Below are 144,179 nucleotides of genomic sequence, written 5' to 3'. Positions count from 1 at the left end.
TGTGTATAATTTTCGTGCGGTGCGATTCATATTTTAACACGCAAATTGTATAGGCAAATTGATCTGCAGTTGAATCGCTCTTCTCGACCAATTTGACTTTTCAACGTGACGTCATCGGGTCTTGTCGCGCGTGCGAGTCTTAAAAACGCACGACTTCAGCACGCGCATCATTTCAAGGCGAATATAGTACCGGGCAGATTTCGGGCAGATTTCGGGCTGATTTCGGGCTGATTTCGGGCAGATTTCGGGCGCGACTCGAACATCGGGCGCGACCCGAACATCGTTTCTTCAGCTACGCGCTTCGGGCATCGGGTCAGCCCGCTGCCAAAACCTTTAGGCAGTAGTGTAGGTGGCGGGAGTGGGTCGACGTTTTGAACAGGTTGACTATCCGTCGTCAGGAGTGGAAAATAGCTGACGTGCGTGAGCTTAAGTCACCGGGGTGCGGACGTGGGGGAAATATGCATGACCGTGTGGGCTTGAGTCATCGGGGAGTGGACATGGGTTGTCTGCTTGTCCGTCTGGGCTGGAGTCTCTGGGTTGCAGACTTGGGGGAGTTTCGAATGCATGAGTGGGGTGTGCTATCGGCGAGCCGCTGTGTGTGTCCCTGACGTAGGCGGCGTTGTACCTGTAGTCTGCTGTCGTCTGCTGTGCATTGTAGCTGTGAGGCTGGCGGCTGATTTGAGGGTTCGGCGGGTTGCGGTGGTTGATGTATGGATGTCTGCGGGGTGGTGAAGGCGCTGGCTCCACCGCCGCCTCCACCAGCATTTGGGAGTGGCCTCGGTTTCACCCACGACGTTGTGTGATCCACGTCCATGAAACGCAAGGGTCCTGGTCTCACGGAAGGTCCTGTTATCATGCTTGTTGAGCCTATGGCGCATTGGAGCAGGGAGGACAGGACCCGGTCCCACTGAGCCTAATTCTAGGATTACGAAGTCTAATAAGGCCGCTAAGCTTGCTTCTTCCCCCATGACTGCGAATAAGAAGCGCAAGCGTTCTGAATTCTAGCATCGAAAGTAGAGAAGTCTGAGTTAAGTCTTCACTTCAGTCTGTTTCTTCTCTAGTACCTCAGACTTCGCTTCGTGGCCTTTTTGATGCATTTGTTAGGGCGACTGGGCTTACCAAAAGACCCAAAAGGCATCCTGGTTTCAGGTGGAGGCTCAGCTTCTACCCCTTCCCGAGTCTCGGCCAGCAATGAGCCGGCCCTGGTCACACCTTGCTCTGGTTCATTCGGATTTTGCATGTGTTTGCTGCTTCGGCAACCAAGATTCCTTTTAGGTCCAGGTTGCCTGGTGCTGCTGTTGGCCTTCCACCATATGCCGTCGGCCCGTTAGTGGGGGTTGGGCCTGTAGCTCCTGCTGCCCTTGGTGCTCCTCCAGGTAGGGAGTCGGCAGCTGCTTTGGGTGCCTTCCCTCACCCGTGGGAATGGGTGCCCCTAGCCCGTCAGTCTGACTGGGGCTTTTTCTCGCAGTTGTCTTCGGCATCTTTTAATTTGGAGACCGAGCTCTGCCTCTGAGAGTTTCTGTTATGTGGCTGGCCTTTCTCCTCTGGCATTTTTGCCTGTTGGTGTTGGCTAGGCTCTCTTCTCCAGCTTCCCTTGCTACTCCAAGGGAGGAGTGGTAACTAGATCACTCACCCTTTTCCTCTGGGGTTTGTGCTTTTCCCGGGTCCCGGTCCAGTTGGCTTCGGCATCTGTGATAGCTAGGTTTTCGGTGGAGCTAAGCCCTGCGGCTGACCACTCCTTGAGGGCTGTTGCATGGGTTTTTCTTCAGAATTGTCTCCTCAAATCAATTTGTTGGGTAAGCATAATCAGAGTCCCGCCGCTGCTGTTAGGGGCAACAAGCTCTGCGGCGGGTTTCCCGGTTCCGGCTGGTTTCAGATCAGGGTTTTCAGATTTCTGTCCCTCTTTGATGGACATCCTTTCCTCTCCCGCTGAGGTCAGACCTAGTGTCCCAACCTCTGTCAGGCTCCTACATCTTCATCCCATGGTGCTGTCTCTGTCCACCCTGCGGTTGGCGGGGACAACGGTGAGGCTTTGGTACTCTCTGAGAAAGCCTCTCGGTTTGTATTCCAGAGTTGTAGAGGCATTGCAAGGTCCCTTTATACGACTCTCATCTGATAGCATTTTTCGTCGGGTGTGTGAAACCCTCTGTGTTTCAATCGGGCTGCTTTGGAAGGTGCGATTGCGGATTTTCTGTTCTCCTTATTTGTTAGGGTAGAGCCCTTTCCACATTTTGTGGCTACCACTCGGCCTTTGTCGCCTTTTTTGTCGGGTTCCTGTGCTGGTCTAGCAAATAATAGGTAAATACATTGATGTATTGAGGTAAATCAGAATTTTGTTATTATTTACTATATAAATCTATGTATCTAGCTACATGTATGTCTCTCCCTCCGTCCCCTCTCCCGGCAACATGTCGGAAGTGTAAACTGTATTCACAGAACTGCGGGTGTGGAAAAAAATAAAAATAAAATCATGATGTGATCCATCCTTCTTTTGCCAAAATTGACCCCCCATTTGAAAGTTTTTCACTACTCGGAAGTGTGAACCAATTTCACGCAGCAATCAGCCAAACATTCAAATTTGATGAATTTTCTGAGACCTCAGATTTGCTTCCGATTTTTAAATGACACACGCAGTTATTGAAAAGGTGACTTATGCCTTTTGAATCTACAGCTTTTATTGGTTCATTTGTACCTGTGCTATTCCCCGATAGTACTATTTCATATAGTTGCCAACTTCAATATGAAACAACTGAAGAATATAGGAGCTAGCTGGTACTTTTTCTGTTGTGATACTCCTTTGAAGCCCAAGTTGTGCAAATGGTCCATTTCATGGGCCAAATTCTTCTTCTTCCTTTTTGAGTACAGACCTCTTTACAGAGTATTATCGTACTGTACTGGGGGTGTGTGCAGGTGGACCACTACACCTGCGTTTCCCCCTACTCTTATACGAATAGTGCAGTGGGTTCTTAACGTGCAAAGGTAGTGACTCTTCTCTACATGCGGCCTCCATTTAACATCCTATCCGAGAGACGGAGTGTTTTCCATTGAACATAACCTGTGTCTATGAACAATGGAAGGGGGACGTTAACACACAACGCATGCTTCAGTCATCTGCCTGGGTGGGAGACGAACCCAGGATCTTTGGTTCGATAGGCAGATGCTTTACCGACTGAGCCAACTCGCCTCCTTTTATGATCATCAGCACCTGTGTATCGAAGTCTCCTCAAGACGTACCCTAACCTCTAATTCTGTCGTTGTCCTGCTTAGAATCACTGTCCTGACCCTCTATGGAAAAAAGTAGTGTGGAGGCCTGCTTAGTTAAAGTTTAAGGAACTGTATCTTGAGTTGTATGACTTTTAAATCATTTCCTTCTTATTTTCAAAGTCCTTTTTATACATTCCTATTTGTAGGAGTCCGGGAGATCTTGATGGCCTTGAAAGCTATGCCGAGATTCGTGAATATGATGGGGTCAGTGATGATGAGTTTCAGGATAAACAAGATAGAGTGAAAAAATGCTTGACCGGAAACCATTCTAGCGTGAGGTCCGAGTGCCCAGGAGTGTGTCCATTGTGTTCGACTATTTGGAATTCTCTAGCTGATAGAACTAGTCACCTGCAGACACACATTCCAAAAGATCAGGGTCGGCAAGCATTCAAAGAGGCTTGTGAAGCCATCGAAAAGAAAATTGGGAAGGAGTACACCCAGAGAATGGGATGGTGTGAGGTGTGTGATAAGTTCTCCTCAAGCTTACATACCCACATGATTAATGTCCACCAGAGGAGCCGGCGCCAGACCCTGTGTACACAATGTGGGAAGATGATTAAGGGTGGCTCTTTAAAGATGCACCAACTCTCCCACATTCACGTAGATGAAGAGGATTATGTCCAATGTCCAAAGTGCCCTACCAGGATTAAGCACCAGGAGTACCTTAGGCAACATATTAGGCTACACATGGACGATGTTCCAAATCGTTTCAAGTGCCCAACATGTGGAAAGGGTTTCAGGTTGCCATCTGCTCTCAAGGTACATGAAGCAATCCACCGTGCTGTCAAGCCTTTTCCTTGCTCAATTTGCGACAAGTCGTTCACTCAGAGGAGCAATCTCGGGATACACATGCGACAGCATACAGGAGATAAGCCGTACATTTGTGAGTTTTGTGAGATGGCGTTTACCAATAAGGTCAGCTTAAAGAACCACAAGAAGAAACTGCATGGAATTGTCTGGTGGAAAGAGAAGGAATCTTCAAAGCAGGAAGATCCAGAGACAGCTTCCCGCAGTCAGACTGTAAAGAGAAGGCTATAATCATACAGCGTTGCCAGTACATGAGTTCAAGGTACATACATGTACATGTACATGTACATCTTACCAATTTCCAAAGACACTTCTGGGCAATTCGCTGCAACGTGTATGTACATGTGCACTCAGCAAAAAAAGGAAAGAAAGTGTACACCCTTTACTGTTCCAAATATTCATATTTAAACGATCATTAAAATATAACAAATTAAACATCAAATTAAAGAAAAATTAAAACTCTACCAACATCAAGTAAGATCAGTTTCTGAACCTTCACGTTTGGATGGGCACATTCATTTAACCATTAGAAGGTCTGATTAAGGAAATTGCAAAGATCAACCAATTAGCCATTAAAGTGTTAATGAACATTTGCATCTGTAAAATATTCTAGTTCAACATTGAAAATAGAGAATGAGAATGACGTCGATTGAGGTCCAGAATCGGCAATCATGGTCAAGATGCCTCTTCTTTCGTGTTTCTCATATTAAATTTTATTTTTTTGGTCTTTGTGTTTAGTTTGACTCTACAAGATGGTAATGCCCATCAACATTCAAATGGTAAAATACCCTAGTTTTACATTTTTTTTCTTTAGAGACTCATTTATTGATAAATGGCTCGCTCACTCATGTGTGAATGACATTCTAATTGTATATCTTCTTAAAGAGGATCAATTAAAATGTCTATTTTGAGATATATGAAAGATAAGTCTACATGTATATTAAATACTTGTTTGAAAATCTTAATTATAAATAGTGTACTGGTACACTTATTTTTCTGAGGGTTATATGAATGATTGCATCTTGCAATGGTCCAGAAGCAACTTTATTCAATTTCTTTCGTCCAAAAATAATAATTAAAAAAATTCTAGATATGACCATGACTTGAGCATGACTGGAGACTGTGACACCTCTAATGCTTGTTTATGTTTCTTTTCTATTTGCTGTAGGTGTCTTGGTGACCAGGACAGCCTTGAGAGTGATGACAGCTTTGAATATGGAGGAGATAGTGATGAAGACGTTGAGGGTAAACCTGCTCATAAAAGAAAAAGACACCAGAGCAAAAATCGCAAACCAGCCTTTAAGTTCCCAGAAGCATGCCCAATCTGCTTTGAGGCGTGGAAAGAGAAACGGAAAGTTATGCACCATTTACAAAAACACATCCCGATTGATCAGGGTCCAGAAGCAATCAAGGATGCCGTCCAATCAATCAAAAGCAAATTTGAAAAGGAGCACAATTTTGACATGGGATGGTGTGGGGAGTGCAAAAAATTACTCCTGCGCTTTAGAACACACCTTAACAGATGCCACGACAAGAATTCTAGATATGGTGTACTGTGCCAGCAGTGTGGTAAAATGATCAACAGTCAGTATATCAAAAGGCATGAGATCTCACACCTAGAGATCAAGGAGAGCGATTACGTCCAATGTCCACAGTGCCCCTCAAGGTTTAAGCACCAGCAATACCTCAAGAGTCACGTTAGGTGTGTCCACAACAAAAAACCTAGGAGTGCGCAGTGCTCGACCTGTAGCAAGGTCTTGAAAAGTCGGGAACATCTCAAGCGACATTTAGTAATCCACAGTGGAGTTAAGCCTTATTCATGCTCGATGTGTGACAAGTCGTTCACGCAGAGTAGCAATCTCAAGGCACATATGCGGCAGCATACAGGAGATAAGCCGTATGTTTGTGAGTTGTGTGAGATGGCGTTTAACCATAAGGTCAGCTTAAAGAACCACAAGAAGAAACTGCATGGGATTGACTGGTGGAAAGAGAGAGAATCATTGAAAAAGGAAGATCCAGAGAGAAATAAAAGTGATGGCTCTGAATAGAGAAAACAAGCGATCTGATTCGCTCATATATGCAGCGGAAAATGCCAGAAAAACAATATTCAAACAGGACTCACGTTTGCTTTAATTACCAAAAGATGATTGCTAGTGTTGGTCAACAGTAAACAGTGCGTCCCAGTAAAAACGGATATAATGTTACAGGTTCCCAAATTACAATTATTTGCAATTCTTGCCCAAAGTTTTAACAACGTACATGTTACCTTCCATTGAAGTAGATGACCATTATATTTTTGTACAACTTTGCACTATGGCTGAGACATGTGTTTTCTTCCAAAAGCGTTAGAAATAATGGGGAAAAAAGGAGATGTGAGTTGATCTATCCGCACATTCACTTGATTGGCTATATGTCTTTGCCTACAAACTGACTCAGGCAATTACCCTGGTTCGAAACTAAATCATATCTTTCGGATGGTGACGTTAAAGGTCGGTCCCCGGCTGCCGCCAGACGTAACTAATCAAATCTGATTGATAAATGTTTGTATAAAACCAAATGACACACACGCCTGTAAAACAATAAAAAATAAATAAATCAAAGTTCATATTAAAGTCACATAAGACATGTCTAAGAGGCTTTAGATTCAGATTCAGATTTTATTTCCGTTTCAAAACAAACAAAATATAAACAGACATAATATAATACAGTCAAATATAATATAAACAAAGTAAATTCAGTATTATGTAGAACAAAATTTAGTTGATAAGAAATATTGGGAAAAAACAGTACTGAACAATAGAAAAAAAATGACCTTGATGAAGTAATTCAAAATGGAGGGGCTTGCTAAAAAAGCAGAGCTTGTATGAGGCAAGCCCCTGACTTAGTTACATGGATACGCTTTGCCAAGTACATGTACATTCCCCCTTGATACTCTGTGCACATACATACCAAAGTCTTCTTTTCAGTTTCCGGTTAAACGTTTGGCAAAATAGTTTTGGTTTTAACGGTTGGTGTTACGAATTTGATTAAGTAATGATGCTTTAATGAGCTTTTGTGAGACTGTCAATGTGTTTGTACTAATGACAAAAAAACAACTGAAACTTTCTGTTGAATTTACCTGTTTTATTTTTACACACCTGTAGTTTTGTACTAGTATGAGGAGTATTATTGTATATTTGCATTCCATCAATTACATATGTAAATTGTAGTATTATTTTCTTGTCCAAATCAAGGGACATAAATGTGGGTTTATTATAAGAATTTGAATGAGGTGTAACATTCAGAAGGCAATTATACATGTAGTATGATTTTAGCTTTTGTTTCTTGAAAAAAAAAGTGATTGCATACCCACAGAATCCCCAAAGTCACATTGTGTGATTTTAAGGGGTACATGACTGTATTTGGTCAGTGAGGTAAAATAATAGTTGCTTGTATTACCTGAAAGAGTGTACTTCTATCAAATTCAAACAGAACCACCCACGCTTCATTCCCCTTTTGTCACTTTGCTCAAAATTTTACGAGTCAGACTCGATCGGTATATTCCCAACTTTAAATGCACTTATCTTTAAAATAACCTTCTTTTGGACCTCACATTTCCTCTCTATATTGCGGTGTGGTGTGTTAGGAATTTTAGTGAGTTCTATATTATGTACATGTAGTATTTCAGAAACAGAACTTAAAAGAATCATCTCTGGCAACTTTTTGGTGGTTTTTGTTGTGCTGGCTTAACATATAACATACATGTATTATAATGCCATTCAGTAATGATCCATTATTTGTTACAGGGTTTGTATCATCCAAGATAGCTTAGGATTTAGGTTTAACCCATAACATTGAACATGCAGAGTAGGCTGAATCAGGATGAAGTATTATCCATAGCAGGCAGCTCTATCATGTGCAAAATTTGATTGAAAATGCTGTCCACTATTTTACAAATGTATTTTTACTTGTAAAAATAATTATTAAAAAAAAACAGAAGAGAAATAAAATCACAGTAAATGTTGTCATTTTGTCGTACAAGCATGTGAAACTGTATACCGGTATGTATAAAACCAGTCGTACAAACCTTTGTCCTGCAACGATTGCTCTTTAATTTCCACTGGACGGGAATTCTGTATATGGTAGCGACTCGATATAAGAAGAGCTCTTCTTAGGGGAACATGTCAAACTAAAAGGGGCACTCAGAGGTGAAAAGAGCATTTATCAGGATGGGAAAAGGCGCATGTCAACGTAAATTAATAATCATAATAATAATAATAATAATCTTTTAGTCCACTCCAAATTTTTACACCCCCTCTCTATTGTGTTGAATTTTTTTTTTTTAAATATTAAAAAACTGCTTGCTGAAGGAGGAAAAAAGTTGTTCCCTCGGACACCCCCACTCCCCCCCCCCCCCAAGCCACTGAACAAAATATCTTACAACGTAATGATCATATTTCCGAGGCCAAACAAATTAACAAATGTGCTCTTCGGAATAAAAATAAATAGGATCAAAATTACTAGGAATGGTTGAAATATAGAAAGAGATGATGAATTGTGGGAAACAAAGAACAAATTATAGAAGAAAAGGGAAACGAGAGAAAGGCAGAAACGAGGATATATAGACCAAATGGAAAATTGTGGTACGAAGAATTCCCAATTAACCTAAAGATGGGCCGGAAGTTGAATTGCAGAAAATAAAGAATTACAATGTAAGCCTAAGGCCTATAGAGGAAAAGCGGAATGAAGTGAGAGAAAGAATTACAGATGTATAGAAGAACCATTAATAAAAAATGGCATAACTTAAAAAAGAAGATGATAGGGGAAACCAACAAAGAATATCGTAGTGATTACATGATGGAATTTATTTATTTTTTAAACGAACAGGGAATAAAAGGACAACAGTAAATAACATCAGGAAAAAACTACGACAAAGGGCAGAAATATGAATTTATAGCAGATCAATTCAAGAAATGGATATAGAAGAATCAAACATAAACATAAATAAAGGATGATAGAAGAGATCAGTGGCGGATCCAGGAATTTCTTACGGGGGGGGGGGGGGGGGGGGGGGGAGGCACAAAATCGCATGGGGTGTAATATATGAAAAACGATGGAGCGAGGCGTCAGTGGAGAGGGAGCGGAGCGACCAAGCGGGGATGGGTCTGGGAGGGGGTCAGAACCCCCCAGTGGCGGATCCAGGGGGGGGGGCCCGGCCCCCCCCCCCCCCCCCTTGAGAAAAAAATCATGTAAAATCACGTGATTTTTACCTTTTTGGGGGGTTGGGCCCCCCCCCTGGCGCTCAAGGGGGGGTGCAAATTGAATTTTTTTTTGAGGATAAAAAAAAAAAAAATGTGCTCACCCCCCCCCCCCCCCCCCCCCCCCCCCCCCCCCCCCCCCCCCCCCCACCCCCCCCCCCACCCCCCCCCCCCCCCCCCCCCACCCCCCACTGAGCGAATTTTTGGCCGGCGCGTTTTTCAAATTTTCGGGAGCAAAAAAAAAAAAAAAAAAAAAAAAAAAAAAAAAAAATTGTGCTCTGTACCCCCCCCCCCACTGAGCGACTTTTCGGCCGGCGCGATTTTCAAATTTTCGGGAGCAAAAAAAAAAAAAAGTTGGGCCCCCTCCCCTAAGAAATCCTGGATCCGCGCCTGGAACCCCCTCCCTGAGTATAGGAAGCATTTGCAATTTTAGAACCACATTAGGTGCATTTTCAGGCAGTTCCTGGAGTAATCCCAGATAACAATACGGCGTTGGGCCAACGTCGGCCACGGTCGGCAGGGTCGCAGTCGGCAAGCCAACGTTGGCTAATCGTTGGGTCATCGTCGCCATTTTTTACTGATAGATGGTGGCTATTGGTTGGCTCATTCGACGTTGGGCCAATGTTGGCTGAACGTTGGTCCATTGTCGCCATTTTCACTGATAAATGGTGGCTATTGGTTGGCTATTCGACGTTGGGCCAATGTTGGCTGAACGTTGGTCTATTGTCGCCATTTTCACTGATAAATGGTGGCTATTGGTTGGCTATTCGACGTTGGGCCAATGTTGGCCGAACGTTGGTCCATTGTCGCCATTTTCACTGATAAATGGTGGCTATTGGTTGGCTATTCGACGTTGGGCTATTGTTGGTTTAATGTTGGTCCATTGTCGCCATTTTCACTGATAAATGGTGGCTTTTGGTTGGCTATTCGACGTTGGGCTATTGTTGGTTTAATGTTGGTCCATTGTCGCCATTTTCACTGATAAATGGTGGCTTTGGGTTGGCTATTCGACGTTGGGCCAATGTTGGATAAATGTTGGTCCATCGTCTCAATTATCACTGATAAATATTGGCCATTGGTTGGCTATTCGACGTTGGGCTAACGTTGGCTGAACGTTGGTCCATTGTCACCATTTTTACTGATAAATGGTGGCTATTAGTTGGCTATTCGACGTTGGGCCAATGTTGGCTGAACGTTGGTCCATTGTCGCCATTTTCACTGATAAATGGTGGCTATTGGTTGGCTATTCGACGTTGGGCCAATGTTGGCTGAACGTTGGTCCATTGTCGCCATTTTCACTGATAAATGATGGCTATTGGTTGGCTATTCGATGTTGGGCCAATGTTGGCTGAACGTTGGTCCATTGTCACCATTTTTACTGATAAATGGTGGCTATTAGTTGGCTATTCGACGTTGGGCCAATGTTGGCTGAACGTTGGTCCATTGTCGCCATTTTCACTGATAAATGGTGGCTATTGGTTGGCTATTCGACGTTGGGCCAATGTTGGCTGAACGTTGGTCTATTGTCGCCATTTTCACTGATAAATGGTGGCTATTGGTTGGCTATTCGATGTTGGGCCAATGTTGGCTGAACGTTGGTCTATTGTCGCCATTTTCACTGATAAATGGTGGCTTATGGTTGGCTATTCGACGTTGGGCTATTGTTGGTTCAATGTTGGTCCATTGTCGCCATTTTCACTGATAAATGGTGGCTTTGGGTTGGCTATTCGACGTTGGGCCAATGTTGGCTAAATGTTGGTCCATCGTCTCAATTATCACTGATAAATGTTGGCTATTTTTTGGCTATTCAACGTTGGGCCAATGTTGGTTGAACGTTGGTCTATTGTCTCATTTATTACTGATAAATGTTGGCTTTTGGTTGGCTATTCGACGTTGGGCTAACGTTGGCTCATTGTCGCCATTTTCACTGATAGTGGTGGCTATTATTTGGCTATTCGACGTTGGGCCAATGTTCGCTGAACGTTGGTCCATTGTCATTATTTTTACTGATAAATGGTGGCTATTGGTTGGCTATTCGACGTTGGGCTAAAGTTGGCTCAACGTTGGTCCATTGTTGCCATTTTCACTGATAAATGGTGGCTATTGGTTGGCTATTCGACGTTGGGCCAATGTTGGCTGAACGTCGGTCCATTGTCTCAATTTTAACTTATAAATGTTGGCTATTGGTTGGCTATTTGGCGTTGGGCCAATGTTGGCTTCATGTTGGACCATCGTCTCAATTTTTTTTTTTAAATGGTGGCTTTGGGTTGGCTATTCGACGTTGGGATAACGTCGGCTGAACGTTGGTCCATCGTCTCAATTTTAAATTTTAAATGTTGGCTTTTGGCTGGCCATTCGATGTTGGGCCAATGTTGGCTGAACGTTGGTCCATCGTCTCAATTATTACTGATAAATTGTGGCTGTTAATTGGCTATTCGACGTTTGGCTATTAACGTTGGCTCAATGTTGGTCCATCGTTTCAAATTTTACTGAGAAATGGTGGATATGTTGGCTAATATACGCGACGTTGGGCCAACCTTGGCTTAACGTTGGTCTATATCGTCTCCATCTTCACTGATAAATAGTGCATGTATATATTGGTGGGCTATATGACGTTGGGCCAACGTAGCAAATACGACCTAGTACCGCTACATCCGGGTAAAAAAAATTGCATGCGTGCGCATGCCCATGTGCTCATGCAATTGCAACGTACGTCAGCCATATCCTGTCCATTTGTCTGGATCAGTTGCCGGGGAGTACCAACACTGCATGGTAAATGAATGATTTCCTTTCTCTTTCAACGTTATTTTTGTGAGCATGTCGCGTGAAACTGATAAATTGTATAGTGTGAGAACTCCCCGTCACAAAGCGAGGGAAAAAGCATGAGAAATTGTTAAAGTAATCATTGATAATTCCCTGTCCAAATGAAAGTGAAAGTGCAGTACGAGTGTACCGTTCGGCGTACGCTTAGCATGCACACCCGCTGCGTGCAATTGAAGTGTGAGTGATGGCTAAGATGGCTATGATGGAGGCCGAAGTGTCGGCATCAGATGCATTGAGTGTTTGCCGTGATAAATGTTAATATGTTCCTGACTTAGAGTTAGACCTAGGTGATGTATTGATGCATCATGTTACAGCGTCCGTGACAGTGATGATGTTCATCCCAATATGCAATATCGACCATGAATCAAATGATTGTGAATCTGTTGGTGTTACAAGTGTTGAACTTAAGGTGCCTATGCATTGTTGGAAAGACCAATTGAATCAAATAGAAATGAATGGGAAGACGCATCATTTTTTTATGCATATCTAAATGATATTATAGTCTCGATCTGATACTTTCAGATTTAGAAGTAGGTCTATACTATACTCTTATTCCTACTCTTCGAAAAGGAATAAATTACGAGATTGGGCTGTGAATTAAGATATCCCGCTAGTACATGTTTCTAGCCTCCTGAAATCTTACAAGGGAGTGTGCCAAGTCTGCCAAAATATGCAAGAACTTTGTATCAACACATTTAGTGGATTGTGAGTGTGATGTGAAAGAGGTAGCTGTTGGGAATTACCCTCATTTTGGCATTTGCAATCATTTAAAGTCGCAATTGGCCAAGAACCTCAATTTGCAAAGTAAATAGGAAAAACTATTGGGGGCGGGGGTAACACTGATCGATCCCATAACTTTCATTCACAATTTTCATTCACAAATTTGATTATTGCTGCATTTTTATTCTCATTTTCAAATTAGTTTTTATTGTTTATGCACATGTATATTAAATTGCTATAATTTGAACTGAAGGTAAATATTCTAATTATTTATTTTTAAAATTCTGACGTTCTTTATTAATACATTCAATTCTATATAGCTCTTCCAAATCCCAATACTTTTTTCTCCCATAATTCCTACAATTCTGAAATTTAAATATTAAATCCTGCATTTCATATCGTCAACTTCACAACAAATTCCAGATTCCTCTACCCGTTCAGATCCAGCTACCCCTACCTCGATCATTCAGAACAGCATCAACAGCACCAAGGACCCCTTCGACATCGACCCCATCAACCTCCAGAACACTGTCGACCCCAACGACCCCATTGACCTCAACATTCAGAAATATGGGTATGTCATTTGGCATTTTATTCATTTTGTATTTAGTTATACATGTAGACAGGATGGCACTTCTTAGTATTCGTTATAGTTGTGCCCTGCACACAAAGTACAAATGTACTGGATTAATGTACGTTTGTGTAGGACATAGCTGCTAACGGATGCTAGTATCTTTTTCCTGATTATATTGAGAAACTGCATTGTGATCACTTACAAAACTATTCAACAACAACAAATCATGAAATACTGCTTATAGCAGTATTTTTTGGGAAACAATTCTGAATGCAGGGTGCCACAAAGAACAAAACACAGTCAATTGATTTGTTTCTTGTATAAGCAACTAACGATATAGCTTTGTGTTTTTGTTTCTACTTTGAAGCCCCTCAAGCTCTCTCAAGTATTGGGAGCTTACATAAATACAAAAAAAAGTATTGGCAGCTTCACATTTCACTTCAATGTTATAATGATGTGAAAGAAAATGCCACTCTTCAAACATTTGTCCTAAAAATTAGAAAGAATACAAACTTACTAATAAGGGTTTTGTGTTGTATGCAGAAAACGCAAATTTTGTATTCTTTCATCCATATTCTACTTCAAACACATTTGTTAGGGCAATATTCTATTTGCAGAAGTGTCCGGGTGTTAATGACATCCTCTTTTACATCATACCATTTAAGTGAGATTGTGCCATCTATTCTTTGGCTAATTTTGGGATCCAACACTTAAGAGGGGCTTTAAACTGTTATCAATCAAGCATCTCAACACTGAGCAAACAGATACTATAAATTGGTTCTTTCTATTGAAGAATATTACTGCCATTTTACCTCAAATGTATATTTCCTTTGTTAATAAGAGTGTTTGATGCTATTCTAATTAAACAAGACAAAAATAAAAGAAATCCATTCCTTTCTAATTTCCATACGTCTGGGTCATTCGCTCTAAAGTTTGAACGAAGTTATTTTCATGACAAAGTACTTCTATCCATGAAATTTCATCAAAACTAGGGAGGATGTGCCACTCAGGACTACTTCCCTTGAATGCCGTACTATTTGATTAATATCCGTACTATTTCAAGGTGATGTTTCCATGATCTGCTTTTAAATCTTGTTTGGTTTCTTTCTTCTTCTTTTTTTTGCCGCAGATGTCGAAGTTGTACCACCACAAGCTAGACAAGATTTTGATTCCGACTAACCCATTCTTTAAAGGTCCATTATGTTAGGAAATTAAAACTTGTATGTCTTGTATCAAGACCCTTTTAAAGCAACATAATAACAATTGTTTCATAAATAAACGCCTCCTTATATTTTTTACAATTTTTTGAAAACCTCTCCAAGTTGCTCGTCTAATGGTGGACCCCGCCCTTACAATTCTCAGAGTTCCTCGGAATGATTGACCAAAGGATTAGTGATGTTATATCAAGAACGATCTCCGCTTAGGCAAGCTACGGTGCTTGCTAGCCAGCTCTGCAGGCATTATGTTTTGTACACAAACATAAACAATAACTTTTGTTATTAAATAGTGTGCTATGCATCTTTACTTGTTATTTATTGTGGTGAAATTTCACTAATGGCCCAATTTTAAAAAGAGAGCTATACCATGAGTCGAAGAAGGTCGTAATTGATTTGAATGCCTGTATAACGTGTCAACTAAATGCATGCTATAAAGAATTTCAAAGGTAAGAAAAAAATGTTTCATATATCTAAGTGACTGAATGTTTTCGTACTACCTTCTTCTCAATTTAAAGAAATATTGAAAGTGGTATATCAGAGTGAAGAAACTTGTGTTTTTCCCTTTACAAGCTCTGCTCTTTCTTACTTCACTTTCAAATTTGCTCTGTTGTTATATAAACATTTAGCGATTGCTTTACTTCACACATTCAAGCAATGTATACTATCCCTCCTAAAAAAAACAGTTTGTAGATGTGTTAACAATAGATATGGCGACGAAATGTATCAGCATCTCTGAAATGCCTAAGCATAAAAATTAAAAAATGTTGGCAATTTCTCTGAATTTAATTTTTTATTTTTTATGGAACATTGTTTACATTAATGGCCTAGTTCTTGGTATGCAAATGGTGGACACTTTATTAATTTCTTTATATTTTTGTGCTGTACATATGTAGAGGAATCTTGTCATAAGCAATCGTGTTCGTCTGCCAGAAAGTTTGTTTTGTTTTACTCGGGAAGTTGTGAGGATTGTTTATTATATTCGTACAATGAATTTCAGTATGTTATGTTGTGTTACGTGTAAGCGACAATTCATTTTATAACAGCTCCTATCGTCCTAGCATTCATTGATAGTAGGCCTATATTGTGACACATTGAGATACCTTGAACTTGAAACTATGTTTACATCTTTTTCGAATTCAAACGAAAATACAAAAGAAAGATGTACAATAATTGTATTCACATTTACAACAGTTTGTTTATTACACATAAAATAAAGTATGTTTTATCACAAAATCAGTTTATTTTCCTTGTTCTTTTGTTTTGGAGGAAGGGGATGTATTCAGAGCAAATTCTAAGAAGCAAGATGGTGAACTTTTCATTAAAATGGGACAAATAAGTTGTTATCAAGTTTTGATAGTGATTAAAATGTACAAGATAATAGACATGACGAAACTAAAATAACATGTCCCTCTTGCTTCAATATTGTTATTATACTTATCTTGCAGAGGGATCTATAATGAACGTTTCTCAAATTCAGTCTAATTTTGATGAAATTGTTACTATCTTCATTTTGTGGATTTTGCTCTGTTTATTTATTTAATCCAATCTTAAACTACTTGGCTTTTCCTTGTCACGTTGTGATGCATGTGTTTGAATGATTGTACATGTCCGATGTAGTATGATCTTGACGATGTTCTTATGAACGGACGACTGATGTTGGTGTGAATATGTTTTGAGTTGGTGTTGGTAATGTCAGAAGGATGTTGGCATGAACTGGAAAGGGGAGGTACAACGTCGGCACATGGTGGGATACGGGTTGGCATAACGTTGCTTCTACGTCGGCAAATGGTGGAGAAGAGGTTGGCATAACGTTGGTCTAGCATTGGCACATGGTGGAGGAGGGGTCGGCAATTGGTGGGAAAAGGGTTGGCATGTTAGGACAACGTCGGGGAGACGTCGGCACATAGTGTAAAAGGGGTTGGCATTACGTTGGTCCTACGTCAGGGAGACGTCGGCACATGGTGGAAAAGGGGTTGGCATTACGTTTGTCCTATGTCGGCATATGGTGGGATAGGGGTTGACATGACGTTGGTCATACGTCGGGGGAACGTTGGCCCGATGTTGGCTTAATGTCATTTCGTCGCTGTCGAACCAACGTTGGCCCGCCGGCAAGAAAGCCGTTGGCCCAACATCACATTGGCGACGATGGCGCAACGTAACAGCCCACGACGTCGGCACATGGTGGGATAGGGGTTGGCATAACGTTGGTCCAATGTCGGAACTACGTCGGCACATGGTGGGATAGGGGTTGGAATAACGTTGGCCCTACGTCGTGGAGACGTCGGCACATGGTTGAAAAGGGGTTGGTATAACGTTGGGCCAATGTCGAGGAGACGTCGGCACATGGTGGGATAAGGGTTGGCATAACGTTTATCCAATGTCGGAACAACGTCGGCACATGGTGGGATAGGGGTTGGCATAACGTTGGTCGTACGTCGGCACATGGTTAAAGAAGGGTTGGGACGACGTTGGTCCAATGTCGGAAAGACGTCGGCATACGGTGGAAAAAAGGGTGGCATAACGTTGGTTCAATGTCGGGAGGACATCGGCACAAATGGTCGGATAGGGGTCGGCATAACGTTGGCCCGATGTTGGCTTAATGTCATTTTTTCACTGTCGGGCCAACGTTGGCCCGCCGGCAAGAAAGCCGTGGGCCCAACATCATGTTGGCGACGTTGGACCAACGTAACAGCTTACGTTGGCCCCACGTTGGCGTAACGTCGTATTGTTATCTGGGATAATGACGTAAAATTGCTTTCTCCTACCCCCTCAAAGAGTAGGGATCCAGGGGCGGATGATGGGATCTGGCTTTTTGCTAAGGGGGGGGGGGGGGCCGGGGTTGACCCAATCGGACGACACGGAGCATTGTCCACGAGCCGCGAAGCGGCGCGAGGCGATTTTTTGTTGTTGTTGCTATTTTGAACCCCCGTAAGTGATGTTTTCCTGGCATCTACTGACACAATGGAGACCATAAAAAGCAGTGCATGATAATTAAATCTTTTTAAATCAATGCTAGTTTAAGGGGGGTCGACCCAAAGACGATGCAGAGCATTGTCCACGAGCTGCGTAGCGGCGAGGCGATTTTGGGGGTGCTATATTGTAACAAATCAGTGTTTTAGTATTGGACGAAGGTTAAGCATTTTCTGTTGTACGAGCATGCGCTATAGCAATATGGTGCATCGTTGATTTAGCAATTACCAAACTGAAGGAAAATGAGCATAAATTACATATTTTGATCATGTTGGTGCAATTATCATGTTTCTTTTGGGGATATTACTTGTATAGTAGTGATCTAATCAGGAATAAGGGGTTATACTGAAGATTATATGTGAAGATTTTATGGGATTAGCAGAAATATTGTGTTGAAGTGTTGTACTAACGAGGACATAATTGTTCTTTTACACGTTTATGTATAGGGAAATTGTTACGATGGTCAGGGTTGTGCATCTAGGGCTTTCCACTGCACTGTATCCGATACAGGCCAGCCTCACCGAGGCTGGCCTGATAGTTGGCCTGATAGTTGGCCTGATAGTTGGCCTGATAGTTGGCCTGATAGCTGGCCTGATAGTTGGCCTGATAGTTGGCCTGGCCTAAGTCTCTAAGCTAAGTCTCACATAGTTTGCACCGTACTTGTACTGAGTTCACCCAATTGTTGAATGGATCGCAATAAAGACTTTCAACCTACACATCATGATTGGTTTGATTTCTTGGAGCAGTGAAACCAAGGGACGAGAACCTGTGACAAGTGTTGACAAGGGAAATTGATTGTTCGAAGGATGCTCAATTGATTGATGCTGTGAACGAGACGTTTAGGTGACCGATTGTAGTCGATGGACGAATGATTGTTGAGATACGTGTGAGCAGTTAATAACTCCAGCCATTAAGCTACGGGCATATATTTTGTCCAAACGGACGGAGAGCGCCTGGCCGACACGGGGCATCCTGACAAATATTCCGTGTCAAGCCAAGGTGGCGAAATCGTGTCCGCCACACATGGTGTCAGAAGTGGGATAGCTGATGGTGTGGAGTGGTAGAGCTGACAGAGCTGGGGGACGACGGCAGTAGCACTGACGGAGCTGGGGGACCATAGGCAGTAAGTCTGACGGCGTCACAAGCTGGTAGAGCTGACGGAGCTGGGGGACGACAGGCAGTAAGGCTGACGGCGTCACAGCTGGTTGAGCTGGGGGACGACGGGCAGTAGGTCTGACGATGTCACAAGCTGGTAGAGCTGACGGAGCTGGGGGACGACGGGCAGAAGGCCTGACGGCGTCACAAGCTGGTAGAGCTGACGGAGCTGGGGGACGACGAAGGGCAGTAGGTCGTACGGCGTCACAGCTGGTCGAGCTGATAAAGCTTGGGGGCGACGTGCAGTGAGACTGCCGCGTCACAGCTGGTCGAGCTGAAGGAGCTTGGGGACAACGGGCAGTAAGACTGACTGCGTCACAGCTGGTCGAGCTAACGGAGCTTGGGGACGACGGGAGGTAGCATTGACGGTGTTGCAGCTGGTCGAGTTGACGGAAGTGCGGAACGACAATGGAGAGAAAGAACAATGAGCCCAGGGATGCCTAGATCTAGAAGGAAAGGAAACGAACTAACTTTTGAACAGTTGAACACTTTTGGAAAAGAGCCATTTTGAACTGTCAGAAAAGACTTGGATTTTAGTTTTGATTTGTTTTGTTGTTGTTGCATAAGTTATAGATAAGTTAGCTTGGGGACCAAGCTTGGGAGGGAAGGGAATCGTGTAACAAATCAGTGTTTTAGTATTGGACGAAGGTTAAGCATTTTCTGTTGTACGAGCATGCGCTATAGCAATATGGTGCATCGTTGATTTAGCAATTACCAAACTGAAGGAAAATGAGCATAAATTACATATTTTGATCATGTTGGTGCAATTATCATGTTTCTTTTGGGGATATTACTTGTATAGTAGTGATCTAATCAGGAATAAGGGGTTATACTGAAGATTATATGTGAAGATTTTATGGGATTAGCAGAAATATTGTGTTGAAGTGTTGTACTAACGAGGACATAATTGTTCTTTTACACGTTTATGTATAGGGAAATTGTTACGATGGTCAGGGTTGTGCATCTAGGGCTTTCCACTGCACTGTATCCGATACAGGCCAGCCTCACCGAGGCTGGCCTGATAGTTGGCCTGATAGTTGGCCTGATAGTTGGCCTGATAGTTGGCCTGATAGCTGGCCTGATAGTTGGCCTGATAGTTGGCCTGGCCTAAGTCTCTAAGCTAAGTCTCACATAGTTTGCACCGTACTTGTACTGAGTTCACCCAATTGTTGAATGGATCGCAATAAAGACTTTCAACCTACACATCATGATTGGTTTGATTTCTTGGAGCAGTGAAACCAAGGGACGAGAACCTGTGACAAGTGTTGACAAGGGAAATTGATTGTTCGAAGGATGCTCAATTGATTGATGCTGTGAACGAGACGTTTAGGTGACCGATTGTAGTCGATGGACGAATGATTGTTGAGATACGTGTGAGCAGTTAATAACTCCAGCCATTAAGCTACGGGCATATATTTTGTCCAAACGGACGGAGAGCGCCTGGCCGACACGGGGCATCCTGACAAATATTCCGTGTCAAGCCAAGGTGGCGAAATCGTGTCCGCCACAATATTTTGAACCCCCGTAATTTCCTGGCATCTATATAGGCCTACTAACACAATGGAGACCATAAAAAGCAGTGCATGCTAACGTCTTTTTAAATCAAGTAACAGTTTGAGGGGGGTTCGACCCAATGACAATGCGGAGCATCGTCCACGAGCCGCGAAGTCCGAGCCGCGTAGCGGCGAGGCGATTTTTTTTTTTTTTTTTTTTTTTTGGGGGGGGGGGGGGGGGGGGGGGGCTATTTTGAACCCCCGTAATTAAGTGATATTTTTCTGGCATCTACTGACACAATGGAGACCATAAAAAGCAGTGCATGATAATTAAATCTTTTTAAATCAATGCTAGTTTAAGGGGGGTCGACCCAAAGACGATGCAGAGCATTGTCCACGAGCCGCGTAGCGGCGAGGCGATTTTTGGGGGTGCTATATTTTGAACCCCCGTAATTTCCTGGCATCTATATAGGCCTACTAACACAATGGAGACCATAAAAAGCAGTGCATGCTAACGTCTTTTTAAATCAAGTAACAGTTTGAGGGGGGTTCGACCCAATGACAATGCGGAGCATATATCGTCCACGAGCCGCGAAGTCCGAGCCGCGTAGCGGCGAGGCGATTTTTTTTTTTTTTTTTTTTTTTGGGGGGGGGGGGGGGGGCTATTTTGAACCCCCGTAAGTGATATTTTTCTGGCATCTACTAACACAATGGAGACCATAAACAGCAGTTCATGATAACGTCTTTTTAAATCATTTAAGTAACAATCCAATGACGATATGCGGATACTGTGTGGGTCTGATGGCGTTTTTCTATTTACATCACATTTTCACTATGGCAGCCCAGGGGGGTGGGGGGGGGGGGGGTTACACCACCTAACCCCTCCCCCATCCCCCCACAGATCCGCCACTGGGATCTTTTGCAAACTGGAAGCAATAAGCATTACATGTAGGCGATGGAAAAAAGTGCTTGCGAAACGGATAGAAACTTCGCCGCCACAGGATGACAGACAGTGAAACCAGCAACTGTGGCAGGATTAATGGCGGGGACAATCAGCATGCTGAAAGAGCACTTAGAATAGGTAAATCGGAAAATTAATTCAAGACTAAGTTATAAGTTTTAAGTTAGAAGTTATAAAGGAGATAAAATCTTTGGTATAAGTCATGTTCGACTTAAAATTGCATGCCCCCCCCCCCTGCCCATTACCCGGTAAAAAAACACCTTCTTATAATCATCCCCCTTTCTTTCTTTTCCCTTCTCATTATGCTCCTTTTCCCCCTTTTCTCTTCTCCGTCTTTCCGCCTAATTTCTTCTTTTTCCGCCTTTTCTCTCCTCTTTCTTTCCCTTTCTCCTCTCCCCTTTTCTTTCCTCTTTTCTTCTTCTTTCTCTCTTCCCTTTTTTTCTTTTTCCTCTCCTTTTTCTTTCCCCTCCTTTTTCTCCTTTTCTTTTTTTTTTGGCCGGGGGGGGGGGGGCACGTGCCCCCTGTGCCCCCTGAATCTCCAACTGGAGATGAAAGGCGGAAAAGATGCGAGGAATGTGACGAGAGGAGGAGCACGATAAAATAGAGAGTGTCGATAATTTGAAATCTCTTCTTTAATAAATTTTCACCTTACACAGCCGACTTGAAGACACCCTTAAACAAAAATTGGCCCAGCGAGACGTCAGCGTAATTTCTAACGCGCCGCGCGCGCCATGCACACTGCACTAGCAACACGGTCCCATTTGTAGCTCTTGGTCGATCGCGAGCTAAATATACTGTACAATTAATTAAACAGCTGAGTCTAGCTAGCTTTACAATTCTATCATGACGCGTCTTCGAATGACCAAGCATCTTGAAGAATGGATGGAGGTTCGCAAAATATACAGTGCAGAGATAGACAAAATCAATGCTAATCTGGGTGTGAAACCACTGAAATTGCCGGCATCGCATGACGAATTCGCGGGACACCTTCTCGACGTGCACCAACACTGGTGTAAAGCTTGTGTGCCTACCAGTACCGCATCGACAAAAAGGTAGGCGGCTAGCCTTGCTAACGTTACGTTAGTGTACTTTCTTATCCATTTTGGTGCTAGTTCAGAAGTCTATCCAAAATTTGATCCCATAACCAGATAACTCCGGCGTGGAGATACCCAACTAAAACCTACCCGAAATGAAGTAAATATTCATCAACTGTCCAAATAAAAAAAGATCATGATTTAAAAGTTGTCATGTTTCTTAGACTTGTTTTGTGTAAATTTTCTTGAATTAGGGTCTAACTTTTTTTTAGGGGGATTATTTTTCGGACAATATAGGCCCCCTACACTTTTTTTTTCACGGGTTTCACAGCAAGCCGCTGCACAATCCAAGTGCATACTGATGGTGGGTTGCGGGCGAGCGCACGCCTGTTTGAAATTATCTACCATCGGTCAGATCTTCGTTACGGTAGAGAACTTCACGCAGGCGTGTGCCTGGCCGTCCGCAACCCACCATCAGTATGCACTTGTAATTGTATTGGCGCTTGTTCAAAAGCCTCTCCAAAATTTGACCCGTAACTCCAGCGAAGAGATACCCTACTAAAACATACCCAAAATTAAGTAAATATTCATTAAATGTCCAAATAAGATCATGATTTAAAAGTTGTTATGTTTATTACAAGCGCCAAATAAGTTTTTATTTCATACCTTTCAGACCGAATTTGTGGACCGGTATACAATTTTTACACAGAGATTCAGTGTGCGTGTGCGTGCCGACCAAGAAATGCACACATTGAATACAAAGCTAGTAGTAGAGAGCGGCTGCTCTTAAAGGTAAAGACCAGTTATGGTCATGCGATTGCATTGTGAAAGAAACGTTGTGGAATCGATCAGAAAAGGTTGATCATCTAGCATCTAGCGTCTGCAAGGTTTTGGAATCATCAAAATGATAAGAAATTTGGCCCATTCTTCGTAAAGTTACAAGCACTATACACAGAAAGATGGGACTACCCTATATCTCTCACAGACCATGAGAGATACAAATTTACCAAATATATGAATTAGAAGGCGGTTTCCCGGCAAATTTTTTATCATCATGTATTAGTCAAAACATATTCTTTCACATGATTGGTAATGAGAGCTTCCATTTCATTTTTTGAAATTGGGGCGTTTCCAATACTGGTCTTTACCTTTAATTGTTACGGGGGCGATTTGAGATCATTTTCTTTTTTGATGTTGCCTCAGCTATAGTAATTGGAATTTGGGCTTATTTTTTGGGTTGCCAGCTGGGCAGCCAAGACAGGAATTTTAGGTTGCCCAGTGGCGTTTTAGGTGGTCAGTGGCACCCGGGCAACCTCTAATTTCGAGCCCTGCTCAATATTGGTTTTTCTAGGCATTGTATTTCGCAATGAATTTATTATAAACACATCACCATAACTCGATAAACTACATGAAGAGAAGGTCATATGAGAAATGGCAAAGATGAAATTTTGTGAGCTCTCTCTGTTGGTTTGGATGAATGTCATAGAAGAAGTATATACATATCTTCTGAAAAGGATTGCCCTTCAGTTGCCCTCATAATTGAAATATATTAAGAGAGAGGAAAAGTTTGGATCAAACTTCTATGCCACATGTGTTTGTCGTCCCATACCCATTTCTGTTTGCATGTGGTTTCTGCAAGATTGAGTCATTAATAATTTCAAAATATCACAGTAACACCAATTCTCCTATACACTTAATCAATCTTTGCTTATAATTGCTTCCTGACAGTTTCTTTCACAATGCAATCACTCTATCAGATCTCTGCTCTATCTTAAACTGAAAATGTTTTCTTCTTTTTTTTCTCTTCCAGATCCCTGCACACAAAGGTTAGTGTGTGTGTAGATCAATCAACTCAAACAATGTCTTTTTTTGATTGCTCTCCACCCGTGAAACTCGTGCCACCTTTAACAAGGATACAACCTAGTGGCCCACAGAAGATTAGAATAGATCGTGTTAGTAATCCACTTTCCAATGGTCCTAAGACTCCTAACATCAAAGTCATCTTGGTTAAAAAGTCTACAGCAGGAGTTCTGAGACAAGATTCTGGCAGTACTCCACAAGCTCTGAACAATCTAATGCAGCTTGGTTCAAACTTGCAGGCAGCACAGCCTCTGCAGGGAAACCTTACAGGACCTTCTCAGCCCCCAGCAAGTGGTGTTTTACACGGCCTTCTGACTGGAAAAAATATTTCTGGATCGACTCAAGTGGTGAAGATGGAACCTGTTGAATCCATGGAAGACTTTGAGCAGTTGCCTAAACAAGAGTTCTGTCAGGCAAAGTGCATTGATGAAAAAGATAATACAGAGGATTACATCTATGATGATGGTAGTATGACATTGGACGATGGGAAAGAACTTGATCCTGACAAAAAGCTGTCGAGAGCGACAGATCTTCCGGTCGCAGTCGTCGTGAAAGAAGAAGTTTTGTCAGACTTGGAACAATCAAACTTGGTGCATTCTGATAAGGAAGAGTCACTCTTTGATCCAAGACAGGACCGAGAATTTGGATCTGATAGCAAGCTCGAGCATTCTGAAACAGGGTGGCATGAGGAGGAGGAAGAGGAGAAGGAAGAGGACGAGGATGAAGAGGATGAAATGGAAGATGATATGGAAATAGACTATGAACCTACTCATGACCCTTCAGCCAGTATGCCCCAACATTTGGTAAGTTCATATAAAGATAATGTGAAACATAACAACATGTCTTCCAACATTTAGCCAAGTGTTGCTTCCGTTTACTTACTGGCAAGCCTGTCCTAGATTTTACAGTCAGAATTTGTAATGGATTTGTGGTCTTGAGAAGGAGGGATAAGGGATAGTGGATGTTAATTTTTAGGACAATTTTTTTTCTTCTTGGACTTAATCTATGCAAAATGACTCGGTCAGCACTCATCAGATTGACTAAATTATTTAACATATATATTACTCCTTCAGACATTAATCTACATTTGCCACACTCGACCCAGGTGCGGTAAATGGTGACATGGTAGGATTATTCCTTGAAGTGCACTGTGCGCTGGTAACGGCTGCTGGAGCTAAAGCTAAGTTAATAATCATGTAATTCATGTTAAGTGCACTGATATGTCTTAGGACAGGAATTGCGCAATATAAGTGGTAAATGTTATTATGATTTATATATTATTATAAGTCCTGACAGTTGAAGACCATCGGGTCATGCATTTTTTGACACTATCACATTCAAATGAATGTACATGTAATCTCTTGGTTTCATTTATTTACAACAGTCACAGAACAGCAAGGATAAACCAGGATCCAGCCAGGCTAAGTCTTCCAAGTAAGTATTCCTATAAAAAAACATCAATGGGGAAACTCCATGGTATTGTTCCACCAACCACATGTAACATTTTAGTGTATCTGATCAATTTGCATACAGTAATGGAAAATTTTATATTGATATCAAATTGCTATGAAAAAAAAGCAGCAACATTTAGAAAAGCAGATGGGGAAAGTTTGAATGAAATCGGAGAAATTATCAGAGAGTTATGATTATGACTTGAGGAAAGTTGAAATCACTATACGCATGTAAGAGAATATCCAGTTGGCTAAATCAGTAACGTCACTGTGATGTAGTGGCAAACAAGCAAGCCATGTATTCGAATTGGAGAATTCGTACTTGAGTAGTTGTCAACAGTGCGAGTACTCGAATACTCGAGTATTCCAGAACTCATCGGAGCATTACTCTGGAGGCCCTTTTCTCTTTGGAGGACCTACATGTTTTATGATATAATAGCGTTTGGGATGATTTTGCTACAATGGTGGCAGTGGTGGGATTTCTATTAACCACCCCCCCCCCCCCATCCTCTATTTCGCTACAATGGTGGCAGTAGCCTATCCGATAAGCGTCGGGCTAAATGGCAAGTGTACTAATCGCGTTATGGAGACTGACATCGGCGTGGGCGTCAGCCCGAGCGCCTATCATCACTGGTCAACTCATCATTATTCATATATGTGTATCGTATGTGTGACGAGCGTATTCTCATGCATGATTCATAAGACTAGCCTTTTTTGGTGATCGATCACTTTGATTCTACCAATCAAATATCGTCTCCAGGTTTCCCGTCACTCATTGCCCTATTTTGGTCCAGGCTACATAAATATTCATGAAAGAGCTTTTTCTACGAACAAGACATGGTACATAAAAGAAAATAAAACTTTTCGCATACACCAGTGATAATAGGCGCTCGGGCTGACGCCCGCGCCGATGTCACTCTCCAAATAAACGCGATTGGAATACTCGTAAAGCCCGACGCATATCGGATAGGCTATGGTGGCAGCGGTGGGATTTCTATTAACAACCATCCCCCACCCCCCCCACCCCCCCCTCCTCGATTTCGCTACAATGATTGCAGCGGTGGGATTTCTATTAACCATCCCCCTCCCCCTCAATTTTTGCTACAATGGTGGCAGCGTTGTGATTTCTATTAACCATCCCCCTCCCCCTTAATTTTTGCTACAATGGTAGCAGCGTTGGGAGTTCTATTAACCATCCCCCCTCCTCGATTTTCGCTACAATGGTGGCAGCGTTGGGAGTTCTATTAACCATCCCCCCTCCTCGATTTCACTACAATGGTGGCAGCGGTGGGATTTCTATTAACCATCCCCCCCTCCTCAATTTCGCTAAAATGGTGGCAGCGGTGGGATTTCTGTTAACCACCCCCCCTCCCCCTCGATTTTGCTACAATGGTGGCAGCGATGGGATTTCTGTTAACCATCCCCCCCTCCTTGATTTCGCTACAATGGTGGCAGCGTTGGGAGTTCTATTAACCATCTCCCCCCTCGATTTTTGCTACAATGGTGGCAGCATTGGGATTTCTATTAACCATCCCCCCCCCCCCCCCCCCTCCTCGATTTTTGCTACAATGGTAGTAGCGGTGGGATTTCTATTAACCATCCCCCTCCCCCTCAATTTTGCTACAATGGTGGCAGCGTTGGGATTTCTATTAACCATCCCCCCCCCCTCCTTGATTTCGCTACAACGGAGGCACCGGTGAGATTTTCTATTAACTATCCCCCCCCCCCCCCCCTCGATAGCAGATGGCAATTTCAAGTTTTGCGAGGACGCAAATTTTATATCGCTTTGGAGGCTTAGCTATGCTGGAGTCGATTCAACCCAGAGTCAAGTTTCTTTGTGTCTCGCGGATCCGACAACAGTGGCACTGTTAGCTCTGTGTGTGGTCTTGAGGCGGCGTGCAACTGATTTGTCAAAATTGTGTTCTTAGCTTAATTAAAATCCAAGTTTTAATTTAAACCTCTATTCACAAAAAACTACATAAAAATCGCTGCAATCATGATGGAAACAAGATGTTCATATTAAGATATTTTTTATCTGTGGATGAAATAAACAGATATAAGGCATATTTTGTATGGAACAAATTGTACAGAGATGCACTCTTCTACACTTTACACCTAAAACATTGTACACATGCATCACTCAAGGCTGCGACACCTCTAATGCTTGTTTATGTTTCTTTCCTATTTGCTGTAGGTGTCTTGATGACCAGGACAGCCTTGAATATGGAGGAGATAGTGATGAAGACGTTGAGGGTGAACCTGCTCTTAAAAGAAAAAAACACCAGAGCAAAGCTTCCAAACCAGCCTTTAAGTTCCCAGAAGCATGCCCAATCTGCTCTGAGGCCTGGAAAGAGAAACCAGATATTATGCGCCATTTACACAAACACATCCCGATTGATAAGGGCCCAGAAGCGATCAAGGATGCCGTCCAATCAATCGAAAGCCAATTAAAGGGGCACGATTTTGACATGGGATGGTGTGGTGAGTGCAAAAAACTCCTCTTGCGTTATAGATCACACATGAACAGAATCCACAACAAGCATAGAGATCGTGTCGTACTGTGTCAGCAGTGCGGTAAAATGATCAGAAGTTTCTGTATCAAACAGCATCAGATCTCACACCTAGAGGTCAAGGAAAGCGATTACGTCCAATGTCCAGAGTGCCCCTCAAGGTTTAAGCACCGGATGTACCTCAGGGGTCACATTAGGGATGTTCACAGCAGGAAGGGTTTCGAGTGTTCTACCTGTGGCAAGATCTTAAAAAATCGGGAATGTTTCAGGCGACATGAAGCAATCCACAGCGGAGTTAAACCCTATCCATGCTCCAAGTGTGACAAGTCGTTCACTCAAAGAAGCAATCTCAAGGTACACATGCGGCAGCATACAGGAGATAAGCCCTACGTTTGTGAGTTGTGTGAGATGGCGTTTACCAATAAGGTCAGCTTAAAGAACCACAAGAAGAAACTGCATGGGATTGACTGGTGGAAAGAGAGAGAATCATTTGAAAAGGAAGATGATTGAAACAGGAAGATCCTGAGATAAATCAAAGTGTTGGCTCTGAATAGAGAAAACAAAAGATCTGATTTGTTGATATATATAAGGAAAGGCCAGACAAATAATACTCAAACAGGACTCGTCTCGGCTTTAATTACCAAAAGATGATTGCTAATTTTAGACGACAATTATATATATATATATATCATATATACACATGTAAATCTATGTGAAATAACTGTGAGAGCAGGGAAGCACGCTATCTATTTCACAAGCAGTCTGTATTGAATTTGGTTTGTGTTCATTAGCCCCCTGTTATAATTTGACATCGGGATGTTTGTTTTTATGCCTCCGCCACACAAAGTGAGTACCGGAGGAATGTTTTCGGGTTGTCCGTCCGTCATTATTCATGTGAACCCAGAAACTTAAAGGTAAAGACCAGTATTGGAAACGCCCCAATTTCAAAAAATGAAATGGAAGCTCTTATTACCAATCATGTGAAAGAATATGCTTTGACCAATACATGATGATAACAAATTTGGCAGGAAACAGCCTACTAATTGATATATTTGGTAAATTAGTTTATCTATTGGTGTGTGAGAGATAAACGCATGTGTCGCACACGTGTGTGTAGTACCATATACATCTTTCTGTGTACAGTGCTTGTAACTTTACAAAGACTGGGCCCAATTTCTTATCATTTTGATGATTCCAGAACCTTGCAGTACACACCAATACTTATATGCTAGATGATCAACCTTTTCTGATCGATTCCACAACGTTTCTTTCACAATGCAATCCCATGATCATAACTGGTCTTTATCTTTAAGAACGAATCGAGGTATCATAGTTAAACTGGGTGAGAGTATGTATGACCATGTAAATATGACCTGATTAAATTTTGGGATCAAGTCTAGGTGAAAGGTGAAAGGTCAAGGGTCAATTTAAATGTGCTAAAATATCTTGTGACCATGATAATTTGAGAACGAATTGTGCTATCATAGTTAAACTTGTTGAGAGTATGTATGACCATGTAAAGATTACCTGATCACATTTTGGGGTCAAGAATTCCAACGATAGAAACTTTTAAGAATAATAAAATTCTTCAGTTACATGTACAACTGTATGCTTGGTTAGCTGGAAACTTCCTCTGTTGTCAAATTTCCCTTTTCTCTGAATCCTTAAAAAATCCTAAATAAAAATGTAATTTTTATATATATTGTTCATTCTACCTCCAATAAAATGAGGATGATTATGAAAACACATGTTTGCTATTGAGGGGTTCCATGACGCTATACTGTCTTCAAAAAGTATGAGCTTGGATTATTACATCTTTAAAGCTGTTGCAGTTTAAGTACAATCTCAGCAAACATAAAATGACTTGTTGAGTAGACTCATGGATGTATGCGTATTCGCTCGCAAGGAACTCAAGTCGGACTTGTGCAGGAATTTGTTATCCTTTTATTTTATTCTCCTTGAATTCGTTAGTTCATTTTATATTCTAACCATATAACACGTGACTGGTACACTTTAAACAATTTTCTGATTAGTTTTAGTTTTATGTTTTATGTTTTATATGACAGATTATACATGTACAGTAGTTATAAATTAAAGTTATACATGGAGGACCTCAAATTACAATTCATTTGCAATTCTTGCCATAAGAATTGGACAACTTTGCTTTATGGCTGAGTCATTATGTTTTTACTTCCAAAACCGTTAAAAATAATCACAAAAATAAGAGATGTGAGTTGGTCTAGCGGCACATTCACTTGGTCAGCTCTCTGTCTTCGTCTACAAACTGGCTCTGACGACCCCGGTTCGATACTGAATCATGTCTTCTGGATGGTGACATTACAGGTCGCTTTCCAGACGTAAATAATCACATCTGATTGAAACACAATAAAAACCGAATTACACACATGCATATCAACAAAAGTTAAAAGTTTATAAGTTGCATAAGTTGACTTTTACCTCCTTTTCCTTTGCAGTTTCTGGTTATAACGTTTGGCAAAATTGTAATTAGCTTTGGTTTTAAGTTTTAACGTCATTAATTTTGTTTTGTTTTTTGTGTTAACTTTGGGACTCAGTAATGATGCTTTAATGAGCTTTTGTCAATGGGATGGTACTATTGAAACTAAAATAACTTAAATTTCTGTTGAATTTGCGTTGTTAGAAATCTGTTTGATTTTTACACAAGTGTATTTTTGTATTAGTATGAATAGTATTATCGTATATTTGTATTCAATCAATTACATATGTAAATTGTTGCATGTACCAGTATTCTTTTCTTGTCCTAATTGAGGGACATAAATGTGTTTTTATTGTATGAATATGAATGAGGTGAAACAATTATACATGTAGTATGATGTCAGCTTTTGTTTCTTGAAAAAACGTGATCACACCCACAAAATCCCCAAAGTCCTTAAAGTCACATGGTAAGATTTTAAGGGGTACATGGCTGTATTTTGTCAGAAAGGTAAAGTTTAAGTTGCATGTATTACCCGAAAGAGTATATTTTTATGAAATTCAAACATCTACCGGGTTTACCTTATATTAATTATGCTGTGCTTGCTTGGGGCAAATCTCTAATAACACAATTAGATAAACTGTTCTTGGCTCAAAAGAGGGTAATAAGAACAATCTGTAATGCTGACTTTTGTGCTCATACAAATCCTCTTTTTTATCATCATAGGATTTTAAAGGTAGAAGATATTTATTATATGCAATTGGGTTCCTTAATGTATGATCTCAACTCAGGTGTATTGGCATTAGCCAAGATTTTCAAGAAAAACAATCAAATTCACAATTATACCACAAGAAGTGCTTCTGCATTCCACTTACCCCATGCAAGAACAAAGTTTACTCTCAACTCTTTAGTTTGCAATAGGCCAAGGTTTTGGAGCACTCTTGACTCCTGTCAGTATAATTATGTCTTCAAACGTAAACTGAAGTTGTACTTATTGAATAATTACTAAGTTGATTCTTAATCTATGCTGTCGTGATTTATATTAGAACTTAATCCATTCCTCAATTTACTACTGTATAGCAACTGCCGACTTACCTTTTCCCTTTTTTCGCCTGTAGCTAGCTTTCAGCTTACAGTGAAAGTACATGTATGTCCATTTTTCTCCCCCCCCCCCCCTCTCTCCATTTCTGTATTCCACGTTATTATCAATCTTATCGCCCCCTTTTGTACATAGTCTCTTCTCCTCACCCTTTCTTATTACTCAGTTAAACCATGTTTATAATCATATGGTTATAGTTTATAGTTATTTGTTTTACCGTAGTACTTAGTGCCTTTGACAAACATTTCTTGTATTAATCTTTTATATGACCAGGCCGTTTTTTGTTGTTGTTGTCTATATGTTATTGCTTTGAGGGACCTCTACAAGCTAAGCTTTACTTAGGTATCCTCGTCTTTTCTTCTTTTTTCTCTCACTTAAATGCATTATATGAACTTGATCCTTATAAGTGTTCCTTTTATATACTCTACATGTTATAAATTGTATTACATTCATGTTGGAAGAAAGACAAATAAACTTGAACTTGAACATCTAGAACCACCAAAGCTTGATGATCTGCTAATCTCTTCCAAGAAATTTCTATAGAGTTCTACATGTAATTCTCCTGTTGTAACTTTGCACAGCATTTTTGCAAGTCAGACTCGGTATACTTCCAACTCTAAATGCGCTAATCTTCAAAATAACCTTCTTTTGAACCTCACAATTTCATCTGTATTTTTGTTGTGTATTGCTAATTTTGATAAGTTCTATATACATGTTTGTAGTATTTCAGAAACGGACCTTGATAAACTAAAAAATCATCTCTGGCAACTTGTTGGTGGTTTTGTTGTACTGGCTAACCAAGATCATACATGTATTATAATTCCATTCAGTAATGATCCGTCATTTGGTTCAGGGTTTGTATCATGAAAGATAATAAATAGGATTCAGGTTACTCTAAGCAGCTATTTAAAAATTGCCAAGTTGAACAGAGTAGGCTGAATCAGTAGGAAGTCTTATCCATAGCAGGCAGCTCTACCATGTGCTAAATTGATTGAAAATCCTGTTGTTTTAAAAATGTTTTTTTACTTGTAAAAATAAAGGAGAAAAAAAAGAGAAATGCAATCATAGTAAAAGTTGTCATTTTGTCTTACAAGCACATGAACTGTATGTATAAAACCAGTCGTATGACAATGTGTCCTGCGGCGATTGCTCTTTAACTTCATACACCAGATGAATACGGAGCTTCAATCCTGTACCGCCATCAGTAGACCTAAACCTAACACAATAAATCAATAATGTATTTATTTTACCAATTTATATACATGTGTATGTACCTTGGATTCATTTATGCACAGCATGTGTGCACCATCTTCACTACCGGGGAGTGGCCCACAAGCCACGCCTCCCTTTTCCGACGTTACAGCTTAAGGTCGATTCTGAAGACAATAGGGCAAATTTGTCCCAGAGAATAGGGTGATGTTTTCACCCGAATTTCGCTTTTACGGAAGTGTATTTTGTTTGAATGTCATTCAAGGTCATTGTATGGCTTATAAGCTTTCTGTAGATATGAATATATTCCTATTTAGAGATCTCCTATGAATATCAACTTTAAAGTTGATACTTATAGGAAATAAAATCAATTAAATATAGTTTATTTTATAATTGAATGAGTTATTAAAAACTGAGGAAAAAAATCAGCCCAAAGACGTAAAATAAGCAACAACAAAAAAAAATTGACCGACCAACCCAGGTGCTGCACCTAAAGCTAGGCAATACAACTTCTTTTTGTTTAGGCCTGAATCGCCTGATCCTACCAGGTCCCTCTTCCACTCGGAGTCTGGCTAAATCAGCTCAAAGCCAACTCGGCCCAGCTGCAAAAACGGTCAATTTTTGCAGGCTTAGGGTTAGGATTAGGTTGAGGGTTAGAGTTGGGGTTATAGGGTAAGTGTAAAATGCCAAAAACTGACCGTTTTTGCATCTGGGCCGACCAGCCGAGTTGTCTTTGAGCCGAGTTAGCCCGGATTCTCAGTGAGCACTTTTATTTTTTTTTGTTACTCATCTCCCCCCCCCCTTCCCTGTTGAGCCCCCCCCCCCCCAAAAAAAAAAAAAATGCATATGATCTCCCTCAAAGCAGTTCCCCAAAGTGCATATAGTACCACCTCCATCTCGGACCAACTTGCCATGATGACGCCCTAGCTTCCATCGACCCAGTCTTACTCAGCATAACTTCCAAAAGTCAGGGGCAGATCCAGGATTTTTCCAGGGGGGGGGGGGGGGGGGGGCTTAAATGTACGAAATTGCGAGCATGAAGCCGGTGTGGGGTCCAGGGCCCACTTAAAGGTATATGTCCCATTTGCAGGCCAACAAAATGAAAATGTTAAATTCCAACGGCATTTGAAAGATAATACTATTTTAGAACTTCCCTAAAAAAAAAGGGGGGGGGGGCTTGAAAATGTCTCTAAGTGGGATAGGGACTATTAGTTGTCGAGTCGACTTAAGAACTATAGAGCCAGTAAGTAATAGTCTGATTTTCAGACCATTGTACCGAATGGTCGTATGTTTTAGCTGTGCAAAGATTCAATCAGTTTAATTTTGGCCATTGCAAGAAGTGGGTTATTAATATTAATGTAGACAAATGCTCATGTACCCTTTTTATATATGCTATTAAACAAAGAAGAAAAAAAGCCAGTCAGTCGTTCAATAGTGTCTGACAGTGAAGTCTAGCATGTAAACGGATTTCCTTGCATAATTTGATGAATATTAGGACACGGCTAACGTTTAAATTTCACAGGTAGGACATACATGACATATTACTAATTCCTACAAAGTTCTACAGAATTTGATTTTGGCCGCAAAAGGGACAGAGTATCTGAAAATAGTGAACTTGATCGCACATTGTGAGGCATTTCTGAATATGAGTTAACTGAATTTATGTGATTTTTTTTTTAAGACAAAAGGGGAGGAGTCATGCGCCCCACGCCCCCGCGTGGAAGTGATTATCGAAGGAGATGAACTATAGGCCTATATATGTTCTTCACTCGATTTAAACAAAGTTTTTCTTGATAAACTCTGTTTTATATCGGCGAGAAAACGGGGTTTATCTGAATTATTGGGTAAATGGCGCGCCATACACGTACACGTGATTGGGTATACTATGGGTATAGTACGGTTAAGTTGGAGCGCGCCTGCCTGACGTTGAGGCGACCTCGACGTCAAATCGCGACGGAACCTACCGACGGTACGGTACATACACATAACAGTGCATGGCCCGCGTGGGACTACTACAACTTCACTTGGAGTAGGGCGTTCATGTATGCTCTGTAGCTGTGGCATAATTGGCAACAATCAGGCAATTATTCATAATACCAGTAGATCTATATTCGTGGTCATTCTTTTTTCATCGTGAGAGTGCTATTTGTGACTTTGTCTGTGACGTGAGCAAGATTCGGATCGTGATGGCAGAGAATTCATCTGATTCTGACAACGTCAGCGATCATGATGATAGAACAAGTTCCTTGCCAGGCCCGAGGCCGCCAAGAAGGAGATTAAAACGGAGGTATTCGGGCTTTCGCTGCATGTCAGGTGGGTGCTGCAACACGGCATATGACGGGTACTTTGTTCATAACATGGCTGGAGCTATGCCGATAGAAGGGACGAGTTTCACCACAACTCAGCTAGCTTGGGTTGATTTCGTAAGTCAGATGAGGCCGGAGTTTGATCGCGAAGTAGCAAGGACATACAAGAGAATATCATTATGCAGTGGCCACTTCCGAGAGGAGGATTACGAGTCAACGCAGTTAAAAATGTACAAGCACGGGCTGAGATCGAAGCCGCCCCAACTGGAGAAAGATGCGATTCCAACCATTTATGTTGCAAAGCAACTATTTCCTCCGGACTGGTTTGTCCCACTGCAAGTTCCAACGCCAATGGAAAGCTTCTTTATCTTGAAAAAGGTATTAAAGCCTTAAATACAAATAAGCAGAACATAAAACTGACTGTCTATTTTGTGATTGGCATGCTCATTTATTCATGTTTATTGATTTAAAGGTAGGGGTCTATTACAAAGTTTTGGTATGGGGGCATGAATTTGGTTCAAATTAACATATTTGAAGCATATGCGTTCCTACAATATTCAGTGATCGTTGTCCCGGTTGAAATCGAGTCTAAAATTATGAAATTATAAATAATAGACTCTTTATGCTGTATACAGTATAGCTCCCTCTCAAGGTCAAAATATTAATTAAGCTATGAAACATTGTTTCTTGACTAAAATCGACCGATTAGCTTTTCCCGTTTGGAAATTATATATCACAACTACATATTCTGAGATTTTCATGGTCGCAGCTACCATTGAACGGCCATAGGCGCTATTTGAAATTTATCAAAATTTACCAGGAGCACCTGTAAATTTTTATATTCAATTTTTCTCGAAAACAGAAGTGTTTTAGGGGCTAATTTTTTTAGTGCTTATAATATATCCACAGGGGCATCCAAATATATCAAAATTGTAAAGATTCACTATCCACCCAAATTTCAAAATTTCCCAAAACTTTGTATTACCTTTAATGCTCCTTGCAAATTAGCTGGTCTCAGTGGCGGATCCAGAGAAGGGGGGAAGAAGGAAGATTGGCCAGAGAGCAATCTTCAAATTTCAGGACACTAAATTTCAAATGGATTTCAAATTGGGCCACCCCCCCCCCCCCCCCTAAGAAATTCTAGATCTGTGCCTGGCTGGTCTAGTATGTGTCTAGGCCTACTATAGTAGTCGTATAGATTCTAGACCTAGATCATCTAATTTTTTTGTTTTCAGGCACAATCTTTCATTTAAAATTCATTGAGACCTAAAATATTTGATGGCCCAAACTTTGCCACCAAACTTACATAAATATGATAAACAATTAAGTACTAAACGTATATTCATGCCTCTTTCCAGGTGTTCTAATTCTTAAAGCTTATCTGCCATAGTTTACAGGAGGGATTAGAGTGCCCTGCAAGGTCACTGGACAGGTGGTTATCTCATCAACTCAGCTCTCAGTTAACATAAGAAAAAGAGGATTATGGGGGACCAATGGTCACCGATTATGCATTGTTTGTTATATAGAGGGCGCAAGTAGCTACAAGTAGTGCAGTGGCCCTTTAAACTAAAAGGAAATACAAATTAGATACTTTCAAACATTCACTGTGATACCGCTTATGGGTTGGGTTTAAGCCCATAATTAAGGTGCATTGTCGGTAATTTTTGTAAAGTGATGGGAGGGTTTTCATCACGGAGTTAAAAATTACAGAAATTGGATGTAATTTGCTCAAAAAGCACCTAATCTCTATCATAAATGAATTTAAAGGCCTTCTGTACTAGTTTGCCCAGAAGAGATTAGACTACACAGTGAGGTCACTGACAGGTGGCTTTCTCATCAACTCAGCTCATGGGGACCAACAGGCACCGATTGGGGAAGTTTTTTATACATTGAGGGAGCAAGTACATGTAGCTACAAGTACCGGTAGTACAGTGGGGCTTAAACACAACTTATATTTCCAAAATCTTTTTTTTTTTGCAGAGCCGTGAATGCCATCGAGGAACCCAGGTTGACATCAAACCAGTAACGGTACAAAAACACTACCGGTCAAGGGCCGTCAGTGTGCGTAGTACATATTGGTCTAGGAATAAAAGTAAGTGAAATTAAAGAATACATTTATAGAAGGGATTTTTTTTTCCTGGGATTTTTTGAAGAAGATTTAGTTGAACTTTAATTTTTATTAATCAGATTAATAATCCTAAGGCGACAACCTGCATTGATGGAAGACATTTGATTGTAACATTTTCATGGAAGGTTCTTATGAGCTAGCTTAGCCTCTTCCCCCAGGGTTCAACCAGAAGTTATATTTGTTTTTTCTATAAAATGAAAACCCGTATTTTTTCTCATCATCCTCCTCAAATTTTAGCTTCAAAGTCACTATACTTTGACTGAGAGACATCGCACTAAATATGCTAAATATTTATTTGTATACCAATTTCTATTTTAGTATGTATTTTTCATATCAGCCTCATCCACAGTGTCATTACTTATTTTTGCCTCCTGAGAGTAAATATGAAGTAAATTTGAGGTAAAAGGGAACAGAATGTTTTCCAGGGGTCAAGGTCAATTTAATAGTTTAAAGTGGAAATGGACATACCGTTATTAAAATGGAAACAAACCCCTTTAATTACTTTCTTGGTCCGGATCTGAACCCAAATCCAAAAGCAACCCATCCGGCACAGATTTCTATCTTGAATCTAGTAAAATGTAAAAGGCATGTTATAGTGAATTAAAAAAAAGGTTGGCCCGTTGCATAAAACTTACCATTGATGGTAACTTTGCCATCAATGGCAACTACCATGGTAACAGGGCTCAACAGCCAATCAAAATCAAGGCTTCCATGCCATATTGATGGCGAAGTTACCATCAATGGTAAGTTTTGTGCAACGGGCCCTGGAATGTAAAAAGTACAAGTGCTTATCATTATATTTTTTTGCAACTTTCCCCTATTTTGTAGTTCCTTTTGTAGTTACAGATTAGTTAAATTAATTACTCATTACTCCTAAGTTTCATTTGAGGTGTTCACACTTGTACAAGCATTGCTTTTCAGTGGACCCCTCTGTTTCCAACATGTATTTCTTAAATTTGTTTTAAATGCTTATAATTGATTTGTAATGTTTTGTTGGAAACATGAATAAATTTGAAATTGAAATTGAATTGAACTTACGTGCATCTCTGATTGGGTACAACCTTGCCTTTCCCCTTTTTAAGGAATACAAACAGAAAAGATCCGCGTTCAAACCAAGGACTCATGGACACAATATGAGGAGGATCCAACCAGCCAGGCTACTGAAGCAGACACAGCTGGAGACCCTGAAGCAGACATAGAAGTGGGGCCATCGGAGGAAGTAGATGGGCCATTGGAGGAAGTAGATGGGCCACTGGAGGAAGTAGATGGTCCACTGGAGGAAGTAGAGTGGGCATGGGAGGAAGAGGATGAGCCACCGGAGGAAGAAGATGAGCCACCGGAGGAAAAAGATGAAGTCAGGCTCAAACGGGAAGCGAAAGCCCTAAAGAAGGATCCTGACTACAGTCCACGGGATGAGCTTCGTGGTCCTAGAGCCTGTAGACCAAAATTGATTCCTGACATGTAAGATACCTTCATTCTTGTGGAATCTTAAGGTTTCTTTATTTGTTCTTATTTCCCAACATGAATATTTTGGCTTCTTGATATGCAGCTAGCAACCTTTTTTTAAAGCCTACTTTTAGTGTATAATGTGTTGTGCTTTGAAATAAATCCAAAGTCCTGAGTGCCCGGCCCCCCACTCAGTGTTATTTAGGGTATGCATATGCGTGTTCCCTCCTTTAAAAAAACACCCCCCTAAGTCCGGTGTGTAAAGTCAATACGGGCCAGATTTTTGTGTACTACGAGCCGGACTTTGGTGGGTGAAAAGCACCCCTTTACCGGACATTTTGGTAACATGCATGGTATCCCTCCGTTCTCGGAGTGGGGGAGCCGGGCCTGAGTGTGATTCTTTAGACAACAAATGAAATAGGATGACAAGTTAAAGTCGAGTGATTGACTATTTACCTTTTCCATGTGATGTTTTGTTTTAAAGTGTTTGTGTACGTATGTATTTTCACAGACAGTCCCAGTGCCAATTAAAATGGTTTCCAGTGGACTTGCCGCATGCTAACTATTGCACCAAATTCCTGCAACCACATTGCATCTCATATTTCGTGAACGCTGACCATGTAGAGATTAAGTTGCTGACTACCATTAATCAAGTCAATTCATTTACGTGCAGCGGTCCAAAAGAAGACGCAGTCGGCAGATGGCGTAAAACCAGTATTTGCCAAGCTACACTCCCTTTAAAGTGTTAATGAATATGTGCATGTGTAAGATTTTCTTGTACAATATTGAAAATAGAGAATGAAAATGAGAAACAATGAGGATTGCGCTCTGCATGTCAACTGTTGAACTGCATGGTATTGACAATCACAGTCAAGATGCCTCTCTTTTCTCATTTTTTTTTCTTCTTGATCATTGTGTTTGACTTGACTCTACAAGATGGTTTAATGCCCATCAACATTCAAGTGGTAAAATACCCTAGTTTTCCTTTTTTTTTTCTTTAGAGACTCATTTATTGATGAAGGGCTATGCTCACTCATGTGTTAATGATTTACTAATTGCATATCTTCTTAAAGGTAAAGATCAGTTATGGTCATGCGTTGCACTTTGAAAGAAATATTGTGGAATCGATCAGAAAAGGTTGATCATCTAACATATAAGTATTGGTGTGTACTGCAAGGTTCTGGAATCATCAAAACAAGCACTGTACACAGAAAGATGTATATGGGAATACGCAACACATGCGTGATATCTATCAGGTCCAAATATATATAATAATTTACCAAATATATCAATTAGTAGGCGGTTTCCCGGAAATATTTCTATCATCACGTACAGTATTAGTCAAAACATAGTCTTTCACGTGATTGGTAATAAGAGCTTCCATTTCAATTTTTGAGAGGGGGGGGGGGGTTCCAAAAATGGTCTTTACTTTTAAGGAGGATTAATTTGAATGTCAATTTCGATATATGAAAGATAAGTTATATTAAATATTTGTTTGAAAATCTTAATTATAAAAAGTGTCCACTTATTTTCATGAGTGTATATGAACGATTGCATCTTGCAATGGTTGCAATTGTCCAGAAGCAATTTTTGTCACTTTCTATCATCCAATAACAAATCTGTGGATGTGACCATTAAAACATAGATCTTAAGGGACTGCTACTAAAACAAGATGTTCATATTAAGATATTACTTATCTGTGGATGAAATGAACAGATAAAAGGCATTTTTGTATGGAACAAATTGCACAGAAGCACCCTTCTACACTTCACATCTAAAACATTGTACACTACATGTAGCATCACTTGAGACTGCGATACCTCTAATGCTTGTTTATGTTTCTTTTCTATTTGCTGTAGGTGTCTTGGTGACCTGGACAACCTTGAGAGTGATGACAGCTTTGAATATGGAGAAGATAGCGATGAAGACTCTGAGGGTGAACCTGCTACTAAAAGAAAAAAATGCCAGAGCAAAAATCGCAAACCAGCCTTTAAGTTCCCAGAAGAATGCCCGATATGTTCTGAGGTCTGGAAAGAGAAACCAGAAATGATTCACCATTTACAAAAACACATCCCGATTGATAAGGGCCCAGAAGCGATCGAGGATGCCGTCCAATCAATTAAAAACAAATTTGAAAAGGGGCACAATTTTGACATGGGATGGTGTGGGGAGTGCAAAAAACTGTTCTTGCGCTTTAAATCACACTTTGACAGATGCCACAACGATGATCCAAGGTGTAGTGTACTGTGTCAGCAGTGCGGTAAAATGATCAGAACTACATATATCAGAACGCATGAGATCTCACACCTAGAGGTCAATGAAAGCGATTACGTCCAATGTCCACAGTGCCCCTCAAGGTTTAAGCACCAGGAATACCTCAAGGGTCACATTAGTAAGAACCACAACAATAAGACGAGGAAGGGTAAGCAGTGCTCGACCTGTGGCAAGATCTTGAGAAATCAGTTACATCTTGAGCGACATGTATTGATCCACAGTGGAGTTAAGCCTTATCCATGCTCAATATGTGACAAGTCCTTCACGCAGAGTAGCAATCTCAAGATACATATGCGGCAGCATACAGGAGATAAGCCGTACGTTTGTGAGTTGTGTGAGATGGCGTTTACCAATAAGGTCAGCTTAAAGAACCACAAGAAGAAACTGCATGGAATCGACTGGTGGAAAGAGAGAGAATCATGGAAAAAGGAAGATCCAGAGAGAAATAAAAGTGATGCCTCTGAATGAAAAAAACAAATGATCTGATTCGTTGATGTATGCCTAGGAAAATGCCTGACAAACAACACTCGGACAGGACTCACCTCAGCTTTAATTACCAAAAGATGATTACTAATGTTGGTCGACAGTTATACATGTAAATCTATGTCACTGTAAAATAACCAATTCGAGTAGGGTAGCACGCTATCTATTTCACAAGCCGTCTGTATTGAGATGTTAATATTTGTGTGCAACTAGGCCCCCTGTTAAAATATTTGAACATCGGAGGGAGTGGAGTAGTAAAGTTAAGGGGCCAATGTGCTCGGGATGCCTGTGGTTTTTTAATTTATTTGTTTATCCTTGTTTAGAGTTCGGATGTAGTTTGAGGGAAAACTGATGAAATGATTGGAATCATGATATGTTACTCTATTCAGTTACATGTACATGTACATGTATGCTTGGTAAGCTGGAAAATTCCTTTTGTCAAAATTCCCCTTTCCCTGAATCTTTAAAAAAAGAATGTACTACAAACATACTTTTTACATTGATTATTTTGATCATTCTTTTGGACTGCACATTTCCTCTCAACTTTTGTGGTGCGTTAAAAATTATGATGAGGTCTATTATTATTAAGTATTTGGCCTCATCTGTGCCTGGGAGGCGAAAAGCAAACTGAATAACTTTAAACCCTTGGGTCTCTCCTCCCGGTGTGACTGATTGGGCGTGTGTGCAGGTGGAACACTACACTGGGGTTTCCCCCTACTCTTATACAAATAGTGCAGTGGGTTCTTCACATGCAAAGATGACGACTCTCCTCTAGACGGGGCCTCCATCTAATGTCCTATACGAGGCAGGGCGCGACAAACCCGCTTGCCCGACGTCCCGGGGCAACCAAATTGAGCCGTCGGGCAAGTAAATCAAATTATCACTTGCCCGATTCGGGCAAGTGATACTTTTACAGTAATTTCCTAGTGTCCAAGAACTCTACCATTCACCCGTCAACTTCTTACCCGTCGTCAAAATCCAGAAGCAAAAAAGCGATCGTTCCGATTTCGAAAAAACTTCACAGACAGCTAAGCCAGCTCAGCTAGCTCAGCGCGCATGCAACAGTGACACTTCAAGCCATGAATGCCGCTCCGCCTCCACGCACGGCCGGCCGTGAGCTAGCTAGAGACAGCTAGCGCGATCGTACCAGCTGCGAGCTTATTCGCGCTCTCTCTCTCTAGCTCTGCAGGCCGCACCGACAGGCCTTTGCTATTCTCTGATTGCCGATTGGTTGAATCACGCCAAATATGACGTCATTATTCTAGGGAAATGAACACGTGCGAATCGGAATGGAATAAACAACAGGGATTTTCTAGTAAGTACAAAAAGTCAAATGTTTGATATTTATTCATAATGACTGTTAATGATTGTGAACATATTATTTAAAACTCGCTGCTCATATAAATCAGATGAATGTTTTTGTCTCGTTTTCAATTTATTACTGCGGTCTCAAGATCCGACCGAGCGAGTCATTTTGATAATAGTATCGAGACCCCCAGAATATAAGCCGTTGTTGTTTTGTTTTCATGGTTTTAGCGACGTTGTTTAGTCTAGTTTTCGCATACTTATCCGAGATTTATCGTAAAATATCTTCAATATTATTATTTAGTAAGAATTTACAAATTTTGGCATGATATTTATAGCAGTGAATGATGAAATAAAAATGTCCGTACTTTATTTAAAATAGTTGATTACCCATTATTTACATGACGTTTCTTGATGGAAGAGTTGACCCAAATTATTAACAGCTGAAAATTAGCCTACGTTTCCAAATGACAGCGGCTTGCACAGACACACACGTGCGTTGATCAGCTGTTTTTTCTCGATTGTGCTAGTAAACAATCAATAAAATGCGTTTTTTAAACCTTCAACCATCCTTTGTTGACCATTTTCTTTGACATATTAGGTTATTATTCAGTACAGTTACACTGTACATGTATGTGCATTAATTTGCTATCTAAAACACTAACTTATCATTACGAGATAATAAATGCTTTAACCTCGAGCCCTTTTTCGCTTTAAAGTTTTGGGCAAGTGGAAATATTGTTTGGGCAAGTAAATTGAAAACCCACTTGCCCGACAGGGCAAGTGGTGAAAAAAATTCTTGTAGCACCCTGCGAGGGGACGGAGTGTTTTCCACTTAACATAGCCTGTTTCTATGAAACAAGGCGAGGGTCAAGTTAACACACATCGCAGGTTTCAGTCATCCGCCTGGGTTGGATTCGAACCCGAGATCTTTGGTTCGACAGGCAGGCGCTTTACCGACTGAGCCAACTCGCCGCCTTATGTACATTTAGTATTTCAGAAACAGAGCTTAACTAAAAAATTCATCTCTGGCAACTTGTTGGTGGTTTTGTTGTGCTTGTTAAGATACATGGTACTGTACATGTGTTATAATTCCATTCAGTAATGATCCATTATTTGGTTCAGGGTTTGTATCATCAAATATAATCAATAAGATTCAGGTTACTCTAAGCAGCTTTTTAAACATTAAACGGAGTATAGGCTGAATCGGTATGTAATCTTATCTATAGCAAGCAGCTCAATCTTGTGCCAAATGTGATTGGAAATGCTGTTCATTGTTTAACAAATGTATTTTTACTTGTAAAAATAATTTTATAAAAAAAAAAAGAAGAGAAATGCAATCATAGTAAAAAGTTGTCATTTTGTCTTACAATCACGTGAACTGTATGTAAAAAACAGGTTGTACGACACTCTGTCCTGCCACGATTGCTCTTTAATTTCCAACACTAGATGAATTCTGAGCTTCAATCCTGTACCCATTGCTTGACCTACCCGTAACCCTTTAAATAAATAATATCTTTATTTTACCAATTTATATACATGTGCATTTACCTTGGATTCATTTATGCACAGCGTATGTGCACCATCTCGGCTACCAGGGAGTGTTCCTACCATGTAATCATAGCAAGGGCAAACTATCACTAAAGCTTTCTTCATCCTCCCAGGTCCTTATTTCACTCCTGGGCATAGTGGGGCAAATAAAGATTTTTTTTTTGTAATGCTCTACTCTTTTTCCCTTATCTGCTTGGTATTTTCTTTGTTTTCTTTTCTTTTTCCTATTCCCCTTTTGCATCTTCAAATGTTCTATTCCTTTTTCCTTCTTCATCTCTCTTCCTCAATCATACTTTCCATATATCTCCTTTTCTTAATCTTTTTCCCCCTCTCTCACTCACTATCCATTTCCCCCCTCCACCTACTCCCCTTTTGTGTCAAAGGTTCAATTGCTTTCTTCAATTTTCTTACCTTCCATCACTAGTCAAACCCCTTTCTTTCACTTAATTAAGATATGCATGTATGCTGCATTTAGGCAAATATAAGAAAGATATACATGTAAATAAAGTTAAATGTCACTCAAGTATATTTTATTAGTACATGTTTTATTGCAAAATCACACACTTGTTGAGAAATAGACATGTCCTATTAAAGGAAGAGCAGTGATTGGAAAACAAGAGTAAAAATAGAATCTGCTTAGAAGGATATAAACGCTCTCTTGGTAATAACAAATAATTCATAATCATCAGATAGGGAAATTAATTAATAAAATAACAATATTGCATCACAAGAAATGCACAATTTTACAGTCACTTACAAGTAATACCTGATTGCCATACTAAAAATGAATTGTTTTATAATCGATTATAAACAAGATATTGATTTGAAATACACTAAATTTAGAGAAAACATGATTGCAGTACTATATGTAGGTAAAATATTACTGTTTGATCATCATACAAAGTACAGTAGTGAAGCAGAAATATATAAAGATAGAGAAGAGGAAGATAGCGAGAGAGAGAGAGAGAGAAGTGGAGGGAAGAGTTAGAGAGAGGCAGAGAATAATTTGATGAAAAAAATCTATACATCATCAAAATACTAGTACAAGTTGATTGCATAACTGCTATTAAAGGTCATGTCTTTAAGCAAGGCATTTTATTGACATTGCTTCTCTCCACCCAGTCTTTAAACATGGAGTTTGCTCAGCATTGTTAGCATCTGTAAAATGGTGCCTGGCTGGCTGACCTAAGACCCAAGTGCAACCCTGACCTTTAACCTTTGGCAAAATAAATCCCTGAGGCTTACATGTAGGTCAAGTTGTTTTCAATGATGAAAAATATTATAATTTCAAATCACAGAGTATTATACAGTGGCTGGTGAAATTATACAGGAATGTTTTGAGAACCAACGATTGCTAAATTGGATTGTGACCACTAACGGTCGTTATTTTCCCACACAAAATAAGCCCTTTTGTTTCAAAGGAAGTTCTAAATTAGTATTACTGGAATAATTTTGGTGATTGGTGCACTTTCATTTAATACCAACAAATGTCATTGAGAAAACTCAAATTAAGACTTGTCATTGTCCGCTGATGTCACCAATAACCCTGTGTTCCGAACTGGTCTTTTCACGCCACTTTTAAGCTAGGTAAGCTATCTCACAGCGCTTCTACCTTCCTGGCGAAATCCCGGATATCTTGGGCCAGCAGGGCAGGGACCTGGAACGCTGGAAAGTGCCCTCCAGTGGTAAAGTATGAGAAGTGAAGGATTCTTGGATGGAATACTTTCATCAGCCAATCTGTTGTTCCAATGAACTCATAAGGGAAGCAGGCATAGCCGAACGGAACATGGGAGGCGTACCTGCAGGTGTTATAAAGACATTGTTTGTCATTGTCAATGCATGTTCGTTATTATGAAGACAGTTACAGTACTTGTAAAATGGCAAAATACTATGATAATGGCTAGAATAATAAGCAGATTTCAAAACTTAATTATCAAAAACGACACTTCACATGATGCTCAGATTGTAGTGCTCATTGTATATTACAGAATTTTCTTGAGTGTACTTTGATAGGGACAGCTCTGTTTTTATAAGGTTATCTTACATGTAGGTTTTGTTTTAATTATGATGGTAATCCTATCAGGCCGGCGTTTACATGTCACTGAATTGTATCAAACTCTTTTTCGTTGCAGGAGCAAGTTTTATCCAACCAGGCTGTCGGTCTGGTGGGTTGTTCAGACTTTTTGATAACATTTTTCCAGACTTGGTAACATTGCTCAGATGAGAAAGTGGTGCTAAGGTAGTGGCTTCAATGCTCAATGTACAATTAAAGATAATCTGAGTTTGAGTGAAAATGGACCATTATTAATGATCTAAATTCTGAAAAACTGATCTGATCGATTCCTTAATTCTCCCAACTATATCGTTACAATTTAATTACATTTTAGGTGAATGTCAATCGTCACAAAGCAATGAATTAGCTCTATATATCATTCCAGACATTTAGGTGTGAAAGATTCTTAAAAGCCTGTCTTGTGTCTTTTTTTTTCATGGATAAACGGTTGGGAAAATTCAAAAATGAGAGTTTACTGTTAATCACTGTTAAAGGGTGTTGCACAGTGAGACCTTCACAGAAAACCATAGATATCTTTGTGGTTTGAGAATTTATTTTCAGGTTTGTTTTGCATGTTAGAGGGTTAGTACAGTAGAAGGAATATAATAAGTAACATTTCATACAAAAATTTATGCAATTTTTCATCAACTTTCAACAATGTTACCGAGTCACTTTAAAGACCGTCAATACTACAGAGCTAAAAGGGATTAGACCACACAGCGAGGTCACTGACAGGTGGCTATCTCATTAACTCAGCTCTCAACTAACATAAGAAAAAGAGGATCATGGGGGACCAACAGGCACCGATTGGGGAAGTTTTCTATTTAGAGGGAGCAAGTAGCTACAAGTAGGACAGTGGGGCTTTAAAAGAGTCTTTCCAGACTTACATAGTGGGATATCCCTTGGCACTTGCACCAAACTCTTCTTTAAAGAGTCTCACTGAGGAGGCTACATTGCCATTAATCCAATAGATCATCACATTGGTTAAGAGATCATCCATACTGTAAGCTTGCGTCAGGCCACCATCCTCTAGCTTCTTCCAGTTTCGATTTGTCCAACTCGAGTATTTCTCTAGGATGAGAGAGGCTAGTCCCATAGGAGAGTCATTCAGAGCCATTGCTAGAGAGACAGTCAGAGAGAGAAATATAGAGCTTTATAATGATATCACTATGAACATTACGGACAAAGAAAGCGGACAAAATATACAGTTCCTCAGGTAGACATAGGAACATCCCTTCACTGCTATTATGTAAAATTTTGTCCACTTTCTTTGTCCGTCATATTCATAGTGGATGTTACAGGCATGCATGTTAGCTTCCCGATACCTATAGCCTTCAAATTCCCCACATCCATTCAACACCTTTTTGCAACCAAAATTAGAGTTTATTTTTAAAAGAGTCTCATACATTCAAGAATTTTAACTCTAAATTCCTTCTCCCTTCCAAAAAACTGAAGATCAACTTTAAAAATACTTGCATATACATTCAAAAAGTAGTATTATAAACTCCTTTTCACTGCAAAAAATAAATATGATCCTTACAAATAATTACATACATTACAGAAGTTTCACAGGGGCGTTGCTTCGAGAGGGGTGACAGGTTTGTCTATCAATTGATGAGTTCTTCCCCCCCCTTTATTTTCGGCTAGTTAGAAACAAATGCGAACATCTTTTGGCAAATTAGAAAATCTGACGACCTTCATTTTCCTTGTAAGCAAATTGGCCTGTCATCTCCTCCCCCATATTCAAAATGGTTTGGCAATTAATTGCCATGAATTTCATTCCACATTCCCTTTCGCTACCAAAAGGAAGATTATTCTTTAAATTTCTCACACGTGGTACATTCTACAACCTAACTCCTTTCGCTACCAAAAATGAAAATGATCTCTGAAAGTACTCACAGAGAGAATCTGGTTGCGTGCCGAAGACGTACATGTATCCCAATTCTGCGATCACAAAGCTTATTCTTTCTCCTAGGGGTAGGAGCGCATTTCTCTCTTCCTCCTTGGGTAAGAAAAACGATGGCCAGACACTGGCAACCATGGGGTACACAAAGGACTTAAGGCTCACCTGGGCCAGGTCGTTATTATGAAGTCCTTTCACATTACTAGAGAAAAGGAAAGAAAAATGAATCAAAACATAAACATACATGTAAAGGGGTGTTGAGACAAGTAAAAAAATATGGCACATTTTTAGAACTGTTTTCAACATTATACAAAATAGACTGCAGTTGTTTTCCTGCATCATCTCAGAATGAGGCTGAAAACATCACTAAAAGGTGACACTAAGCTGCTATATAGGTGCATGTTTGATAACCAGATACAGAGTTGTGATTTGATGATGGATCAAGTTTTGTTGGGACAGATTCAGAATGATTTTGCTTCATTCGTGTGCAGTCAGAGAACATGTTTGAGACGACAGTTTTGGACATGAACATTAAGCCTAAAAACCCCTAGCAGATCCAGAAAACTTGATATCAATAACAAATGCTAATTTATATGACAAGTTTGCTCTCAGCCAATCAAATTCCACGATCTGTAGCTTATAATGATTATTGTAATTTGTTCAACACAAATTGGTAACACTATGTGAAGTATCTTGCGAGCTCCTTTCTAATTTGCTCCAAACAGAGATGATGAAATATATTTGTTTCAAACAGGGGTTGTATAAAACCATATTTGCAATGGCAATATTTAGGGTGAAATATTTAGGGTGAATGTATGATTGAAGATTTTCTCAAGGGAAAAGATAAATTCATTATTCTATCTAGTACAGAGCAAATGGCCTGACCTGTTTCTGTCATTTTCTGCTTCTATCAAAAGCAACTTAATCTCAGGGTGGTCTTCCCCTTTAAGACAGGTTTGATTATAGTTCTTACTCTGGGTACATGATAGCCATGTTGACGGTGATTGCCGTTCCCACATCACCTGCCTGAGCATAGTATTGCTTGAATCCCAACCTGAGCATCAGTTTATTCAGGATGCGTGCTGCAGCAGCCGCTGTAAATCCTGCAATAACAAAATTTCATTTCAATTTCAATTTTAAAGTATGCAAGTAATTCCTGTTAATGAGTTCATTATAGAGTTCTTATGTATTAGGGCTGTATGCATCTATTGAACAAAGACTGACGGTGGCATAGGATAGGCGCATTAAGAAATAAGAATTAGAATAAAGAAGGGCATTAATTTCCATTCTGTTGAAATACAATAATATACTTGTGTTAACGAACAAATTGAATGTAATAGCTTGTTGTTAGATAAACGTGTACAAATTTGAGAGCATTTAGAAAATGGTGTTTAGGTGTATATTGTAAAAGTAGAAATATTTCTGGTACATTAATTTTCGCGGATTACGCGCTAAGATTGGCAAGCGCGATTTTTTGCAACTCTCAAAAATATAAGCATGACTTTTTATGCGTTTTTTGTACAGGCTGAATTGCGTGCAACACAAATTTAAGAACTAGCGAATATACATTTTGATCCTGCTTCTTTTTGCCTTTACTAGAAGTTACTAAATCTTAAATCAGACCCGCTCACTTTTTCTATGTGTAAATGGTGCTTCTGAGAAGCCAAAGCAAGGAATACTCGGATAGATGACCTCAGAGACATCATCAGATGACCCTCCATGGACAGACACACAGTCACACAGACAGATGGAGGGGTAGAGAGAGCAGCTATTCTTACCCTGTTTGTGAGGAGCTTCCGAAAAGCCAAAGCCAGGAATACTTGGACAGATGACCTCAAAGAAATCATCAGATGACCCTCCATGGCTCGTAGGGTCAGTCAGCATTGGTAGGATCTGGGAGAAAACAAAGGAATAAACGCTCCTTACATACCTGTATGCCGCAGTACACTGCTGAGGTTTATCGCTGGAATTTTTGTTTACTACACGTATGGCAAGTAAGGATGAAAAAAGTAGCTAGTCACATCAAAGACCCTAAGCTACATGCAATCACTTCTCTTCGTGTGTGCTAACATACAATTCTGATGAGCAATGTGTGTTAAATAAAATACTGCGGCATAAACCTCTAGAACCTTTAGACATTGCTTTATAATATATGTATACTTAATTTTCTGAAATCATGCCAGTTAATTGAACGTTAATTGCAACAGAGGGGGTGGGAGAGGGAGCGGGAGTGAAAGAAGGAGTGGGAAAAGGTGTGGGAGAGGGAGTGGGAGAGTGAGTGGGAATGGGAAAAGGAGAGGGGATGGGAGGGGGAGAGGGAGAGGGAGTAGGAGAGGGAGAGGGAGGGGGAGAGAGCTAGGGAGTGGGAGTGAAAGAGGGAGTGGGAGTGAAAGAGGGAGTGGGAGAGGGGATCGGAGAGGGGATGGAAGAGAGAGAGGGAAAGAGAGAGTGGAAGAGGGAGAGAGCTAGGGAGTGGAAGTGAAAGAGGGAGTGGGACAGGGAGTGGGAGAGGGAGAGGGAGTGGGAGAGGGGATGGGTGGGGGAGGGAGTGGGAGAGAGCTAGGGAGTGGGAGTGAAAGAGGGAGTTGAGAGGGAGTGGGAGAGAGGGAGAGGGAGTGGGAGAGGGGATTGGAGAGAGAGTGGGAGAGGGAGAGGGAGTGGGAGAGAAGGAGTGGGAGAGGGAGTGGGAGAGGGGATTGGAGAGGGAGTGGGAGAGGGAGAGGGAGTGGGAGAGGGAGTGGGAGAGATCTAGGAGCGGGAGTGAAAGAGGGAGTGGGAGAGAGGGAGAGAAAGAAGGAGAGGGAGTGGGAGTGGGAGAGGGAGTGGGAGAAGGAGTGGGAGAGGGAGAGAGTAAGTGGGAGTGGGATATGGGATGAGAGTGGGAGAAGGGGTGAGAGGAGAGTGGGAGAGGGAGTGGGAGAGGGGATTGGAGAGGGAGTGGGAGAGGGAGAGGGAGTGGGAGAGGGAGTGGGAGTGATCTAGGAGCGGGAGTGAAAGAGGGAGTGGGAGAGAGGGAGAGAAAGAAGGAGAGGGAGTGGGAGTGGGAGAGGGATGGGAGAAGGAGTGGGAGAGGGAGAGAGTAAGTGGGAGTGGGATATGGGATGGGAGTGGGAGAAGGGGTGAGAGGAGAGAGGGAGAGTGAGTGGGAGAGGGGATAAGAGTGGGAGAGGTGATGGGAGGAAGAGGGAGTATTAGGAGTGGGAGATGGGGTGGGAGGGGGAGAAGGAGTGAGAGTGGGAGAGGGGATTGGAGAGGGGTGGGAGGGGAGAGGGATTGGGAGTGGGAATGGGAGGGACGGGGAGAAGGAGTGGGAGAGGGATAGGGGAAGAGAGGGAAAGGGTGAGGGAATAGAGGGAGAGGGAGTGGGAGCAAGGGGAAGGGGGTGGGAGAGGGAGTGAAAAAAAGAGTGTGAGAGAGAATAGGAGAGGGAGAGGGGATTGGAGAGGGGATTGGAGAGGGGATTGGAGAGGGGATGGGAGGGGGAGAGAGAGTGAGATAGGGAGAGGAGGTGGAAGAGAGCTAGGGAGTGGGAGAGGGAGTGGGAGAGGGAGTGGGAGAGGGAGAGAGAGGGAAAGAGAGAGTGGAAGAGGGAGAGAGCTAGGGAGTGGAAGTGAAAGAGGGAGTGGGAGAGGGAGTGGGAGAGGGAGAGGGGATTGGAGAGAGTGAAAGAAGGAGTGGGAGAGGGAGTGGGAGAGAGCTAGGGAGTGGGAGTGAAAGAGGGAGTTGAGAGGGAGTGGGAGAGAGGGAGAGGGAGTGGGAGAGGGGATTGGAGAGAGAGTGGGAGAGGGAGAGGGAGTGGGAGAGAAGGAGAGGGAGAGGGAGTGAAAGAAGGAGAGGGAGAGGGAGAGGGAGAGGGAGTGGGAGTGGGAGTGGGAGAGGGAGTGGGAGAGGGAGAGGGAGTGGGAGAGATCTAGGAGCGGGAGTGAAAGAGGGAGTGGGAGAGAGGGGGAGAAGGAGTGAGAGTGGGAGAGGGGATTGGAGAGGGGTGGGAGGGGAGAGGGATTGGGAGTGGGAATGGGAGGGACGGGGAGAAGGAGTGGGAGAGGGATAGGGGAAGAGAGGGAAAGGGTGAGGGAATAGAGGGAGAGGGAGTGGGAGCAAGGGGAAGGGGGTGGGAGAGGGAGTGAAAAAAAGAGTGTGAGAGAGAATAGGAGAGGGAGAGGGGATTGGAGAGGGGATTGGAGAGGGGATTGGAGAGGGGATGGGAGGGGGAGAGAGAGTGAGATAGGGAGAGGAGGTGGAAGAGAGCTAGGGAGTGGGAGAGGGAGTGGGAGAGGGAGTGGGAGAGGGAGAGAGAGGGAAAGAGAGAGTGGAAGAGGGAGAGAGCTAGGGAGTGGAAGTGAAAGAGGGAGTGGGAGAGGGAGTGGGAGAGGGAGAGGGGATTGGAGAGAGTGAAAGAAGGAGTGGGAGAGGGAGTGGGAGAGAGCTAGGGAGTGGGAGTGAAAGAGGGAGTTGAGAGGGAGTGGGAGAGAGGGAGAGGGAGTGGGAGAGGGGATTGGAGAGAGAGTGGGAGAGGGAGAGGGAGTGGGAGAGAAGGAGAGGGAGAGGGAGTGAAAGAAGGAGAGGGAGAGGGAGAGGGAGAGGGAGTGGGAGTGGGAGTGGGAGAGGGAGTGGGAGAGGGAGAGGGAGTGGGAGAGATCTAGGAGCGGGAGTGAAAGAGGGAGTGGGAGAGAGGGAGAGAAAGAAGGAGAGGGAGTGGGAGTGGGAGAGGGAGTGGGAGAAGGAGTGGGAGAGGGAGAGAGTAAGTGGGAGTGGGATATGGGATGAGAGTGGGAGAAGGAGTGGGAGAGAGGGAGAGTGAGTGGGAGAGGAAGTGGGAGATGGGAGGGGAGAGGGAGTGGGAGTGGGAGTGGGTAGGAGGGGGAGAAGGAGTGGGAGTGGTAGAGGGAGTGGGAGCGAGGGAAAGGGGGTGGGAGAGGGGTGCAGGGAGGGGAGAAGGAGTGGGAGGGGGAGTGGGAGAGGGGATGGGAGGGGGAAAGGAACGAGGAGGGAGTGGGAGAGGTTCATTGTAGAGTGTTAAAAATACTTTTCTGTTAGCATGAGCTCTTTTAAGATTTTGTGTTGTCCTCACAACATTATGGATGTATTTCATTGTTTGTTACTTGTCCAGGAGCTTTTTATCAGTTAACTGCAGAGCCTTTTTGAAGCTTTTGAGAATACTAACAACAAGAATAACAATAATGATAAAAATTATCATCATAACAATCAGAAAAGTTCAAGAATAAAAGAACAACACCTATATTTCATAATATAATACTAATACTAAACTAATAAGTAAAAAGCACCCAATGGATGTTGCAGTCTCTTTGCCATGGTCTCAGCTCCAGAAATAAAAAAAATCCTGCCTTTCTGCATTCATACAAAACAAATTAATTATTAATATTGTGTTAAAGGTACTATGTCCCTTTTGCAGCCAACCTCAAATTCTGTAGAACTTTGCAGGAATTATGAATATCTGTCTTGTATGTCCTTTCTGTGAAAGTTAAACGTTGGCAGTGTCCTAATATTCAAATTATGCAAGGAAACCTGTTTACTTGCTAGGCTTCACTGTCGCCATGGTATGAGTCAGTAAGGCAGTCACAATACCTTATCTTCTATACCACCATGGACCTAATACAAACACACGTTTCACAGATAATAGAGTGAAGCCATTGAAAGAGGGGAGTGGTTTTATCAATATAGCGCCTGGCCCAATGTATGCAGATTCATGGGTGCATTGACCATGCCATAAGAGGCTCTATTTAGTTAGCAGTTTACAGTTGGCCTGTCTAATCCTTACAGTATACCATTCATTCACATATCAATTGGATCAAATCTAAATTCACCTGCTCTTCCTCTATCCTCTCCTACGGGCTTTCTTATGTATATAAGGTTCAATACAAAATAATAGATGATAACCTTGATTATCAGAAAAGCTAGAATGATCATAATCTTTTCATTTTTTTCTTGACCCACCTTATAGAATTCATAGACTGAACCTGGCCAGCCATGAACGATGATGAGAGGCTTAGCCTTCTGTCCAGGCTTTAGTTTGGGTTTCACGTGGAGGAAATGGACATCAATACCCTCAATGTTGGTCAGGAATTGATCAAACTGGTTTAGCCTCTTCTCAGCATCTCTCCAACTGAACAAAAAAGCACAGAATTCAAGAAAACCATATACAATGAAGCCTAAAATAATGATGACATTTAAATGTTAAAATGCCAAGAATTCATCATTTACATTTTGAAAGAAACTATGAGCAATTTGGAAAGGTTGATCATGTAGTACGTATGTGGAAGTGCTGTGGTCCTATTGATGCGTCATCGGATTGTGAATCACATGGTTCACAGCTCAAGTCCCACCACAACACAAGTTGTTTAGCAAGCCACTCATAAATGGCCGGGTACCTTGCAGAATTAATTCCTTCAAATGCTCAAGCACCATATAGTGGTAGCCATGCCTAAGCCCAGGTATAAATGTGGAGCGCCAGGAGTGTCAGGTCTGAGAACACATTCATACAAGAACCCACTAGGGTAGGCCTATACTTTTCTCTTTTTTGGGGGGGGGGGGGGGGGGAGGGGGGGGGGTTATACATTGGACCCCCTTTCTGTCTTGGCCCTACATTGTCCAATAAACATAAACAACAATTATGTCCTTTTTAAAGTAAGGAATGAGAAGGTATAGTTTATTCCTTTTACTAGGCAATTTTGACAAACTGAATTACTATAATTAAAGGGCAAGTCCACTCTGAAAATAACTCACTTTCAATAGAAGCAGAAAAATCAGACATACAATTCAAAACAAGTTTGAACAAAATCAGATAACTAATGAGAAAGTTTTTTTGAATGACATGAAAATAATTATAATATAGTCTAGACCTAGAGTAATTTTTTTTCAGTTAAATCATTAAAAACGTGAATTATGATGAACTAATAAAATATATAAAAATCGTTATCATTGTATTGGTTTTATTTTATTCGAAGATGAATAGAGTAAAGTACCCGGTTTTCGGCCACTTAAGACAAAATCCTATTTATTGGACTCTTTACTTCCTATTTATCATCATTTCTTGTTCAAATCATGAAGCAAATATTATTATTATTTAAACAAAAAAAGAATCCCAAAAAAAAATCACGAATTGCCATGACAATATTCATTTCAATTTTCACTGTTTTGGAGCCGGTTATCGGCCGAGCGTTTCAGTTTACGGCCGCATGTACAAAGTCAATAGGAAGCGCTCGCGCGCGCCGTGCGTTTCTGCGCTGATGTATAGCACACGCGGGCGGAGCAGGTATCCCACGCCGGAGCTCCCGGGTGCTCGCCTGGCCGAATACAGGCACAGCGGTGATCGGAAGTTGGAATCTGAATTAGACGGACATATCGTGTGTGCGTCGCGGTGTGCGGCTGCATTGATTTAATACATGCGATGAGATACTTTTGAGCTTGCGACCAGCACAAAATCGGGCTCTATATCTGGAAAATACTTGAAATAAAGCTCATTTTATGGTACCCATATTTCTTACATACACGCGTAAGAAACTCGATTTTTCAGATTTGGGTAGCGGGACCGCCGATTACATCGCTAAAATGTGATATTTTAGGATATATTTTTCATTGCAAATGTGGTTCTTCAGTGACACTGGCATGGTATGGTATGTGTGGGATATGTGTTATGCTATTATGCGATGTATTTTAAAGTGATTTTACCATGTATCCAACCAATTGGCCGAAAACCGGAGCTGACCGATTACCGGGTACTTTACTCTATGTTAATTTTGCATAAATCATAAATATACAAATTATACATTCATGAAATATATGGAATTTGCAAGCAGAAATAACGAAGCAAATGAGTAGAGTAGTCTGACTGAGCTGAGCTGAGTAGTTAGTAAATCTATTCATTCATAACAATTAAGAGGTTTCCTACCTGTAATTTTCCAGCCAGTACTGCTGTAAATGTCGCATATATCCAGCATTGAATCCATACTCAAATGCCGAGTTATCCAGCGGTTCTATGAGGCGAGCATTCCGAATTCGGAGATTCAAATCAGCTAACAAATCATTGGAAACATTCACCGTAAATTTCCGAAGGGAGGTGTCTTGCTCGAGCTTGCTCCCCGAGCTTTGGGGAGCACCGGGTGCCCACCAACCGTCACCAGCATCGGGCGTTTCAGTTTTCAGTGTCGGTGTCAAGATGAGAGAAAAGACATAACCCATTACCACTGCAAGTAGAAGAACAATAACAGCGAATTTCCACCCCATTGTGATAATTATAGCAGATAAGGAAGTGGTAGTTTTGTATCAGTTTTACGCAAGAAGAAGAACACCGACGATCTGAAACTGCACAGCTGACAACTGGAGAGTAAAGTTATGCAACATGTATGGGAGGAAATAGTGTCTTCAAATGGTCAAATCAAAAAGAAGAAAAAAATACAAATTTGCACTTCTCACGGCAGAACCAGATTTGAACGCTTCAATAACTGTCTTATGACGCAGTACTGCAGGAAAAACAAATCTGAATAATTGTTCTTTACTCTCTGCCGCATGCCAAAACTTATTTTATTTGACATAACCTCTTAAGTATTCAAACAAAATATGTATAAGTTTGAACGTCTTTTCTCCATAATTATGAAATCGTTATTTTGTTTAATTAAAAAGTCCCCTATTTCTCCTCATGATGATACATGTAGTTTCTGAACCGAAGATAAAGTATAGAATATAAGTCCCCATCATTTAACCCGAATTAATATTTATTTAATTATAAATATTGCTATAATGCAATTACTATATTACGTAATCTACTTGAGCCTTTGAGAAATGTAAGCAAAACTGTTGTCCTTGTTTGAATGCACGCTGGATTAATAAGTTAATGAATGAATGAATCGGCCTTACTGCTTAAGATTGAATTAGGGCTCAAACTGATAATAACGGAGGGCTTGTGTTTTCCACATAATAAGGCGGGGTTGATGGATGAGGAGCGGGGGGGGGGGGGGGCCGGGCTGGGAGCTGAGGTAGATAAAGGAACATCCCTTCACTGCTATTATGTACAAATGTGTAGAACAGGTGTCACATGCATATTCACCTTTTTACATAATAGCAGTGAAGCGATGTTCCTTTGTCTACCTGAGGAAATGTTTATTTTTTATTTTTATTTTATGCGGACACTTTTTTTGTTTTTGTTTGGTCTCGAAATTTGAAAATTTGACATTTTTTTTGGTTGGGGGGGGGGTTAGGTCACTTTCTGTTAGCCGTGAGCATAATTTTTTTTTTTTTTTTTAGTTTTGGTAGGGGGGTTTACACACATAAAAATACCAAAGGGGGGGGGGGGGGTTTGAACCCCCAACCCCCCCCCCCCCCCCCTGTGTACGCCCCTGCGTCAAGGACATTGATGAAAATTAAAATCACATAAATTATCCTATACAGCCCAAACAAATACAAAACGAAAACGAAAGTATGTCTTCGTTTTGCATTTCAATAACCTTTCTCATTTGTGTTTGTTCAAGCTGAACACAATATAGCTAATATTAATGCCCTGCCTCCTCCTTTTTAAAAAAAATGCCGGGCGAGAAATACATTACTTTTGTTATTTGGCCTCAGCTAATAAAATGACATAGCTACAGGGAGGCACCGGAGGAGGCGTGCACCTTCCCCCCCCCCCCATCATTATTGGCAAAGAGGGGGGGGGGGGGGTGTTAGGGGAAACATAATAAGGGAAAAGAGGACAAGAATAGATGACGGGACTCTTCCTATACGCTATTGATACATCAGTGCCCCCATGATGCACACCCACCCCCCCCCCCCCCATAGCTGAACCCACGCTAAGCCGTTGCAGCCGTATGTATCATAAATATGACCACCAGGAAGTTAAAATTCAAATAATGATACCAATTGCCAAATTGATTTGATTCATTGAGCGTGTAGAATGACGTGGTTCTTTCATGTCAGGTTAGAAATTAATTGCTTTTATTTGATATCAATGATATTGCTTCCTTGATACTGAACGTCGTAACATTAGTCGATAACCTTATAAACGACCACAGCCGTTCATCTTCTAATCTCTTCCTACCACACGTATATTATAATCATAACCACCACCATGGTCGATACTATGATCAATGATCACGACATGACGTCCGATATGCTTGCATCCCCTACTCCATACGATCGGTTTGTTGGTCTGAGGATCGACCACCAGCCGACATCGGGTGTAGCCATCATCGAGGGTTTCACGATGGTCGTCATCTCCCTCGGGGCGTTGACCGTTAATCTTATCGCGTTGGTGACGATCCTTCGAGACAAGAAGTTGAGAAGGAATGTTCATAACTGGCTGATCATCAACCTGATCATAAACGATCTCGGTATTACGATCACCAGTATGTCATTCTCTATCGTATCTGTGTTCGACCAAGGTTACTTTCTCGTTCACAACGATGCTATGTGTTTGGTGAGTATAAATCTTTTCTGAAACACTAGGGGAGAGCCCGTCTTCTTTTTTAAAACAAATAAAGGTAAAATTAACAAATTAACGTTTTTACCTGTTTTTCCCCAGGGAAGGGGCCGCCCCCTTCCACCTAGATCCGCCACTGATTACAGAGAGGAATGAGAACATCTATAGAACCAAGGAGGATGATTTTGTTATGTGGTGCAGACAAATGTCACTGATCCTTAATATTAAGAAAACGAAAGAAATTATTGTGCATTTCAGAAAAAAGGAAAATGTTATTTTGCCGTTGGCTATTGATCAAGATGATATCGAGATGGTTTCGAACTATAAATAACTAGGAACCCACATTGACAATGATTTTAGCAGGAATGCTAATGCTCAAACCATTGTGCCAAGAGTAAACCAAAGGTTATATCTCCTAAGGAAATCGAAAACATTCAATATCAGAAAGGATACTCCTCTCTTCTTCTATGATAGCATCATCAAAACAATAAGCGAGTTTGTAATTAGGATATGCGCATGGGCAGATCAAGGTCATTCGTACCCAAATTGTCAAAACCATTGAGACAAATACTTGAATAGTGCTCATCATGAAAGTTATGTAATCAGTATTCATCTATGCACCAACAGTACATTTATCTGATACACTGATGGAAGTATTCTTCTCGCAGTACAGTCAAACATACAGGGTGGCGCTTCAACTAATATTTTTTTCGTTTTGGCACTTCTAATAAACTAGTTGAGAAGGCCTGTTCTAGAGTCTATCGTTCAGGGCTTTGTGTTTTATGTGCTCGGGGAATGCGGATGTACATGTCACATTCTCTCTCTTTTCTCTGTTTATGTTCCCTCTTTCTGTTTTCACCCAATATATGGTTTACTTCTCTTTCTCTATTTCTCTTCCTCTATCTCTCCGGTACTTCTGTTGTTGTAAGTTTTTCTTCTCCTAGTCATGCACATATATTCCTGTTAATATTAGGCCTACACCATTTTGTACTCATGTTCAATTGTGAGTTGTATTTATTCCTGATTTTGTATAAATTGACAGCCGCGTTAGGCCATTAAAAAATATACATGTTTAGCGTCCCCGTCCGCTTCCTTTTTGGGGGCCGCCTCCTTTTTTTTCTTTTCTTTTTCTTTTTTTAAAGAAAAAGACATGAAAAACACTGCTGAAATGGATTTATTTCTGATTGAAAAAAAAAAAATTAAATGCCGGCGGCCATCTTGAAAAATAGCCCGACTACCAGGGAAAATGTAGGCCAACCGAGCGGCCATTTTGAGCGGCAATTTTAAAGAAGAAAAAAAGGGCCTCCTCCTTCCTATTTTTCAAAAAGGCAGGACGCTAAACATTAAAAAAAAATTATTTGGCCTAGTTGGTTGATGTTATATTATATTCTTGATATCAAATGCAGATCACTCATGTTTTTCTATCTTACGCATGTTTCAACTTTTTCGACAAGGCATGGGTGTCAATCATGGGATGGACAGGGGGACATGCCCCCCCCCCAGAAAAAATTCAAAGTTGGTGGTGGATACAATATCAAATCTCCCCCCCCCCCCTGTTTTTGACCTCCTTTATCATGAAGCTCAAGTATTGCACTGTGTAAGACCAAACCCTGTGTCACACCTTTATTTTGTTTCGTAAATGCGAGGGCAAGTCTTATTACTTTTTTTTCCCCATATTTTTTCCCTCCACAGGGATTTTATTGATTTTCATTTGAACATAAATAAAATTAGCTTTTCAAGATACAAGTATTGATGAACTGTTAACAGTTAACAGAAAACTAAAAGAATCAATAATTCATTTCTGACACTCATGGAAAGAAAAACAAATACAGAAAAAATATCATTTTAAGTAAAAAAAAATCCTGAGTTGAAACAATCTTCTTGTGAATTAATTATTTCTACAATTTGAATTTGCAATATACTTTTCTTTTTTGAAGTAATTTATGATCGAAACTCTAATATTATCAAAGTCGGGCAATTGTTTCTTTATTTTGCAAGAATACACCATCTGTCGCACCACAATCAGTATACAATTCAATGCATAATTATTTGAACCTTTTAAACCAAATAATTTATCTTGTAATGAAAATGTTAATTTATTTCCGGTTCCAGTATTAATTCAGTGCTCTAACCTACCCCAAATGTTTAACATGCGTACAATCACATAGCAGATGTATAACTGTTTCAATCTGTTCATTACAAAATGTACATTCTTTTCTTGGGACTAAATTCATTTTGAACAGTAGATCGTTCGTACATGTATATAATATGCGTTGCAAAACTTTAAACTGAAACCATCGTAAGCCCACATCAATGGTACAATTAAATCCAATAGAACAATATGTTTCCCAACTCTTATCATTCAGGTCGAAAATACATTTCCATTTGAGAAAACTTTTACATAGTTCTTTTCTTCTCTTTAATAAAATTGCATAGATATGTGAACATCCTTTAATACGTTTCATAACAAATGCCATTGTATCTGGGAAAAGAGGTTGTGGCACCTTGTTAAAAATAGTACAATTGTTAAACCCTTGTCTCATTGCATCGCATAATCCACGATAAAAAAGAAAATTTATTTCAATATTATACTCTTCTTGGAAGTGTTCCAGAGAGAAAAAAAATTACTATTTGTGTCTAAAATATCATTGACAAAACGAACTCCCTTTTGACACAATTTGTATTATATATTGAGCTATTGCCTATTTTAATGTAATCATTATTCCATGAGGGTTGGCAAGAAATGTTTTCATAATGCATGGACAAGAGCGTACTATAAGCCATGAACATTTCTTTCCAAAAAAGATTCTTTATTTTACCTGCCAGTTCCCGAAAATAATTATTTCCCATATATAATTTTTAATCTTGCAGTTTAGGCAAGAAAGATTGCAAAAGACAGAGTATATTGCTATCTATTGAACCAATTACTAATCTCTTAATCCAGGAAATGTTTAATGATTGGCAATGTGTGTATATATCTATCATTTTAACCCCTCCGTCTGAGTAACTTTGTGACATTTGATTTCTACTTATTTTATCAGGTTTCTCCCCCCATATAAATCTATAAAAGTGAGCATTTATATCTTTCAAAAGATTTTCACCAGGATAAGGGAGGGACAAAAAAGGTAGTTTAATTTGGATACCAATAATAACTTGACGACAGTGATTCTTCCAAGAGCAGTTAAGTATCGCCTTAACCACGATGTCATTTGACTTTTGATTTCTTTAAATTTTTCATTATAATTGTGAATTACCAATTTGGGCAAATCCGTACAAAAGTCTATACCTAAATATCTGAAATAATCATCAAACACCCAATTTAGATTTCTATTCAAAAGAACACCATCTTTCTTGTTTTTAAATCCTCCAATCCAAATCGCGTGTGTCTTCTGTATATTAACTTTTAAACAAGACATTGCATTATATTGATCTAAAATGTTTAATGCACTGTTTAATTCCATTACTGACCCGTTCAATGTTAGAAGAGTATCATCTGCATATCGAATTATTTTAAGTTGTCTACCAGGTAAGCTCAAACCAACAATGGAATCGGAATTTCTAAACAAAAGACCTAGTATTTCGGTGCATAATAGAAAGATAAGAGCTGACATGGGATCTCCTTGACGACAACCTCGCTCTATTGAAAATCTTGGAGACAGGTGTCCATTGATTAATACACAGGATTGAGCATTTTCATAGAATACATTAACCCATTTTACAATAGAGGGACCAAACTTAAAAAAGTGCAATACTTTTCTAATAAAATCATGAGAAATAGAATCAAATGCTTTTTCAAAATCTATAAGCAGCAATAAACCAGGAATGTCATTGATATCAGCATACGATAATAAATCATATAACAAACGGATATTCTCTCCAATGAAGCGCCCTGACATAAAGCCTTTCTGATTTTCATGTATAAGAAAAGGAAGTACGTTCTTTAATCTGTTTGCTATACAAGCGGAACCTAATTTATACACCACGTTCAATAAAGATATGGGTCTCCAATTTTTCAAATAATGTCTATCTTTTTTTCCTTTGGGAATTAAAGAGTCTTATTACTTGTTGGGTTATAAATAAAGCGTATTTGAACTCCACCTGCAGGACCAGACGGTCTGAGAAGCTAACAATGCAATTCGGGCAATTTGGTAATATTTACTTTTAGTTCTCATTGTACTAAAAACTAATCAGATATAAAGGCTAAGTCCACTCCAAAAATAACTTGCTCTCAATAGATGCAGGAAAACAGAAGAAACAGAGCAACAAATGTCAGAGGAAAATCGGATCACTAATAAGGAAGTTATGAATTTTTTTACAAGGTATGAAAAACTATGGAACAATGAAAATCACTACAAAAATTGCTGAATTGGTTATCAGTGTGTGACGTCTTTGCCTCACTATATATCAATAGTGCTCTACATATTTTAATCCCATTAAATTCCTTTGTTATCCCCAAGAACTTGATTTCCTCATGCTTTTGCCCAGGTTATATGGTTCGTTTCATACTGCATGCATGACATTTCACAATCTTTTATAAACTTTTTTTCAACGATGGGGGACACAAGATAAAATGCCCCCCCCCCCCTCAGAAACGGAAAATATGATTTAAATTCTCTATTTATTAATAATTTTACTTGTTTTTAGCCTCAACAACTGAAAATATTGCACATGGTTTTGAAGCACATGGCATTTTGTTCATATGGTAATTAATAGGTATTCATGAATATGGTAATTAGCAACTGACTTAATGAAAAACATCATATCTAGATTAGGTGTATATTTGGGATCTTTTTCCTGTATTTTTTCCAGCATTTCACAATAACAGACATAGACAAACACACGAACAATCATTAATTCAGAGATGTATGGTGGTGTAGTGGCTCATTTACTTGGCTTTCAATCAGGAGGTTGAAAGTTCGAATCCCAGCCCGACACTAACGTCTCTTGGCAAGACACTAATCCACATTATTTTGCCAGATCGGTACCAAATCGCTCCAAAAAAAAAAAAAAAAATTGAAATTGTTTTTATTACAATCATTATACACCTCATTGAATGATATGCCGTTGTTGCTTTTGCTTAATACCGCTCGCTGACTCAAGATGTAATTTGATATATTATATTGTTCCTTCTCATGCTTATCTCCTTTCTAACGCGCATTTCTCTTTCCTTATCTTCTTCTCAACCCCACATGCAGCTCATCATTTAGTATTATTTTCTGTACCCTCGATCTCTCACTTCTTTTTGTCATTGTCTACTCTTTGTATTATGACCGTGTTCTTCTATCTTTGTCGTGTTAAGTATTGTCTTGTCCCTTTCTCGTCTCTGTTGGCATCCCCCTTTTCTTTCCCCCATTTTGTAGTTCCTTTTGTAGTTACAGATTAGTTAATTTAATTACTCATTACTCATTATTCCTAAGTTTCATTTGAGGTGTTCACACTAGTCTTGTACAAGCATTGCTTTTTAGTGGAGCCCTCGGTTTCCAACATGAATTTCTTAAATTTGTTTTAAATGCTTATAATTGATTTGTAATGTTTTGTTGGAAACATGAATAAATTTGAAATTGAAATTGAAATTGAAATAATTATTTGGCTGCTCAGCTACGACCGGATAAATTGTTGGAGTGTCAGGAGTGTCACTATTATTATCATTATTATTATTCTCTTCTACAGATCAACGGGATAGGTGCAACAGCTTTTGCCTTTGGTAACTTTGCCACAGTCATGGCTATCTCTTTGGACCGTTACCTGACCGTTGTCTGGTCCAACCGCTTCCCTCCTTCAAAGCGTCGCATCATCATGTTTATCATTCTATCCTGGACATTTCCCATTGCCAACACCATTCCTCCTTCCTTCGAGTTAATCTCTGATTTCAGGTATCATTCTCTTACTCATCACTGTACACCGGTCTGGGAGGTTTGTCTCTATTACATCATCTGTAACATCATCCTCTTTGGTATCACTGTTCCTGTAATGGTCTTCTGTTATATCGGAGTCTTCTGGACCCTGAGACGTCAACAGCAGGTGCTTCGATCTTACACCGACGAGAATGTCGACGATAGCGAGAAATGCAATGACAGCCATCAGGTGAACAATCCAAATATGTCATTGGATAACCTTTCAGGCCAGGGAGGTAATGTTTCTGAGACCATGGAAGAGTTCTCATCGTCAAACCTGGATGACCCTGTAGGACATGGGTCGGAGAAAGGCAAGGCCAATCAGCAAGAGAGGGTGAAGAAGGGGCAGAAGAAGCAGACCGCCGAGCGCAGATCCCTGCAAAACAAACTCACCACTGACAAAAGAATCGCGTTGACAGGTAATTCTTGGTGCTGATGTCTCTCACTTCATCATTTCCCTTGTTCTCATTCCCGGGGATGTCGCTTTAGAGCGGGGTGGGGTGGGGTGGGTTGTAACACCCCGGATTAAAACGAAATTTGTATTGCCTATTAGCAAATTGCAAAAAATTATCGTAGAAAAAAAGAATTTGGAATGTAATAGTCATATAACTGGTACGAAACCTCCATTACAGATAATCTGGAATTTTAAAATATATTTCAATAATGAGTATAACATGTAACCCCCCCCCCCCCCAATCGCTCTCGCACTCCCATCAGTCAAACAAAATCTGCAACATAACATTGTGTACACAAAGGCAAATTAATACAAACCTATATTTATAAAAAGCCTCGCTATTGCTTTTAATCAATCAAATCAATTGTTTTAATGCTCTTTTTTCCTCCAGGTATCCTGTTGGTGATGACTACCGTGATCTGTTGGGCGCCTTATTCCATCGTACATTCCTGCTTCATACCTATCAACGCGACTCATGCGTTGGGTGTGTTTACTATGTGGCTCGGTTATACCAACGCTCTGCTTGATCCCATCATCTATTCTTTCATGAATAGACGAGTTAGAGCTCGATACCGTGCGATGATGACGAGCTTGAGAATGACTGTATGTAAGACTTAGTGAGCTAATAGTTGTGTTCACACAAAATCGTCGCTACTAACGACGACGAGCTTTCACACGGAACAGAAACGACGATCATTCAAAGTTTTATACTACAAACTGGGGAAGCATCTATTTTAACTACATGTTCTCGTAAGCGTCCGCGCGGCACATAACTTTAAGTGAGGACGCCCCCCTGCTTCTGGCTGTTGCACTAATAAGAAGATCGCTTTTGGTTGATAATTAAACTGCGAGTAAACTTCATGTTTCATAACCACGAGTAAACACTGTACAATTACAAGATAACTTCGAGGTTTTTAGCCCCTACCTAAAGTTAAAGTTTACTGACTGCCATGTGAACCTCACAATCTGGAGGGTTTCATGTCATTTTGTCCAATGTGAATCTAGTCCATTATTTATATTTTCTTTTATCTCTGTTTCATACTGCAGCTCTGCTACAACCATGGTAAACAAATATACGATGCACTAAAGCAGGGCTCCCACTTAGCCGAGTTGTATTGGCGAGTTTTGGCGAGTTGTGATGAGTTGCCACAAAGAGGCACTCGCAATACTCGCGAATTAGCTCTTATTGTAACTCAGGATAACTTGCGACAACTCGGGATGGCTTGGCGTAACTTTTTACAACATTCCACGGCTCTCCTCGAAGTCACGAGCAGTTCCAAAATGTTGAACATGCTCAAAATTTTCACTGACTCGTTGTGACTCGAGATGAATTCGCTTACACTCGTAATATACTCTGCAAGCTGTTATGTAATTATGGTCTATTAAATGTATAGGTCTTTTTTTCTTTTCATTCTAGCTTAGATATTTTTGTTGTAATGTTCGTGTTAGCTTTTCTTCTGTAAAGTAATTAAGGAGTGGGTTCTGCAGTCAGTTGTTGTTTTTACATGTATTTATATGTGTTTTCATTACCTTTTAATTTTTGTAGTATATTTCTTATATTTACTCATAATCATGTATTGTGTGTGTGTGTGTGTGTGTGTGTGTGTGTTTGTGTGTGAATGTCTGTTTGTATTTTGTTATGTATGCAAGTATGTATGCCATCCTGGGTAGTCATTTCCAAGATTAATATGTGTATAGAGTTTATTGTGCCATTAATTTTCTTAATTGTAAATTGTTGAAGAAGATGTAAACATAATGCTTAGAGATTGTGCATATGCTGATTGTGGTGCATTTGACCAGAATCTACAAGGAAATTTCGATCTTTTGCATGTAAATGCCAGGAGTTTATGTAAGAATTATGATGAGATGTTACAATTGTTGTCTTGCTTAAAGCATGACTTTTCTGTGACAGGTGTCTCTGAAACTTGGTTTAAAACTTCAACTGATGTCAATATGTTTCAGATACCTGGCTATTCTTTTGTTCACATTATGTAGGGCAGACAAAAATGGCGGTGGGGCATGTCTGTACATTAAAGATGATTTGGAATTTAAATTCCGTTTTGATTTATCTGGATCCAATTCAGGGTATGAAATTGTTTTTGTTGAAATAACAAACCTCAGTAAAAAGATTATTGTTGGATGTGTATATAGGGCTCCAAGCTATGATAGCGTATCCTTTGTGGAAAACTTAGAACATCAGCTACAGATATTGAGTAGAGAAAACAAGGAAATATATTTAATGGGTGACTTCAACATCAATTTAATGAATTATGATACTGATCGTAGTGTTAAAGATTTTGTAGATTTCATGTACTCATTTGGATTATTTTCTCTCATCACTAAACCTACCCGTATTACTGAAATTAGTGCAACATTGATTGACACTATTTTCACAAACTGCATTCAAAATGAGTTTAGCTCGGGTATAATATGTTCAGATATTTCAGATCATATGCCTATATTTTGTGTTAAAAAGGGCTCTGTGGTAACTTCTGTCAAGAGAGATGGACAAGTTATGAGGCGGTCAATAAATGATGAAAGAATCTCAAGGTTCAATCAACACTTAGCTGAAATTAATTGGCAGGCTCTGCCTTCACTGGAAGGCGTCAATGAGTCATATGAACATTTTCTACAAATATTTCTGGAATTATATAATTTATGTTTCCCATTAATTGAAGTATCGATAAAAAGTAAATGTAAAAAGCCATGGGTAACTCGTGGTTTATTGAAAACAATAAATCATAAACATAAGCTTTATGGTAGTTATGTCAAGAGACCAACAGCTGAGAATAAAAAGAAATATATCGATTATAAGAATGTCTTGGTAAATACTCTTCGTATAGCCAAGCAAAAATATTACAATGATTTGTTCCACAGTGTTAAAGGTGATATTAGGAAAACGTGGTCTCATATTAATAAATTGTTAGGTCGGTCAACTAGGCATTCACTCCCTCAAGAGATGGATTTTAATGGAGTACTTCTTTCTTCTGCCAAGGATGAGGCTGAAAGTTTTAATAAATATTTCATTGGATTACCCATGAAAATCAGTGCAGACATTCCTCAAGTACCACAATCTTTTCAAGATTATATGAAACAGTGTGATGATAATGCGTCAATGTTTCTAAAAACCAACTTCAAAATCTGAGATCATCGATATTGTGTCGTCTTTGAAACCATCTAAATCTAGTGGTTCTGATGATATTTCACCTAGAATTATAAAGGAGTGCATTCACCTTTTTATTGATCCCTTGTGTAAAATCATGAATATGTCTTTATCTCAGGGAGTTGTTCCTGATAAACTCAAGGTAGCTAAAGTAGTACCAGTGTATAACAAATCTGACCGTAAAAAACGTCATTAATTACAGGCCAATAGCATTGTTACCAATCTTTTCTAAAATTCTTGAGAAAATAATTTATAAACGCTTAAATAAGTTTCTATCTAAAAAGAATATCTTGATTCCTCAGCAGTGTGGTTTTCGTAAGCACTTCTCCGCAAAAATGGGTGTGTTTAATTTATTAAGTAATATCATAAAAACTATTGATGGAGACAAGTATTGTTTGGGGATATTCTTAGATCTATCTAAGGCGTTTGATACTATTGATCATGGCATCCTTTTCAGGAAACTTGAGCATTATGGAATACGTGGTGTAGCATTGTCTTGGTTCCAAAGCTATTTGTTTGACAGGACACAATTTGTTGTGGTGAATGGTACTAATTCTCAACTTGCTTCTATTAAATATTGTGTACCTCAGGGTTCTGTTCTTGGTCCCCTGTTGTTTCTGATCTATATAAATTATATAATACACTCATCAACATTATTCTCATACTCACTTTTTGCTGATGATACCAGCTTGCTGTTGGCTGATAAGAAGGCTGAAGATTTATTACTAATTGCGAATCAAGAGATTCAGAAACTGTATGCATGGTATTGTTGTAATAAGTTATTGTTGAATGTTCAAAAGACCAAATGTGTTATTTGTCGCTCCAAGGGTAAAAAGCTTCCAGATGGCATTACTTTTCTTAATGTTGGAGGCCATGATGTTGCGCTTAGTGAAAATGTTCAGTTCTTAGGGTTAACCATGGATGAGCATTTATCTTGGAGAAATCATTTAGATGCTGTATGCACAAAGTTGTCCCGTAGTGTAGGTGTCATTTTTAGATTAAAATTTATTTTACCTGAAAGAGTGCTTATAACATTATATAATAGTATTATTCTTCCTTATTTGACATATTGTAATGTTGCTTGGGGAAACACTTTTAAGTCATATCTTGATAAGTTGAGAGTATGGCAGAAGAAAGCAATACGGCTTATTACTAATTCTTATTATAGACATCCAAGTTCTCCATTGTTCCTTCGACTAAGAACGTTACCACTAAGTGGACTTGTGTCGTTCAATTGCATATTGTTTATGTTTAATCTTAAGTCTATGCCTCATGAATGTACGTTAAAAGATTTATTCCGTCAGAACTCGCAAATTCATAATTATAATACACGTCAAAGGTGTCTTATTCGACAGCCTTTTGCAAGAACAAATGTCACTCTGACTTCTTTCCATATCTCTTGCATTAAAGAATGGAACAGTCTGCCTGATGATATCAAAAATAGTACAACTCTTTAGAAGTTTATCTAAAACGTAGCTGCTTGAAAGACTGACATAGTTTTTATTCGCATCTTAGTAATTTCTTATTCTGAAATGCTTTTTGACCACTAAGGACCTACTCGTCAGTGTGTTTGCTGTGTATGGGTGTGTGCGTGTGTGTGTGCGTGTGTGCGTGTGCGTGTGTGTGTATGTGTGTGTGCGAGTGTGTGTGTGTGTGTGTGTGTGTGAGAGTATTTGTATGTTCTATATTCTGTAGCTTAGTATTTTCATCCATGGTATAATCATACGTAACATTCTTTTTACTGTAAATGTATGTATTTTGTTATAGGGCCCCGCTCACTCAAAACCGTTCAGTTTATGATGTAATCAAGTTAGAATATGTTGATTGATGTACTATTACCAGTCTCTCTTTTTATGTAACAGATTATATCATGCTTTGTATGGTTTTGAATGAAATGAACTCAACTCTCATTACTCGTAACAAGCTTGTACTGCACTCTTCATAACTCGTAGCAAGTCGCCACCTTTAGTATCCGTGAGTGCCATTCGAGTTTCCAAGAGTGGAGTACGAGCACGACGATCGTGCTGCGAGTCATGCCGAGTTGCCTACGCTATTAACGCGAGTTTAGATCGAGTACGGGGACTTCAGGCAAGTTTCGTATGAGCATGAGCAGAGCGCAGGGCGAGCATAACGAGCATGACGAGCGCACCATGATACGTCAGCTGGCCTACATTGTGCAGAGGATCAAGGCCTGTTCTTCCTTCAACATATCGAGCAAATATGCTTCTGGCATCCATCTTTATTTTGGAGAGCGCCAAAATCAGAGGCAGCCCTCTCCAGAGGGCAGGGGAGCAGGGGGGCATAGTGCCCCACCTTTTAATCTTCTTTCCACTCGAAACGTGCCCCTTTTTACGTAGGAAAATTGGGGGGTGGGGGGGGGGGGGGTAGTGAGCACTATTTTGAAAATCGCGCCGGTCGAAAAAATTCGTTCAGTGGGGGGGGGGGGGGGGATAGGGGGAGGGGGTAGTGAGCACTTTTATTTTTTTTGGTACTCGAAAATTCAAAAATTGCACCCCCTCCCCCCTTGAGCGCCGGGGGGGGGGGGGGGGCCCAACCCACAAAAAAGGTAAAAATCACGTGAAAAAACCCTGGATCCGCCACTGCCTATTAACCCTGCATTATGGCATATCATTGAAGGTTTAATTGTAGCGCTTTGAATTATGTGGTTTTTATGAATTATGCAAAGTTACGCCATAAAAGGCGCTATTTCTTGCTTCCCCATCAATGCGCTTTGCTCGTGATTGGTTGAATTTGTAGCAGCGCGATTGGTTTCAAGTTTATTTTAGAGCGCCCGCCCGCCCGGTGCGCCGAGGCCACTTTCTTTTGGTACTCATCCGGTATCCCACCAAATATCGGTCAGTGGCCGCTAGATCACTGTAGCGAGAGGAACTACATATTTTGGTCAGATTATAATTCTCTGGCTCCGGTTTCGAACTAACCATTTTCGAGTGCCATTTTCGTACGTAGTATTATCTCGATTTGGCATTACTTCAATTTAATCTATACAGTTTTCCATTCGCTGCCTTATCTCGTTTAGCTGTCTTGCTGGAAACCTTACTCTTGTGCTTCTGATTTCCACTAGTTTGGATTTCAGTTTTCACAAATTCAAGTTTGATTTCCGTCATCGATCCTGCACGGCCAATTCAATTTGGACCTTGCCGTGTTCCTCTTCGATGAAAGTGTCGTCGTCGACGACATGTGTTACTTCGAATTAATTTTTATTTTATTTTTTTAATTTGTTATTTTATATTTGTTATATATATTTTTTTTTCTTCTTCTCGAAACTTCACCCAGTGTAGGGTTTCAACATTTCGGGATCCTCGAAGTCCATATCGACCTCGTTCTTCACTACGACATAATCACCAGCATATTTATTTACCAGTATATCAACTGCAATTAACGCCACTCGTCAAGGCCACCATCACCACGTCGTCGCAGTCCACTTACTCTTTTCAACGTCGAACTTTGAATTGAAGGCAAGAACCTCATTCTTACCTTCTTCGTCTTCAATTTTCGTTTTGTCGTTTGAAGGTCAGAACATTACTGTACTTTTACCTTTCACGTGATCATCATCGACTTAGTCGACTTTTACTCGTCCGAAGAACTCTATTTTACCTTCGCCGTCATCGCCGTCATCGATGATCGACTCTCGTTTTCTTCGAGTTCGTCATTGCATCATCATGGGCAATAATTATGACTATCAGCGACTTCGCATTTAGATAACTCCAGTTTGTATAATGTAGTGTTAGTGTTACATTAAAAAGCGGCAGTCTTTATAAATCTATATAAATAGATTACCTTTTATAGCCTTTTATAGATGAGTGTCTTTGGAATATTTACCTGGCTAGAGTTTAGCTCGGATTGAATAAACGCTCATTTAAAATTATATGTCTTGTTAACATTGTTTTTGTTAAAACCTTTTATAGCTGTCTGGTCTCTCGTAAATCACAGTAGAAAAAAGGTTTAAGAATTAAAAAGGGACGTTGACCAATGATCGATCATTCGAATGGTGATCATGTCAACCCCAACCTAGTTCTTGCCAAAGGTTTATTAGTGCCTCGGAGGGACTCAAACCGCGAACCTTGTGATTCAAGTCCAGTGACGTATCCGCTAGATCACGATAGTGTCCCTCTGGGCAGCGTTTCATGAAACCGTCATTAGTACAAGTCCAACGACATCCCATTGAAATGCGTGTATTAAGTTTAACACACGTTTCAACGGGATGTCGGTGAACTTCTACTTATGACGGTTTCGTGAGACGCTGCCCTGTATAATTATATTCAGACACGAACCTCAAGTTTATTGAAGGCAGAGTAAGACAGTCTGTGAAGAATTATTGTCGACATTGGTTGATTAGATGACAATAGGGACTTTTAGATTTGAAAGGTGTGACGTCCATTCAAGGCAGGGCATTAAAAGGACGTCGATCGTAGCAATCCCCATTGTCTTCGTGCGAATCTAAAAGTCCCTATAGTGTCGTCTAGTCAGACTAGTGGATTCCTCACCGGACTCTGCAATCTGCAGGTTTGCGGTTCGAGTCCCACAGGCACTGAGTCATTGATCTGCACTTGCCACTCTCAACCCAGGTGTTAAATGGGGGAACCGTTAGGATGCGAACGTTAATGTGGTTGGATTGCATTATGTTCGCTTGTGAAATGGCGCCTGCATGGCCGGTAAACTCCCCAGAGAGCAGATCATGCAGCCAGTGCGCTATCATGAGGTAATAATAATTATAATTACAAACTAAATCAATCAGAAACATAGTATCAAGCGCTTTCCAAAAGAATGTGACTCCTATATCATTCGTATTATTATTATAGAATTTTCTGTACATGTACGTAAAACTTCAAAAAGCATTAAAGTAATTAAGTAACTGTCTTATTTGAACTGTTAATATATTATGCTGTGTTAAATACTTTTTGTCATTATTATTATGTACAAAGTTATTACTTGAGTATTTTGTGGTCTACAAATTAGAAATGGAAGAAAATAACTGTTACTTTGAAAAGTCTTTATCAAGACGAAGTCTCGGAGCATGTCCCAAAATAGTCACCCAGTTTTTCCGTATGAATTGACCTCACAAAGTAACTAATCAATCTGAACATTGATTTTTTTTTCCTGCATTTCTGTTCAGCTCATTTACAATAAAACGTAACGTTTCTCCTATAATCGTGATTATATCTAACTCTTTCTTTCCATCCTTTACACTCTCTTGAATTCTTTTCTCCTCTTTCTACCCCCTTCCCCTTCATTTTCTATTCTCTCTCTCTCTCTCTCTCTCTCCCTCTCTGTACATTCAGACGACAACATAATGTCGTACATGACTTTTATATAAAGAAAATGTACACGTATATATTAAACCGGCTGTTATAGCATCGTCTCGAAGGAAAATCCAATAAAGAATCAGGGGCCATTTTTTTCGAAACCGTCAATAATATGGTCTAATATCGTGGAATTTCCATGGCAGAGAAACGCGTGATATCGAATTTATTAAAACGCGTTTCCATATGTGATGACGAGTGAGTAAGTTGCCAATTTGTCTTGTGATTTTTAAAGTTGTTCATGTCATTAAAAATTCATAACTTTCTTACTAATTATCCGATTTTGCTCAAACTTTTTTTGATTGGTTTGGCTGATTGTTATGCTTCTAATGAGAGTAGGTTATTTTTGGAGTTGACTTGCCCTATAAGACGGTGTCGAGAAACCAGACCCAGGGTTCAGTTCTAGTTCGAACAACGTATGAGCCCCCTCTCCTCTCCGCTCGTCATCAAGAACCTGTAATATGATACATGTGTGACGTCACAGGTATCTATTTCGACAGCAGCATACCAAGACAGTGTACATGACTGTATACACAACATGCACTCAGCCTGGGCTCTGTTAAACACGTGATAGCAAACTCATCCATAGCAATTCAGATTCTTCTGAAGAAAATTGACACAAATTATTTGCTTTTCCTCTCGATTTGTCATAATTAAAGAAAAATATATTAAATAAATGAACCAAGGGAATGTGAATTGAACCAAAAAATCAACACGAAATTACCAGTTTGCATGAAATATCATAACTATAGTGATTATAAAGTTCACATAAGAAAACAGAGCTTGATTCAAGACCATGGTCGATAATTATGTTCGAATGTGATGTCGGATCTGGGGTGACGATATTATATTACCATCGTTCGTTATGTTAGGGCCGGAAGACATATGAACATGGAATAGTTCCCTTCTCACCTAATTTAATCACATAGTACCCACCACCGATAAATCATTTGACCAATCCATACTGTACCACCGCTTCTTACTAAAATGATCTACATGATAGTACAAGTTGTTACTAATGGCCATATGATTTAACCCTAATAAGGCCCCCTCCACGATTTTTCTGATTGTTCGAGAACGCATATGGATGGCGCCTCGCCGCTCGCTGACTTTTTTCTTTAGAGTCTTGCGCATCTTTAAAAAAAAAAAAAAAAAAAATTGGACCTATAGTTACAAGGTCACGTGACCTTTTGTTTTTGCATGTCAGCCCGAAAATCGCTCATTTTTGTGATTTGTGTACAAAACATATGGAAATGTCATTTTTCCTAAAAATAGATCAAACATTGGTTATTGGGTCTTGTTTAAAGTTTAGGTGGTTGTTTTGGGAGTCAAAATAGTTGAATTGTAGGAAGAAATGAAAAAAAAAAAAAAAAACAATAACATAAATAAGTTAAAAAAACAATGAAATACATAAGAAATTATCAAAACAAGAGATAACATAAGGAATAAGCTGGCTCTTCCAATTTTTTTTTGTTGAATTATTGTTCCAAATGGTCTAATAAATATATGTAGTGAAAAAGAATGCTTAAATATGAATAATATAGGATTTATGGGTAAAAATGTGATTTTATGACGTTATTTGCATAAATTACCATAAATATGCAAATGAGGGATTTTTTTCAAAAAATTGAAATTATCATATTGTTCTATACACTTCACTTGACATGCGTGCAAATTTTCGCGGAGATCGGCCGTTTCACGGCCGAGATCTTAGGGGGGGGGGCATAATGGCCCCCCCCCCCCCCGGCCGTAGTAAGACTTCAAATAGCCCGGCCTTATTAGGGTTAATTATTGCATCTTTGTATTTTTCTCTTTCTTTTTGATATTGTAAGATTCATTAATACCTGTCTTGAACCAGAATATGTTCATGGACCTGGTAATGTAATTGTGAAAATTCGTCTACCTTTCTTTGAAAATAAGAAATTATTACAACCATAAGAAGGTTGGGGGTGGGGTCCAAATGGGCGTGGATGGGGGAACGGATGTCGGCTCAATTTTACCCTAATCACTGTAAGGTACCAGAGTTATGCAGGGAGCTGGGTGTATGCGTCTTGCAAAACCTGACACCGACATTATCGTCTGTTGGACCCAGAAGGCATTTAAATCATATCCTTTTACACATAGTAAACACCCTTCTGGCTCCAAACAGATGTTACCCTCCTGAAATATCAATTATAGAATATAGCTGATGGCGATGGGATGAGTAATCGGCCTCTGAATAGATATCGTTGTCATTTATTTAGTATTGATGACCCCCGAGTCATCTTGTATTAGCGTGACGTGTATTACCTGTAATAATAAAGTGACTAAACATACCAAGCATATACGAGAGAGCGCAACGTTAGGATGTCCTGATGGGTGGATCGTGTAATGATTGCGAAAGAGGGGCGTGGTGAAATCGAGGCAAACGATTTCATTTCATAATTATGTATAGGAAATTATAGGGATTGATTCTCATTATCTCTCTTATCTATACCTCTCTCTCACACAAACACAACGCACGCACGCTATATCTCTATACATATACAAATAAAGTAGTAAGCAAATTAGACAATCCGTGTGTGATATACCTTTTCGTCTACTAATTACACTACTTTATTTGACTATGCCCCTCTCTCTCTCTCTCTCTCTCTCTCTCTCTCTTTCATGCGTGTGCGCACACAAACTCACACACCCACACCCCCGCACACACACGCGCACACAAACTCTCTTTTCTCTCTTTCTCCTTTCCACATCCATCTGATTTTCTTTCTACGTTTAATTTATATCTTTGATAATTCTCCTGTGAGTGCAAGTTATACGAGCAGTTTTTATTGGTATTTGGAAAAAGTGAACAAGCGCAAACTACATGTATAGTTTGCTTTTTATATTACGTCATTTAGCAGTATTACTATTACAACGATTGCCTCGCTTGTCTTGTGTTTAAAAGGATACTTCCTAGTTTCAGGGGGTACGTGCGTCCCTTTTTCCTCCCCTAAGTGCTTACGTGTACAGACGTACTGTTAAACGTTTCCGAAATTAACACGAGCAGTGCCAGTATCAGGGGCGGATCTAGTGTTTCCTAAAAAGGGGCCACAATAATCTTTAACAAATTAATTCTGACACCCCAAACAAACAAACAAAATGGGGGCATCCGGACTTTTATTTTTCAAGTTCGCCATCTCAAAAGGGGCCGCATTCTTGAAGTTGGGTATTAAAGGCATGCCACTTGGGTTTCAAAGGTGGGAGGCGGCTGTGCCCCACCCTCACCCTAAATCCGCCAGGGGTCTCATTACCGAGATACCAGAGGGCATAGCGCTGATTCCGTGACCTCATATCAAGCAACTATTTCATTTGTCTAGGAAACCCTGCAAAGCCTTCTCCTCTCGTCATTTCTTACACGTTTTTAATAAGAAGATCTTTCACCTGAGAAGGAAACAAATATTTTGTCTTTTGCTGGGTTTATTTCGATGCGCTAAACTTTTTGAATTTGTGATTTCTTTTCAGCAAGATAACATGTGCACCACGTGATCAGGTTAGAAGATGATTCGCGAAGTATTCCGTTCCCCGGCATTGCATTAGTCTGTGTGATGAAGGTGCATGACGTACATGGAATATAGCTGCACAATAATGGACATAATATAGCTCTAGACATCTTCGTATCTGTTAGTTCATAATCGACTGTGATTTAACTGTGTTGGAGCAACGTACTATTCTGTGTCACATACTGTAAATTAAATGCTGTCATTTTCATCGCTGCGGGTTATTAATTTGTGTTGGTTTATTAATTAATTTTTGTATGTAAGGGCTGCGGTGTTTCAAAAAAAAAAACTGGTGATAAAACGATGAAAAGTCTTATCGGCAGGAGTGGATGAGTAATAAACTGGTATTTTGATTGAAGCGATTTGAAAATTGTATGTGTTTATTGGTTGAAAGATTCATAGTTTTAAAGTACCATGTCAAGCGGTGGACAGCCTACCAGATTCCAAGGCAATGGAAAGGGGGATGGCAAACCTCAGAAGATGCAAATGCGAGGTGGAAGTGGCGCTTCATCCTCGATGTCGATGATGTCTAATTCAACAAGATTACCATCGATGTCGAGTTCATATTCCGCGTCATCGGGATCTAGCCAAATCGGTTCCGGGCTTATTGGGGCAAATGCAGCCGAGTCCGTTGCCTCAGCCCTGGCGGCGACGATGGCGGCGGCTTCCAAGTCGGCTACCGGTCAAGGGGCGGGGATGACCGTGACGACGAAAACATCGACATCGGAAGGACCGATTTCATCAGACGGTAGTTCACAGATGATGACGACAACAGTTACGACTAGGAAGATGTCCATGGGGTCAGGAGGTACGATGGCTGGTTTTGGAGAGATGCCATCTTTTTCAGGAAACCTGCTAAGTACGCCTGAAATGAGTTTTGACTCAACAAATCTCCCCGAACTCACCCGAATACATCAAGCTGGAAGTACCGATGTTTCCCGATTCATGACGGAGGACTTCGGGATGTGCCATCGGCATCTTTCGGATAGCGTTACCCTGAGCCGATTCCGATCGAAGAACAACAATCAAAAAGAGGAAAATGGTGACAAGAGAGAGAATATGATAAAGGTAAGGTAAAACTTCAATTGACTTCTGCAAGAAACATCGGAAAATTTGACATACTTCTACGAGTCTTCTCAATTTGTTTATAGACTAATACGAGGGTCCGTGGGTTATATACCCTCTAGAAAAGGCGCTATATAAATCGTATTATTATATAATTATTATTGATGATGTTGTAATTATTATCATTATTGTTATTATTATTTTGTTATCATCAGTATTGTTATTGTTATTATTTTGTTATCATTATCATTATTATTAATATATTTTGTATTATTACTTGTTAATAACTTCAGCTTGCGGAAAGGATAATGACTGCTGTCTTAGAGGCCGAGTCCTTTGCTGAGGTCAATGTACTTATGAATCTTCGTGAGCTGAGTGCTATCGGACGAGTTGATCGGATTAGTTGCCAATTTGCGGAAATTGCAACCGAAAAGGGATTTTCTGACTTCTTCGCGACGGTCTGGCTGAAGCTCAATCAATTAGACATTAAAGACCAGGTGAGCTAGAGATTGAACTATATTGATTTTATGTACTAATTACTTCATGATTATAATCATAAAAGAAATGTTACAACGGTGAAATATTCCCATGATTAAAGTGTACCAATAATATCTTTTCATCATTATCATTATTATTAATATATTTTGTATTATTACTTGGTAATAATTTCACATCTCATAATTGTCCAGAAACCTCGTAGTCCTTTCATTCTATGATGTATCCCAAGTTGGTCACCCACTATTCAAATGTGCATCTTCTTTTTAAAAATCTTCATATATCAAATTGAAATCCAACTATACATTGTACTACATTCTGTGAATCTTGATGTACACCCCCTCTTTCTTTTTTCTTCTTTCTTTCTCTCTCTCTCTGTCTCTCTCTCTCTTTCCTCTTTTACCAATATTTGTTCCACCATATTCGTATTGTTATGTATCCATTGAGGGTAGTCATGCTATCAAGCTTCGCTTACTTTGCCAACCCTTCTGTTTGATGTTTTCGATTAGTTACAGCCAGCCTTACTTTATTCGACATTATATTCTTTTGAAATGTGTGAAATTCGCAATGTTTTGTTTGTTATTTATTTGTAAAAATGCAAAAGAAAAAGAAAAGCAAACAGAAATAAATAAACAAATCAACAATCACCCCAACCTGTTTTGCTCATGATTTAATGGGTTTAATGTCACTATACGTTTTTTTCTCAAAAATATGAGATTTACATAATATTCCTTCTGGAGAGAAATATGGCAGTTTAAATACATTCTGATCAAGTTGACATAAAAACGAATAGACTAGGTGACGCACTCGAACGCGATCGCATAGACTTAGGGATTTTATATAGGGCCTATCATTACTTATTTCCTTCAAAACCCATAGCATGCCAGTTAAGTTTTTGTTAAGGTTGATTTTTATATATTCTACTCCCTTAGAGTATTTTCTAGGCGATTGGTACACTTTTAATGAACATGTTACATTAATTTTGTTTGGCCTAAAAGTCTATTTTCTCCCAAATTTTGCAATTTATTTTTTCTACAATGGCCAAATTTAATTGGGGATTATGTTTCCTTTAAAGGGATGGAGTATATTTGAGTACTTAGTGTTAAAAAATTAAGCCCATTTTGAAATATAATATAATACTTTATTTTACAACACGATTCCCTGATATTCTCAACTGAATTTATAATAAAGAGATCGAGTAAACTCATCCCCCCAACACTAAATATGTGTTCAGCTCATAACCCAACCTTCTCTTTAAAGGCAGAGTATTGTACAGACACTTTTTCAGATTTACGTATACTTCCATCTGCTAGCTGCTCACAGGTGTCCAGATGTGTCGACAGACATTTCCCACGATGCATCGCCTGAATATCGCTCTTGATGATTGGCTTGAGTCAGGCGCGTACGCAGGGGGGGGGGGGGGGTGTGTTGGTATTTTTGTGTGTGTAAACCCCCCTAAAAAAAAAATCCCTAAACCCCCCCCCCCCCCCCCCCCCCCTTTTGATTTTTTTTTTTTTTTTTTTTTTTTAATTATTTAAAAAAAAAAAAAAAAAAAAAAATTACCCCCATGGCTGACCTAAGAAAGATGACCTTACCCCCCCCCCAACGGAGCAAAATGTCAAATTTTCAAATTTCGAGACCAAAAAAAAAAAAAAAGTGTCCGCTTACCCCCCCCCCCCCCCCCCCCCCCCCCCCCCCCCCCCCCCCCCCCCCCCCCCCCCCCCCCCCCCCCCCCCCCCCCCCCCCCCCCCCCCACTCCACTGAGCGACTTTTTGGCCGGCGCGATTTTCAAATTTTCCCGAGTTGTTGCGAAAATTTGGACCCGATTTTAAAACCCCCCCTTGAAAAAATCCTGCGTACGCCACTGGCTTGAGTACAAGAATCTGAACGAGCGCTTGTACGCCTTCACTGAAGATGTCGCAATTAAAAATACATGACAGCAATGGATACGAAGTGACATCAGTGAAGTACCCCACATATTAACCATTACCGTTCTGGGTTGTTCTATTCGTTTTATGTTTCCCCCTTCTAGTTAACATATCCTGGTCAATATATTGCGGTGAATCTCCTCTTGGACGCTACTCAACGATTCACCGAGGTTAACCAAACACTATGCTCGGATATGGGCAGGCGATGCCTTCCCGCCCTGCTATCGATACTCAACGATCCTTTCTATTCGTGTGACGCCATCAACGGAGATGATGAGAAAACGAGATGGATGTCTCGAAAGGAGTTCTTGAAGAAGATATTTAGTATCATATACAATTGTCTCAGGTAAACATTGATTGAAAAAAAATGATATCAGATTACAACAGGGCCCTGGTGTGACTGAGGTGAGGCTGAGGATGATGATGGTGATGATGATGGTGGTAGTGGTGGTGATGATGATGGTGGTGGTGGTGGTGGTGGTGGTGATGATGGTGATGGTGGTAATGGTGGTGATGATGATGGTGGTGGTCATGGTGGTGGTGGTGGTGGTCATGGTGGTGGTGATAATGATGATGATGATGGTGGTAGTGGTGGTGATGATGATGGTTATGGTGGTGGTGGTGGTGATGATGATAGTGGTGGTGGTGAGGATGATGCGGTGATGGTGGTGATGATGATGATGATGATGGTGGTGATGGTGATGATGTTGGTGGTGATGGTGATGTATGATGATACGATGGTGGTGGTGTTGATGATGATGATGATGATGGTGGTGGTGGTGATGATGATGATGGTAGTTGTGGTGATGATGGTAGTGGTGATGATGGTGGTGGTGGTGGTGATGATTATGGTGGTGATGGTGATGATGATAGTGGTGGTGATGATGATGATGATGATGATGATGATGATGATTATGGTGGTGGTGATGATGATGATGATGATGGTGATGATGATGATGATGTGATGATGATGATGATTATGGTGGTAGTGATGATGATGATGATGATGGTGATGATGATGATGATGTGATGATGATGATGTGGATGGTGGTGGTGATGGTGGTGGTAATAATTATTATTTTCCCAGTCATTTGAAAGTCTATAGTTATCTAGCTTGATGACACAGTACGATAATATAACACGATTGCAAATACTTTAAAAAACGATCTAAATAGATTTCAAAAGCCTCAATTCTCCATCACCTTCTGAGATCTGCGAACAACAATTACATATTACGTAATCCGAACATGAATTGTATTGTATTTATTAAACTTCATTGATGTACATCAATATTCTGTTTGAAAACATATATATCATATAAATCAATTTACATTGTAATGTGACAAATTAACATTCTTTTTGTAAACATATATACCGTATAAATCAATTTACAATGCAGTGTTTATTGCAAAACAGAAGGAAAATTACATCCAGCAGATACACTCTTTTTGTTGTTGTTAGTAATAACAAGACATAATAGCATAAATGCTAAGAAATACTTTATTGCATTGCATCGCCCATGGGCTGATTTTTCGCAAGTATATGTAATCGCATTTCATTGCAAAACATACCCTTAAAAGAAAAAGAACAACCATAACAAACAAATGAGTTTTTTCTCCATTTCAGGAACTATCCCGACAATAGAGAGGTGTTACGAAAGCACAATGCTGCAATCTACATCCAAACTTTCCTCGAGAGTCACTCCTTCGTGCTCCGAGCCAAGGTAGGTGTCTGTAGAGTGCGTTTCTGAAGCTCATTTCCAAAGATTTATCATTATCATTATTAATATAATTATTAGGTGATATCATCATCACCATGGCTATTATTGATATCATTATCATGGTATGAACTAGCTGCAACTGTAGGAATTTAGTGTGTTCAAACGCTACCTAAGTGTGCGAATCAAGAGGTCACTTAGCAAACTGTTGGTTTTTCATTAAGGTTATAATGCTGATTGTCGATGTTTTCATTTTTTAGAAAGTATGCTTAGTGTTTCTTAGTTTTTCGTTTATAAAGAGCATTTCATTTAACATGATCGTGAAGACTTTCGGAAACATCAACATAGGGGAATTAAAGTAGCGTTGTGTGTCACCCATAGAAACGTGTGCATAAACATTTACATGAAAACGATTTGCTACATATTCATTCGACCATGGTTTATGTAGTTATCGCATTGAAATAATCCGTTAGTTGAGTCCTTGAAAGGCTTTTTTTAATCGTGTTATTACGTCCCTATTTGGCAGGCAATGCATATTCTCGCCTACATCGTCACCGAGGAGGAGAACGAGAATTTGAATACAAGCCCGAAGAATGCTGAATTCATGGTCGACGTCCTCCAAAGAACGTTAGCAGACGACAGTGAGAAATCCGATCACTACTCGCCTAATTACGATCAGTTCGCCGTTGAAGCCGTCGAGGCGATACAACATTTAGCATCGCATGATGGTAACAAGGTGATTGAATGCAAGATCTATTAACTCTTTATGTGCCATGGTTATGATGCAAATTATCTCCCTGTGCCACATTGCACTTCTCATAGGACAGTTGTACAAACTGATTATAAAATATTGAAATGTTAAAATCAATTTATACATGTATTGGCATGTAAGCAATGACGACTGGAACATTGATAGTTTTGCAAAGCATTTGAATGTGTAGCACAAAACAAACCTGTCCCTTGGTACCCACTGTTTTGTGCGTATCCCATGAGGACAGACATTAGTGCGTGGTAAGACTCGAACCATTTTGATCCACAGTCTGCTGACACCTTTACATGACGACGATGATGCTGTTGTTGATGAGGACATTTATTGTTGTTTGTGATGATAGGGTTGTTTATGATGATATTGTTATTGATGATGGTGATGCTCAGATGCTGTCGTTTTTGTTGTGATCTTGATTTATGTTTTTCTGCGTTTTTCCCTTCCTTTCCCTTTTATTTCAATATTCATATATTTGTTTATTTATCTTTAAGTTTATTCATTTATTAATTCATTCATTTATTAGTTCATTCATTAATCTATTCATTTATTAATCTATTTACATGTATTTGTTTTCCCCCTTCTTCTTCTTATTGATTGTTGGTGTAGAGGAAACTGGTGCAAGCAGGAATCCTTCCGCACCTGGGCTCAATGATGGATGGATGGGATGATGAAAGGAAGGAAGCTCTCAAAACCTTGTGGATACTCTCATTCAATCAGGATAACAAAGATGATATACAGAAGGAGAAAAGATGCATGGAAGGTAAGACATAGAATCAATGATTATGATAACGACAATGATGACGATGGTGGTGGTGGTGTTGAGGATGTGCATGATGAAAATGATGGTGTGGTTATGAAGATGATGATGGTGGTGATTGTGGAGATAATGATTGTGAATGATGATAATGCTGATGTCGATGATGATGATGATCGGTGATAATGATGATGATGATGATGGTGTTGTTGATGGTGGTGGAGTGATGACGGTGATGACGACGATGATGATGATAACGATGATGATGAAGATGATGATGAAGATGATGATGAAGATGATGAAGATGATGACGATGATGATGATGATGATGATGATAACGATGATGATGATGATGATGATGATGACGATGACGATCAAATCAAGTCAAATCAGAAACCCGTTGACTACTGATTTAATTAATCCCTAAAGGCTTAATAAAGGTGCCTCTGGGTCCAAATAGGCAGTGGGTAAAATTAAATTCGCAATTATTTACGATTATCTTCAATATAAGAAATTATATTAAAAAAAGAATGAAACGAGTTACAGAAGATGATCGTGATGTTGTAGATGTTGATGATTTTCATCATAATAATGACACAAACAATGATGACGAGTACATTTTATTTATTTATTACATATGTTATATAGTTATTTTTATTATTAACATCTTCATTCAATCATCATCATTGTTGTTGTTGCTTACGTTGTTGTAGTTGTTGGAGGTGGCATTATCGTTATTATCATTACAAGCTTCACGTTGCCTAAAGCCTAACATTTACATTGTTTTGTTCTAGCCGTCCGACGGCTAGACGGGTTAGTGCAAGATGAGGAAAATAGCCGACAATGCCAAGCTATCTTATGGAATGTAGGAGCCCTTACTCCGGATCAGCTGGCAAAACAGGTAATTTGTAATTTAAAAAAATAAATATTATTACGTCCAGCGACACAAAAAAGACCAACGTACGTCAGATCGGTGCTCCGGCTTTTGCTCCGGCTACAATTTGGGTTCTAGGTCAGGTTAGGTTTAGGATAAGGGTTGATTTGGTATTTGTTCTTGGGTCTAGGGTTAAAGTTAGGGATTCAGTTATAAGTGTAGAAAGTTATCGCGGAGCAATTGTCGTACAACCGCCCTGACCGACAACATACCAAACACCCCCCTCCCCGTCATACCGAAAACCCGACTCCAAGACTTGGACTAGAAGAAAAAAACAGACTCGATCTTGAAAACGCACTAGTTTGTATGCATTCACTATCCAAATAATTATGTAAGAAACTCCATTCCCTTTGATGGTGGTTTTAATGATAAATGTAATTGAACTTGTTTCTTCTTAAAGGGCGCCACCAATGATAAGGGCGGGAAACCTGGTAAAGGGTCGACATCATCGAGCGGAGGAACGAAAGCCTTGACCAACTACGTCATGCTGAGCTACCAATGGGATGTGCAGAAAGAGATATTGGCAGTCAACGAACTATTAAAGGCAAACGGCTTCGAGGTGTGGATCGACGTGGAGCAAATGGGTATTCAATGTTATTATAATTATTATTATTATTATTATCACTATTATCATCATCATCATCATTATCATCACCACCATCATCATCATCATTATCATCAATATCATCATCTTCATCATCATCATCATCATCATATCATGCACCATCATCATCATCATCATCATCTTCATCATCATCATCATCATCATCATAATCATTATCATCATATCATGCACCATCATCATCATCATCATAATCATCATCATCATCATATCATGCACCATAATCATCATCAACATCATCATCATCATCATCATATCATGCACCATCATCATCATCATCATCATCATCATTAACATCATCATCATCATCATCATCTTCATCATCTTCATCATCATCACCATCATCATCACCATCATCATCATCATCATCACCATCATCATCATCATCATCACCATCATCATCATCATCACCATCATCATGATCATCATTATCATCATCATCATCATCATTATCATCATCATTATCATCATCATCATCATCACCATCATCATTATCATCATCATCATTATCATCATTATTATCATCATCATCACCATCATCATGATCATCATTATCATCATCATCATCATCATCATCATTATCATCATCATTATCATCTTCATCATCATCACCATCATCATTATCATCATCATCATTATTATCATCATCATCATCATCATCATCATTTTGTATGAGGTAATGTCATTTTCAAAAAGTCATTCTGTAAGCAGCGAGAAATTTGCGCATGATGGTCCCCAATACAACAGTTTTGATGTGAGCAGTAACGCAGCAAACTTTTAAAAGAACGAAGCCAAAATTTCCGAAAATGAAAAGAATTATTAATTCCAAAATTGTAATAATTCCCTATATCATTTTTTTGTTTGAATTATGAACCTTCGGAATAAGACCCCCCCCCCCCCTTTATTTTCGGAAATATGCGACTTCTATTAAGAAAAAGAAAGTTCGATATCAATCGCAACTTATTTGTGATTGATATCAATCACAACTATGTACATAAGAGATAGGAGAATGCAACTTACGATTGATTGGAGGACTTGCGATTGATTTGGATCAATCGTAAGTCTTTGTAAGATGGGGCCCTGCAGGGAGCTCGTGCATAGTGCATGCTCATGTATTTTATGTATATATTTTATCATATCTGTACGTATTTCTATACACTTTGTATTTGTGGAATTAATTCAAAATTTAAATGAATTTGACATTTTCCTTTTACGATTATGTGGACAGGAGGTTCGACATTGGAAGCGATGGCCCGTGCAGTCGAGAATGCTGCCGTGGTCGTATTATGTTTTTCTGAGAAATACAAAGACAGTCCAGCTTGCCGAACGGGTAGGTTCATCTCCTTTATTGAGTTCAATGGACTCCGAAAAAAACAAAAACAATGACAATATTAATGATGATGATGATGATAATGATGATGATGATAATAATAATAATAATAATAATAACAATGTTGATAATGATAATAATTATGATAACAACAATAATAGTATTAATAATACAAAAAAGAAAGAATAATAATAACAATAATCATCACCAACCATCATAACAAAATTAATACACTACTACTTTTAGTTCTACTATACTAGGCCTACTACTATTATTATTATTACTACTACCACTAACACTTCTACTACAACTTACTACTATTTAACATTTTATCACACTTTCATTCAATTCAATTCAATATTTACTGCACATGAAAGTAAAGTTTGTCAAATATGGAAAGGGTAACATTAATATACATGTACCGTATAACATGCCCGTTTTCCGCTCGCCTTAGCAGTTTTCCCGTTTCCCGTTCTAGCGAATCAAACCATGTCATTCTTACTTCTGAAATCATCATTTTCCCGGCCGCCCATTTCCGCTCTCACACTTCGGTCGGCGTAAAATTAACATGAATAATTCTAGATGAATAAAATAATAATAATGATAACAATGATAAAGCACTATTAAAGCACAATTACAATTATATATCATATGTACAAAAGAATTCCAATTTTACTACCATAATTTTACCATGCATAATGTTTTACGTGTAATTTTACTCTGTCATTGATGTATACTTTGTAAAAGAAACTGCAATTCGGCTCTCGGGCCGCGAATGTTTTTGAATGAAATAAACCATTTTAAATAAAAAAAAATAAAAAAAATAAAAAAATTAACAAACAAATACCAAGCACATAGGTCTTTAAAAAGTGGTTTATATTTCAATGTAACTTTTAGAAAAAATAGAAAATTGTATTAAAACACAAGCTTTAAAAAGTTAAAGGAATGACAGAATTGGTAATCTGCGATATAATTATGGAGAAAGTCAGAGAATCAAAGTGGAGATGGGCTGGGCATGTATCAAGACTTCAGGACAATAGATGGAAAAATCGTTTAACAGAATGGCAACCATGGATGGGAAAGAGAAGAAGAGGAAGGCAGAAGAGAAGATGGAGAGATGACCTAACATCATACATGGGAACGGCCGCTTGGACTATAGGACAGCTAGAGACAGAAGAGAATAGAAATGTTATGAGGAGGGCTTTTTCCAACGTCTGGATGAACTATAGCCTGATAGCTAGCTAGCTAGATAGATAGATATAATTACAACAAGTACTCCATGACAAAATTGTAACGCATCAATGAGTTACATTCGAATATCTAACGTTTTTCAAAAGGATGTATATACTCACATTTGTTGATATTATCGGTGTTCTTTTGTTTTCTTCAATATTTTCTTCTCAAACGGGCACGTAGAGGCGGAGTATACGTACAAGCTACGCAAACCTGTAGTGCCTTTGAAGATGCAGAACGGCTATGATCCTAACGGCTGGCTGGGGGCAATGCTGGGGACAAAGTTCTACATCGAAATGTACGCACTCGGCCTGGTAGAAAAGAACGGACACCTGTTAATACGAGAGTTGGCCAACCGAGGCTGCAAGTCATCAGGAATTGGTGGTGCGAGCAAGGGCGTGGTCGATAAATCGCCATCAGATGAGGAGCGATCAGGAGACACTGACGGTGAGATTAAGATTTCAGGTTAATCGTGGAGAGCTTTAGGTCCAAGCGCGTAGCGCGGAAGCTTTGGCGTTTTATTAAATTATTAGAGAAAGGAGATGATTCGTTGAACCTTTCTTGACTCTTAATCCGTGTCTAAATTCAGTTTCTTTGACGTTTCATGAAATTATTAGAGAAAGAAGACGATTCGTTACACCGTTCTCGACTCTTAATCCTTGTTTGGATCAAGTTCCCCTTCATCCGCGCGTAGCGCGGAAGCTCTGACGTTTCATTAAATTATTAAAGAAAGAAGACGATTCGTTGTACCATTCTCGACTCTGTTTAGGTCCTTTGCACGCAAGGCGTCATTGCTTGGCGTAGAACCCCGTCAGCTACTGGCGCAGGTTTGATGCGCCACTGCCTGATGTAGAACCATGGCGCATCGTACGTACTATGATCGTGTGTGTATAATATGACGCAAACAAAATTAATGATGAAGAGAATCGCTTTGATCACGGGGGCAATAAATCAATCCATACTTTCCACCAAACTAGTTTGATGCCATTATAGTGATCCCAGATGATATTTTTCATAGAGCCATTTTCTTTCTTTTCTCCGTTTCTTTTGAGTATGTTAATTTATAAGTGTCATAATCATAGGTTATGTAAGATTTTTTTTTGGGAGGTGTTCAGGTATTCTTTTTTATAAAACGAAGTATGCATGCTTAAATACTTCAGATGGAATGTGTTTTCACTTGATTGTATAACTTGCTCTACATACTACATCATTTAGGTTTACATTTACGTTATTTATTTGAGATTTGAAATCTTGTGGTTTTATATGTTATTTTCCCATGAAATATCATTTGGAGAAAGAAATGGAGAAAATATGTAATGAGGAAGTCCACAATGAATATCCTTTGAATTGAATGGTAATTACAACATTTCACTTCTAATGATCATAATATTCTACCTCATATTCTTCCTCATGTTCTTTAAATAATTCTAGAAAGCAACGTCTTGTCTACAGGAACCACCGGCTCTGGTGGAAAGTCCCCTGAAGCGCTCCTGCAGAGGACAAACGGAGGATTCATGGGCGTGCCTTTTTCAAGCTGGAAAGGGCTTGCACCAGTGTGCAGCAGTAACGTCATTAAATGGACCAACCAACAAGCTCTCTATTGGATTGAAGAGAATGGCTTCCCGAGACTGACGCCATGGTTTAAAGGATGGGACGGGGAGGATCTCTTAGGACTTAAAGAGATGGCTATATCAGCACCCTTGGTCTTCTATAAGAAGATGGAGTCCGAGTTTGGACTTAAGAAGACACTAGAGCTTGTACGCTTCAAGCGGTTATTAGATAAGATTATCTAAAGCACCCTTTCAGAAAAGCTTTCAAGAGATCAATTCGAGGGTGATTTCGATACTCTATTATACAGTGCGTCCCAGAAAAAACGAAACCGAGAATTATCGATGTTTTATCATATCTTAATCACAATTATAATTAATGAATGACACATATTTGTAAAGCTTTGATCCTGCTCTTTTATTTGATGCAACTCATAATGATGCACAAGTCACGTATGAGTGATAAACAACATCAATTTGAAGAGAGGGAACCAGAAATTCATTTGGTGGACGGTATTTGAATTTCAATATGCGTCTGATGAGTTGCATCAAATGAAAGAGGAGGATTTAAGCTTTATAAATATGTTTCATATATTAATTATAATTGTGATTAAGTTATGATAAAACATTGATAATTCTCGGTTTCGTTTTTTCTGGGACGCACTGTATATAATATATAAATGGGATATATTTCATTGATCATGCTGGGATTACGTAACATGTCATTATAACACTCGCACATTTCACTAGATAATGGACAAGACTATTGAGATTTCAAAAGTCCTTGTGATCGTGTCAATGGTAAATCATGTGTCCTGATTCAATGACCCAGATTTAATGGGGAATATAAACTCTTAAACCCATTTTTCTGCCATGAACTAGGTATTATATTATTAGGAAATACGTCATTTGATACAAAACATCCTATTGGCTGAAAGGCTATCATGTGATACTCAATAATTTTCTATGTGCATGAATGTGCAATAAATTTTAATTGGAGAGAAGCGAGGATTAGATCACAAATGTTTATATAAATTATATAACAGATATCGAATGCATATCATCATCTCATATGGTGTATATTATATTCACCTAGAAATTCCTTTCAACCTTGGCCACCTCCAGACTTTGTGCAATTATGAGATCCCTTGTGATATTCTGGATGTGTTGGTTCATGTTATTATTTTGTGATACTGAACTCAGGAGAATTGACTATTTATTACAGAAAGACCTGTGATATATACCGCTCAAAGGAGACAAGCAAATTGGTCCTTATAGGTATTTATGCACAGGTTTCTATGAGAAATGATTTTCAAATGTCGTCTTTTTAGACTGGTGGTCTTTGTATACAGGTGGTCGCTAAAGCAGGTTTGACTGTATATCATTCGTCCTGTAGGTAACTCATGAGGAAGGAATGAGATAATGTATAAAGTGCCTTCCGAAAATTCTGCAAATAAATCTGAAGTTGTGCCTTCAATGTATTGATCTTCTTCTCTCTCTCTTTCTCTCTCTCTCTCTCTCTCTCTTAGTATTTAATATGTATAATTAATTAATTTTGTTAATTAAAAACCAAAGAAGGCAGAATTTTCATCCTTTCATATTGATTGGTGATAGAACAATTGCTTGTGTTTTCATAATGAAATTATTGCTTTTATTGCAGTCGGTAACAGAAAAAAAAGTTCCATTTTGCGTTTCACATGCAATGAATTAATAATAAAAAAAAACACATTTCAAACAGCACTATTTACAAGTTTGTATTTTCTTTTATTTGTAATATTTGGGCTTCAAATACGATCATATACATGTTTCAAATTTAAGGCTCGACCACAGCAAGCGTACTGTTTTCGGTAGTGATAAATTCATATAATTATTTTATCTGTTCTACAAAGCAAAACAGGCAAAAACCTTCATAAAATTGACTATAATAAAGCTCTATCCATGTCTGTATAGAATGTCTCTGTGTACAATACCATTGGTTGACTATAAACATGTTTCATACTTGATATTCAGCACCATCAAATCAATTTTTCAGTAGAAGAAGAGAAAAAAAGGAGCATAAATCAGTGCCAAAATAAAATAATTCTTTACTTTCATGAACACTCATGTCAAATAAAATCAATCTACAATTTGAATAATTTACTGCATGCATTACTGTTCATGTAAGCTCCAATTGAATTATTATAAATCAAATATGCATTTGAATGCAATATAACTATAACTTATGAAAGGTATTCAAAACTAGTAGTAGCTTTTACTAACAAATTCTGTACACATCATTCTAGATATGATGAAAAAACAGATGAATATCATATTCTAACAATTTACCAAATAAAACAAATTGTTGAATGGTTGCATGCGCTAACAGAAGAAGGGTATAAGCAAACACGCTTGCCATACACCAAATTTCTTGTAACTTGCTTCCTTAGGTTTGAATGCCCTATATACCTACATACTGTACCCTTTCGAGTACGTGACATGGATTTCTTTCTTCATTGACAAATAATGAAGTAAAAATCCATCGTAATTACCTACTTGGAGTACTTTAGTATCAATTAAGTGTCTGCACAGTTTCTAACTACAAGATAATTTTAAAATGTAAAACCCCGACCAAGTTATTGGGCTGTCTTGCGAATCTAACTATTGCTATCATTGAGGTATGACCAGGCCTTTAGTTTCACATTCCAAGTTGTTATAAATAAATACAGATCTCAAAGCATGAACATTGAAGCCCTATGGGTTCATAAGGTTATTGCCAGCCCTTTGAAAACAAGCCTTTAGAGTTGTATCCTAATTCCTTAATAATTACTACTTTGAATAAAATATTGGCAAGGTTACATCATACTATTACTAAATAATACTCTATTACTAAATAATACTTTACTACATGAAATTATAATACGTCTATTTGCCTTTGATCTCACAAAATAAATAGTTATTAAAAAAAATTGTTCCCTAGTTATCATAATACAAAACTACTACTAAAACAGATAATGTATTCCCTTTAATATATGTTCAATGATAGAAACATGTGTATTCATTGGTCCTCTCACAGAATAAATTCAACTTTAAAAAGGTTGTTATATACAATATGCAAAACTATACAATGTCTTAGCTGGATGATATATAGTTTCATTTGTTCATTTTTTATTTTGCTGTTGTTGTTGTTTTAATCTACTGGATTAACAATGCAACAACAAATAAAATAATATCAGTTTAAAAAGTTGAGAGGGAATGGGTAATCCGAGGTATGAGGGAAAGCAATGGAGTGGAAGCAAGCCATGATTGCGTGCCTTTCTTATTGCAAGTGTACCAATCACCTAAAGAAACAATTTGTGTATAGCTCTAGGATTACAATCAACCTAGAAACACTTCGCCTGTCATTATGTGGGCTAATAGGAAACACATTGCACACAGAACCAGAGCCACGTAGGCCCTATTTTGTGCCAGCCTGTGTGTGTGTGTAAGTTTTGATAGACATGTATCAATCTGGTAAGATTATTTACGTCTTGGACTGACTTTTAACGTCGCCATCTGACTCAGTTTCAACTCACATCTCCCTGTACAAGTACATTGAGCAGTCTACTCGCAAGTTGCTTATATGTTAATTGAGAGTGAATTTAAGCTTGTAAAAAATGTACTACAGAATTGTAATACATGTATTCGAAGCTCATATTTTGAATAAAGTATTATAACATGGAAATGCTATTATACACAAAAGAAATTATCTTGGGGTTTTTGGTACACTTGAATTTCCAAATGGAATGTAAATTGTAAAAGGATAATTTTGCGAAACAATGCTAAACAGACATGAGAATCATGAACATAGAGAGGCAGGGTGCATGAGACGAGACTGGAGGGGGGAGAGGGTGGCGGGGAGGGGATACAAACGGACAGATGGAGTGCCACAGAAAGTGAGACACAAACAAATAAACTGAAAAATGAATAGCCAAACTTAGGTTGAACAAGTTAAAAGTAGATGGAGATCATTACTTTCCCCTTCCCCATGTATAATGCATGATCTTCCAATGGCTATTTCTACAAGCAAAACCTAAGGAGCAATAGACCAGTTTACTAACATATTCAAATTATGAATGTTTCTTTGCTGGGGACCTAGAGACGAGGTATTCCATTAACCGGTTTTTAATGAATAAACTACAATACTCGGAATCCAGTCTGCATACATTACTTGTTGCTATGTCGGGCAAGCCTCGGCAAGCTTACGGGTGGTCAAGATTAACCTTTGTTTAAAAAGTATGCATAGGATTTGAATGTGTTAGTCAACCGGTCTCTCGGGGCACGTACAGCTATGCAGAGGTGAAAGGTTATGTCAAATGACCTTGTACATTCTAAGTTTCTGGGGAATCACACAAAGAAGGTGCGAAGCCTCAGTGGTAGAGCAATGGTCTCGTAACCGGTGAGGTCCCGGCTTTGAAACCAAGTCTTTGCACTCGTGCCCTTTGGAAAGGCATTGATTCTCATTACCAAGTCCCTCAGAGAGGACTTGCAGCCGTCAGTCCCCTGGTCGCTTACTAACAAGCATACAGACGCTTTAATTGCCATCAGGTAAAACAAAGGAATCAACCAAACATCAACCTATTGGAATCTACATGTAAAAAGCATTTGATTTGTTTAAACGTCAGAGGTTGTTATGTAATAATAATGCAAATATTTCATATGACATAACTATACTTACTATGTCCATGTACAACCCAGTGTCACTATACCAATCACAATTTATACAATAAAAATATATTATTTTGTTTGTTTGAATGGCTGTCTCTATGTACATCTAGGAAGAATCATTAATCAAAATAGCACGGCTACAACAAGTTCCTTTAAAAAACTACCTCACTACGCATCCAAGCATAGTCAAAACAACAACACAAAATCCATCGCAAACTCTGCCATTCCTTATGGCTCGTTCAAATGCAGAAGTCTGAATTCATATATATTTTGATAGAGAAGTTTGCACATATGCCCTATACTTCATCTCATCTCATAATTACCACATTATCAATTAACAAATAAAAGAAGAAAATACAAAATTACAATTTGAATTATTGGAATTCAATGGAGAAAAAAAGAAATTCCATTTTAAAAGACAATGGTTACTAGGCATTTTGATAGATTGTACTTGCATTCAAAGAATGGTTTTACTCTTAACAAATATGAATGAATCATTAGCACTGCATTTTAATGTATTTAGACTTTCACTAGATTTTACTAAGATACATCTAAATCAAGTGCAGTGACCATGAATCGTCTGATCTACATAAGGTAATGATTTTTTAAATTAAATTGTACTTATATGATTCTAAACACTATTTACCAAAACTCTACGTCGATCTTCTGTGAAAATTATCTTCTTTTTTGTGTTGGCAAACCAAAAGTGTAGAACAGGTGAATATGCATATTCACCTGTTCTACACGTTTTTACATAATAGCAGTGAAGGGATGTTCCTTTGTCTACCACAGCAATTGTTGAGGGTAGAATGAGGAACTGTATATTTTGTCCTCTTTCTTTGTCCGTTTTGTTCAGTGCCTTATAACACTTGTATCGACTAGTCTTGCACTGGACACAGTAAATCCTGAAGCCTTTGATATATCTATTCCATGATAAATGTCATGTGGCACAGGAACATCATTTCTGCATTGGTTCTCTTTCACACTTGGCAAGTTTTACCGTGGCTATAGAAAATAAATTCTTGAAACACCCTGAACTACCTATATAATATACATGAATAGTGTCCTATATTTAAAATGATTTTATCACCCAAAATCCAGCAACCATTTGAGAATCATCAATCAATAAATTAATCTCTATGTTTGTACAAGCCAGTTGTTTTGATAACCATATTCAATAAGTGATGGTTATACAGCCTCAATATGTGACTCTTTAGAACGACTTTAGAGCCAACAGGGCGTTAACTCAATGTATAAGAATATTAATAATACACTTCTTGTTTTCAACAGACTGTTTGCAATGCAATCTTAAACAAAAAACACCTCATGTGAATTGGCAGCTCAAGCAAAACATACACCATAGTACAAGCCTGAATGCACTCACAGGAGACATGCATACCATTACATTCTTATCTTTACATAATCATTATTAATTGTAAGGTTTCAATTCCAAAGTAAGAGCATAAAGAAAATGAATAAATTATAAGTTGTCCAGGTGTTCTCGGAAACGAAGCCATACATTGGAATACATTGCTAAACTGGCCTTTTTTGATATATCAGAAGCCACATCCGTCTTATGCTCTTACATGAAGCCAAGATGCTCTGTCATCTCATCAATAAAATCCACATCGACAATAAAGCACAGGACAGCACCAAAACATCCCGCCTCACGATCTGAAGAAGAACGCAGAGACGATCTGACCTAGGACCATAAAAGCGGCCAGTATGAACCAATCGAACCGAGAGAGGGCGCCGCTGGAAGCACGTGAATTAGATTGCTGTTGGACCATGAACGCTAGTCTACTGTTGATTGTCTTGAGTTCCTTCTGGACCTGTTCAGAGCCCTCTCTGATCGGACCGATGATGTCCTCTACTCGGACTCTAGAGGGCAGTGTAGTACTGGCTTCATCTGAAGGATATAGGAAATAAATGATGGTCCAATGATTATGATGAGAGTAGCGATTTTGCAAGTGAGGTCTTTCAAGGGTTCTACAACCCATCCTCTTGCGACGATTGCTCCGCCGTAACTTCCTACTCTCCCTAACTGATTTCCTAACTCTTAGAAACAGACCTTACAATGTGACTTTTATTATCATTATTATTATTATTATAGTAAACAGATTTAAAATTACATCCTGCCACCCATCTCCTCCAAGCGCTATAGTTCTCCTTAGAACTACATGTATAAGCTAAGAAAGATAACCAACAGTCTTTTTCAAGATTACGCCAACAGTCCTTTTCAGGACTACATACCCTCAAGAAAGATTACCGAGAGTCCTTTTCAGGACTCCTCAATCCTTCCTCTCTCTCACATGGTGCACCCGCAAGCCTATTGTATAAAAGTTACATCGTTTTCAGAATGCAGTCCCCAAGTCCTAAGGTGTGTCATGGCCTTACAAATCTGTGATTTTCCACTTACCTTCATTTTCGGTTACATCTGAATGTTCTGCGTATGAATCTTCACTTTCTCCGCTCGCTGGGTCGGGTGATCCGCTACCGATACGTGCTCTACCTTGCTTCTTCTTATTACGGGCATGCGTCAGAGATGCGTTGCGCTGAAATCAGATAAAGAGAACAGCAAACTTTAAAACTTTATTATTATCATTATTCGTTTACCTTTTTAGAGTGCCATAATTGTTTTATTCTAAGCAATAATACATCTACTTGAAATATCAATCTTCAACAATGTTTTGAAAAGAATATGTTCTTTTCTAATTTTTATATTTGTATATTGTTTTGATGACTCTTTAAAAATACATGTATGCAATTTATATTTTTTGATGTACATGTACTTCTACAACTTCCTCTTTTACTTCTTTTCTTCTTGTTTCGCCTCTCCGTTTTCCTGACTTTATGTTATATTCTGTTTTCTTATTCTTGCTGCCCAAGCAATCTTATCATATTAACTATATGTATTTCAATGTTGACAAATTAATTGTAACTGTATTTTATGTTTGAAATATGCAATGAGTGTTTTAATAACTGTACACATGACCAATTCAGCCATTGAGCTGCGACACATGTTTTTTAATAAACCTTGAATTGATTGATTGATTGATTGATTAATAACACAAACCTGAGGACTTTTGAAAATCAACCTACCATAAGGCACCTTCAATAACCATGTCCATGATTTCAATACTGCTTGTAAGTATCAGCTTGCATGGTGATGTATATATACAGTAGGCTTGCAGGTGCACCATGTGAGAGAAAGATTACTGAGAGTCCTCTTCAGGACTCCTCAATCCTCCCTCCCTCTCATTGTGCACCCGCAACCCTACTGTTTATGATTTCAATAGGACATACAATCAGATAGACATTGCCCAGGAGGTGATTTTAATAATCAAAGTCTTTGCTTCTTGTTTCCTCTAAAAACCCGAAATTTGGGCCTGCTTGAAACTTGTCAAAGATATGTGGCATTTTGTACCGGTGTGTTGGCTCAGTCAGTAGCGCGTCCGCCTCACAACCAGGAGGTCGAGGGTTCGAACCCTGGCCGCCTCATACCAAAAGACGTTAAAAGACGGTAGTTGCTGCCACCTTGTTTGACGTTCAATAATAGGGGATAGAGCAACGTCGATCTGGCGCTGCTCAGTGGCTGCCGGGCTCACGATCAATTGGGCAAAAAGAAATTCCATTTTCGGTTTAACTTAATAAAATTTGGAGTGGACTTTAAAAGATTATTATTATTGTTATGTGTTATTGATAACAAGTTTTATCAAAACAGGGCCCTGATGCATGAGTAGAAAGGGCATCATTTCTGCACACATGGTGCCCAGTTGGTTGAATGTAGAGGTGTCGTGGTCGAGTGGAAAAATCAATGGACTGTCGATCTTAAGGTCCGTGGTTCGAGTCCCGCCGCGGCACTAATGTCCTCTGGCAAGTCATTGATCTACATTTGCCACACTCAACCCAGGTGATGTAAATGGGTAACTGGCAAGAATTAATTCCTTGAAATGCTAGAGCGCCGCAGTGGCTGCCTTGCTAAAGCCAGGGTAATAATCGGGGCAGCCCCAGGAGCGTCATAAGGTGACAGACTAGTGCGCTATATAAGAAGACACCATTATTATTATTATAATGTGTTTGACGCCAGGGATTTAAAAAAAAGGAAAATAGGCTTTAAATTGTTTTTACTGACAGCCCTTCAAAAATCCCCAAAGGGTTAATAATACAATTCAAGTACAGAGGATGATTTTCAGCCTGTTTATTTGAATGATATAAAGCAGATACTTAGCTCTTACCTTCAACCTTTGTTTTGTTGGTCCATTCCTTCTGTTTGGTATGCTCACAATACTGGTTGTTCTTACTATCTGTGTTCTATGTCTAGTTCTGGTCTGTATAACACCATCCAACTCAAACTGCTCAATGTCATTAAGGATGTCCCATGGTCTCGTACTGAAAAATATAAAAAAAACATCATAAATAAATAAAATAATTCAAGAGATCACTAAAAAAATAAAGACTTTGTATCCAGATACTTAGAAATGTAACTCAATTAATTACAACTCCCATATTTTTAATATGTACAGTTATCAACTAAATTATTTATACCCTTACCAAGTTTTGTAATTTGTTAAGTATGTGAAAAATTGATTTGTCCAAATTTATATTCCTTGAGAATGAAACATATTAAAGCTCACATCTAACAGTATTCAACAAAGGCCCTAATTCAAACAGTCTACCTTTCATTCTTGAGTTATGAACACACACAAGAACATCACATTTATAAGGGGTATGAATAATTTAGTTATTAACTGTACCTAATATTACCTTCTACAGGGGTGATAGTGAGCACTAAAAAAAAGAAATAAGTTTTTTGTTTTCCCCTCAACCATGCCCCCCTTGAGTAAAAAAAAAAAAAAAGGATTTGCGGGGAAAATGGCATCTAACAACATTCCCCCCTTTCGAGTAAGAAAATTGGGACAAAATTGGTCAAAATTGGTCAAAATTTTGAAAAAATTAAGGGCAAAATAGGGAAGAATAGAGAAAATAAGAAGGGTTTGGGAAAATCAGGATAACATCGGGAAGAAGAAAAAAATTGTTACAAAAAAAAAAAAAAAAAAAAAAATTATATTTTTACAATCGGGAAGAAGAAAAAAAAATCGGGAATAAAAACGGGTTTTATCAGGCCTGCTTTTATGACATGTTTTACGAGTGTGATATATCATTGTGTCCCACAATATTATTACTATTAATTGTATGAAACCCAGTATCTAAATTTTTACCATTTCATCCTAATCTTTTCTTTTTGTATTCTTTAATTTGAACATTAAAAATGCAGGTAGGAAAATAAACTAACCCAAGTATTTTCAACGTGATGCACGTGTACATCGATTGCCTTAGCCTGTACATATTTCAACAGTATTCACATTTTTACGTTTTGCACACCCCAAACCATGAGATATTGAAAATTACTTAACGGTCATCATGAAACTTTTGCTCAAAGCACAAGATATGCCAATATTTCTGGTTGACTCAAATTTCATACAAATATTTATTTTCTTCCATTTTTTTCCAATTTTGAGGTGGCACAATGGCTCAGTGTCTGTGTGTGTAATTGGGTTTTTTACAGTCGTGTGCCTATCAGATATGATTATTTACATCTGGAGACCGACCTTTAATGTCACCATCCAAAAGATGTGACTTAATTTCGAACCTACGTTCCCGGCTGGATCAGTTTGTATCTTCCATTGTTAGCTGGATTGCAGGCGCACGCCACAACGCCCCGCCAGTGGTAGACAGCGGTCTTATAACCAGGAGATCCCTGGTTTGAAACCAAGCCCATGCACTAGTGCCCTTTGATAAGGCACTAATCCTCTTTACATCCAAGTCCCTTGGAGAGGACTTACTGGAGACAGACTTTTACATAAGGCCCGGCCTTCCTGTCTAGTCTACAAATACTTTCATTAATGTACATATTTAGAATGTTTTCCCCCTGTTCCTCATGTCTTCTCCACTTGTGTTATTCTCATGTCATTTATTGATAAATGTATTATATTTGAATTTTTAAATTTTTGTTTTCCTTTGTATATTTTTAATGAAAGTATTGAATAAAGTGAACTTGAACTTGAACTTGAACTTGAACTTATACCTGTTGGTTGCCTGGTTGCTTATTTACAAGTACAAGCTTTCTTAGCAGTCAGGTAAAACAATCAATCTGTACTCACTCCATGTGTTTATAGATCCAATCACTTGTGATGTCATCCCTCTCAAAGAGCTTAGGAACCCATTCCACCATCTTGATCTTCCTCTCCTTGAACCCGTTCCTCTGCTGCTCCTCTAAGATGTACTTCTCTTTGGTGGCTTCATGGACCTCTCCTTTACCCAGCGCAGCCGTCACATGGCTCCATAACCTGAATACAATATAAAGTCATGTGATGATATGATGTGAATTTAAAACCCCACCGCACTAGTTTGGCCAGGGGGGTATTTCATAAAGCTGTTCGTAAAGTAACGCATGACTTTACAAACGACTTGTATAAGAAGTGCCAGATAGGATGCCCAAAGTTTTTTCTGATATTTCCAATAACCTCAATTAAATAATGGCAAAAAAATAATACTTTGCATTAAAAATGTTTGCTATCATAAGAATGTTAATCTACATCTGCACAGTTCAACTTTAGTTGATGCAGTTAAAAATGATTGAGCATCCCATTTGGCTTTTCATATACAAGTCGTTCGTAAAGTCATGCGTAACTTTACAAACAGCTTGATGAAACACCCCCAGGAGGGAATAGACCTCCCTGCATTGTCACTGACAGGTGGTTATCTCATCAAATAAGCTCTCAATTAACATAAGAAAAAGAGGATCATGGGGGACCAATGGTCATCGATTAGGCATTGTTTGCTATATAGAGGGCGCAAGTAGCTGTAAGTAGTGCAATGGGGCTTTAAATGGATGTTTTCAAAATGTAATGAATTCAAAGTCTGAAGTGCAGAAGTTACCAATGTTAGTGCATATAGTTCCATGTCAATATATACTATATTCAAAATATGAGCTTCATATACTGAACTTCTGTCAAGATAAAGGAGGTTTTGAAATTTAAAATGCTCATTCAGTTACCATAAAAATGACTTTTGAGTAGACTTACGGCACCTGTATATGCTCGCTTGAAATAAGGCCTCCACTGGACCCAAATCTGCCCTGCATTATGTGAGCTCCAATTTTCTTTAGGAAATGGGTACACTTCAAACATTAATTCATTTTATTTTGAATACATCAGTTTAATAAATGTATTTTGATTGATGCATGTTTCTCTACGGAAACCTTGCTTACTGACAATTCAATTCACTAGTTTTAGATGTAATCCACTTTGCATACACATACATTGGTAGTTGCTATGTCTGGCAAAACTTGGGAAAGCTTCAGAATTATCAAGAGAAAGTTATGTTAAAAGAATAAGCACAAACTTAATAAAGACGTCTATCATAAAAGTGATAGGTGTATAATAAATGAACAATCAGAAATGTTCAGAAATATCAGAAATTAGTAAATATTATAGGAATATGATGTGAAGATAATACAGTCAAACCAGCGTCAGTGACCACCTGTACAGAAAGACCACCTGTCTATAAAGACCACCATTTATTGTTTCCAGTGGGCAGAGTTTCTAATAGAAATCTGTTGTAAAGGAAGCTATATATTACGACCACCTGCTCATAAAGACCACATTTCTTTTCTCCTTTGAGTAGTCTTTATATATATACAGTCAAACCTGTCTATAGCGACCGCGCAAGGGAAACACAAAAAGTGGTCTTTGTAGACAGGTTCCTTTAGTACATGATTCAATGAGAAACCATTATCAAGGGAAACACAAAATGTAGTCTTTGTAGACAGGTTCCTTTAGTACATGTTTCAATGAGAAACCATTATCAAGGGAAACACAAGAAGTGGTCTTTGTAGACAGGTTCCTTTAGTACATGTTTCAATGAGAAACCATTATCAAGGGAAACACAAGAAGTGGTCTTTGTAGACAGGTTCCTTTAGTACATGATTCAATGAGAAACCATTATCAAGGGAAACACAAGAAGTGGTCTTTGTAGACAGGTTCCTTTAGTACATGTTTCAATGAGAAACCATTATCAAGGGAAACACAAGAAGTGGTCTTTGTAGACAGGTTCCTTTAGTACATGTTTCAATGAGAAACCATTATCAAGGGAAACACAAGAAGTGGTCTTTTTAGACAGGTTCCTTTAGTACATGTTTCAATGAGAAACCATTATCAAGGGAAACACAAGAAGTGGTCTTTGTAGACAGGTTCCTTTAGTACATGTTTCAATGAGAAACCATTATCAAGGGAAACACAAGAAGTGGTCTTTTTAGACAGGTTCCTTTAGTACATGTTTCAATGAGAAACCATTATCAAGGGAAACACAAGAAGTGGTCTTTTTAGACAGGTTCCTTTAGTACATGTTTCAATGAGAAACCATTATCAAGGGAAACACAAAATGTAGTCTTTGTAGACAGGTTCCTTTAGTACATGTTTCAATGAGAAACCATTATCAAGGGAAACACAAGAAGTGGTCTTTGTAGACAGGTTCCTTTAGTACATGTTTCAATGAGAAACCATTATCAAGGGAAACACAAAATGTAGTCTTTGTAGACAGGTGGTCACTAGAGCAGGTTTGACTGTATTTTTGATAATGGGGACTTTTAGATTCGCACGAAGTCAATGTGGATTGCTACGATCGAGGTCCTTTTAATGCGCTGCCTTGAATGGACGTCACACGTATCAGTCCACGCAAATCTAAAAGTCCCTAATAATATAGTTTTGTCCTACCTCTCTGATTCATTCTCTGCCTGTTCATCAAACATGACCGTTGACCTCTTCAATCTGCTGTTCTTCACTTCCGAGGTCACTGCCCAAAACAACTCAGAATTCTAAATTGAACAAAGAAAGAAATACTGTCATTATGATTCTTATCTTGATTCTTTGATTTATCTCCATACTTTCAAGTTCTCAATTATACCTAGGTATTTTTTGTTGTATTTCACTTGTAAATCAATTATATTATTGTTGTATGAATATGTTGTATTTGATTTTTCAATAAATGCAGAAACATCTGCTAAAAAACTGTAGAAAAGTATGCATTTTCTAATTTCATGAACATTTCATGTACATAATCAGGAAATCTGGAGTAGTAAGTTACATAGAAATAATTTGTTTATTTTATTGGTTTGTCTGATGTGTATGCTTCTATTGAAAGAAAATTATTTTTGGAGTGGACTTGCCCTTTAAGATCTTAGCACTTGAAGATATATTTGTTGAAAAAATTGGTGTATCTCTTTAATATCCTTCTAGTATTGTGCGTTTGATATGCCTTAAACAATGTCGTAATCTACATCTACAAAGTCCTCAAGCAGGTTCATCCAGATTTAATAATCGTAATACTATACAGTAATATATATTACATGTCTGTTCAAAATATTGTGCTCTTGATATTGTTGTAGGTCTTTAACTTACAACATTTATTCATTTTTGCAAATAAAACTTGAGGTTGGATTTCAAATACAACCAGATAGATAACAATGGTAGAAGTAATATACATCAAGACAGGTAAATGTTGAGTCTGATACATAAATAAATGAATAACAATGTACTACGATCCAATTATTCTTATATTTTCTTGACAGGGAAAATTGTGGGAAGAAGGAGCAGGGGAAGAAGGAGCAGGGGAAGAAGGAGGATACTTTGGATGGACAGTCTGCAGAAATTGTTGGAAGAGAGAGGAGTGAAAGAACTGGGAGTGGTTCTATTAGAGAAGGCTAGGAGCCAAGGGTTGTGGAACAGCATGATCGCCAAAGTCAATAGATATGGCACTTAATAGTGAGAGAGAGAGAGATTTTCTTGTACGTCTACAGTGCATTATATGCATAGCATCAAAAAAGATATTTTCTCCTAATTTTCATTACACTTTTGTATGAAGTGATGCTAGAGAATCTTCTTGTTTGTTTGGATGTTTATCAATAATTTTGTTCATCGATTCAAATTTGCTTTTTTGACAGTAATTAGTCATAATAACATCTGAGAGCATGCAAAATTATTTCTCAAATAACTGAACTATTGACTTACCTCTGTTCTCTTATCCTTGATGTACACTTCCTCATCCTGGCGGGAAAATGAAACAACACAATAAAAATAAACAATCAATAATTGTTTTTAAAAAAATCAAAATACTTCTTTATGAACCAAAACTGAATCAAGATGACATTTTCAATGAAAAAAAAAACTACTGGTAACTCTGCTACATGCAGAAATTAAGTGTTGTGTCAGACTTTGTGAACCAATTATTTCATGGCATGAAATTTTGTAAATATGAACTATATGCGAAGTCCAACATGAAACTCTTATTCAACAAATGTAAAACCAGACACGTTGGCGACATGAGACTTTCATGATTTGTAAATCAACAATCAGCAAATCGGTCGACTGGCAAGCCCCAAAATAAGAGTGCTGAAACTGTTGGCAATAGAAGATCTATATGGAATGGGTAGAATAGACAATTTTCATAATGTAATCAAATTCAATGCATAAATCTTTGTTAGGTGCCATGTTACAAATTTCATTCACCTGTTTTGAACATTATGGCTCGTCCGACCTAACAATACTGAATGTATGCAAATGCCCATTCTGACTATTGGAATACAATTATCCTTAACAAGTAAATGAAATAATTGGTAACAAGGCACTTAACAAAAATGTGTGCATTAAATTTGATTACATTAAAATAATGGTCTATGAAGCACTCCTTGTGTAGAGAGACTCACCCATTTTCCACTGAGTGTTGCCAGGGTTTCTTTGCCAAACTTGATCTTGCCGTTGATCTGATTGGATGAATCGCTCCCTCCTAGGAATGGCTGCACAGGGAAAAACAAGAATCAGATTCAGATTTATTTCAAAACACAGAATATTGGCCTCCACTCGCATACCAAGCAATGAAGGCAATAAATACCATCAATAACAATATAACAATTTAAATGCATACATTATATAAACATTTCGCTCTGTCTATGTATCTCAAAAGAGACACACTATGACAAAATAAATTAGGGTACATGTAGACAATAAATTTATTTCATTTGGTATCATTCAAATATATATTTATAGTATCAAACTTTTTATCAAGCTTGCACAACAAAGGGAACATTGCCTAGGGCAAAACCAAATAAAATCTCATGACACTGTGTTCATTTTCATTATGTAAGATTACCGAGAGTCCTTTTCAGGACTCCTCAATCCTCCCTCTCTCTCACATAGTGCACCCGCAAGCCTACTGTATGTGTAATATTTGTGTGTGTGCATTATGATTAACATATCAGTATCTTATAACACAGAGTTCAGTGAATAATAATACACATAGGACCTTAGAAAGACACGGTTCCAATCCCTGACATCTTTTGGCAAGAAATTAATCTAAACTTTCCAAACTCCACCCTGTTCAAGTAAATGGGTACCTGGCAAGAATTAGTCTCTTGAAAAACTAGAGCTCCATAATGGCAGCCATGCTAAAGCCTGGGCAATAATTGTGGAGTGCCAGGAGTATACAGTTTGACAGACATGAGCACTATACAAGAATCTACTATCATTTTGTATTACTAATGTGTTTTAACTAGACATTTATCTACATTTGCCACACTTCACCCAGGTGAGGTGAATGCTTGAGCACCTTTTTATGCTAACTCAGCTAAAGCCTGGGTAATGATATGATTGCAGGGCCCTCAGGAGAACAGTATTAATACTGATGAGGCTACCTTGGGTAAACAAGACATATTTTTATTATTATTATTATTATTATTTATTTATTCATTATTTACAAACTTTGAAGAAAGAGCAAATACCTTGAGTTTGAATTCAATCTCTGTCCTGTAGCCAGTTTTCTCACATTCCAGCGTCACCTTGCCACCATACTCCATTGTTAATGTGCCGTAAAGAATACCTGATAACAAAATAACAATCCCATCAAAATACAGTTACATATTTTGCTAGAATCTACCATTTTTTAAATGTTTTTAAACTTTAATACACATGTTTACCTTGTGACAAGTTTGTTCATTCACCCAGTATGAATGATTGTATTGCAATAGACAGAATACAAATTGTTTAGTTACAATAATTGTTGATGACAGAATGCAAATTGCATACATTAGTTGTTGCTAGGTCAAACAAACATTATAGCTTGCCCACTCTAACAAAATGTAATGTATGATAGCTGCATATTAGATATATATATCCTAACCCTAACCCATTCCTCACCACCTTCCACTCGCTGTGCGTAATGACAAAGAACTTAACAAGGGGCCCTTCAACTATATTTAAAAAACAGGACAAACGCTTTCAAGGAAATAAAAAGGGAATAAGAATATCCTAGATGTATATATATATATATATGATGCCAAATACACTTGAAACCAAATGCTCAAGGTTTTAGGGTAATATTACCAAAGCCACTACTCACAAATGTCTAATTGCACTTTTTGAATCAACGATAAAACCAACAATCATTCATCCTCAACACGTCATGAAATGCGACATCATGTCGGTAAATAATAATAATAATAATACATAACATTTATTGGGCGCTTAATACAGTGTTTCTAAGCACACCATTGTCTGACTTAAAATTACGAACTAAAACTTTTAATAAACAAAAAAAATATAAATCTGTTCTATATATTCAATAAATCATGGATATATAATAACAAAAATAAAAATGAGATCAAACATAAGATCAAACATAAGATCAATCAAACAAGGAATAAGATGGTGTGCACCTCCTTCGACCGACTCACAACTGCAGAATAGCATTCATGAATTAAAAAGGTGCGTTTTCAGCAGGGACTTAAACTGGTCAAGAGAATTAGTATTATGAATATGCGCTGGTAAAGTACCTACTCTTACCTTTACAGTTTGCATAGGGCATTGTGATGAGATAGTCCTCGCCCCGCCCTAGCAGCATGAGTTTACCGACACCGTCCATGACGGCACAGACCGAGTTCCCGTAGAACTTGCTCTTGGCTAGGATGCTTCCACTGATACAGAAGCCTTCCTTCCTGTTTGTGATGTAGAAAGCCGTCACTGGAGGGTGATGGGATACCTGACGTTGTGATGCAAACCAATAGAAGACGAGTATTGAGTATTAGTATTGAGTATTGAATATTGATTAGACCTGATCCTAGTTCAACAATGAGACCGCAGGTCGGAGCTCAGACCAAAGCAGCACCTGCTTAACCAGGTTTGTTGAGATCCTTTGAATTGTGCTGAGACTGAGTCATAAACTATTCATACTTTCAAGCTTGCTGACATGTTAAGGTATTCATTGAGCCAAAGAATATATACACATCATAACATTTCTTCAAATGCTAAATTAACCCTAAGAGGCCATGCCCAAGGAGAGGGAGGGGGGGGGGGGTGCTCCTCCCAAGCTGAGTGACCAGCCAAATTTTATTTACTATTTTGCAGAGAGTACTTGAAGAACTTGGTGTATCTGAGTGAGTTTGAAGCTCTCAACACTGCTATGGATCTGTCCACATTGACATCCTCCAACAAGGCTAGTCTGGTCAAGGGTCCACGAACCCAGGGTGAGTAGGAGGTCCTATGACACCTGTTTGGAATGCTCCCCAGGGAGTGGAGATTGTGCACACAGTGTGTGCGGTCAAGTATTGAATTCAATGACCGGGGTAATAGTATATCTGTAAAGCGCTTAGAGTCATGGTAGATGCTTTATAAAAGCGGAAAATTATTATTTTATTATGACACCCTCTCTTCACTGGTTCAAGAAACTTGCTCTGTTTACTTCTAACTCAGACTCAATGTAACAGCATAAAAATCGGGACAGATTTTTATGCCACATGTTCGTGTAATCCCATAAACATCTTTCTATGTACAGTGCTTGTAACTTGACCAAGACTGGGCCAAATTTCTAATCATTCCAGAACCTTGTAGTACACACCAATACTTATATGCTAGATGATCAACCTTTTCTGATCAATTCCACACCGTTTCTTTCACAATGCAATCGCATGATCAGAACTCACTTTATCTTTGAGCTATCTAGCAGACTAAGTGTAAATGAATATCTTACCTGTTCAGCTATGTAGAATGTCCTTGTTTTGGTCTTGGGGTGTTCCCATAAACAACGGAATGTTTCTCCTATGATAGGATTGTACGGCTTCTTCAAACCCTGAAAAAATTAGAAGGAAGAAAAAAATGATTACAGACACGTATAAGGAAGAAGAAGGTGAAATAACAAAATAATGAAGATGAAAAATAAAGTTTAGGAGTGAAAAGATGAAGAAGAATGACAAGAATAAAAAGAAGAAGGGGAAAAAGGAGAAAAAGAAGAACAAGAACAAAAACGAGAGGATGGAACATAGAGAAGAAGTGCAAGAACAAGAAAAAGAAGAAGAATGAAAAAGAGAAAAAGGAGAAGAAAAAGAAGAAGAAGAAGAAGAAGAAGAAGAAGAAGAAGAAGAAGAAGAAGAAGAAGAAGAAGAAGAAGAAGAAGAAGAAGAAGAAGAAGAAGGAGTATGAGAAGGAAAAGAGGAAAAAAAGAAGGATGAGAAGGAGGAGAAGAAGAAGGGGAAGTGGGAGGAGGAGGTGGAGGAGGAGGAGGAGGAGGAGGAGGATGGGGAGGAGGAGGAGGAGGAGGAGAAGGAGGAGGAGGAGGAAGAGGAGTAGGAGGAGAAGAAGGAGGAGGAGGAGTAGAAGAAGAAGGGGAGGAGGAGGGGGAGGAGGAGGAGGAGGAGGAGGAGGAGGAGGAGGAGGAAGTGGAGGAGGAGGAGGAGGAAAAGGAACAGGAGGAGGAGGAGGAGAAGAAGAGAAGAAGGTGGAGAAAGAGAAGGAGGAGAAGAAGGGGAGGAGGAGGGGAGGAGGAGGAGGAGAATACATACCTTTGGTTTCTTGTAGAATCCCGATAGATACCACCGGACTACTTCCTTCATTCTGGAGAATGCATCATCTTCTTGTACAGCTCTGATAAAAGAAAGAAAGATCATAGATTCCTCAAATGAACTTGAACTATTCATAATCCCTCAACAAACTCGTCACCATCATCACCATACCATCTTCATCACTATTATCATCACATAATCATCATCATCATCATCATCATCATCATCATCATCACCATCATCATCATCATCATCATCATCATCATCACCATCATCATCATCATCATCATCATCATCATCACCATCATCATCATCATCATCACCATCATCATCCTTGGCATCATCCTCAACATTGTCATAATCAACTATGTGTTTAATATCACTCTATTATCAACCATAGTTATTAACACAGAAATTAATAGAATATACAATTGTATAAAAACAGACAAAGATCCTTAAAAAAAAAAATCAAACTTGGTAATTTTTCAACAAAGATCTTACCAACGTTCATCGTTTTCAGACGCATTACATTTTATTAGGGTAATGTAGTATTTTAAGGCTATCTGAGCTGCATGGCCCTACATGTTATCAGTGTCTGTGATATGGTGTAATATTGAAGCCCTAAACAAATTGCGCTTCAAAATGATCATGAAGTGCCTCAAAGTAAAAAAACTTGTGTGACCGGTTTACCATAATCATTTTCCCCAATAGACTGTAGTGTAATCAAAACCGTTAGGAAAAAACGAAAAATGAAATTTAGATTTTCAATCATAAATATTTTGATAATTAGACAGGCGATTGGTTTGTGAAAGTCATAGGCCCGTATTCTGAAGTCGTGTCTAACTAACTCATGTCTAAAGTTAAACAACTGTTTAGTTAGACACAACATAAACGCGAGGTCATGTCTAAGTCCTGTCTAACTAAATTTCGTATTCTGAAGTTGTGTCTAAGTCTCGTCTAACTAAACAACTGTTTAAGTTCTGCGCAAGTCGTGTTTAACTTTTAGTCACGACTTCTGCGCACGCCCAGTAGGCGTTAATTCTGACGATAGACCCAATCTGCATGCATGCGCGCACCAGATAAATAAATTAACGCGCACAGCTAGCTGTGCGCATGCTGGTACCATGGTGATGTGATCGTGACGTAATGAGTAAGTAAGTAAACTCTCCACAATGATGGCCATAGGTACTCACCTGGCAATGATGTCAGCATGGAAGTAGAAATCTGAGAGCTTGTCGAGGAAAGATCTAGGTTCCAGGACAAAGGTTGGCAAGACAACGCGTGATAGATCCATCCCAGGTCTGACCTGCTTCATCAGGGTCCAGATCAGACTCTTGTTCTCCTCTGCTAGGGTCTCCGTCTGGGAAATATTCTGGCAAACGAGGATAACAAAATCAAACTTGAATCAGTCACAATCATTAACTTGCAGGGGAAAAATACTTCAAAAATGACTGGGACTACTTTTCAAGCTTACTTGCATGAAAACAACACTCTTTAATCTGTTTTGCATTGAACTCTATGCAAATTTTCGGGGGCTCTTTTATGACTTTCGGTGGCTCTTTTGGGCATTACAGGGGCTACTTCGCCCGAGCCCCCGTGGATTTTTTTCACTGTTAACTTGGAATGTAGAGGGCAACATGCAGCAGAGAGCGAACAAAATTGCTGGCTTTAGATCACGTGATATTTTCTTCTCTGCCGCATGTCTACTGCGCTGCATGGCAATTATGTCTCATTTCAAAATGATGGCTTGGCTGAACTTGGTATCGAGTTCGTAGCTTATGAAATATCGTGATTCCTTTCTTGCAGCCTCAATTTTAGAGCGATAAAAACACCTACTGTCAACTGAAACAAATCAATTTATTTCTAAATCATATTTATTCAATTGAATTGAAATACAAGTTTGTGAATTGCATACTTTTAGTTCTTTATTTTTCAAAATATCAGTGTGAAATTGAATTTTGAAAAACCTGAAACTCAAATATTAAAATCCGGGTTTCTGCGTGACGGTCGGGGACCGGGCGGGGAACCGTTTTGACTCAGGCTTAATTGTGACAGTTAACGTTGTGCTCAATAGGTATTGCTGCACATTCATGGGATAAAAGCCAGCTAGGTACTTACAAGGCAAAGATCTTCTGAAGCCACCGGCACGTAGGTTGTTTCTTTTGTGTCCTGCTGAGCGACTTCCAACGGGGCAAGCTCCTCCACCTCGGAAGCTTCTGATTCACTCTTACTATCACTGTCCTTCACTCGCTCGTTCTCCAAGTCATCCTCATCGAGACCTAGACAAAACAATAGACCAGGGGGGTGTTTTACAAAGATACCAAGTCAAACTTAACTCTAAGCTTCTGATTCACTCTTACTATCACTGTCCTTCACTCGCTCATTCTCCAAGTCATCCTCATCAAGACCTAGACAAAACAATAGACCAGGGACCCTTTTCATAAAACTTATCATCAGTGACAATTGACAGTCTTTGTTATATGCTACTGAAATCCTTGCTTCTGATTGGTTATCATCATCATCACCACCATTATCATCATCATCATCATCATCACCACCATTATCACCATGAACTTCACCATCATCACCACTATCATCATCATCATCATCATCATCATCATCATCACCACCATTATCACAACCATTATCATCATCACCACTATTATCATCACCATCACCATCACCATCATCATCGCCATCATCATCACAACCATTATCAACATCATCACCACCATCAACATCAACATCACCATCATTGACATCAACATTATCATCATCATCATCACCACCACCATCATCATCACCATCATCATCACCACCATCATCATCACCATCATCATCACCACCACCACCACCACCATCATCATCATCATCATCATCATCATCACCATCATCATCACCATCATCACCACCACCATCACCATCATCATCATCATCATCATCACCATCATCACCATCATCATCATCATCATCATCATCATCACCATCATCATCATCATCATCACCATCGTCATCACCACCACCATCATCATCATCATCATCATCATCACCATCATCATCACCATCATCACCACCACCATCACCATCATCATCATCATCACCATCATCACCATCATCATCATCATCATCATCATCATCATCATCACCATCATCATCATCATCATCATCATCACAATCGTCATCACCACCACCATCATCTTCATCATCATCACCACCACCATCACCATCATCAACACCACCACCATTATCCCTCCTCCTCTCACCTTCATGTTTGAAATGTTTGTTCTCAATCTCGCTATCGTCCATTCTCTTCTCCATCGTCAGCGCTGAATCGTCCCTCATGGATCGCATCAGGAGACTAGAGCATCGCAGGGCAAGCTCCAAGGCATCCATCCAGCACTTTCCATCGGACTCAGACGGAGCCCGGAAGATCAGATAGCTGCCGGGAAGAGGCTGCGTGAAGGAGCCCATCGTCTCACCTTTAGGTCCCTGGAATGCAGTACAAAAAATATGGTTTTAGTATACAAATACTTCACAGCAGTGAGGGCATTGGTAAGAATTACCCACACAAGGTACCTTTGGAACAGTCTAACATGCCCGAGGCGATAGCCGAGGGTGTTTGGACTGTTTAGAAGGTACCGAGTGTGGGTAATTTTTCTAATGCCCTAACAAAATGATGTGTATTATTTGTTTTATAAGATAATGTTTTATTTTTTTAATAAAATAATGTTTTATAATATGATTTTACTAAGGACCGGTCATTAGTATTGGATAATGACCAGTCATTATCTAAATTACGCGTTAGGCAAATTAAATGCCTGGTCATGTACGCTTTCAACCAATCATTTGATTAGGATCCACGTCATCATCTTATAATATTTCATATACCCAAGGTTCCTAATTAGCTACTCACAGGACACATGTAACCCACAAGCGATTTGATATATCGAGGGGGAAATAAACACTACAATAGCCAGATTGTGTCTCGCCCACCTGTGAGCAATTAACATGATTGTCGCCAAAAAGCATCCCTGACCCAAGTTTGCTTGCACTTAGGAGAATGTTTGTAAAGTTAGTAGTCATAATAGAGGGTCCAGCAGATAAACTTAAACATACAAGCTCAAATGACTCTTGACTGTACATAGCATGTGACCCTTGACCGGAACCTGAAATGAAGGTCCCCCAAGAGCATCTATGACCCAAGTGACATTTGGCTTTAGCATGTGATCCTTGACAGCACCACGGAATCCCCCAAGTGCATACCTACCAAACTTTCACGGCAAAAATTATGAATATCTCAAGGTATACGCTTTATACAGAACTTTTCAGAAAGAGAGAAGAATCTATGGTTCAAAACAATCAAAACAAATGGTTTGCAACTTAGCAAGTGCATCTCTGACCCAAGTTGTGGTTGACAGTCTGGAAACTTATCCAAGTGACCACAACACCTCTACCTTTATATTGGAGTAACTCATTCTCTACTTACCCTGGTTGCCCATATAGACTGGTCCAGTGGATGATAGATCTTAAAACAGAAGCCGTCTTTCTTGGATGGTCTCTCTATCAGCTCACAGTTATTAAGCAGGATCGTCCCAACCCATTGCCCATGCTGTCACGTAAAAAAAAAGAGACAAATATTATACACATTGTATACATGTGAGTGTGTATGTCGTCTGACAATGTATTTTATTTACAGGACTGCCTGGCTATATGAATTCTGGGAAGCTAGTGTGTTACCAAAACAAAGCTAGATCGGCCACTCAACACAGGGTTTGCTGGTGTAAACATGGATGACTTTAATATTGATAGAGGTTTGAGTTAACTGATTACAGATTTAAGCTAAAACGCTAGAATTACCGTTTACCAACCTATTAGATTTGTTGTTATTATTATCATCATTGATGTTTTGCCGGGTTTTGTGAATTTCCTAAACGAATAGTAGCCTACTGTTCTACACACTACCATTTTGTCCGCTATGTATACACACATCCGACCAATGGATTCTCGGTTTACCAAACTGGGCATATGTATAAAGAAGGACAACTAATGGTCCCTTTGTCCCCCCTCAAGATTTCCAAAAACCACAGAAATCTGTGTATCTGGAGGCAAATTTCCTCAAAATAAAGCAAAAAAGTTACTAAAAGGAGACACTGTACTGCTATGGGTTAAAGTAGTCTACTCCAGGGACCCCTTTCACAAGGCCTTTTTTCAAGGACAATTGACAAAAATCAGTGACAAATTTGCTGATGACCGATCAGAAGCAAGGATTTCAGTAGCTTATAACAAAAACTGACAAGTTTTGAGAAATGGGGCCCAGAACAAAACATACATGTACAATGTACAGTGGACATCTGCAACAAAAGCTAATAAGACAGACTGAAAATCTTATCACAGTGTATTCATCTTTACTATTCCAAACATATGGATTTGTAGATGTTTATCCCCACAGCGCCAATGATAATTGCAAGTGCACATACGTCAAGAATTATGTTTTCAATAGTTGGGTTAAAACCACAAGCAATACACTGTATAAGCAGGTGGTTTTAAACTTCCAGAATTTCGTGCAGATTGGTTAATCGTACAGAAGCATTTGTGGTTTGGGATAAAAGTTTACTTGATCCTCTTGTAAGTGCAGTAACTATGAAACATAGGGTGTTGAGTTTTGGCTATCTCGTAGTTACTTGGTAGGTTAAAACTCTTTACACTTGTTTTTTCTGTCCCATGTGAATCCCTATAGTCAGTAGTGGATTGTCTGAAACTTTGAGGTTTCACTAACTTAAAGTTCAAATCTACCAGTGATATGGCCATGCATATCGTCGCTGTTTTCACAAAGTGACGGTAGTGAAAAAAAAAAATTGCATACAGTTTGCGTGACGATTTTCCTCACTACCGTCACTTTGTGAAAATAGGGACGATATGTACATGGCCTACCATACACTTTTCCCCTCACATACTAAATATTTGATTCCAACAAGTTTTGTGAAAACAGGGTCCTGTTTCATAAGACTTGTTATCAATATTAACAAAAAGCTATACTAATATAAGCTGCTGAAATCCTTGCATTTGATTGGCTGTGAGCAGATTTGTCATAGATCTGAGGCACTTGTTATTCAGTGATAAGAAGTTTTTATGAAACAGGGTTCAGGGACCTGTTTCACAAAGCCTTTTTTCAACGACAAATGACAAAAATCAGTGACAAATCTGCTGATGACCAATCAGAAGCAAGGATTTCAGTAGCTTATAACAAAAACTGTCATTTGTCACTGATGACAAGTTTTATGAAACAGGACCCTGGTGTAGATTCTTACCTTTGGGCTCTTGTAGATGACGAGTAGACCTGGTTTCAACACACACCATAGCTTGGTCCATCCTTTCCAACTCCCTCTCACCTACATTTTAAAATAATGCACACAGATAAAAGAAGTAAGACATCATGCACGAAGGTGTGAGTTAGTTCCAATCTAATCCAATCCAGGTATTTCTAAAGCGCCAATATCTAGTTGCCTAATCAAAGGCGCTGATGAGACTGAAAAACTACCAAAAATGTCTGTTCATGATTCTAACTGGGAAAGACAGAAAAGCAGTTGGCGTCAGTCAGCTGTCTGTCTTCCCCAACACACCAACTTAGATGGACCCAGTTCCAAATCAAATCATGTCTTTTAAATATGGTGAAGCGTAAGTTCAGTCCCAGACATATATAATCATGTGTGATTGATACACAGCTGTAAAATACCAATTAGACACACCTCCAAGAACATCCAGCCATTCAAAAACCTATACAGGTAATTGCAAACACCACCATTGGATGATTCCAAGGGGAAAACCTATTTACGGAACTTTTTGGAAGGCTACATCATCACATGAATACTAAATGATTTTTATTGTTTTGTGGAGGGAGGGGGGGGGGGGGGTGTTGGGTTACTCACCATCATAATAATAATAATGATATACCACATTTCTAAAGCACATACTCATTCGTGACAATTGACCACATTGTGTGTCTTGTCGTGTTTACTAGAATGTTTGTCAGAATAATAGCTCAGAAAGTATTCAAGTTCCGACATATAACAGTAATTTCAACTACACTTGTAAGTGTAAAGATATGATTATCATGACCAAGCAAGTGAAGTGCATGCGACCTCAATGGAACAATGACAGGAGTAACCGTGTTTAAAGATAAAGACCAGTTATGGTCATGTGATTGCATTGTGAAAGAAACGGTGTGAAATCGATCAGAAAAGGTTGATCATCTAGCATATAAGTATTGGTGTGTACTGCAAGGTTCTGGAATCATCAAAATGATCAGAAATTTGGCCAAGTCTTGGTAAAGTTACAAGCACTGTACACAGAAAGATGTATATGGGACTATGCGACACGTGCGCGATATCTATCAGGTCCAAACAGATATAATAATTTGCCAAATGTATCAATTAATAGGTGGTTTCTCGGCAAAATTTGTATCATTACGTATTAGTCAAAACATATTCTTTCACATGATAGGTAATAAGAGCTTCCATTTCATTTTTTGAGAGGGGGGCATTTCCAAAACTGATCTTTACCTTTAAATTTGACTGGAATATTAAGGGGCCCCTAAGAAAACAAGCAAACTGTGAGTTTATATATTTATAATATATGCAAGTAAATTGTCAGTTGGGAGCAGGGAGACAGGAATGAGTAGTGACTTGAGATATCATAACCAAGAAGATTATTTGTGTATTTGGACCAGTAAAAAATAATTTCTGCCACTGTTGAAAGAATACATTATTCATATTTTTCATTGATGATAACCCTTTAACAATCAATTACATTTTAAAAACTACTCCAAGTCAATAATGAATCCAAAAATTAATTTAATAACTTTGTCTCTATATTAAAAAAAAAAAAAAATACTATGTAAATAATAACAAAAGTGCCTTTTGGGGGGTAATTAAGTACTTACATCACAATGCAACTTTTAGCTACCGGTACATGTATATCACACTTAAATTTATCCAAAGAACATGCATTGCACTTTATTTCTTTGATCGCGCTTCAGTTATCCAAACAGAGAACCTGAAACCAACCCTCTCAAATCAGTCTTCCGCACGAACTGCAAATCATAGGAGAGAGAGAAAGCCAAGATATTGTTCTCAAAAAGGCTTACTCTTTATCGCTAGATGCTTTATTAAACCCAGCTCAGCGGCGGGCGAGTGTATTTGTGAATGTCAAGTTTCTTGTGTGAAAGCATATCAAAACCAAACAAATGCTTTCTCATAGGAGTATTTATAGCCACGGAGTAGTGACACAATGTCAGTCTCTCTCATAGCATTCATATCACTTTCAATTCCTTCTCGATCACAAAATGAGGTATCAAGCAAATAGTTGCCATGGTTACTTGTTCCTTCAGGTGCATTTAAATCAAAAGTCTCTTGGACGGAAAGTCCTTGGGATTTTAAAACATTTTTTTCATTTTTTCATTCTTTACTCCTTTTTTTTTTTTGGATCATGCACGTTTGAACATCCTTTTGAAATTGGTTCTGAAAGCATTATGGGTAATGGTGATGAGGCATAAAGCTAAACAAATATAATAACATTATTGGAATCATCAACAGTACTTTGGAGATTTAACAAATGCAAGCACTCCCATATTATACAGGTTTGGTAGTACATTCTGAGATTGGTTTCAAAATAGATTTGCCAACTACCGTAGATCTTTTTTTTTTTTTACTGTTAGGGTTAAAGCAAGAAAGACATAAGAAGGAGAGAGACAAAGAGACAGCAAAAAGAGAGAAGGAAAAATAAAATGAGAAGGGTAATAACAAGAGATACCAGGCTGACAAAGAAAGACGGAAAGACGAGAAAATTTTGCACGTAATCGTGATTAGCAATAGTAATACCACAAACTGATTGCAGTACAGCCATAATTTCTGCAAAAGTTTTTTATTTTACAATTACACATCAGTAATTTGGCAACACATAGTTTAAGTGTTGCCAATTGAAGTTACAAGACCTCGTAGTGATTTCAGTTCTTACCTTCATGTAATCTGCCATCACAATAATGGAGGGATCTTTGAGAGCTGAAAGGAGTTCTTACCTTCATGTAATCTGCCATCACAATAATAGATGGATCTTTGAGAGCTGAAAGGAGTTCCTTGGTCACTCTCTTCTTCTCCCTTCTGTAATTCTTCTTTTGCGCCTGAAAGTAGAAAGAAAGAAAGAATATGGAATTCAATTTTTTTAAAACTAAATTTAAGAGTTTCATCAGAATGTTTGTAATAATGATTTGAGAGTTTTTGTACCACATCCAAAATTCCGATTGGAAAAAATTGGCAGCTTGATTCGTCTGCAAATTCGTGTCTGAGGAAGATGTCTGAACTTTAAACATCGAAACAGGTAAATATTCCTTTTGGATGTGACACAAGATCTTTCAAATCAGAACAAGAAATGTTTGTGACCTTTGTTTTGTTTTTATCCATTATTATTATCACTATTATTATATACTGCTCAGTTTATAGACGTACATGTACATATTCTAATTACTTCTGATGTTAAATACAATCATTATGAAATATTGTACTCATGAGCTTACATAAATCTATTTGATAATGTGTAATAATTTGATTGTAGCACATTGTTATTTATATGTATCAGACTCTACAAATTCCTTGACTTTGTATACATTATTTTCTACCATTGTCATCTATCTTTTTGTATTTTCATGTGAAATTCCACCTGACTTTTCGTTCGCAATATTAAAGAAATATTTTTCAGAATACCCACATGGTTCTGCCGCCAATTGTAGAAATTATGTCTTCATGCATTTTCCATTCTCCATATGCCATTCCACTACATTTTGCTAAGACACAGTGTATCTAAAAGGGAGCTTTATATCATAACTGGTAACTCTCAAACAATATGAATTATTAACCAAGGGAGGAATGTTTTGTTGTACCTTAAGTGACTCTCTCTTGGAGAGTTTTGTAGGCGTGGTGGTCCTATGGCTGTGATGGGTTAGGTATCAATTAAGAAGAGATGAAGAAGGGATGTACCTTAAGTGACTCTCTCTTGGAGAGTTTTGTAGGCGTGGTGGTCCCATGGCTGTGATGGGTTAGGTATTAATTAAGAAGAGATGAAGAAGGAATGTACCTTAAGTGACTCTCTCTTGGAGAGTTTTGTAGGCGTGGTGATCCCATGGCTGTGATAGGTTGGGTATTAGTTAAGAAGAGATGAAGAAGGGTTGTACCTTAAGTGACTCTCTCTTGGAGAGTTTTGTAGGCGTGGTGGTCCCATGGCTGTGATGGGTTGGGTATTAGTTAAGAAGAGATGAAGAAGGGTTGTACCTTAAGTGACTCTCTCTTGGAGAGTTTTGTAGGCGTGGTGGTCCCATGGCTGTGATGGGTTGGGTATTAGTTAAGAAGAGATGAAGAAGGGTTGTACCTTAAGTGACTCTCTCTTGGAGAGTTTTGTAGGCGTGGTGGTCCCATGGCTGTGATGGGTTAGGTATTAATTAAGAAGAGATGAAGAAGGGATGTACCTTAGGGGACTCTCTCTTGGAGAGTTTTGTAGGCGTGGTGGTCCCATGGCTGTGATGGGTTAGGTATTAATTAAGAAGAGATGAAGAAGGGTTGTACCTTAAGTGACTCTCTCTTGGAGAGTTTTGTAGGCGTGGTGGTCCCATGGCTGTGATGGGTTAGGTATTCACCAGTGCTGTTAAGCTTTCCCTCCGACTGCAGGAAGACATAAAGAGAAACATTGATATTATTGACTGATTCATTCATTATCTCATTTATTCTTTTTATTTATTTCATTTCATTTCCAGGAACATAAAGGAGTGTAACAATAACAAAGAACACAAGAAAACAAATTACAATAATCAGTACAATACCAGGAAAAAAAAGCCATTAACTAATGCCTGAGGATTAGCAAAAGAAACTGAGTTTCTGTAGGAGGCTCTCCTCATTAGTTGATTCATTAATTTGTTAATTTATCTTTTTTTTTCTATTCATCCATTCATTTATTAATCTATTAAGTAATTTATTTATAAGTTAATTCATTCATTCATTCATTGTTCATCCATCCATCCATAACAGCTTGAAAAAGAAAGATCAGGTCTTGGGACACAAAACTTCACTCACTTTTTGCAAGGACAGCTTTTTCACAACAAATCGTCATGAATTGCAAAAAACAAGTGTTTTGTTGATTGTGGTTCAATTATTTTTTTGGCATGATACTTTTGCGAAATCTGGCATCACTCGCAAATTTCTGGTTTCATGATCTAATTGCCACTCCCATCTCATATCAAGCATTATTTTGAAACACACAGCAACAAATCAGAAAAAACGCTAATGAATAGTCTTTGCATAAATCTGCAGAGAATAAATCACAAACTTAAAAAAATAACATTTTCTGATTGGATTACATGTACAGTATGTATCAATGTTAAAAAAAAAAAAATAATAACAAGAACAAATCCTTGACAGCAGGAGGTGAAAGGAAGTCAGAAAACCTTGAAAATATACATGTATGACTGTCTTCCAATACAAAATAATTCCACATGGGTCAGGTATGTGCCAACAAGTACAGGCTTGAGATAGTCATCCGATCTTCTATGAACTTTGACATGGGTGAAATATATTGAGACTAAATACCCCTTTCAAAGTGCTTCTATCGGAGTCACACCGATGAAAATACCGATTGAATTTTCCTATCGTAAACAAAGGTGAAACCGCCGCTTTCGCTGCTGTCCTTTTCATACTGCGGGTGAAATTTACTCGCTGTGGTGAGCCCTTGCCGGATGTGAAGAATTATTGCGCAACTATTAAGCCCGCGCTCCATCTAGCTAGCATGCAGCATGTTCAACCATAAGTCAACAAACACAGCTGGTTACGATCAAGCGCGCGTACACTGTAACTTTTAACCATTTTCATCAGCCTTTTAATCTTCATTTTCTCCCGCATTCACAGTGGCTTTTTCACTGATAGAAAGAGAATTTAATCGCCTATTTCTCTTCTTTTCATCAGCTATTCTATCAGCTTTTTCTCCTCTGTACCATTCATAGTGGCCGTTTCATTGGATGCGTCCGGATGCATCCGATGAAAATCAGGCCAGTTTGAAAGGGGTATTTATAGGTTGATACTAACATATTTCAGTCCTTTACAAACAGAGCAAGCCAAATATTTTCAGTCTGGTATTTAATACAGAAAAGATCACATTCAGATGAATTGTATAGTAAGCAAATACCGTAATTGAGGTAATTGGGTCAAAAATAGAAGTAAAAGGTAAGGAAAAGAATGGGAGAGAAGGATGAAGAGAAGGGAGAGACGGATGAAGAGAAGGGAGAGACGGATGAAGAGAAGGGAGAGACGGATGAAGAGAAGGGAGAGACGGATGAAGAGAAGGGAGAGACGGATGAAAAGAAGGGAGAGACGGATGAAGAGAAGGGAGAGACGGATGAAGAGAAGGGAGAGACGGATGAAGAGAAGGGAGAGACGGATGAAGAGAAGGGAGAGACGGATGAAGAGAAGGGAGAGAAGGATGAAGAGAAGGGAGAGACGGATGAAGAGAAGGGAGAGACGGATCAAGAGAAGGGAGAGACGGATCAAGAGAAGGGAAAGACAGATCAAGAGAAGGGAGAGACGGATGAAGAGAAGGGAGAGACGGATGAAGAGAAGGGAGAGACGGATGAAGAGAAGGGAGAGACGGATGAAGGGAAGGGAGAGACGGATGAAGAGAAGGGAGAGACGGATGAAGAGAAGGGAGAGAAGGATGAAGAGAAGGGAGAGACGGATGAAGAGAAGGGAGAGACGGATGAAGAGAAGGGAGAGACGGATGAAGGGAAGGGAGAGACGGATGAAGAGAAGGGAGAGAAGGATGAAGAGAAGGGAGAGAAGGATGAAGAGAAGGGAGAGGCTGAATGTAGAGGTCTTTGAAAAGGACTAATAATGTATTTCTGCACTATGCAAATGGACATTAGTTTAATTACACTTACAGTCATTGGGAGGAGCTAACTTAGGAGCTAGCCCAGGAAGGGCATAAACGAGTATAATCGAATAATATCACAGAAAAACCAAATAACAAATAAAAACAAATTCTGTTAACCAGACTAGAATTCATTGTCCAGTTAGAACGCTACATGTACATGGTAGTCTGAATGTCCTATAAAGAAACGTTGTGTAAAATACACCCTGTTTAGCAGACGCACATTTGAGAACCTTTTTGAATAATAACTTGATAAAGAATGAGGGTCCTGCTGCAGTCCTATCGTAATAATAATAATAATGTTTAGCTTTTATATAGCGCTTAATACAATTGTCTCTAAGCGCTTTACAAATATACCATTACCTGGTCATTGGATTCAGTGCTTGCCCGCACACACTGTGTGCACAATCTCCACTCCCTGGGGAGCATTCCAGTCAGGCGTTACTTGACGCTCAAAAACTGTTTGACCAACAATGACGGTCGCATCCTACCGAGTACCCATTTAACACCTGGGTGGAGAGTAGCAAGTGCAGGTTAATATCTTGCTAAAGGATATCAGTGCTGTGTCAGGATTCGAACCCTCGATCTTCGCATTTCCAATCAAGCACCTTAAACCACTCGACCACGACACTCTCACTCATATAACATCATATACTGGGCAGAGCTTATCATCTCTTCAAAATAACTGTTTCTTTATACCGTAACACATTGTTCTATAGTTTGTATGCTCCTCAATCATTTTCTGCAAAAGTAATTGCTCGGTGGACTCATCTATCAAACTGAAGTGAATAACCTTTCCTGAATCTTTTGTCAACATTCACCATATATCAACTCAAGCTCAGGTCTGCTCATGGAATTATACTGTGAGAGAAGCTTTCTGGAAGCAATGGGGAAACACCAATATGGGTATATGGGACTACACACAAATGTTTGGACCAAACTTTTCAGTTATCTAATGTAAATGTCATGTATCAAATATTGGAAAATTATCAATATTTTGAAACACTGTACATGTAGAAGCACGTCCAATGTTCCTTTTGTAAACTGTATTTTTCCAATCATGTTGCTGCACTGCAAGCTCGAAAGGGTAAAATCTAGAATCATTTGGGCAGCATGAACATTACGTACAGTAATTAAAGAGTAAATATTCATTTTTGGATTGATATCTGGAGAAAATTATGTATGGTATGTTTAAATAACTTATACTGACACTGTCTCAAAGACACAAAGACAAAATATAAGTCTACCAGTATGGGAGAAATAATATAAGCTGTTCACATCTTAACTTACATGCAATTTAATGATGCAATTAGTAAATTTAGCACGGCTGAGTGATATATTAATTTTGTCAGAAAGTGTGCTTTCAAAATCTGTATTATTATCACCATCGTCATCATTATTAACGTATTAAAATGATGCAACTGAATACACATGTCGAAACAAGTGTACTTTGCTAAACCACAATTATTTCACTCTTTGAAAAAGATTATTTGCCAAGTCAGAGGATTGCGCAATTGTCTTGTGACCATGACGTCATACACATTTTTAATCAAACGTAACCACTACTCCATAGTACATAGCACACTGTTAGGCCATACTTCAGTGGTTCACCATACATTATTAGAATATTATCAAATTGTCAAGACTCAAGAGGCATTGTGAAATATATCATTTAAAGACGTCACGATTGTTCATGTTTTTTTGTTATAATATGATAGAATACTGTAAAAGTAGAAATATTTGCAGTACATTAATTTTCACGGATTTTTGCGCTAACATCGGCAAGCACGAATTTCAGAACTTACAAAAATATAAGCAAATCAAATCAAATCATGCACTTTTCGTGCGCCGATAGGAATGAAAACAATGGAGTGAAGTGTACAACGCAGATTTAAGAACCGATAAATATGTTTTGGGGTCGCTCGGCGCGAAAAATGAATCACACAAAAATAAGAGCGTTAAGAGTAGGCTGTGAGGGGTAGCCATTCAATTCATATCTCAATGTGCTGGGAAAGTATCATTAGTGTAGTAATTTTTGTATTCTTTTCAAAATGATTGAACAGTTCAACATTGCAACTTGGCATTTGATTCTCAATATAAAAGGCTAAATAGAAACAATGTCTGCTACCCCCCCCCCCCCCAAACACACACGTGTACTAAGATACTATTCAAGAATCCCAGCTGATATTTAATAACTGTTCATACTTATTGAATGATTCTAACTTTGCAACAACAATGAACAAACAAAATAAAACGTTTTCCATGCCTTCACAAGGTTTAAAAAAAAAGATGCAATGAATCATATTACCTTCATAGTTCACTTCAGTGGAAAAAAAATGAATAGAAATAAATGAAGCATGTTGAAGCCAAACCAAACCCTGCTTTTGAATATCTCTTCAGCTTAACCTTGATCTTTAAACTTTGAATGCAATGGAATTTGGAATGCCAAGACTAAACAATGACAACCTATGGGTGAATAGTGCTCAGCCATTAATAAAGCTTATTCAGACCACAGACAATCTACAAAACTCATACATGTATAAAGAAACGTTTTGAAGAAACGTCGAATGAAGAAATGTTGTATGAAGAAATGTTGTATGAAGAAACGGTGTCTGAAGAAACGTTGTATGAAGAAACGTTGTATGAAGAAACGTTGTATAAAGAAACGTTGTATGAAGAAACGTTGTATGAAGAAACGAATGAAGAAACGTAGTATGAAGAATTATCGTATAGCAAAAGGATCATACAGCAAAGAAAGCGTACAGACTAGAAAGCAACATCATCTTGACAAACAAATTTTGAAGAGATCAACGTTCTGACCTGAGACTAAAAGCCAGCCAATCAATAATGCATGCTCATGATGAGCCCCGCCAAATTTTACTATTTTCATATGATACAATGTTCATACACCATAAGACATTTAACTTTTCCTTCTATTTTCAGAAATGTACTTTAAACTAGGCAAAAGGTGGTCTGCCCCCTTGTTAGTTACATTAAACAGTGTCTGCACAGTTTCGAGACTAGGCTGACAGCAAGTCACAACATACTGCATAGGCTCTTTAAGCTGACAGAGCTAGACTCTGCTCAAGGCTTCATGAATTGTTGTAAAGTGTCAAATTATAGTCTGTGCCTGGAGAATAGACTAAAGAGGGGAAGGGCACCAACTAAGGATTAATCTCCTTCTATATTGGGATCTATTCAACACAGAAGTGGGAGTGGCACTAGAAATAGGAAAGGGGGGGGGGGGGGGAGGGGCACCAAATAAGGATCAATCTCCTTCTATATTGGGATCTATTCACCACAGAAGTGGGTGTGGCACTAGAAGTAGGAAAGGGGGGAGGGCACCAAATAAGGATCAATCTCCTTCTATATTGGGATCTATTCACCACACAAGTGGGTGTGGCACTAGAAGTAGGAAGGGGGGGGGGGCACCAAATAGGGATTAATCTCCTTCTATATTGGGATCTATTCAACACAGAAGTGGGTGTGGCACTAGAAGTAGGAAAGGGGGGAGGGGCACCAAATAAGGATCAATCTCCTTCTATATTGGGATATATTCAACACAGAAGTGGGTGTGACACTAGAAGTAGGAAGGGGGGGGGGCACCAACTAAGGATTAATCTCCTTCTATATTGGGATCTATTCAACACAGAAGTGGGAGTGGCACTAGAAGTAGGAAAGGGGGAGGGGCACCAAATAAGGATCAATCTCCTTCTATATTGGGATCTATTCACCACAGAAGTGGGAGTGGCACTAGAAGTAGGAGTCATAGATGTTGGGCGAATGTAAACGACAGAGAGAAGATATCTTGCTTGTTCCTGGTTTATGTAAACATTGAATTGTGAAGAAGCTAAATCAATAACTATGACAAACTTTTAAAATCATGACTACAAATATTGACTACTCCAGAGTGCAATACAACACAATATATAAAACGACGAATTCAGTATGTTTCAAAGTGATACTGTATTTCATTGTGTCTGCAGGCTGAGGTTGAAATATAACTGCATGATGGAAATTCTGAATTTGGAGGTGTATATACAGTTCTATAGAACAACAATATGTGCATTCAATATTTCGTCCTTGTTTTCACGAAGTGACGGTAGTGAGGAAAATCGTCACGCAAAGTGAATGCAATTTTTTTTCACTACCGTCACTTCGTGAAAACAGCGACGATTTGTTCTAATATTCAGGTTATTTTGGCAATTTCATTCCTTGTTTTTGTTTTCTCTCAAGCCATCTGTGTGTGGTTTAGACAATATAAACCATGATGGGAATGACGAGGGTAGCTTGGGTATGCTATATGGCGTACCGGCTCGACCTTGCAAATGAGAAAGGTTGTTGCATTGCACGCTTGAGCAAGTATAACAAATCATTAAGTGTCACGTGACAGCCATAAGGATGCTCCCTAACAAATACCCCATTTTATATCATAAACTATTAAGAATATTGTTGCAAAAAGAATTTAATCAAAGTATTAAAACCTTCCCCAATATCTTAAAAAATTGGTAAAATCTAATGCTCCAAACCTGATGTTTGTTTAGTGGTGATCAAAAATAGACTCAAGGAGGTTCATAGAGGAATGAGATAAGGAAGATAGGTAGCCTGGCCTGCCGGAGGAGCAAAGAGAAATCATTAATGAAGCATGACTACAGCTCCTCTTCATATAGCTATCACTATGAACCCCACTGCATACACACACACTGCAGAGCTGAGTTGCCTCGGCCATAAGCTCTTCTCATTAGCTGCATCAATATGTATCCCCCAATGCACTTAGTTAGGAGCATTACTCTGCAGAAAATAGCTTGCTTCAACTGTTAGTATGGCATATTCGTCATATATTCTCCTTACGTGTAGATGAGGCCAAATAAAAATGATTCCTAGTTATAGCCTAAAAAACGATCTTATTAAGCTTAACACGAGCATAATACGAGCTCGCAGGGAGCTTAAATTTGTATAGGGGAATTACTCTGCAGAATATAGCTTGCTTCAACTGTTAGCAAGGTATATATTTGTCATATATTCTCCTTATGTGTAGATGAGGCCAAATACAAATGATTTCTAGTTTCTCAACCCTTCCTCCCATTTTTGTTGGCCTGCTTCAATTTTTATATTTGATTCATTTGTTCTGAAATGTAATGAATAACAATCTGGGCAGGGTTTCACGAAACCGTCATAAGTACAAATTCACTGTCATCCCATTGAAACCGAAGTTAAACTTAATACAAGCATTTCAATGGGATGTCGTGAACTTGGACGGTCTCGTGAGATGCTGCTCTGAAGACATCTAGACGCTGTGGTTAACAAACAAAAAATGAAGTTTCACCATGTTTCCAGCCTCTACGGTGCTACGTATGACATTAAATGAACAGAGCTTACAGTATGTTGAAATTAACTTGATACTCATAGCATTTCAATGTACAGAAAATATCAAATGTTGAATGACATGGCACTCCCTCCTCCTCAGTTTTGAAAAATCCAGACGAGAAAATATGATTGAATCAATTCTAGTTTCTACTTGGCCTTTTGGTGAGTGGGTGGCAGATTTCCAAGCAAGTCAAACTACATGTAATGTGTATGTTGACAGAAATGGCACACCATGGCTTCAGCCATGATCAGTCCAAGTTCTCGTTGAAGGTAGGGGTCAAAGGTCACTTTAAAGCTTGTTATCAATGCCAGGAGAGAAACAAGGCCTGTCTGACTGCCAACAGAATTTAGTTGGCAGCAAATTGCTAAAGACAAATACCGAAGTCACAAATCTTTCACTCAATAATATTCATACACATTAAATGTGGAGGAAACATAATATGACTAAGGAGATAATTGTCTCCTTGACGCAAGCTGATAGTGAAAGCCACCACGTTGATCACGGGAGGGTTCAATCATGATGAATCACTTCAAAATTCGGCAGAGAATACAGGAACATCGTCTCCTTCTTGATGAGAGCACAATGTAAAGGCATTGGTTCAAACCTACCTGCACAATGTCAAGGCAAGGCAATCACTGGAGACAGACTCTACATGATACACGTACAGCTAGCAGAATGCTTGCTGTATCTTATCCACCTTGTAAACACTTACATTGAGCATAGGCAGAGTTGTATTCTGGTCCCGCGTCTCTCAATGCTCGATGTGCACCATGGACTTCACGGAAGCATGTCAAGGAAGATTAACAGAAGGAGAGAGGGAGAGGAGTGTGTTGCTGTTCTCAATCAAGGCAAGGGCATACCACACTCCAGACCAGCTGTTCTACTATACGGCATACCTCACTCAGTCTGGCATGGACTTGCAATGAGAGCTGGAGTATATAATCTGGACTGCTAATGCTCTCTCAGTCTCGGCTGTCTCGCTCTCTCTCTTTTCCTGTTTCAGTCACGGCTGTTCCTGCACACAACATGCCCTTGCGCTTGCTTGCTTGCTTTCACCGTTCACCAACTGTAGGGCTTCATTCGCTAGTCTAGCATACAAGACCCTTTTGCGTAACTGGGCGTTGTGGCGTGCGCCTGTAATCCAGCTAACAATTGAAGTTACAAACTGATTCAGCAGAGGACGCAGGTTCGAAACTGAGTCATGTCTTTCGATGGTGGCGTTAAAGGTCGGTCCACAGATGTAAATAATCATATCTGATTGATACATGTCTGTAAAAACCCAATTACACACACACACACACTGTACAATGGCTGAATGCTGTCAGAAGCACAATGTATACATCATACCTGCCAACCTTCCATTGAAACAAATCAAATCTCTCAAGGGAAATTAGGAAAACAATCCATTTTTAGATGCTTTTACACAGAAGAATTGAATAAAAGAGAGGAATTTAGGGTTCCTAACACTTTACTACAGGCCAAATAATAGGAATTATTCTTTCGAAATAGGAATGGTTTACAGCAAAGATATTGAATTGTGTTCAAAGAAGACACAGGACTGAAGGTTTAAGACCGACTTAAGGGTCTAAGGAAGCCATGTTAGATTCAAAGTACTGGTCATTAGAAACTGCAATGACTCAGTTAAAGTAAAGTAAAGAAAGGTTTTCAGTAGACATATATTTATTAAAACCGATAATGACCAAGCACTATGTGCATTGAAACTCACATCTATTAGTTTATATTTGGTATGCTCTTCAAGACTAGTCATTGTCAATACCACAATCACTAGACTGTGTGTAAGCTGCCCTCTGTTCAGGTCACCTGATATTTTGCCTAAACAATATCACTGAGACACACCCACTTTTAAAGGGACATATTAACATCATTTTTTGCCCTTATTTTCTAATAACTTACTTTCTTTCTTTCTTCCTTTCTTTCTTTCTGGATTGATTGATTGATTTATTGATTTGTTCAGCCAAATACTTATTAACTCATATATACCTACTTTGGAAAGGGGGCTGTAATAATCCACTTGGTAGTGTTTAAAATATATCAAAACAACAACTAAATAATATATTTTTTGTAGATAGTCATTTTGACAGTTATATCTCTCTATAAACAGAATCTAATATTATTCCCTAAAAGCCCATAGGAAACTATTAATACCTTTCTGTGTATTTATATATAATAATAATAATATAAACATTTAATGTAGAAATTAGAAAGGAAATTGGACAGAGTGTTGTTTTTTATTACTATTCCTTTACAATGTGTTGAATGTAACATTCATGTACGTCACCAATCAGAATAATCAAATGGATTCTGTCATTTCTGTGAGCCATTAATAGTTTAATCTATAAGACCTTGAAATATGATTATATTGAAACTGTTTTTCACACTGTCAAAAAAAGGATCACCTTCTAAACTGAGGAAACAGCATGTAAGCCTGGGTTAGTTAAGCAACTTACATGGAGTTAATGACATTAAGTCAACTATTGTAAGTTAATTGGTACTCTACTGCCCTGCTAAAGCCATCATCTTTTCCACATGTACACTGCATATAGCCCACATGTTATCTCAATAAGTAGGGTGTGTCCCTCAATATATACCTGTACATGTATGAGGTATGTAGTGTATGCAGAGGCAGAGTACTGCTCTTCTTAAATGGCGCTTTCCAATCTAAATTTCACAGATACAATGTAAAAAGAAATGACCGTAAAAGTAGAAATATTCACGGATTTCGCACTAAGATCGACAAGCACAATCAAATTTAGAACTCGTGAAAATATTAGCATGACTTCTTATGCATGTTTTGAACGAGCTGAATTGCAAACAACGTGAATTTATGATTTCCTGTGCCTATGAAAGGAATACGACCCAACATTAGGATGTTGTTCGGAAAAATGTCCCAGGCCGGGAACTTAGTTTTTTGTTTATTTGTTTGTCCTGCTAGTACCTTGCCATTCATCAGTATCATCTAACACAATGAAATCTGACCAAATTGTACATGTCGGAGGGCTTACCAAAAGTACACATTGCTTTAATATCCATGTATTCTATGTTCTGATTTAGAAAAATGTAAAGCACATAGAGAATTCTACGAATTATTATGCGCTATATAATTGAGCACTTTCCATTGTTATTATTTGTACACATAAGCTTTGAGAAGGGGTTAAAGTGAGTGGGCAAAAGGCCTGTTTTCATCAGCTCGAGTTCCAAATAACCCGCTATTTCAGACTCAGGATATTATCCCAAAGCTGGAAATTGCGTCCTCACCAGACCAATATGTTCATCACAACTAGCTCGGACGGGCGCAAATTAGGCCACTACTTCCCAAATAGCAGGATATTTAGGAAACAAGACCAAGATTTCTTGGGATATTTTATCGACCAAATATCCCGCTAATTGCAACTGCGGGCTGATGAAGACGCAAATTAACTGGTTAATTTGGGATCGGGATAGTTAACATATCGGGTTATTTGGCAAAATGAAGCTGATGAAAACAGGCCTGGTGAGCATAAACAAGGAAGCCTTTCCTGATTAGATTAACACAGGATATGAGACAGGATAGAGGTCATAACACAAGGACATGGTACACTAATAATAGCCATTCAAATAAGGGCACATTACAGGTGTATTGCTGTTTGGTCTACAACCAGTTCGTCTACTTCCCAATTGGTCTAATAATCATTTTGTCTACATATTTTTCAGTCGAATGTCCATTTTGTCTTCTATCCATATGGTCTATATAAATAATCACCATAAAATATTATTAGACCTTATGGGCTTTGGAGAAACTAGGCGTGTCTTCACTATCTCGAGATTGCCAAATATCCAGCTATTTGAACTATCCCAATCGAAACTATCCAGCTAATTTGCGTCTCCATTAGACCAAAGTAGCAAATTAGCTGGATAGATGGTCGGGATAATATCCCAAGATATCTCGGTCTAGTTTACAAAATATCCCACTATTTCCGAACTAGCGGGATAGTTTGCGGAGTCAAATATCCCGATCCCATCATGCACAACGATTTCCGGCGCACATGCGATCTATACCGCTCAGCGCGCTGGTACAACTAGTAAACACGGAAAAACGGAAATCGTTGTGCATGATGGGATCGGGATATTTGACTCCGTACTTCGGTCTAATGAAGACGGTCGCAAACTATCCCGCTAGTTCGGAAATGGTGGGATATTTTGCAAACTAGACCGAGATATCTTGGGATATTATCCCGACCAACTATCCAGCTAATTTGCTACTTCGATCTAATGAAGACGCAAATTAGCTGGATAGTTTCGATCGGGTTAGTTCAAATAGCTGGATATTTGGCAATCTCGAGATAGTGAAGACGGGCCTACTGAGAATAAGACCGACTGATAATTAGACTAAATAAACAATAGACTGATTGGAGAGTAGACCAAACAAAAAAAATCAGACTAAATGGCTGTTAGCCTAAATAGTCGTTAGACCAAATGATAAGGAGACAGAATGATTATAGATCATGTGGATAGTAGACGGGCTGGGTGTAGACCATATGGAAATAGACCAATCGGGGAGTAGACGAATTGCAATATACCGGTTACGAGACAGGATAGCTCTGGTCATGAGACACGGTCAAATCCAAGACTGATAGACTGATAATAGCCTCTTCAAATCAGGGAAATTACATAATAAAAGCTTGTATATAAACATTGTCCAAAGAAACAATATTTGAAGAGTTCATTTGACATGTGGATGTGCCATCATGGTCTAGTGGGATGAGTCTGTGACTCTGGACTATGGAGCACAAGGTATAGGGTTTGAATCCCTATCATAGCACATGTGTCCTTTGGCAAGACGGTAATCTACATTTGCCACTCTCGACCCAGGGGGGTGTTTCACAAAGATCACAAAGATGCCATGGTCTAGTGGATAAGTCTCCAACTCTGAACTATGAAGCACAAGGTATAGGGTTTGAATCCCTGTCATAGCATTTGCATCCTTTGGCAAGACACTGTAATCTAAATTTGCCACTCTCCACCCAGGTGAGGTAAATAGGAAACTTGATAAGAATTATTTCCTTGAAATGCTACAATAAAATGCTACAACAACAAGGAAACAGATTTTAAAAAAACAACAACAACACCAGGGACAGCCCAATGAAAGTAGGATACACACAAATAGTATTGACAAATTAATGAGCAATTAGGAGAGGCAGGGCAAAGTATACAAGCTGAAAAAAATGCTTAATGAGTATGATAAAAAATGAGGCTAAACCAACAAAATATACTATATTCCTATTTATAAACAAAAATATCACAAATTTCTCCTATAAAGCGGCTTCTCCTTGGGCACTGCTTGAAGTATGGATTGTATATTATTAAAGGTCCTCTTAAAAAAAAAAAGACCCTCCTATTTCATACATTTAGATTTCAAAAAATGGAATTAAGTCATTTTGTGTGTTGAAACAAATGGGAAAGTTGACAGGCACTACATCACAACGAAATAACTGATTCAGCCAATTTGAAGTGCCCAGACTTGAAGACTTGAGCAATTTTATTTAGCTAACCTAAATGATAAATACAACACTGACATATTTCAAGTAATGGATTCAATATGGTCCGAGATCTGCATAGTTTTCGAACTAAAACACATTGACTGTAAAGGCAAACTTCAAATGCTTATCATTATAGACTTACCCTACTCCGCTGGGCCTGGAACTTTGTGGAGGCTCGAAGGAGTTCCCGGGTGAAGAACTCATCCTGATCTTCAGCGCCTTGCCCTGCATAGCAACAACAATAAAATTTCATAAATAACTAACATTTAGGAAAGCTTTCAAGACTCATGGTCTATCATCTCGTGCACATGTGCAATATTTCTGTTTTGATCTCCACAATTAAATGAGATTTCTTTTGAAGTATACCAATCACCAAATGAAATCAATATCATTACCAACCTCTAAAAAACTTATCCTGCACACAGAACCCAAGTCGGTCTGGGGTTCTTTTCGAGTCCTATTTTAAGAAAGTGTGTATGTGTGCGTCAAGTAGTCTACTCACCAGTCACTTTATGTTTATTGAGAGGTATTTGAACTTGCAAAATCTCTTCACAGAAGTGATGTTTTGAATGTAGTAGTACAACGTGGGACTACTATTAACATAAAAAACAAATTATTTAATTTGGTGATTGGTACATTTCATTTGTAGCCTTTTTTTTGAGGAGGGGGGGGGGCGGTCATGCATTTTATCAAAAAAATACTGCTTTAAATTTATCAAGACATGAATGTACAGTATCAATCAAGAGAGAAATCATTCTTTGTTAACTGTGAGTTTCTCTCATGATTGAGCAGTCGACCAAGCACCAACCATTTAATTACTCTCTCTTTCTCTATCTCTCCTTCCTCTCTCCTCCTTAATCCCTCTCCTCCTTCCATTCATCTCTCTCTCTCTCTCCCTCCCTCTCTCTTTCTCTCTCTCCCTATCTCCCTCCCTCTCTCTCTCTCTCTCTCTCTTTCTCATACATCAAGCATACATGCACATCATCAATCAGTCTATCGTCTGATGAATGAACCTAGAAAAGTATTTCAATTTCTCTAAATGTTTGTTCCACAACCACTCCCTCTCTCTCTCTCCATCTCAGCCACTTTCCTTCTCCCCTTCTCGTCCTTTCAATTGATCTAATTATCTCCCTCGGGTAAGAACCATCTCAAAGCTTTGTGAGATGGTAATGTAATTACATGTATGTCAATTATCCCAGCAATAGTGCAAGACTACATGCAAGGTTAAGGCTTGTTCACATCCATGTAATGCTGACGTTTACTCCCACGCTTTTCTGTGCACTATAAAAAATGACTCATTTTAAATGAGGGGTGAGAAAACGTAGCAACATGCATCAAAAGTCGTACCTGTACTGGTTCACTAATCCGTCGTAATCTGTGTGTTCTGAAATACCAAGATGTGAAGCACAGTATGCTACCCCCCCCCCCCCTTCCTCCTCCTCTCTCCTTCTTACCCACTCCCTTCCTTTCCACACTCCCACGCTTTACTGTGCACTATTAAAAATAACTCATTTTAAATGAGCGGTGAAAAATGTAGCTGCATGCATCTGAAGTTGTACACGTACTACATGGAGTTGACTAATCTGTGGTAATATAGTATGTATTCTGAATTACCAAGATATGAAGCACTTTATGCTTAACCCCCCCCCCCTCCTCCCCCTCTCTCTCTCTCCGACAGGGGTAAATATTTGTAGCTACTGTAATTACTGGTTTATTAATCATAAATAATAATCATCAACAAATGGCTATTAGACCGTATGGATAGTAGACGAAATGGGCATAAGACAAACTAGGAATTAGACCAAATGGAAATTAGACCAAATGGCTTTAAGCCTAAATGGTCATTAGACCAAATGATAAGATGACGAAATGATCATTAGACCATGTGGATATTATACAGGCTGGGTGTAGACCATATGGGAATAGACTAATTGGGTAGAGTCAAACTGGGTGTAGACCAAACAGCAATCCACCTAATTACGATGGTATGTGAATGAGCCTTTAGAGTAGATCTTTATGGCTTCACCCTAAACCAGATAACAATTAGTTAATGACATCGGCAGACATGATTACATACATAGAGCTGTAGGCTTCATACCATGGCCTACATCTAAGTACAGGTAAACAAGTATTATAGTACCAGGTATATTATCTGTTTGTAGATCTATAGAAGAGAATTATCTCTCTGTTTAAAGATGAAGTTGAGTTCTGGTCATGCGATTGCATTGTGAAAGAAACGGTGTGGAATCGCCCAGAAAAGGTTGATCATCTAGCATATAAGAATTTGTGTGTCTTGCAAGGTTCTGGAATCATCAAAATGATAAGAAATTTGGCCAAGTCTTGGTAAAGTTACAAACACTGTACACAGAAAGATGTGGGACTACACGAACACGTGGCGTAAAAAACCTACCCCCCCCCCCCCCCCGAGTTTTACGATGTTACATGACATTTTTAGAATATGAAGGCATTTGAAGAGCCATGCTTTTCAGGGAACATGTCTTATCTGATGTTCTTCCACACTTGCATAATAAGAATGATAAAGTTCACGAATTATTTTTCACCTCTTCCCAGAACTCAACCTTCTCTTAAAATATATGAGTTAACACCCTTCTGGCTCTGAACAGATGATATTCCCTATGGTTCTACAAAACATGCTCTGTCAGCCATCCCTCTGCAAATCAATATCTAACACTAATCAAAGAACCTTTTCCTAAATTCAAATAGTATGAATAGATAATTGTTATCGAGGTCATCCAAAAGAAAAAGATCTTTTAAAGTACATGTACACGCTTTCAATAAATTAAATAAAATTGTTGAAATACAGCTACGTGAAATACAGCTACAGTGAAGGGGAACTCAGTGCAGAAGTGGGGCGATATTTTACCATTTTAAAGTTGATAATAATCATTACTTTGAATGTTTCCAAGCAGGGAATTTATTTTTAAAAATTTGTTTGATCTAACCTCCTTTTCATATGTATTGATTGATACAATTTAAATCAATGGACCTCCACTTTAACTTTAAATCCATTTCATAGATGAACATATTATATGTCACTTTACAGTTAAGCCCAGCCAATGCCTTTCTGGCTACAAGCAAATGATAATGAATCTACAGCGCATGCATGGTTAGCAACCAAGAAGACCTACAAGTACCAATTAGGAAAGATTCTCCCTACTAGAAGAGATCAAATACAAAAAGATTCAAAAACAAACCTGTCTATAACTATAAGAGAAAGGTTAACCATAAATAGATCAAGATTAAGAATTTCAGATGAACACATGCATTCACGATGCTCAAGATTGTCAAATGCATTCATTAGCTGGTTAAAGGGCAAGTCCACACTGCTATTAAGTTGCTTTTAACAAAATTTAAAGAAAAGAACATGAGAGAAATTGGACCAGTGAGAGTTGGAAGAAATTCTAATGAACAAAAGAAAGTTATGAATTTTGACAATTTGAATCAACCAAATGGAACATTTTTTTTACTTTTGAGGTTCTTCTTTCCAATTTGCTCTGTTCCAAATAATTAATTAACTATATTTTTAAAAGAAAATTGTACAAATCGTCGCTGTTTTCACGAAGTGACGGTAGTGAAAAAAATTGCATTCACTTTGCATTACGATTTTCCTCACTACCGTCACTTCGTGAAAATAGGGACGAAATGTTGTAGAGAAACATATTTGCAATAATCATATTTAGGTTGAATCAGAATGTATGGTTGAAAATGTACAGAGTTGCCAATTTGTGTTTAAACTGATCACAACTCAGGGCAAATGGGAGGGTAGCTTGCAAGATACGTCACATACACGTAGTTGCCAATTTGATTAATCGCACCTTCAAATAATCATAACTTTCTTATTTTTAATTGGATTTTTATCAAACTTTCACTGACCTGTTCCTCTCATTTTCCTGCTTCTATTCAAACCAACTTAATATCAGGGTTGACTTCCCCTTTAAATGGCAAGCTTGATTTTTCATAATATTAAGAGTATTTTTTTACACGACCGTCGACAGCGCTTGGTATTGGCACGTAACCATCGACTCTGAATCTGCTTCTGCTGGCCCATTCTCAACACAAGAGGGCTCACTTCAATTCTCTGTAGGTGATAATATTGAGGACAATCAAAATGTAAGATGCTACATGTATGAGGAGGAGAACTAAGATAAAAGAAGTTTTTAAAAAATGCAGTGATGTAAACTGTAAATGTTATTCATATGTGATGTCCATTAGTACCCTTACAATGTTCATGCATTTAAGTGTCATAAAATAATTCCTTTTTTTGTCTACAGCTCTTTTTCAATTTGTTCTATAGAACAAGTGAAATTTAGTCCTCATTTCTCATTTTTGTAGCTTTCTGAACCTATCTTACCCTTTGCTCCCATCTCTTATTATTTGCTGGAACATACATAAACATGAAGTTCACTGCTGTTAACATATCATAACACTTTAAAGTTGAATGAAACTTGAAAGACAATATGACATTTGTAAGACGTAAATGGAAATATACATGTATGAGGAAAATGAGCAGAGTATACATGTACATGTACACCACTGTACACCTTCACAAACAGTAAGAATCATAATGTGAAATAGCCCATCATTAAGCTGCATAACTAGCAGGGTATACATACCATTATATTGCAATATAATATATTCAGTTCGTAATGATTTTCAAATAAATTAGGATAAAACACTTCTTTTGTCATGTGTTTTTATTTCATATAAGGTATAATCTAGTGGAAAAAAAGAGTAATAAATGAAACCTCATGAAAAAGCTACAATGGAACCTCATTATAAAGAGCCCTGATGTAATGAGGTATCTTATTCAACAAAGTGATTTTTCTGATCCCAGCTTTTGTTTTTACCCTGATATATATAACAAGATTCCTGATATAACAAGGTAATTTCCATGGTCTTGAGTACCTCGTTATAAAGAGGTTGCACTGAGGCTCATTCCATTCCATAATCATTACGACTATAACCCTTGCTGTTCATGGTTGCACATCACATGCTATGATGCTAATCAAAAATTCAGACATGGAAAATGTGTGAGACTTGTTGCATCAACAGCTGCACCCTAATTAATCATTTTGAGGCAATTTTGCTTCCATGCAGTGTGAGTGAAAGTCGATAAGGAAATGCTGTATCCAACAGACAACGGTTTGGGCGTTGTCACCTATACATGTTTGAGAATTCCAGAGACTGAATGATGTAAACATTGTTTACTATATTATTATGGGAATATTAAACAACTTGGTGGCTCAACTAATACAACCCCCCCTCCCCCCCCCCACCCCCCAAACAAAAATAGTTTTAAAATCTATTCATCACAAAATGTACACCATTTGTACAACCCCTTAGTATATTATCTTTCAATTTATATAATTTCTTGCAGCTTTTCCTCATAATAATAATAATAATAATAATAATAATATTGTGTCATGTTTATGCAGGGTAACCTTACTGTTCTCTCCGAGGGCCCTGATATATATCATATTATTTCTCTGACTTCCTTGTATGAAAATGTCTCATAATTTGTCTCTAATTGGACGTTCCAACTTCCAACATCCTGTATCCTGCCCCAGAAAGTATGAAAATGAGTTGGAAATTGAAAAATGACCTACCGGTATATCATAGAAAGGAATACCTAAACATACAGTCCACATGTACTTACATACACTTATCAAGATCAAAGAATTGTTGCTAGTTTTCACATGTTCTATCACAAACAATATCCAATCTCTGCAACTTAATAAATCCTCATTGAAAGTGGCAAACCCAAATGGAAATATTGCTCACAAACTGCTGCTCACAATCTGCCCGTTTTCACAGTGCAAAACACTCAAACTATCATGGAATACAACTTCCATTAACAACACAGCACATCATGTTCAGTACAAATATCGGCAACATTGACTGCAAACCGCCACGTATAGCGATTTCATCAGAATTGCGTAAAGTTAGAATCTATCCTAAAATCACCCATGACCTAAGTGGGCACTTCCAGCCAGTGCGGTATAAACAAACTTTTTTCTTTCTAGAACATCGTCATAACAGTCCAACTGGGCTTAGAGAGGCTCAAGCGCTTTTGATCACATCCTGTGCAATTCAACCTTAATTTTAGATGACACGTCAGTCACTCAAAACGTTGATTTATATTAAAGGGGGTCCAATAGCAAACATTAAAAATGTATTATTGTAGAGTGAAATCTGCTTTAAAGACCGCTTTCAAAGATCACCTGTCTATAATAAAGACCCCATTTTCTGTTTCCCCATAAATAGTGTTTGTCGTTAAAACATGTATTACAAGAACCTGTACATAAAGACAACCTCCCTGAAACAACCACATTCCTTGTCTTCCTTGAGTGGTTTTTATATACAATGGTCACTGTATTAGATAACATATGCTGTAAAATCACTCTCCAAAATGTATGAAACAGGAACATTGGTTTAGAACTCATATACAGAAATAATGGGGAAAATGATTTTCTTATCAAGGTACATACATGTACTGAGCGTTAACAATTAAACACCAAGAGCTTGAGTACATACTAATCTCACAAGTGATTTTAACCCACCAGCATATTCAAACATGTAATATCTATTTAAAGAAGTATTATTAGAAGCTGTTGTTTTGAATTTATGAGGAAAGAATCCCGGACATATTCTTGGGGGGGGGGGGGGGTGAATGGGCCCCTTTAATTTCCTGTATGTTTTCTGAATGTGGCACATTCTGTCAGCACATCAGGGAGGTCGTAGTGCTAAGCTTCATTGCTTACATTGGCAAGCTGATTCAAAACATCACCTTCTATTACTCCTTCTGTAAATAGATATCACACGTTTGAATATGCTGGCGGGTTAGAAATACTTGGGACATTAGCCAACGCTGGCAATGAACGAACTTCCAATTTAATAATAATATTAATTGGATCAATTTATATATGGCAGCTAATATCTCTACTGCACTATAATGAAAACAAAACACCTACGGTACATGTAAACAGTGCTACAGTCATGTAGAGCGACAAACAAACATTTAAAAGCTCCTGAAAACAAGTGCGTCTTCAACAAAGCTTTGAAGACAGCAACAGATGAGGCTTTTATTATGTCTAGTGGTAGGTTATTCCAAAGCTTTGAAGTGGCGCAACTGTAGCCACATCTCCAAGAGTTACTGTTAATTTGTTTTTGTGTGAGGTAGCTTTAGAAGCAGCTTGTCCTGTGTACTTTGCAAGTTACGAGCATATGGATGTGAATTTATAGATCTGATAATGATTCAGATGAATAATTTGGGGCTTGACCAATGAATGCTTTGTAAGGAGCAAACATATTTTGAATGCTATTTTATTAAGGAGTAAACTAAGGAGTAAAATTTCATATATAACAAGTACTGCAAAGATGTTCTTTTATCTATAAATTGTTTGGGGATGTGGGAATGGAATGAGTGATTGACGTAAAGGCAAGCCAACAAGTTCTTATCCATTCCAGAAGGACTACATGTATATTTGTCACAATGAGTATATGACAAATTCCAACCTCAAAAGGTAAATCCAAGACAGGGATAAAATATCAACATCCCCTCCTTGCCCCTAGCATGTAACCACACCAAGAAATATAATTTTACTTGAAATTTACGATGAGAAATGAAATACTAGACAAATGGAGATGTTGCACATAAGTTCATTCTTTAATACTCACCTATGCCCTAAAATATCAACAGCCCCTCCCCTCCCTTTGCATGTAACCACATCAAGAAATGTAATTTTATTAGAAATTTACTATGAGAAATGAAATACAGGACAAGTGGAGATGTTGCACATAACGTTCATTCTTTATTACTCACCTACATGTATGCCTGGGGCAACTAAGGCATGACTCTTTGATCGTCCTCTTGGTTTGCCTTCAATCTTGAGCCGCTGCATGCTTCACAATGCTAACGAGTGCTAATTCCAAATTAATCAAACAGCCTAATAGTACATGCAGCTTCAAAGTAGTCTGCAAGTACAGACTCTGGTTCCATCCAGCCTCAAGCAAAGCCTAGCTCTGTCAGTCTCTGTTGAAGTGTCAGGCGTAGCTCTAGTACTATTGAGTGCAGTAGACCGTCTGTTTAGTCTTACAGTTCAGACACTTTGTAACACACAGGCATGGATAAGGGTTTGTGAATGCAGACTAGCGTCGATGATTCTCATCATGTTCATCCAATGGTAATAAGTCAATGCTCCCCCTCCATTTCAACTCATCTGCATTCAAATCATTTGCATTCAAATGATCTGCATTCAAATGATCTGCATTCAAATTATCCAGATCAACTTGTAGTGTTTCAATGTAAAGAAAAAAACATCAATTAATGATAGCAGTCATTGCACTTTTTTCCATTTCTGTATTCAACTGTACAGCCTGGTTTCTCGGCAATGATTCAAGACAACAATCTTCGCTCAAAGTGCAAGAAGGCACGATAGGTAAGTAGAAGAGAGGCGGTCTCGTAACCCGGAAGTCACAAGGTTTGAAACCTGTTAACATGTCAATCCTCAATTAGGCCTGGGATACTTTCAATGGCATGTCCCTGATGAGTCCTACCCAGTCCCTCGGATAGGACTTGAAGCTGTAGGGTGACTGCTTGCTCATCTACAGGATGCTCTTTCTTAAATTCTTAGCAGTGAGGTAAAATGAAATTGTCATTATTATCATCATGTCTCACTCAATGAAATGTCAGGGGATCAAAAGTATCCAGGAAGATCAACTGTTAAAACAAATCCATCATCACGACTAGGTGATACTGAACAGCTGCATATACTGTACAACGATGAAATTTGCCTTCTGAAGAGTAGATTCAAACATGAAAAGAAAGAATTTTAAGCATAACATTTCCACAAAGTAGACAGAGAGGTAACAGACAAGGATTCTTCAAGACTTGGAGACACTGCCGAGTAAAAAGTTCTATCCTCACGCCTGAAAACCCATAGAAAAGTTCCAAAGAGCCACAAAGCTACACGGACATCACTAGTCGAGATGTAATCCCAAGTGCATTGGAAGCAAATAGAGACGCTACAGTATAATAACTGCAATCATGTTTTAAATGGATTGGATACAAGTACTGATGTTATTTTACACATTATTCTAGGCAATTGGCTGAAGAAATCCCAATATCACTTGATTGAATCCAAAGTCCTTTAGAAGAGTACTTGTAGAAATGTTATATCACGGGCCTTACATGTACATGCACAAGCATGGAATATTCTGATTGTTAGAAACTTTAAATGAACGGGATATAAAGTACTGCCGTTATTACAGTGTTGTAACTTAATATACACATCACTCTAGGCAACTGGCTGAACAACGCCCAATAAACGAGATGTTAAAAATAAACCTGAAGCAATATCTCTTGTAACAAATATAATTGAATCCAAAGTCCTTTAGAAGTGCACTTGTAGAGTTGTTAAATCACGGGCTTTACTGCACACGCATGGAATATTCTGATTTTTATAACCTAGGAAACTTTAAATGAATGGGATATAAAGTACTGCCGTTATTACACATTATTCTAGGCAACTGGCTAAAAAACGCCCAAGGAGTAAACGAGATGTTAAAAATAAACCTGAAGCATTATCTCTTGTAACAAATATAATTGAATCCAAAGTCCTTTAGAAGTGCACTTGTAGATGTGTTATATTCTGCACTATACATGCTCAAAAATGGAATATTCTGATTGTCATGATCTAGGCAACTGACTGAACCTGCACACTCTATAATGCTGCTGGTAACACAAGCCTTGGGATACACTTAGTGATCCTGTAAACATACATCATCCATGTACGAAGCTACTATAGGCGTGTTTTCATCATCTCGAGATTGCCAAATAGCCCGCTATTTCTGATTTGGGAAATAATCCCGAAGTTACAAATCGCGTCTTCATCAGCTCGAGATTCGACCTCGAAACTTGAAACTCGACCTTGAGAAATTAGCTCGAGATATTTTGCTCAGCGTTAGCGCAAAGTGCGAGTCTTCGGTCTGGTAAAAACGCACCGGACGAATAGCTGGATATTTTGGGAGGACAATCCCGACCAAATATCCCGCTAATTGCTACTTCGGTCTGATGAAGACGCAAATTAGCTGGATAGTTGCGATCGGGATAGTTCAAATAGCTGGATATTTGGCAATCTCGAGATAGTGAAAACAGGCCTTATGGCTCTGCAGACTATGTAACATTACACCCTTGTTTTTGGACAAAGTGCAGTTCCTAGGGAACGGGAATCAGTGTTAGCTGCATTCAGCCGACAACAATTCACTGCATAGCTTAATATATATTGTTGATTAGTTAAATCATATAACGAAACGTATAAAATGTTGTATAGCAAAAACAAAAAATCATGTACATTGATTAGCATTGCTTCTAACAAAATCTTGATAAAGAGTGATGTGATGATGCCGCGATTAGCTATACATCAAATAAAGAAACATATAATAAAACGTTGTAAAGCTTTAAAAAAAAAAAAAAAAAAAAAAAAAATCATGTTTGAGCATTGTTTCGAATAAAATCTTGATAAAGAATCGTGGTGCCGCTCTAGGCTGAATGCATACCTGCCTTTTGCAGCAATAATTAGCAATCTCTCAAGGCAAAATTTGGGATACAATCTATTTTGTGTACACTTTACACAGAAGTTTGAGGGTTCAAAACAATAGCTTTAAGGCCAACAAATAGGAAATATCATTCCTACAAAATAGGAATGGTTGTCGGCTATATGAACGTTGTATTGTATGGACATGGGCGGGGCTTATCATGAGCATGTCCTGATGATTTTCCAGCTGTCCTGTCTATTTACCTCTTTCAAATTTGTTTATTTAAATGATTTTTCTTTACACAGTTTTGTTTTCTAGTCCGTACGCTAAGTTTTAATCGTATAAATTTTCTATAGTCTGAACAGGCAATGAGCCTTCATGTGCCTCACACCAAGGAATTATGCTGGCTGGAAAATACATATGAAAATTGATATCCAGTTTATTGTACAGGAATGGGTGTACATGTCGGTATGTCATTACCATGGCATCTAGACCTTGGGTGAACTTATTTATTTATGATTTCAAAAAAAGAGATTGTCTGCATCAATCCTACTCAAATTTACACATTTCATTAATTAATTGAAATTTATCAATTCCAAGGTTGTTGAGGAAGGAATCTGTCTCTGTGCGTTTCATTGAGGGTTTGTGTAAAAGCATATGTACCATAAGTACATTAAGGGAGCATGTAAATAATTTTCGTCAGAGAAATGTAATCCTAAAAATGTATGAACT

At 38.8% G+C, this 144,179-nt stretch overlaps 8 protein-coding genes across 10 annotated transcripts; 6 read left to right on the top strand and 2 right to left on the bottom strand.

Annotated features, from left to right (window-relative positions):
- The first annotated feature begins 2,408 nt into the window (after positions 1–2,408).
- Positions 2,409–6,705, top strand: LOC763090 (zinc finger protein 260-like). Its single transcript, XM_030989471.1, has 4 exons — positions 2,409–2,419; positions 3,411–3,723; positions 4,185–4,333; positions 5,240–6,705. The coding sequence occupies exons 1-4, from the start codon at positions 2,409–2,411 to the stop codon at positions 6,117–6,119; spliced, it is 1,353 nt and encodes a 450-aa protein (XP_030845331.1). The 3' UTR covers positions 6,120–6,705.
- Positions 6,706–11,902: 5,197 nt separating this feature from the next.
- On the top strand, positions 11,903–14,634 carry LOC115925399. The gene is made up of 3 exons (XM_030989132.1): positions 11,903–12,080; positions 13,275–13,425; positions 14,555–14,634. Exons 1-3 carry the CDS (start codon positions 11,918–11,920, stop codon positions 14,580–14,582), a joined length of 342 nt encoding a protein of 113 aa, XP_030844992.1. The 5' UTR covers positions 11,903–11,917; the 3' UTR covers positions 14,583–14,634.
- Positions 14,635–21,961: 7,327 nt separating this feature from the next.
- Positions 21,962–29,079, top strand: LOC100891349 (zinc finger protein 652-B). The gene is made up of 4 exons (XM_003728826.3): positions 21,962–22,273; positions 24,066–24,918; positions 25,500–25,549; positions 27,761–29,079. Exons 1-4 carry the CDS (start codon positions 22,065–22,067, stop codon positions 28,584–28,586), a joined length of 1,938 nt encoding a protein of 645 aa, XP_003728874.1. The 5' UTR covers positions 21,962–22,064; the 3' UTR covers positions 28,587–29,079.
- A 5,420-nt stretch (positions 29,080–34,499) lies between these two features.
- LOC755906 (zinc finger and BTB domain-containing protein 17) lies at positions 34,500–41,777 on the top strand. Its single transcript, XM_011663920.2, has 4 exons — positions 34,500–35,520; positions 37,123–37,234; positions 38,353–38,731; positions 40,576–41,777. The coding sequence occupies exons 1-4, from the start codon at positions 35,023–35,025 to the stop codon at positions 41,456–41,458; spliced, it is 1,872 nt and encodes a 623-aa protein (XP_011662222.2). The 5' UTR covers positions 34,500–35,022; the 3' UTR covers positions 41,459–41,777.
- A 3,579-nt stretch (positions 41,778–45,356) lies between these two features.
- On the bottom strand, positions 45,357–56,653 carry LOC588166 (epoxide hydrolase 1). Its single transcript, XM_030989130.1, has 7 exons — positions 56,195–56,653; positions 54,241–54,409; positions 50,064–50,178; positions 49,259–49,388; positions 48,282–48,487; positions 47,270–47,501; positions 45,357–46,128 (listed from the first exon to the last, which is right to left on the bottom strand). Exons 1-7 carry the CDS (start codon positions 56,527–56,529, stop codon positions 45,927–45,929), a joined length of 1,389 nt encoding a protein of 462 aa, XP_030844990.1. The 5' UTR covers positions 56,530–56,653; the 3' UTR covers positions 45,357–45,926.
- A 7,509-nt stretch (positions 56,654–64,162) lies between these two features.
- On the top strand, positions 64,163–65,714 carry LOC100891201 (5-hydroxytryptamine receptor 1-like). Its single transcript, XM_030988993.1, has 2 exons — positions 64,163–65,027; positions 65,454–65,714. Exons 1-2 carry the CDS (start codon positions 64,436–64,438, stop codon positions 65,678–65,680), a joined length of 819 nt encoding a protein of 272 aa, XP_030844853.1. The 5' UTR covers positions 64,163–64,435; the 3' UTR covers positions 65,681–65,714.
- An 11,767-nt stretch (positions 65,715–77,481) lies between these two features.
- On the top strand, positions 77,482–89,704 carry LOC105439571. The gene is made up of 11 exons (XM_030989466.1): positions 77,482–78,135; positions 78,426–78,629; positions 80,660–80,901; positions 82,182–82,278; positions 82,799–83,008; positions 83,645–83,798; positions 84,587–84,693; positions 85,127–85,310; positions 86,577–86,678; positions 88,095–88,358; positions 89,343–89,704. The coding sequence occupies exons 1-11, from the start codon at positions 77,482–77,484 to the stop codon at positions 89,702–89,704; spliced, it is 2,580 nt and encodes an 859-aa protein (XP_030845326.1).
- Positions 89,705–94,913: 5,209 nt separating this feature from the next.
- On the bottom strand, positions 94,914–140,824 carry LOC593450 (oxysterol-binding protein-related protein 8). Of its 3 annotated transcripts, XM_030989127.1 has the most exons (20): positions 140,734–140,824; positions 133,033–133,115; positions 119,639–119,734; positions 118,102–118,203; positions 115,337–115,417; positions 113,515–113,637; positions 112,292–112,517; positions 111,147–111,307; positions 110,222–110,400; positions 109,029–109,110; positions 108,221–108,319; positions 107,038–107,233; positions 105,978–106,075; positions 104,907–104,996; positions 104,212–104,247; positions 102,919–103,019; positions 100,306–100,491; positions 98,380–98,533; positions 96,561–96,696; positions 94,914–96,050 (listed from the first exon to the last, which is right to left on the bottom strand). In XM_030989127.1, exons 1-20 carry the CDS (start codon positions 140,810–140,812, stop codon positions 95,809–95,811), a joined length of 2,550 nt encoding a protein of 849 aa, XP_030844987.1. In that variant the 5' UTR covers positions 140,813–140,824; the 3' UTR covers positions 94,914–95,808. The 3 variants fall into 3 exon arrangements, with proteins under 3 accessions (XP_030844987.1, XP_030844988.1, XP_030844989.1); XM_030989128.1 differs by lacking the exons at positions 133,033–133,115; positions 140,734–140,824 and adding an exon at positions 128,066–128,316; XM_030989129.1 differs by lacking the exons at positions 119,639–119,734; positions 133,033–133,115; positions 140,734–140,824 and adding an exon at positions 118,960–119,042 and having other exon boundaries at positions 94,915–96,050.
- Positions 140,825–144,179: the final 3,355 nt, after the last annotated feature.

The sequence above is a fragment of the Strongylocentrotus purpuratus genome, unplaced genomic scaffold (genome assembly GCF_000002235.5).
Source record: "Strongylocentrotus purpuratus isolate Spur 01 unplaced genomic scaffold, Spur_5.0 spur5_scaffold_18, whole genome shotgun sequence".
In the NCBI taxonomy this organism is placed as follows: domain Eukaryota; kingdom Metazoa; phylum Echinodermata; class Echinoidea; order Camarodonta; family Strongylocentrotidae; genus Strongylocentrotus; species Strongylocentrotus purpuratus.
This window is presented reverse-complemented; position numbering and strand designations above follow the sequence as displayed.

What these genes read in the sequence shown, in the direction of transcription:
- LOC763090 (XM_030989471.1), top strand. An exon ending in AGAGAATGGGATGGTGTGAG is followed by an intron (nt 3,724 to 4,184) that starts GTGTGTGATAAG and finishes CAATAAGGTCAG; the next exon opens with CTTAAAGAACCACAAGAAGA. An exon ending in TGCCAGTACATGAGTTCAAG is followed by an intron (nt 4,334 to 5,239) that starts GTACATACATGT and finishes TATTTGCTGTAG; the next exon opens with GTGTCTTGGTGACCAGGACA.
- LOC115925399 (XM_030989132.1), top strand. Translation starts at nt 11,918, where the DNA reads ATGACGTTGGGCCAACGTAGCAAATACGACCTAGTACCGCTACATCCG. An exon ending in GGGAGTACCAACACTGCATG is followed by an intron (nt 12,081 to 13,274) that starts GTAAATGAATGA and finishes AACAAATTCCAG; the next exon opens with ATTCCTCTACCCGTTCAGAT. An exon ending in CTCAACATTCAGAAATATGG is followed by an intron (nt 13,426 to 14,554) that starts GTATGTCATTTG and finishes TTTTTGCCGCAG; the next exon opens with ATGTCGAAGTTGTACCACCA.
- LOC100891349 (XM_003728826.3), top strand. Translation starts at nt 22,065, where the DNA reads ATGACGCGTCTTCGAATGACCAAGCATCTTGAAGAATGGATGGAGGTT. An exon ending in AGTACCGCATCGACAAAAAG is followed by an intron (nt 22,274 to 24,065) that starts GTAGGCGGCTAG and finishes TTTCTCTTCCAG; the next exon opens with ATCCCTGCACACAAAGGTTA. An exon ending in AGCCAGGCTAAGTCTTCCAA is followed by an intron (nt 25,550 to 27,760) that starts GTAAGTATTCCT and finishes TATTTGCTGTAG; the next exon opens with GTGTCTTGATGACCAGGACA.
- LOC755906 (XM_011663920.2), top strand. Translation starts at nt 35,023, where the DNA reads ATGGCAGAGAATTCATCTGATTCTGACAACGTCAGCGATCATGATGAT. An exon ending in GCTTCTTTATCTTGAAAAAG is followed by an intron (nt 35,521 to 37,122) that starts GTATTAAAGCCT and finishes TTTTTTTTGCAG; the next exon opens with AGCCGTGAATGCCATCGAGG. An exon ending in ATATTGGTCTAGGAATAAAA is followed by an intron (nt 37,235 to 38,352) that starts GTAAGTGAAATT and finishes CCCCTTTTTAAG; the next exon opens with GAATACAAACAGAAAAGATC.
- LOC588166 (XM_030989130.1), bottom strand. Translation starts at nt 56,529, where the DNA reads ATGGGGTGGAAATTCGCTGTTATTGTTCTTCTACTTGCAGTGGTAATG. An exon ending in TACTGGCTGGAAAATTACAG is followed by an intron (nt 54,410 to 56,194) that starts GTAGGAAACCTC and finishes TTTTTTGTTCAG; the next exon opens with TTGGAGAGATGCTGAGAAGA. An exon ending in CACGCAACCAGATTCTCTCT is followed by an intron (nt 47,502 to 48,281) that starts GTGAGTACTTTC and finishes CTGTCTCTCTAG; the next exon opens with CAATGGCTCTGAATGACTCT.
- LOC100891201 (XM_030988993.1), top strand. Translation starts at nt 64,436, where the DNA reads ATGGCTATCTCTTTGGACCGTTACCTGACCGTTGTCTGGTCCAACCGC. An exon ending in CAAAAGAATCGCGTTGACAG is followed by an intron (nt 65,028 to 65,453) that starts GTAATTCTTGGT and finishes TTTTTCCTCCAG; the next exon opens with GTATCCTGTTGGTGATGACT.
- LOC105439571 (XM_030989466.1), top strand. Translation starts at nt 77,482, where the DNA reads ATGTCAAGCGGTGGACAGCCTACCAGATTCCAAGGCAATGGAAAGGGG. An exon ending in ATCATATACAATTGTCTCAG is followed by an intron (nt 80,902 to 82,181) that starts GTAAACATTGAT and finishes TCTCCATTTCAG; the next exon opens with GAACTATCCCGACAATAGAG. An exon ending in GCGATCAGGAGACACTGACG is followed by an intron (nt 88,359 to 89,342) that starts GTGAGATTAAGA and finishes AAATAATTCTAG; the next exon opens with AAAGCAACGTCTTGTCTACA.
- LOC593450 (XM_030989127.1), bottom strand. Translation starts at nt 140,812, where the DNA reads ATGCAGCGGCTCAAGATTGAAGGCAAACCAAGAGGACGATCAAAGAGT. An exon ending in TCAAGGATAAGAGAACAGAG is followed by an intron (nt 103,020 to 104,211) that starts GTAAGTCAATAG and finishes TGTTCAATTTAG; the next exon opens with AATTCTGAGTTGTTTTGGGC. An exon ending in CAACAAAACAAAGGTTGAAG is followed by an intron (nt 96,697 to 98,379) that starts GTAAGAGCTAAG and finishes ATCTGATTTCAG; the next exon opens with CGCAACGCATCTCTGACGCA.